This window comes from Schistocerca nitens, chromosome 5 (genome assembly GCF_023898315.1).
Source record: "Schistocerca nitens isolate TAMUIC-IGC-003100 chromosome 5, iqSchNite1.1, whole genome shotgun sequence".
In the NCBI taxonomy this organism is placed as follows: domain Eukaryota; kingdom Metazoa; phylum Arthropoda; class Insecta; order Orthoptera; family Acrididae; genus Schistocerca; species Schistocerca nitens.
The window spans coordinates 100,865,726-101,009,904 of NC_064618.1; the positions used below are offsets into that span (position 1 = coordinate 100,865,726).

Here is a 144,179-nt window from a genome sequence, read left to right on the forward strand (position 1 = left end):
TTTTTGTATCAACGGTTGAGAGATCACAAGAGAGCTTCCACAGTCGGTTTGGTTGCTCATGTGGTGCTGACAGAAACTGAAGATCTAAGCATTCTATACATGGTCTAATGTACCACTGTGTCATCGTACCTATTTCAGTGTAACTACTTCTTCCAGAATTCTAAATTCATAAGTTTCATTTAAAACAAGTTAATAACAATGCTGAGCAACAAATCAATGCCAGTGGTAGTTGAATCTGTTGCCTGTGGTTTTCTCTGTGCCAAAGTATTAACAGCATACCTTTTACAAGGTACATGCAAGTACCAGAGTGACGGGATGACCATGGAAAAACACTGAGCTCTGCTTCAGGGAGCCATCTTCTGACCATGATCAGATACGCCTCTGTAGAATTGCTTGTCTTACCCATCCTCCTGTATGTCACACTGACTGCAGAAGTTCTGACTGCATACCAGTGATGTGACAAACCAATCTGTGCCATTCGCTGTGGTAGAGAGAGCACACTTCATCTAACACAGCAAATACATCTAATTCAACTGCTGATGAATATAGTCATAAATGGGACCTCATCCCTATGGGACACTGTAATCAACACTTCTGATAAAATAAAAACATACCAATTTACTGATTTAAAAAGTGACCTATATTTGTGTCTACTGTGCCGTAAAAAAGTTATAGAAACATTCCGTTAGAACACAAGTTTGCAGTTGTATTGTTTCTTCTGATGATATGAATATCTTTGAGATGACAGGAAATGGAGTCATATTTGTTTCGTACAGCGAGGACCATTCTGCGATGAAAGTCTTATTTTATGTCCGTGTATCTTCTTACATGCATTACTGGCAGTGTTAATGCACATATAAACGTTCTAAATGAATTCTGCGTTCTAGAGGAAAGATATGACAAATGATGATGTAGCTTTGTACATTTCTTGTCAATGGCACCAATCAGTCGTCAGTTATTTCCAGATGACACTAAAACTGGAGACCACATCTGTAAAAGAAAACATTATTACTTACAAAATGCAAAACAATGTGAAATCACATTTTATTATTGTTTCAAGACTGAAACTAGTCACTTCCAGGTACCATTTTATGTGTAATACTATACATAAATATGCACAAGTTTTATTAATATAAGAGCTGTTGTAATTTTCAGTGTTAATGCCTTCCAGGTAAAACCAAATGGTCCAGGTAAAACCTAACTGGCTCACAAAATATTTCATGGCCTTAAGATAGGCAATCCGACCTGCACAGTGTACACTAGGAAGTGTAATCGGCATGGCCTTTCTTAAGATGCTTGAAATATTTTCTGATCTAATTTCATTTTCTCCAACCTGTATAAGCTACAAATACTCACCAGCTATTTCTGCAGTGTCCAAAATTTTTTCAGATGATACGCGTAATTTAAAACGTTTGTTTTGTATACTTGCTGAACTCTGCATCATATTTATTGGTATGTTTCATTCCAAGAGATAAAATCCAATGCAAGTCTGCAACTGACAGTACAAAAAAAAGTGAACAAATTCAAAAATTGTTTAGTTCACAATACTCAGAGCAGAAATCGTTGAAGGAATTGAACACACAATCATAAGATCAGAATTTGTGGCAGTTGAACCACCCCGTTTTCTCAAATACAAAATAACTGATACTTCGAACAGGCTGTCACCAACATACTTCAAAACCTAAATACTGACAGTCGTGTAACGAAGAGTGTGACTATTCAACCAAACATTGCATGGTGATGTACAATCTGAGAAATGAGGTTAGGTTCTATTACTGCCATATTACCAAAAAAAGCATTGTAAAATTTGTTCAAATTATGTGTCAGGTATTTATTCGCGAAGATTTCTGTGAAAGCAATAAGGGTGAAAGCTAATTTTGGAATGCAAGATGGTCAGTGAGCTGGTGGATCATAAACATATCACATTTTCACATTATGGCAAATTCTGGAACGTACATACAACAAAAGAAAATTGGATTTGTTTTCATTGATTTAGTAGCAGCTTATGATACTCTTTCAAGGAATCTGTGTTGGAAAACATTAAATTTGGTGAATACAGAGACCCGTTCATTGGAAAAAATATTAGAAATACTCGTAAATGTCTATGTAAATGTACTGCCGACTTTAAAAGGAACACGAATGCCCGTGTCACCAACATATTACTATAAGGGCACGGTCTCATAAAGATAGGGGAATGGAATTAGTAAATGTATATTTGTTCATTCTTATTTCTATTTGTTGATGATGAAGTAGCCACAGCACAGTATACAATTTAAATATGCAATCTGCAGTAGAATAAAAGCTGTGGTCTAAAGATCAGTAATAAAGACACAAAATACATTATTTTTCTAGATAAACAGTTGATATAGAGGAAGAAAATCTGAAAGATAAGAAATTCTTGCTACTGTAGATCTGTTGTAGAAAAGAGAGGGAAAATGAGATTTAGAATTTAATAAAAGTAGTAGTGATGGACAGAATGCCATTGGCTTACTCAGCTGAATTTTATGGAACACAAATTGATGAAAAGAGCTAAAACTACCGTAATGAAATTGATATTAGATATTATAGTATTGTATGAAGCAGAGACTTCGATAACTAATGAGATGGATACTAATACACTGAAAGTATTGGACAATGATTTTTGGAGAAAATGAGCAAGAATTTCATAAAAAGAAAAAGGAACACTGAAGTGTAAAGGAAAACGAAATTGAATGGAAGAATGTGTTGTGCTGTGTAGAAGAAAATAGCTGTGTTACGCTCATGTAAAAAGAACTGATGATCCTGTGATACCATAACGTATACTGCAGTGGGGAACTGAAGTACACTGGAGAAGATTGTGATTCATGACTGTTCTTCTGCACCTACCACTATTAGCTGTACAGTATGGAGCTAGATATACAGTACCTAAATATTACACATTACTTAAACTCACAACACACACCCCCATGCCCGGGGGAGGACTCGAACCTCCAGTGGAAGTGGTGTACCTTGTGGCGTTGATAGTTTGTATTGACCACGAAACTTAATATCTGTGAACTCTAAAGTTGAGATGGAGACTCGACTGAGCACTTACTTTAGTCAGTTATTTGCTATACTTCATTCTGTACGGACGCAGTGTCAAGTGTAAATATATATATATATGAGCTACGACATGTATGGGAATTAAGTTTCCTATATCCCGGTTACTGATACCATTCCCATAGTGGTGACCCCGCAGTTCGTTTGTGTTTCGGATCTTCCTTGCCGGTTTTTATGCAACAGGTTATATGCACTATGCAGTGACCACACCAAGCAATACCTTTTTCGGAGATGTGGAAGCACAACTCCGCTCACAGAGTTTCGTTGTTTCTTCGCCAACGGCATATTCATCATTTACGCACAGTGATTCGTGTTCTCAACCAACTTACTGTCCTGTCACTACAAACTGCAGTCGGCTTTTGGCCTCGTCAAGTAGCCTGGCCACAAAGCATTCAGTTCTTGCCACCTTCACAGAGTGAGGTGGCGCAGTGGTTTGAACCGTTGTCCTCCCAAATGAGAGTCCAGTGTGCATCCCGCGTCCGGCCATCCTGATTTAGGTTCTCCATGATTTCCCTAAATCGCTTTAGGCAAATGCCGGGATGGTTCCTTTGACAGGGCAATGCCGACTTCCTTCCCTAAGTCGATGAGACTGGTGACCTCGGAATTTGGCCTTCTCTCCCAAATCAACCCAACTCCCCTCTTGCCACCTTCTTCCCTCGCCCCCAAATGTCTGAAGGTCCTTGGCCACCTGGTCTGTCCATTTTCCTTTGGCCTACGTTCTCCAGGTTTCATCTGACACTTCCCTCGGTCTTGCTCCCTGCTCTCTTCTACAGATGTGCACGGCCAATCTCAGCCTCCTTGTTTTCGCTTCCACATCATCTGTTCATTATACAGGATGAGTCACTAATTATTGGCACCAAGAATAACTCAAAGTACGATAGGAGCTGAAAAGTTTGTGGGACAAAAGATGCATGGGACAACGTGGGCCATAATATGACGTTGGTGTTTCGTTACTAGGTGAGGTCGCTTCAGAGATTGTCAACTTCTTAAATGGGATGCTATAGTTCGGTACTTATTTTATGATAGCAGCTATAGAGACGAATCCAATGATATGTAACAGTAAGGTCTTTGAAAATATTCTGTAAATGGACTTTCATGCCAGCGTTGTGACCTTCGTTGACCTTCAAAGTGATAACCATCGATATCAATGCAGTGCTGCACTCTTCTTATCATGGACTGAGTGTTATTCCTTATCACTTCGGCACTTAGGCGAGAGAGAATTGTCAGAGCATTTACTTAGATATCTTCAGGTGTAGTTGGAACGTCTTTATAAACAATGTCCCTTACGAATCCACATAGAAAAAAATCCAGAGGCGTCAAGTCTGGCGAACGAACCGGCCACGACACATTTCCTCAGTGTCCAATCCAACGATTTCGGAATTCTCTCAACTCATTTCTAGCCATTACCGAAAAATGTGCCGGACACAAATTAACACATTTTGTTCCTTATTCCTAAAGGTATTTCTTCCAGTAACAGACGTAATGTTTCTTGCGGGAATGTGGTGTACTTCCTACCATTAAGATTTCCTTCGATGAAATGGGGGCTATATTTCTGTCCTCCAGAATCTAACAACATTCACCGGCCACGGTTTTTGGTGTGCAACTTGCCGCAGCCAATGTTGCCCAATAATGTGTGTTATGCAAAGTAACATTTCCATGGTTCGTGAAAGTAGCCTCATCAGTAAATAAAATCAAAATAATAAATGTGTCATCCCTTTGAATCTGAAGTTGAGCTCATCACCAGAATTCAATGCGACGCCTGCAATCTGTACCAGTTAATTCTTGGTGGAGACTGATATGGTAAGGATGATATTTATGACGATGCAGAACACGAACAACACTACTCTGGTTCATGCCGGATTCTCTTGCGATTTGACGCGAGCTAACACAAGGATCTCTAACCACAGTGGCAAGAGTACCAATTTCCGTTCTCTCGTTAGTAACTTTCCTTTGTCGGATATGTTTCCGAGGCGTTAAAGTTCTCTGTTTATCATACACGTATTTAAATGTACGACATGTAGGGTGAGTACGTTGTGGATATCTTTCAATATATGTCTCTAGCTCTCACTGAATTTCGTTGGCATTCTCCTCCGTAAATGAGAAGCATGTCGACTTGTTCTTCGAAGGAATACATCAATCACATTCGCTTGATTCGACGATACTAGTCTTACCGTTACTGTTAGTGATGTATTGCGAAACCGTCGAATGGTGTTTACATGTCGATGACACTTAAGATAGGTACGCCGTATTCGGCGAATATTTACTATTTGCACGATATACGATAGAGAACTGTCAGAGCATGTGCTTCAATAAGTGCCGAAGTGATAAGGAAAACCACTCCATCCATGATAAGATTGCAGCACTGCATTTATACCAATGGTCATCATTTCGAACACCTTCTGTAAATGGACACTTATGCCACTTTTGTAACTTTCGTTGATCTTCAAAAACCTTACTGTTAAACATCGCTGGATTCGTTTCGATAGCCATTATCAGAAAATAGGTACCAAACTATAACATCCCATTTAAAAAGATGACTATCTCGGAAGCGACCCCACATAGCAACAAAAACCAATGTCATATTATGACCCCCGTTGTCCCAAGCAACAATTGTCCCACAAACTTTCCAGCTACTATCATACTTCAGGAGTTATTCTAGGTGGCGGTAGTTGGCGACTCAGCCTGTGTACGGCCATGAGCCCTCTGTTCTTTCTTCTTCTTCTTCTTCTTCTTCGCCGCTTTCCCTCACAAATTGATGCAAATATCTTCCACAACATTTTACTTAAAAAATGTTTCTTACTCTCTGTACACTTATCTTTCTGTTTTTGCGGTGTATAGTAACACTGCTGACTATAATTTTGTTTATCCTTCTTTTGGTCCCTCTGGAAAATTTTTTGGAGGTCAGTAATGCGTTGAGTGAATATGACGCTCTGGATACAGATTGTCTTATAGACTCATCAGAAACGTGGTTATCGACAGGCTGTGTATCCCACCATTTTTGTCTTGCAATTTCTTTCTGTCCTCATGAATTTCATTTTCTCTTTATTTTAACAAATCACAGGGCTCGTATTACAGGAAAATGGTTTTCATCTAGATTTTCAGCCAGTAGGCCCCTACTTCATAATCATCTGCAAAGACAAGATTTTCAATTTTATTCCTCCGTTTATACCCTCTCCTGGTTTTCCTGCTGTATCCACTACTTCCTGTATGATTATTTTTAAACAAGAGCTATGATACTGCATCACCTCGCCTGGCCCTTCTTATGTCAAGAGTTGGAATATTCTCCTTCCATTTTCACTCCCCCTTTCCAGGCTTCCAATGTAACTTTCGCAAAACTTGTAATCTCTATTGGTATTCCAGAATTGTGCATTTTCTCCCATGTCTTTTCTCTGTTTATGCTATCGTAGGTTTTCTTCATGTTAGCAAATGTAGTTTTGTTGTATTATGTGTATTCAGATATGGCTTCCTCCAGTGCAAACACCTGATCAGTGGTGGATGGGATTCTTCATAAATCCCCTTGCTTCTCATATATTCCCCATTTTACTTGTAATATCAGTCTTTTCTGGAGAAAATGGAGAACAGTTTATAAGATGTGCTAGTTAATGAGATGTCACAATAAGTGATATGCAATTTAAGTCCTATTCTCTCCGCAAAATACACTAAGCCATATAGAATAAGAAAGTAGGCTGCAGTGACGAAACGACTGATCAGTCAAATCTGTTCAAGCGAAGTGCAATTTCCGATTCAGGCCTCAGCGGTTAAATACGATACTTCAGGCAGCTAGTAAGGTACTGAAAGAATTGGTTTGTGGAACTGTTTCACTGACACCCTTCTGGAAAAACAGCGTTTCGTATCTATAGTTATATACGTGAAGGTGATCTGCACTCTACATTGGTAATCGAATATCGTGAGTGACCCAGACGCTATTTTCATGAAACAGTCATCTAAATAACGGCAGACGCCATACAGCAGTTATCCTAATTGTGAACAATTAGAAGCGTTCATATTTGATATCAGAAAGTATTAAAATGCCAGAGAGAATGCTCCTCCAATATCGGTTGACAACAGACGAAATGCGTTAAGACAAATATTAACGAACAGCACATTTACTGCCAGCAATACAATAAGATGTGGACTATACAAAACTCAGATTGTAGGAAGACCATGAACTGCACTCATTGTTTCCATAATGTAGAGGTAAGGCACATGCAAATCTGTGATGTAATCAATATAACTTGTATCTTCCTACTATAGCCCTTTCCTCAAATTTTCATGGTAGTATTACGGCCCAGTCATCGTGTGAAAAAGCATGGTTTTCAGGGGTAAAATATCCGTAGATGGGTATAAATATATCCTTTTTTGGTATAAGGTTTGCAGCGGTGTGAGGTTTGCAGCGGTGTGAGGTTTGCAGCGGCGTGAGGTTTGCAGCGGCGTGAGGTTTGCAGCGGCGTGAGGTTTGCAGCGGCGTGAGGTTTGCAGCGGCGTGAGGTTTGCAGCGGCGTGAGGTTTGCAGCGGCGTGAGGTTTGCAGCGGCGTGAGGTTTGCAGCGGCGTGAGGTTTGCAGCGGCGTGAGGTTTGCAGCGGCGTGAGGTTTGCAGCGGCGTGAGGTTTGCAGCGGCGTGAGGTTTGCAGCGGCGTGAGGTTTGCAGCGGCGTGAGGTTTGCAGCGGCGTGAGGTTTGCAGCGGCGTGAGGTTTGCAGCGGCGTGAGGTTTGCAGCGGCGTGAGGTTTGCAGCGGCGTGAGGTTTGCAGCGGCGTGAGGTTTGCAGCGGCGTGAGGTTTGCAGCGGCGTGAGGTTTGCAGCGGCGTGAGGTTTGCAGCGGCGTGAGGTTTGCAGCGGCGTGAGGTTTGCAGCGGCGTGAGGTTTGCAGCGGCGTGAGGTTTGCAGCGGCGTGAGGTTTGCAGCGGCGTGAGGTTTGCAGCGGCGTGAGGTTTGCAGCGGCGTGAGGTTTGCAGCGGCGTGAGGTTTGCAGCGGCGTGAGGTTTGCAGCGGCGTGAGGTTTGCAGCGGCGTGAGGTTTGCAGCGGCGTGAGGTTTGCAGCGGCGTGAGGTTTGCAGCGGCGTGAGGTTTGCAGCGGCGTGAGGTTTGCAGCGGCGTGAGGTTTGCAGCGGCGTGAGGTTTGCAGCGGCGTGAGGTTTGCAGCGGCGTGAGGTTTGCAGCGGCGTGAGGTTTGCAGCGGCGTGAGGTTTGCAGCGGCGTGAGGTTTGCAGCGGCGTGAGGTTTGCAGCGGCGTGAGGTTTGCAGCGGCGTGAGGTTTGCAGCGGCGTGAGGTTTGCAGCGGCGTGAGGTTTGCAGCGGCGTGAGGTTTGCAGCGGCGTGAGGTTTGCAGCGGCGTGAGGTTTGCAGCGGCGTGAGGTTTGCAGCGGCGTGAGGTTTGCAGCGGCGTGAGGTTTGCAGCGGCGTGAGGTTTGCAGCGGCGTGAGGTTTGCAGCGGCGTGAGGTTTGCAGCGGCGTGAGGTTTGCAGCGGCGTGAGGTTTGCAGCGGCGTGAGGTTTGCAGCGGCGTGAGGTTTGCAGCGGCGTGAGGTTTGCAGCGGCGTGAGGTTTGCAGCGGCGTGAGGTTTGCAGCGGCGTGAGGTTTGCAGCGGCGTGAGGTTTGCAGCGGCGTGAGGTTTGCAGCGGCGTGAGGTTTGCAGCGGCGTGAGGTTTGCAGCGGCGTGAGGTTTGCAGCGGCGTGAGGTTTGCAGCGGCGTGAGGTTTGCAGCGGCGTGAGGTTTGCAGCGGCGTGAGGTTTGCAGCGGCGTGAGGTTTGCAGCGGCGTGAGGTTTGCAGCGGCGTGAGGTTTGCAGCGGCGTGAGGTTTGCAGCGGCGTGAGGTTTGCAGCGGCGTGAGGTTTGCAGCGGCGTGAGGTTTGCAGCGGCGTGAGGTTTGCAGCGGCGTGAGGTTTGCAGCGGCGTGAGGTTTGCAGCGGCGTGAGGTTTGCAGCGGCGTGAGGTTTGCAGCGGCGTGAGGTTTGCAGCGGCGTGAGGTTTGCAGCGGCGTGAGGTTTGCAGCGGCGTGAGGTTTGCAGCGGCGTGAGGTTTGCAGCGGCGTGAGGTTTGCAGCGGCGTGAGGTTTGCAGCGGCGTGAGGTTTGCAGCGGCGTGAGGTTTGCAGCGGCGTGAGGTTTGCAGCGGCGTGAGGTTTGCAGCGGCGTGAGGTTTGCAGCGGCGTGAGGTTTGCAGCGGCGTGAGGTTTGCAGCGGCGTGAGGTTTGCAGCGGCGTGAGGTTTGCAGCGGCGTGAGGTTTGCAGCGGCGTGAGGTTTGCAGCGGCGTGAGGTTTGCAGCGGCGTGAGGTTTGCAGCGGCGTGAGGTTTGCAGCGGCGTGAGGTTTGCAGCGGCGTGAGGTTTGCAGCGGCGTGAGGTTTGCAGCGGCGTGAGGTTTGCAGCGGCGTGAGGTTTGCAGCGGCGTGAGGTTTGCAGCGGCGTGAGGTTTGCAGCGGCGTGAGGTTTGCAGCGGCGTGAGGTTTGCAGCGGCGTGAGGTTTGCAGCGGCGTGAGGTTTGCAGCGGCGTGAGGTTTGCAGCGGCGTGAGGTTTGCAGCGGCGTGAGGTTTGCAGCGGCGTGAGGTTTGCAGCGGCGTGAGGTTTGCAGCGGCGTGAGGTTTGCAGCGGCGTGAGGTTTGCAGCGGCGTGAGGTTTGCAGCGGCGTGAGGTTTGCAGCGGCGTGAGGTTTGCAGCGGCGTGAGGTTTGCAGCGGCGTGAGGTTTGCAGCGGCGTGAGGTTTGCAGCGGCGTGAGGTTTGCAGCGGCGTGAGGTTTGCAGCGGCGTGAGGTTTGCAGCGGCGTGAGGTTTGCAGCGGCGTGAGGTTTGCAGCGGCGTGAGGTTTGCAGCGGCGTGAGGTTTGCAGCGGCGTGAGGTTTGCAGCGGCGTGAGGTTTGCAGCGGCGTGAGGTTTGCAGCGGCGTGAGGTTTGCAGCGGCGTGAGGTTTGCAGCGGCGTGAGGTTTGCAGCGGCGTGAGGTTTGCAGCGGCGTGAGGTTTGCAGCGGCGTGAGGTTTGCAGCGGCGTGAGGTTTGCAGCGGCGTGTACTCGCTTGGACAAGTCTCATGTCTCACAATTTGAGAAAATTAAAGCAGAGTGCTGTTTTCTATGAGAACTGCTGAATACAATTTCGTTTCTGTCAATAGAAGGCACAATTGAGAAACATTGGCACAATGAAATGAATAGTTAAGATACACAGTGAAAAATTGTACACTATGACAACACATCTTGATGGGACAACATGAGTTATGCGTAAGCAACTGATGGAGCAGAATCTCGAGCAATGTTCTTTGCAGTTCTTATATCGAAATGCACCATGTGTTCATGGGAAAGGGGAGCAGTCTTTTTGCTGAGGGGGCGGTGCAGCTCCACTTGCACGGGGAGTCAGTGTTATGGTCCATCGGCGCACGTAGGAGGAACACGGAGTGCTGGGCTGCGCACAGCGGCTGGAGGCACCTGGGATGCAGCGGGATAAGGTTTGCAGCGGGATATACTCGCTTGGACAAGTCTCATGTCTCACAATTTGAGAAAATTAAAGCAGAGTACTGTTTTCTATGAGAACTGCTGAATACAATTTCGTTTCTGTCAATTGAAGGCACAATTGAGAAACATTGGCACAATGAAATGAATAGTTAAGATACACAGTGAAAAATCGTACAGTATGACAACACATCTTGATGGGACAACATGAGTTATGCGTAAGCAACTGATGAAGGAGCAGAATCTCGAGCAATGTTCTTTGCAGTTCTTATATCGAAATGCACCATGTGTTCATGGGAAAGGGGAGCAGTCTTTTTGCTGAGGGGGCGGTGCAGCTCCACTTGCACGGGGAGTCAGTGTTATGGTCCATCGGCGCACGTAGGAGGAACACGGAGTGCTGGGCTGTGCACAGCGGCTGGAGGCACCTGGAATGCAGGCGGTTTGCAGCGGTATAAGGTTTGCAGCGGTATAAGGTTTGCAGCGGTATAAGGTTTGCAGCGGTATAAGGTTTGCAGCGGTATAAGGTTTGCAGCGGTATAAGGTTTGCAGCGGTATAAGGTTTGCAGCGGTATAAGGTTTGCAGCGGTATAAGGTTTGCAGCGGTATAAGGTTTGCAGCGGTATAAGGTTTGCAGCGGTATAAGGTTTGCAGCGGTATAAGGTTTGCAGCGGTATAAGGTTTGCAGCGGTATAAGGTTTGCAGCGGTATAAGGTTTGCAGCGGTATAAGGTTTGCAGCGGTATAAGGTTTGCAGCGGTGAGCTGTCAAGGGTGGATGAGTGTGTTAAATGTAGACCGACGAAACATGCGTCTTAGACACTTAACGTTAGGAATATTTTGGATGTGCAGTAGGACAACACTGTAATTTTATGTCTTTGTATTTTGTACATTGTTATAAATCTGTTCTTCCTCGTAATTCTATTAGACCGTAAGGAGCTGAACGTGCAAGGGCTGGAGAGAGATTTGTGTAATGAACGAAGAGTGAACGCGTTGACAGTGCGTAGATCTTCCTCTGGTTTCATTCTGAGTTGACTCTGTTCAAGCTGTTTCCTCAAAGATAATGATACGAGCCACATCAGAATAGCAGCCGCTACGCGTTAAAAGAAGATCCCTCACGTCTTTATTATTTTTTATTTCTTATTTTTTATTTCTTATTTTTTGTGAATAGATCCTTCTAGAACGAGTAATAAATTTCTTTACGTATTATTTCGTATCGACCATTGCAGTCATCTGAAAACTTGGATCAAATTTTAGAAAATTTGGTATCAAAACCTGTGCACAACTGGTATGTTTTTAATTCTCTGATGGTGGACAGTAGCAGAAACGGCGTGATGACTACAGAAATACTGTATGTTAACCGATCTAGATGGTTTCATTGTCAAAATACTCCCGATGGCCGCAGACAGTTACTGAAAATGTATTTCTTTTATTAATAATCGCCTGTGAGCGAGTGCACATGCAGTCATAAGGTTCTTCTGCATCAAGTTATGTTTACGTGTTATCAGTGTTGTTACGTGTGACCTTCGAATATTCGTTCTAAAAAGAGAAATTTAGATATACAGGCTTTACTCAGTTGTGAAACGTAAATTTTTCGCGCACCTGTGTGCAACGAGCGAATTATTTCTATGTAAGCGACACAAGACGTAGTAAATAAGCGTGTCGATGAGAGATTTATTTTGTCTTTGATTGTGTTCAGTCTTTCAGTTGACATATTCTTATTTCCTAAGCTGTTAGTGTCTGAAGGCTGCATCTTTAAATTACCTGTCGAACTGCGATTGACGTTGTTGGTGTAGCCAGCTTTTATGTAAATTTGTAATATATTCAAACCATTAAGTATGGTTTCAGGGTACTCAATTAAATTTTATTTTCCGGCCCTCTTTTCCACAGTGATATTGGTGTTGAGAGATAACAGATGAACGGGGTTAAAAGTATCAGATGAGATAGTCGGTGTCAGTAGATAACTATCGCCAGCCTGCGCTCAATTCGGTTACGTTCGATCTGAGTCCTCACGCTGTCGTAGATCTTGATCCCTAGTCCAGTAGCGCTCTGAAGTAGTTCGTAGTTGTGGTGCCATGTTGTCAGTACTGTTTGCATGCAATCACACTTGGACTTCGCAGCGCGGTTCCTTACGTACCAGCAATACAAAAATGTCTCTCCCAAAATTTCGGGCAGTAAATGGACGTTAAAGATTGGCAATCTGGCAAAGGGGGGGGACCGACCTTGTTTCACAAAGCGACTTGCATCCAGCGCACGTTAGTCTATCGATTATTCATATGACTTTGAAACGCATTCCTGTCGGTTTTTTAACACATTCTAAATTGCTTTCTGAATGGGTCGTAAGTTGATTTGTGAATGCGTGCATAGTGTACATGATTTCTGTATCGGGGGAATCCTCGTCGCATGTAGAAACAAACTTTCCTACAGACAAAAGGGGCTATACGAGCTGAGCGGTGTAAGGCCGAACGGATGAATGCCAACCGCTGTCTGATTGTGTGGTTGATTGGGTTTGCGAATGATGAGCGTTGTTATAATTACTAGCAACATCCGTAGATTCAGACTACAGGAGTGGAAATAAACGAATAACAGGAAAGAAAGATTACGTATTACCTTCTCTATGTATCCAAGAAAACGAAATTTTGACAGAAGTTTTGGCCATATCTCTATACTAGTAAGGGCTAGTTGTAGCAGCCGCTGAAGTTCTATTCTGGGAGTAGTGCAGAAAATGTTGCACGATCACTTAATAACGTCTAACCGGAGAATAAACGCGGGATAACTAAACTGGTGATCGTGGCAGGGTTAGTGAAGTTAACCTGCGAATAAGCTTTGACACTGGCGGGAATAGTTACAGAATTAGTGATAACAAGACTGTTGTAAAGTTGTTCCATAATTTGTGTGATGTATCCGTTTCTTCTCCTTCCAAGTTTGTATAAAAATTTCGTGCTACTACGTCTCGATTTTATACTTGCGAAACTGGAGCGTATGAAGTAAGTGTGAAACTATTTCTTAACGTAAAGCTTTTTGCTTGTAGTGGGTGTAATAGGGATTTGATACTGGTACATGTGAATTATGTTCTGTCGTTACAAAAAAGACCGTTTGTACCAAAACAGTCGCGTTTATTTGATTTGTGTTAAAATTGTTGAGCATTAGAAAGGCCTATTTTGTTTTACCTACCAGACAGTGACAAAATAGACGTAATCAGATATGAATCCACACCAGTCTTGGGTGCTATTTGTAATAACAGCTTTCTCAGTATCAGACAACGACATTTCGACTTTTCATGTAGCAAGACGTTTGACGAACTTTGAGGTACTGGATTCTTTCGCAGAAAGGGAAGCACGCCATGTAAAGCTGTAGCAAGATTAGAGAATACATTTCTTCGATCCTTAGCTCCTAGAATTGTCTTGCTTGTCATGTCTTTACAGGGTTTATGTATCCTATATTTAATTTTATGTCACACAAAGCAGCAAGTTAACTGATATGGGATACAGTGTGCAAATTTTCTGAAGAGTTTTTTTTAAGAAAAAGGGGACAGGATGTCAAACCGGCCGACTGTAAGCAGGAGAGAGACCACAGGACATTTTAATTTCCACTGTCCTGAATATGGTTTGATGGTATCCATTACAAAATATACGTGTTTCAATTCCACAGAGCGAAGTACAGTGACGTGTGATAGAAGAATGCTGTGTGGGGAGGGGAGGCACTGCACTTTAGCACACTTACGACCAAATAACGTGTTACATTTCCTCGAACACACGTTTTATCCATCACTCTCTTCAGAAAGATGTGCGCTACAAAATGAACATATTTTTGAAAATTCGATTTTTTAAATTTTGGGCGTCCTGTCGTAAACGCTCGAGTGGCGGGGTTATTGCCCCCGTTCGGAAATTTCGTAGATCCGGGGTTGATGCGCAGAGCAGTCTGAGTTATAGTAGGGTAATGGGTAGTGGGTAGTCTCCACGTGACCCGTGTTTACATTTAGTGATTTTGCTGTTCCCTCTTCGTTTACTGCTCTCACGTCAAATGAAAACAATACAGATTTCTGTGGCCGGGAGCTATCAAGCGAATTAAAATACATTCACGTAATTACGGAAGGCTAAAATGTGTTACTAGTTGCAGATTTTATTTCCACCTTTCTGGCAGTCAGGCATTAATTGCCTTGCAGAACAATGAAGTCATTTTTGTCGGATTGCTAAGGAAATTTTCTTTTACTAATCTTTTCCGCTGAGGCAGACAATATATTTGAAACTAAGTGTTGAATTCCATACACTGTTCGCTGCATTTAGAGTGCACGTTTTCAACTTCTAGCACGTATGGCATTATGCCATAATAAAGAACCAAATATGAGGTAACACAGTACTGGTACTCCAAGAAAATTTACATCCAGAAAACCACATTGAAAATTTAATATCAGGTCGTGGCTTACTTCACTGGGAATCTGGACATACTAAAATTTGCACATTTGTGTCAAGAAATTCTGATGCTCGTGGAGTGTCCTCTGACGCCTTGTTTCTTTTATGACATAATGTAAGATCTTTTGATGTTTTACACCTGTGAACATAAGGGCTTCCTACGACATCGTAGCTGCGCAAGCGCGGTCACGCCTGTCATCTGGCGTTTCTGGCAAGTGCAGAAACGAATCTGTTTCTAACAGGTCAAGGGAAAAAATTCCGAATGGTGTTTTGAAAAGTTACCATCAAAGTAGCGTTCTGGCAGTTATACCGGAACTATGTGCGATCATGTATGATGAGTTTCTTAAATCACAGAGCGTTTACTCTCATTTCAAAATTAACGCTTTGATGTTGAGCCATTTAGATGAATTTCGAGCCCAGAAGATCAGACATTTATGTCATTATTAAACATTTTACTGGCACATTTGTGTGATACATCTTAAATTGTAATACGCGCATAAAAGAACAACATTGTAAGTAAAAGCTTAGCTTCTCTTGCAGCGTATTAATCATATAGACAAATATTAAATGTGAAAGCTTTGCGTGTCATGTAGCAACACTATGTATATTAATTTAAACCATTAACTTTTTCTGTTTGTGTGTTCGCACTACTTAAGTGGTGTTGCTGTTGGCTGACATCACGTGCCCTAAGCTCTGAATATACGCTGTCAAAGATCACGTGACATGAGCTATGACTGGCTTCCATAAGCGCATCGCAATCTAGATTTCAATGCTTCGTAAAGTAAGATGCAGTGTTTGGCGGAATTCGAATTTATACTTTCGTAATACGAAAATATGCAGCGTAGATGTTGCTGCACATAAAAGATATTTCCAAAATGCGTGTCTTCCCTGTGTTTAGTTTTCGATAGCGCTGGGAAATTCTACGCCCATGTATAAAACCATAATCATTGACTGATAAGTTATACAGTTCCGAGAGAAAATATGCTGTCAGTTAACAGGGACAAAGTATGTTTTCACCCGGAAGAACGTGTATTTGTAACCAGGAAATCCGGGAATTTGTTTTCCTCGTCTGTGTATACACCCTGTGATTGAAGACTGGTGATCAGGAATTTTTGGGCTTCTCTTCCCCTCTCCATGCCATCCAAACAGACGTCCAGGATTAAACCCCCATCTGGTGGAGAATGGGCTACACGCCAGAATCAGGTTTTACCTCTCCCTGGTCTCTTAATCAACAATGGTACTGCAATACTTAAGCACTGACCAGGGTTACGTTTAAGACGATTATCATACAGCATGCCCAAGTAAGAGAGAATCACCTAAAAAGGCTTACATCAAACTATGTGATGTACACATACAGTAAAATGATCATCGCATATTGAGATGGAGAAAATTCTCGACAAAGCTTTAACATGTGAGCTAAACAATGTTACCAACAATTATTTTCTCCTTATAGAGATTTCCAAATGCCAAAAAATTTCTCCAGCCATTTTATTTACGTATTTGCAGTAAGACCTACAATAGTAAAGCCCTTGTATTGCCCATATATGCAATAAATCCTAAAGAGTAAGGTGTAGTGGTCATACCTGCCTCTAGATCATGGAGTTTGATTCCCGGCCATGTCAAATTTTCTTTGCTCGAGTACTCAGCGTTTCTACGGTTCTGATCATGTCGTCTCACCATCGCAAAGACGCTCAAGTCGGTGAATAGCCTCACACAGAAATGCTTGCACTGTCGTAGCGGCCCCTTACCAGTTAGAGGGCCCGCACAGCAGACAAGCAAGAAGGGCTGCCGAACGACTTTCAAGAGTTCAGATCGAAACATCGCCAATTTACGTAAACAACAACATGTCTTCTGGCGAAGTAGTTCCATGTTTGAATAAAATCTTCTCGGGTTTCCAACCTCGTCAACTGCTTAAAACTCCGAGCTTTCGGCCAAGCACTCCTTGGCAATTGACAAGTGGTATGACTGCCAGTGTGCTGTTGGTGCGCCCTTATATAAGCTAGCTGCCGGCTGTGACGTTACTGGTGCCTGTGACATTGCCATATATGGGCATGTTTTGAGTCTGCGTTCGATGTGCCCTCTTCAGCTGCACGATCGCTGGATCCCACGCAGCGCTGATCTGCAAGCCACCGTCTCTATTCAGAGTGTTTGCGGTAATTTTTATTTCAATAGCTTCCTTTATTAACCTGTCTCAGAAGCCGTTAGAAAACGGTCACCACATAAAATTTGACGATACCTCTGTCGTGACTCGCACTAACTCATCCTTAGCTAACGCAGATTTGTCTGGATAGCGTAGGCGATAATACCTCTCATGTTCTTTGCTGCGTTGTTCCACAGTGCACACCGTTTATCCGACGAACTTCTCGCCACACTCACAAGGTATTTCATAGACCTTATGCGTCTTTCACTGGTCTCAGTAATTCACGGATTTTCGTTGGAGACCTGAAGATGGATTTGCTCTTGTCTTTTCAACAGGCTTCGTATCTTGCCCGACAGAGCCACAGAATGGCAGCAAAGCAAGTTTCTTTTCCTGCTCTCCGTCGGTGGTCTTATTCTAATATTTCCCAGAAATCACTTCTTTCACTTGATGGGCACTGTAGCCGTTATTCCTGAAAACCTTCAGTAGGTGGCTCAGTTCATGGGGCAGGTTATCGTCTGATATTACCCTTGCACGATGCACCAATGTTCGTAATACTGTGCGCTTCTGTGCTGGATGAAGGCTGGTGGCGTGCAGGTGCAGGTGCGGGTACAGGTACAGGTCTGTCTGTGTGGGTGGGTTCTGTAGACGCTGTGGCCAAGGCACCCATTTCGTTTACGGTGGACTAGGACGTCGAGGAAGTGCAATGCATTATCTTTTTCTATCTCCATGGTGAACTGGATATTACTGTTGTTGCCATTGAGGTGTTCCAAAAACTCGTAGAGTTTCTCGCGTCCGTGTGACCAAATGACGAACGCGTCGTCAACGTGTCGAAAGAAGCACTTCGGCTTCAATGGCGCATTATCTACGGCAATATCCTCAAAATTCTCCATGAAGAGGTTTGCAACAGCTGGAGCCAACGGGCTACCCATTGCTACGGCGTCTGTCTTATCGTAATACTGGACGTTGTACGCGAAATACGAGGACGTAAGAGTGTAAGTGACGTGGTCGAGCTATTTAGGCACATAGTACTGGGAAATTAGGTCCAAAGCGTCTTTGATAGGCACATTCGTAAACAGCGCCATGACATCAAAACTGACCATATCATCATCCTCACTAAGGCGTAGACGGTTGATTTGCTGATAACTTCTGCTGAGTTTTTTATATGATGTTCGCAGTGTCCCACATGTGGAGTGAGGAGCTTGGCCAAGTACTTCGGCAGCTTGAATGTTGGAGAATCTATTGTAGACACAATAAGGTGAAATGGCGTCCCGTCCTTGGGTATTTTCGGTAAACCATAAGCCTTATGGCATAAGCAATAGGTGGTGTGGACGCTTATGGGAGAAGATTCTTAACCACACTGTCTTCCACTGGCAATCGCTTAAGAAGTTCTGATGTTTTTCTTACTATTCTTGATGTCGGGTCGCGTGGGAGCTTTCGATAAGTATCTTCGTTCAGTAGCGCACAGATCTTCGTATCATAGTCCTCGAACTCGATAATTATGGCGGCATTGCCCTGGTCAGCAGGAAGTACCATAATGCTTTCATCATCACATAGTGCTCGAAGGCCGTTGCGCTCAGCACTGGTCCTTTAGGATGCTGTTCACTTCGCCGTTGTCATTGTTGTCATTTGTCATTGTTGTCATTTGTCATTGTTGTCATTTGTCATTGTTGTCATTTGTCATTGTTGTCATTTGTCATTGTTGTCATTTGTCATTGTTGTCATTTGTCATTGTTGTCATTTGTCATTGTTGTCATTTGTCATTGTTGTCATTTGTCATTGTTGTCATTTGTCATTGTTGTCATTTGTCATTGTTGTCATTTGTCATTGTTGTCATTTGTCATTGTTGTCATTTGTCATTGTTGTCATTTGTCATTGTTGTCATTTGTCATTGTTGTCATTTGTCATTGTTGTCATTTGTCATTGTTGTCATTTGTCATTGTTGTCATTTGTCATTGTTGTCATTTGTCATTGTTGTCATTTGTCATTGTTGTCATTTGTCATTGTTGTCATTTGTCATTGTTGTCATTTGTCATTGTTGTCATTTGTCATTGTTGTCATTTGTCATTGTTGTCATTTGTCATTGTTGTCATTTGTCATTGTTGTCATTTGTCATTGTTGTCATTTGTCATTGTTGTCATTTGTCATTGTTGTCATTTGTCATTGTGTGGAACACCTGACAGGTTCCACCAGTCAGAACTCACGTGACTCATATAGCAATCCGCCAGCTCGGCGTTATAAACATGCCCGGACAGTCAGACTGACAGTGTTTACCTACCGCTAGAACGGCTCTGACCAATACTTATGCCGGCTCTAGCGTAGTATACAGTCGCCGTAGCGTTCAGTAGCACGTTATATCTTGTAATTGGTAGAGTAGATTTTGATTATTACTTTCTTTGTTGTATTCGTATCTGGTTTTTGCCACCACAAGAACTGAGGTTTTTCTTTTTCTTGCGTTTAAAAGTTAATGCATGCCAAGAACGCGATTTTCTTTAATTATAATGAAGTGTGCTCAAACTTGACTGTTAGTTGTTTCCTGTCGACCGCAGGACGCAGCATGCACCAGGGGAGTGAACAACCAGACTCAGAAAACATCTCCCCGAAACCAGTGCCATATAATTTCATTTCTATCAGTTCTGTGACTAGTGTCTTTTATGGTAATGACAGATGTTGGTGTGATATCAGAATGTTCTGCTTGACTGTACAGGATTGTTTGACAGTGTTAATTATAAACGAATATGAGAAACTAGTTTTAGTGGACAGATGTCAGAATGTTTGTATGTTTGAATTCATCTGCTGGTGTTCAATTTCTTTAACGAATTAGTTCTCACCGCAAGGGGAAAGGAGTTTCTGCCATCACGTTAATAGATCATTTACGTACCGGGTATTTTATCTGGTGTTTGCCAATAAGAAACTAGGAAATACACTCCTGGAAATTGAAATAACACCGTGAATTCATTGCCCCAGGAAGGGGAAACTTTATTGACACATTCCTGAGGTCAGATACATCACATGATCACACTGACAGAACCACAGGCACATAGACACAGGCAACAGAGCATGCACAATGTCGGCACTAGTACAGTCTATATCCACCTTTCGCAGCAATGCAGGCTGCTATTCTCCCATGGAGACGATCGTAGAGATGCTGGATGTAGTCCTGTGGAACGGCTTGTCATGCCATTTCCACCTGGCGCCTCAGTTGAACCAGCGTTCGTGCTGGACGTGCAGACCGCGTGAGACGACGCTTCATCCAGTCCCAAACATGCTCAATGGGGGACAGATCCGGAGATCTTGCTGGCCAGCGTAGTTGACTTACACCTTCTAGAGCACGTTGGGTGGCACGGGATACATGCGGACGTGCATTGTCCTGTTGGAACAGCAAGTTCCCTTGCCGGTCTAGGAATGGTAGAACGATGGGTTCGATGACGGTTTGGATGTACCGTGCACTATTCAGTGTCCCCTCGACGATCACCAGTGGTGTACGGCCAGTGTAGGAGATCGCTCCCCACACCATGATGCCGGGTGTTGGCCCTGTGTGCCTCGGTCGTATGCAGTCCTGATTGTGGCGCTCACCTGCACGGCGCCAAACACGCATACGACCATCATTGGCACCAAGGCAGAAGCGACTCTCATCGCTGAAGACGACACGTCTCCATTCGTCCCTCCATTCACGCCTGTCGCGACACCACTGGAGGCGGGCTGCACGATGTTGGGGCGTGAGCGGAAGACGGCCTAACGGTGTGCGGGACCGTAGCCCAGCTTCATGGAGACGGTTGCGAATGGTCCTCGCCGATACCCCAGGAGCGACAGTGTCCCTAATTTGCTGGGAAGTGGCGGTGCGGTCCCCTACGGCACTGCGTAGGATCCTACGGTCTTGGCGTGCATCCGTGCGTCGCTGCGGTCCGGTCCCAGGTCGACGGGCACGTGCACCTTCCGCCGACCACTGGCGACAACATCGATGTACTGTGGAGACCTCACGCCCCACGTGTTGAGCAATTCGGCGGTACGTCCACCCGGCCTCCCGCATGCCCACTATACGCCCTCGCTCAAAGTCCGTCAACTGCACATACGGTTCACGTCCACGCTGTCGCGGCATGCTATCAGTGCTAAAGACTGCGATGGAGCTCCGTATGCCACGACAAACTGGCTGACACTGACGGCGGCGGTGCACAAATGCTGCGCAGCTAGCGCCATTCGACGGCCAACACCGCGGTTCCTGGTGTGTCCGCTGTGCCGTGCGTGTGATCATTGCTTGTACAGCCCTCTCGCAGTGTCCGGAGCAAGTATGGTGGGTCTGACACACCGGTGTCAATGTGTTCTTTTTTCCATTTCCAGGAGTGTATATGTCCAATGTGTAGCTCACGCCAGTGCAGACAGATGTTGCCCTTCGTGTGTTTCACATAACTACCACTGTCGACGGAACTTGTCGATTTCTTCCTCGTTCTGAAGAAAGTGGTTTAAAGTATAATTTTACGTGCACATTCAATAAAGCAATGCCATGTTACTTACGAGGGACGTTCAATAAGTAACGCCCCACATGTTTTTAAAAAAAGCCAATAATACACATAGACAAACGCCACTGTTATCGCTTCACATCTGATATTTGTTCTGTGCGCCAGTGCAGTTTCGAACCGTTCTGGCAGAGCCGTGGTGCAGCGTCAAAATCGCGTCTACATAAGACTCCTGTTACAAGCAGCGTGCTGTTATCGAATTCTTGTGTGCAGAAAAAGAAACCGTGGTGAACACCCAAAAACCATTGTGTGCAGTGTACGGAAATGCTGCGGTTTGTAGGAGTACAGTTGGGCAATGGGCAAAGAAAGTTACAGCCTCAAGAAATGTAGAAAAAGATCTCCATGATCAGCCCCACTCGGGACGTCCTGTCACAGCCACTGCTACAGACGTGCTGAATCGTGCGGATGCCATTATTCATGCCGACGGGCGCATCACTATTCGACAATTTGCTCTCAGACAGTGTCGGTCATTGCAGACTCACTGAATATGCAGTTGTCGGTCAGCATTGGAAAAGTAGTGCCCAAGATTCAAAGAAAGGCCATTTCATCTGAATGGTTGGAGCGTTGTGAAATCGACGGAGAGGCATTTGTCACTGATCGTTACTGGGGACCAAAGCTGGGTGCATCCCTTTGTGTCTGAAACAAAAGGCAATCCATGGAGTGACATCATCCTCATTCACGACAAAATGAGAAATTAAAGACAACCCTCTCTGCCGGAAAGTCATGGTGACAGTCTTCTGGGATTGTGATGGCGTCATTCTCGTGGATGGCAAGAGGGTCAACCATCAATTCAGAAGCATATGTTAAGTCTCTGATTAAACTCACACCGTTTCCGACGTGTTCGATCGGACAAGATTCCAGCAGAAATCTTGCTCCAACATGATAATGCACGCCCACACACAAGTCTGAGAACCCGGCAACACATCGCCAAATTGGGTTGGACATCATTGCCGCATCCACCCCCAGTCCTGACCTGGCACCCTCTCCTACAGGAGAAGAGCTTTTACCAACAGGAATACATACTTTTCCACAATGTTGGCGTACGGCTATACAACGTGATGGAGACTACGTAGAAAAATAGGACATGGGAAAGACATGTCGATGTTTGCCAGCTACTCGTTTGTAGCTGTTCAGACAGGGCGCCGTAGGCCTGCGAGCCAGATGTTCGTGTCGATTTTGCAGTACAGCATGAACGTGTTAACTGTTCCGGGCAAGATTAGATTTGTGGCATTGCCGTTATAGCTCTTCATCAGGCGACAACAGTAAAACAGCCAGCCATACTGGCATGGACGCGCGTGTGCCCGGTTTGGCGGAGGGAAGGACGGAGAGCGTTGACACATTGGCGCAGAAATTGAGAAAAAGCAAGTAAAAACAGCAAGAATGAAGATTAAAGAATCAGCTGACAGGCAGGATATGGAAACACGATGTGTAAGGGAACTCGTGTACATCTAAGAGAAGCAGCCTTCTCTCGGCCAGCGACAGCAAACGCACGCCGTTGCCAGATTGCCGTTTCTTCAGTGGCCATAGAACTCTAAAGAAACGACTATAATCCGTTCATCATGAGAATAAACCTGATGTAAACGAACACAAACGCAGTTAATGGTCAGAAGCCGTAGCACACTTGCACTGGTGGTGTTATGCTCTTGCAAGTAGGTCCAACTTATACAGGGTGTTACAAAAAGGTCCGGCCAAACTTTCAGGAAACATTCCTCACACACAAAGAAAGAAAATATGTTATGTGGACATATGGCCGGAAACGCTTACTTTCCATGTTAGAGCTCATTTTATTACTTCTCTTCAAATCACATTAATCATGGAATGGAAACACACAGCAACAGAACGTACCAGTGTGACTTTCAAACACTGTTACAGGAAATGTTCAAAATATCCTCCGTTAGCGAGGATACATGCATCCACCCTCCGGTGCATGGAATCCCTGATGCGCTGATGCAGCTCTGGAGAATGGCGTATTATATCACAGCCGTTCACAATACGAGCACGAAGAGTCTCTACATTTGGTACCGGGGTTGCGTAGACAAGAGCTTTCAAATGCCCCCATAAATGAAAGTCAAGAGGGTTGAGGTCAGGAGAGTGTGGAGGCCATGGAATGTCCACATAACGTGTTTTCTTTGTGTGTGAGGAATGTTTCCTGAAAGTTTGGCAGTACGTTTTTGCAACACCCTGTATATTAGGTATCTTATTACAAAGTTAAACGACACTTTAAGATATTCAGATGTATTAACAGCTATCAACAGTTTTCTTGATCACGCTTTAGCTACGTAGTTTTCATTTCAAAAATAGTGTAGTCACAGCCTCTGCAGCGTTGAGCTCTGATTGCATACTGCGCATTAACAGCGCGACAAACGGCTGAGGGTGATTTCTGTTCTATAGAGGCACACGGTTAAAAAGTGCCGAGAAATAGGCTGTTTTAAATGTTTCTCATAAATTTACGGAGATAATCGGCACTGAACTTTCCCCAGCGTTGTATACAATGCAGTTGTTAATGAAGTCCCATTAAACGTGTAGCGTAGCCGGTAACGTATTGGCATATGAAACAAATGCATTTATTCGTGCGTTGGTAACATTTCCCCGGTTTAATTTTTTTCCCTCGTGCAGTCTGAGATACGTGTCGTCCATTATTCATAATAAAATATGATTAGTTTTATAATTACGTCTTCCCGTTTCTAATTACATATTGGGCGCGTAATTCCTGCTTCCATTTCAAACACAAATTCTTAATTAATGATCTTTTATAAGAGACTGTTCATAAAAATTGAATTGTCATGTTTCTTAAACAACTCTTAAGGCAAAAGTGAAAAAAACCAAATCTTTATTTGGACAGTGTTGAAAGAACTTTCACCCGAGTATAAGGACATTACCCTTCATGATAACGAGCAGTACATTCGTCTTTTTGCTTCTTCTGGCTGACAATGTGAATTCCAAAAAGCCATTGGTTTGACCACAGCACGTTTTTAACAGTGTACGTTGTCAGGTCGATCTCGTCGATTTCTCTCATCCTGATAGTGTAAACCTAGTGAGATGATCTTGGTAGACCATTATATACTTTTATAGTTCTCAGGGCTGAAATCGAAGAGAGCGAAAGAAGTTGCCTACAGCCTCATCGACATATTTACGTTGCTTGGTGCTCCGAGTGTACAGTCAGAGAACGGCAGGGGCTTCACAAACAGTGTGGTAAGTAGCGTAAAGGAGTATTGGCCCACGTTGAAGATCGTCCATGGTACGCCGCGCCAAAGTCAGGGGAGAGTCGAAAGAGCAAATCGGGACATTGGAAATATGCTGTGTGATTGAATTCAAGATAAAAAACTAGCTGCTGGAGTGACGGACAGCTGTTTGTTCAAAACAAAGCTTTTCATGTTGGGTTTAACAGGTTTCCATACGAAGTTGTCAGGCTGCAAGGCCAGTGTAGATTCTCGACCTCATCCTTGCTTGATGACGTTTTACGGCACGTAGAGACTAAGGAAGAGATGGAAAACGCAGTATAGAGCCTGCAAATAACACAGCAGAAGGGAAGGGTTCCTGCAGAAGATACATATGAGAACGTAATCCACGTTGGAGGAAACCAAAACATTGATGAAGCAATGGTTATCGAAGAACCTTCCATGGTTACAGAAAATCCCTCTTCTGAAATCAGTTGCGTCTGCTGGAAAGAAACCAGCGGTGCTCAAACATGTCAAAAGTGCGGCAGAAACGTTCATACCATCTGTGGACATTGTTCCTAAAGACGATGAAGACGACGGGGTAGAAAGTGACGGGGTTAGCATTTTGTTCAATGTTTGCTTCAATATTGAGACAGTTACCTAAAGTAAAACGGAATCGAAATTGAACCTTGAGTCAGGCAAAAAAACGGAAAATTCCTGCTCTACGTTTGGATACTACTGTGAGAGTTAAGATTCCCGACTTGGACAAAGGGGTGGGGGTGGGGGGTGACTCGCACCGGCTGTTGGCAGTTGTTACGAACGTGACAGAAGATGGATTTTACAGATTTGGAAGTGCAGAAGGAATCTTGAATCAGCTCTAAGCAATATCAAAATTCTCCGTCTGTCCAAAGAGTTTCAGGAGAATCGTATTTCGCGGTCAGAAACGTCTTCCTCTCCGATCTGCAGCTGCTTGCCAGTTCACAAAAGGAAGAAGGAAGGTTGGGCTGAAAGTCCCGTCGACATCGAGGTCATTAGAGACGAAGCACAAGCTCGGGTATTGTCAAGAATGGGGAGAGGAATCGGCTGTACGCTTTCAAAGGAACCGTCCCGACATTTGGGTGGAGCAATGTAGGGAAAACGTGCTAAACCTAAATCTGGATGGCTGGACACTGAAATGCAGTGGTTAACGCACTGCCGCTTCCTGGGGACTGGTTTGAACCGTCGTCCTCTCGAATAAGAATCCAAAGGATTCGCCAGCTGTATGAGCAACAGGAAATATCAAAATGAGATGCCTTTGTGTCAAAAAGAAAATTAAGATTAATTCAAAATGCCGCTCTAGCCATCCCTGCTGTGAGATGGTCATGCCAGTTCTGATTTGCGTTTTACCGGTAACAATGAGAAAAGGATATTCTTCTCTACATTTTGACAGTTTGATCTTGTACATACATATCACGATTTAAAGTGTTCCTTCATGAAGGAGAAAAGCGAGTACGTACTGTAACAAGTTGTTCAATTTCAGTTCTTCTTTCGTTGTTTTCCGGTAAGAATATTCTGTGATTTCTTTCGTAGGTTTGGTCTTTGTTTCAAATGGGTATTAATTAATAAAGGCTCCTCTTCTTCTGCCTTCTAACACTTTGCGTAAATGGTCCTGGTCATTCTGTGTAACGCCTACGAATTGCATAGAATGCATAGGAAAAGTATGTAATATTTTCACAAAAAGCTTAAGGTTCATAATTTCCCTATAAATATCAGGAACACACTACATTACTTAGGCATTCTACAGAATACCGGAATTTCACACAATGCCGATAAAATATGCACTTCAAATATGGATATCCGCCATCTTTCTGACGTCTCGGGTCAAAGCAGACGTGCGGAATCGCAACTTCCGGTAATCCAACAGCGTCCTGCACCAGGAGTCTGTAATAAGTCGCTCACCTGAAGAGGGATAAGGGCTTGTCAGCCGAAGTATCGTAACAATATGCCCATGTCATCCGGTTTTGATCGCAAAATTTCAAGAGATTCATTTATTCTGTGCAGTTTTTTTACATAAAAATAGTTCATTTAAGCAAAATTTTTCAATAACGCTTTATTTTTAATAAATCTACTTATAATATTACAAAATTTGTGAAACCTACCTCGAAAATATTACGGAAAGGTAGTTTTACAGGCTGCGAACAGAGGTAGCCAGGGGTGGGGTGCGAAGCTTCGGTGGTTGAGCCAGCGTCCAGGTTCGCCTTGTTGGTCAGTTATTCTGTTGCAGACCTTTCGTCGGACCCCTTTCTGTCTCGCTTTGTGTGCCAGCCAGGTAAAAGTCGTTCTGTCTGACTGTATCGGGAATTTCCGAACACCCCGTGTAGCAAACTTCTAGGACTTCTAGAGGGGGGTGAGTATATAATATCTTGAAAAGGAGCCCATGTCCGGAAATGTCATCAAACGGCGCTACAGGCGAAGGAGCATTTAAATTTACGAATATAGAGGGTGATTCTGTGATGATACACACTGTCTAGGGTGATGGAGGTAGATACATGTATCCATTTGAGGCACTGATCCCTGCTTCGGAAGCGAACGAGTCGAAAGTTACAAGCGAAAATCGTTCTGATGCCACTGACACTGGAATACATATGCTGTTAGTGTTGTTGCTAAGAATTTAGGCTACGCAACTTCGAGGTGGTAGTATGGACAAACAAGGAAGAAATGTCCAGTAAATACGGGCTCTAAAATGCATACCTGAGGAGCTATGAGCACTTGCTCATCTTCGCTGCTGTGAAATAAGTCTGATCTACCGAGCAATGATAGGTTCACTTGGATCAGAGGACCCACTTCATTCCGTGTTAACAAAGCCCACACCATTATGGAGCCACCAGCAGCTTACAGTGCGTCTTATTGACAACTTCGATCCATGCCTTTGCGGAGTCTCTACCATAATAGAACTCTAACATCTAATATTACCAATTTAAATCGGGATTCATCCGACCAGGTCGCGGTTGTCTAATCCTCTAGGTTCCAACCGATATCGTCACGAGCCCAGGATAGGCGCTGCAGGCCATTCGTCCGTCTGCTGCCATAGTCCATTAACACCAATTTTCGCCGCACTGTCGTAAATGGTACGTTCGTCGTACGTCCCACATAGGTTTTGTAAGGGGCCAACCATCCCTTACATTGTTCTCAATACGTATCTTTCTCACGCAGGTCGCAGTAGGTACTGTCGATAGTCGAGCGCCCACTGCGCCAGAGGGAGTATACCCCTTTTAAATAACCTTGGAATCAGTGTTAAGACACCGAGCAAGTAAGTTTTTGGCTGCTAAGCGAGCACAGTGGATTTCTGCAGGACGGCCGACCGCGTTTACAATTGTTTAACGGTTGTGTGGGTCTCCCAAATCTGTGGGCCCGACCTCCAGCAAATACGTAAATGGCGTTAATTGAGTGAGTTGTCTGATATGGTTAAGTGTTCATTTGTGCACCGTGATTACGCGACAAACGCGCCGGACTCCCACGATTTGGATTGCTGTGAGGATTGTACACTCATTGCCACCCGAAGAATATTGGCGTGTCATGACATAAATAGGCGACCTGTGATGAGACAACAGTTTTTACTTTGTCAGACGAAGGGAGTAATTGCGTCATTCGTGCTGTTTAGACAAAAGATACAGAACATTAAGTATGTCAAGTAGCAATAATTGATACGTACTTCTTTGTTAATTAGCTTCGTTGTATTCGGTACGAAACAACTGCCGTGTAAATATTAACCGATGAGCCTTTGTCAGCTGCACACAGTCAAAATAGTTCAAACTGTTAGGCTACAATCCACTAGTCAGTGTCAGTGGGTTTAATCATGGGAGTGTTTCAGTTTCCACGGTTATTTCACGCAGTGTCGTTTGTCCGTTATGTTGTCGGCACACGGAGCGTGCTGTTGAACGTCAACGTTAAGCGTGCTTTCAGTGAGCTGCTGAACGCTCAGGGACCATGCGACTTGTGCGCGTAGTTTGTGGGCCTCAACGTAGTATACGCGATCGCAACGCACTCCAGCGGCAGTTGCGGGATGATTCTAGTCCGTGAATCACACTACGAAACGGGCGCGCGTAAAATTCCGACATTAGGATATGGACAATGGGGGAAATGTGCTTTTTAATAGAGCTAGTCACATTGTAGTATATGTAATAAAAACATGTACATGGATAGTTAAGTTTTTATTTACTTTATACGCCTGTGTCCTTATTGATTGGACATGGTACTTTCCTTTTTGTCTTTAAAGTTCCATTACGAACAAAGCGACACAAATTTGCAATAGTTCTCCACATAAGATAAGCATTATTTTATCATTGCCACCTGATCACTTCCTACTCAGTAGCAGAATATTTACAACATGTGGATTACGAAGCTTGAAAAGGAACAAATTATTTTTATACAAGCAGCGCAAGCTGTCCTGCACATTAAGCCAATCGAACAAACGCACTCCTCAAAAAACGGCGAACATACATTTACGTAACATCAAATATTGTAGTATATAGTGACATTAAACCTATAATAAAGCACCGGAACCTACTAAAAACGTGAATGTTAGGATTGGCTGTAGATGACGTGTTTAACGTCGTGATTAGTGTTAATGGTCACAATGAGATGCGTGATAGTGGTGGCTCACGTCTCGCCACGTCTAAAAATTTTTCTTAACATGTTGCCACTTGGTAAACCTTAAATTTCAATTAGTAATGTACCTACGATTAAATTATAACAAATTGTACCGAGAAAAATGTGTTTTTGGTGGCTCCTCAGTGTGTCGCTGCCTTCAAATGGCGTACTGACATAATACGTTAAGTTACAAGAAATATTTTGCTAAAAATGTTTCTCGTTATTTTATTGTAACGAATCACACAGTTAACAACGGGTTTTTGAGTGATTCTCAGTTTGCTGGTGCTCAGAAACGGCATACATTACATATAGTCTTGAACTGAACGCCAATATGGCGCCTCACAGCTGTCTGCTGAAGGGAGACGGCGTGCATGTGACGTAGATAGCGTTGTACCATCTGATTGATCAACGCTTAGACACACGCTCAGAATATGACTTGCTAGACATTGCTCTGCACGATAGGAGAGACTCCCGAACGGACTTCTCCACGCTATGGCGTCAGAAACTCAGAACGTGCATCCGAACACTGAGCGTGCCCTGTGCCGACTGCTTTAGCCTAACAGCTCTACGCGAACGCCGCTGCTCTCGGTCGCTAAGCGAAGGTTGTCGGCCACTGTGTCGTTCGCGGCAAGAGGTACTGACTGAAATCTTGTTTTCTCATCGTATTCTTGACGCTGTGGATCTAGGAATATCGAATTCTCTAACAATTACCGAAGTGGAATGTCCCTTGCGTTTGAACGGAGAAGTGTAGTTGGATCCAATGTCTGTCTGTTTCCGACGGGGCTACGGCCGCACGACGGAAATCTTGTTCACATGTATCACCTGAGTACAAATGTGAGTGCGGCCACGCCGCTGCCACTTGACACCTCGTGCAAGCGAAGCTCCCGCCATCTGTACATGAGCGTATCGCTATCCCGCCCGTCATCTCGGAGTAGAGTGGCACCGAGTGGTGTGTGTGTGTGTGTGTGTGTGTGTGTGTGTGTGTGTGTGTGTGTGTGTGTGTGGGGGGGGGGGGGGGGGGGGTACTCACTCGTAGCGCCCCTCGTCCCAGACGAGCCCCTGCGGGCACCTGTTCAGCTGCGGCACCAGCCGGCCGCCGACGCGCGCGCACACGTAGTGGATGGCGGCGTTCTCCGGCAGGGCGCCCGCCTGTCCCAGCCGCAGGCAGCGCGGCACCGGGCCCTCAGTACAGGGCCGCTCCGTCCGTTCCAGGCTGGGGGCAGGCAAAACGTCACGTTGCAGTATAGAGGCCAAGGGGGGGGGGGGGAAGGAGGAGGGGACAGAGTAAAAAAAAAGCATTGGTTTCCACAAACGGAATCGGCCATTTATGAAAGCTCAGTTCAGGAAGAAATGAAGAGAAGTATTAATATGAAACAATTGACCCCAGAAATACCATTACTTTACATACTGTGATGATTTCTGCCAGTGTATTCTTCAATTAGGTTTTTACATTCAGTAGGAAGGAAACAATTAACTTCCAAATTCTGTAAAATCCTTCTCTCTGAGCCCAATACTGACGAAGCTTTTCTTAAAGATATAAAGGCTAGGATATTAGGTGACTATTCATCGCCGGTAGGGGTGGCCGAGCGGGTCTAGGCGCTACAGTCTGGAACCGCGCGACCGCTACGGTCGCAGGTTCGAATCTTGCCTCGGGCATGGATGTGTGATGTCCTTACGTTAGAACTACTTAAACCTAACTAAGTTCTAGGGGATGATGACCTCAAATGATAAGTCGCATAGTGTTAAGACCCATTTGAACCATTTGATTATTCATCATATGATTATTATGCACTTCGTTTACAACTAAAACATACACGAGGGTATACCCAACAAAAACCAGAATAGCATTGCCCTGGGCGGAGCTTCTGTATACTCCGTTCGTCGTAACACCTCACGTAACCCCCCCCCCCCTCCCCCCCTCCGTGCGTAGCGAGCACGGGACCCCAAGCTAATGTGGCCTTCCTTCCTTTCCGGGCTGCATACCTTCCCTTTCCGCATCCTTCCCCATCCCCCATCTTCGCCCCCCCCCCTCACCTCCGCCTCTTTCCTTACCTTCCTCTCCCTCTGAGAGTATGTTTTGTGTACCTACGTCCAGAGACGGACGCTCGAAAATGTAACACATTCTTTGCTTTCTCTGCTTGCAAGTTTTCATCCTTCCTTTGTCCTTCTCTTTTACTTACCTCTTCTCTTTACCCTTCTCTTCGCTGCGACGTTTGAGACCTCTCTTCTTTCATTTCCCTTTCTCTTTTTTTCCTCCCTGTGCGTGTCTGAAGGCCGACCCACGCATTTTCGTGAATAGCCGGTGATGGGGTGACGCGGTAACGCGTAATTCCCCGCCCCGGGTAGACAGGTAGGACCCGTACGTACCCCTCTGGTAACGGCCAGGCCCAGGGAGGGGTGATTACCCGAGCTGATACCTTCCGAAAGTGCCGATTGGTCCCTCCGTCCGTTCGTTCACACCTCAGGTCACACCTCCCGACAATCACCTAAGGCGGGAGTGCCCTCAGAGAGGGCCCCCACAAGGGAGGAGCGCGCCATTGGAGACGCCGGTAATCATGGGGGATTCTTCCGCAATGGTTTCCTCACCTTCCACTGTCTGCTCACAAACGTAAGTTCACCGAGTCTCAGGCACAGTTAGTTCTTCCATGGTTGCCACAGTTCATTGTTGTTTCTCGGTCTTACGGTCACGACTTCTCCATGGTCAACCCTTTCATTATTCAGAAAGGTGTCGACGCAATTGCAGGTCCAGTAAAGTCTTGTTCCAGATTACGGAATGGCACCCTGTTGTTAGAAACACACAGTGCCCTCCAGGCACAAAAATTGCTGCGTACCTCACTACTACACACTTTCCCTGTCCGGGTGGAACCGCACCGTACATTAAATTCCTCGCGTGGAGTCGTTTATACACGCTCCCTCGATGGACTGTCTGACGAAGAAATTCAGCACTACCTGTCTGACCAGGGTGTAACGGCTGTTCATACGGTTATGAAAAGGGTTGACACGAACATCATTCCAACCCGCACTGTCTTCTTGACATTTGACAAAGTTCAACTCCCATCGAAAATCAAAGCAGGCTATGAGATAATTTCCGTTCGCCCTTATGTCCCAAACCCTACGCGTTGCTATCTGTGTCAGCGGTTCAATCACACCAGCCAGTCCTGTTCCAATCCGGCCAAATGTGTTAAGTGTGGCAAGGATGCCCATGAGGGTGCTTGTCCACCTCCATCTCCTCGCTGCATCAACTGTATGGGTGACCACGCTGCTTCCTCTCGAGATTGTCCCGTTTTTAAGGACGAAAAGCTCATCCAGGAAATTAGAGTAAAGGAAAAGGTCTAGACCTTTGCTGCTCGAAAATTATTCGCCAGTCGACAGCCCACCGTGCCTCAGAAAGGAAAATACAGCGCAGTCCTTGCTTCTCATCGGCCAACAAAGGAGGCAGCCACGCAGACATGCAACCTCACCTTTGCGCTGGCCGATCTGACGACCGTGGCACTAAAGATCGCACGTTCAACCTCACCACTTTCGCCTGCCCACTCTCTGGCTCACCCTTCGTAGAGTTCTGCTAAATCTCGAGCCCAAAAGTCAGACACCAAGACTTCGAAAAAAGAGCATACTCGTGAAGAGTTTTTACGTACGGCAACTTCCCAACCATCGGTTCCTCCTTCCTCTAAACATCATACTTCCAAGAAGGCTACAAAGAAACCCAGTTCCTCTCCTTCTCCCATCTACAGCACCACCTGGCGGAAATCGCCCTCGGCTGTCTTCTGTGTCGCCGAGGCGCACTGCTGGCGGCCGATCAACTGGCCGGTCGCTGGTGGCACGAGCTGCTCCTGACCAACCTATGGATCAGGATCGTCTGCCTTCGGCTGAATGCCATTCCATGCTGTCGGTCGCAAGCTCAGAGCAGTCGTTGAGTTGACAGCGACCTTGGTCACATTCCTCCATTTTCTGTTCACCCTATGTCCATTATCCACTGGAATATCCGCGGTATTCGAGCCAATCGTGATGAATTGTCGATCCTCTTACAATCCTACTCGCCGGTCATCTTCTGTCTTCAGGAAACAAAGCTGCGTCACCATGACCGCTTTGTTCTCCCTCATTTTCAGTCCGTCCGATATGATCTCCCCTCTGTTGAAGGCAATCCAGCACATGGAGGACTCATGATTCTTCTCCATGAAACTCTCCATTATCACCCAATCCATTTAAACACTTCCTTCCAAGCTGTCGCCGTCCGTCTTTCCCTTTCCGGATAAACGTTCTCTCTTTGTACTGTATACATTCCATCGTCCACACCAATGGCACGAGCTGATTTCCTTCATCTTCTTGGTCAGCTTCCACCCCCATATTTGCTGGTTGGGGACTTAAATGCCCACCACCCGCTTTGGGGATCTCCACATCCTTGTCCACTTGGCTCACTATTGCTAGACGTCTTCCACCAAGCAGATCTAGTTTGCCTCAACACTGGGGCCCCTACGTTTTTGTCTGCCTCCACGACAAATTTATCTCATTTGGACCTTGCGGTCGGTACTGTTCCGCTAGCTCGGCGCTTCGAATGGTTCGCCCTTGATGATACACACTCCAGTGACCACTTTCCATGTGTCCTTAGACTGCAGCCTCAACTGCCATATATGTGCCCGCGACGCTGGAAGTTTGCCCAAGCCGATTGGACACTTTTTTCGTCTCTAGCGACATTCGATGACCGTCACTTTCCCAGCGTCGACGATGAGGTCACATATTACCGACGTTATTCTTACAGCTGCGGAACATTCAATACCACGCACCTCAGAATTGCCCCGGCGCCCCCCAGTTCCTTGGTGGAACGAGGCATGCCGTGATGCACTACGTGAGCGGCGACGTGCTCTCCGCGTTTTCCGCCACCATCCTACTTCGGCCAACTGTATCCGCTATAAGCAGCTCCGAGCGCGATGCCGTCGTGTCATCCGCGATAGCAAGAAGGCAAGCTGGAAATTGTTTATTAGCTCATTTAACACCTCGGAAGTTTGGACTCGGCTTCGACGGTTCTCAGGCGCGCCTAGTTTCTCCCCGGTCTCTGGGCTCACTGTCGCGCATGATACCTTAGTGGACCCCGCCGCAATTTCTAACTCATTGGGTCAGCACTTTGCCGAGATTTCGAGCTCTTTAAATTACCCGCCAGCGTTTCTCCCGAAGAAACGTGCAGCGGAAGTGCGACATCTTGCTTTCTCCTCTCAAAATCGCGAAAGCTACAATACTGTTTTCTCCTTGCGGGAACTCCAACATGCCCTCTCTTCTTCTCGCTCCTCCGCCCCAGGACCGGATGGTATCCACGTCCAAATGTTGCTGCATTTATCAACCCGTAGTCTGCGTTACCTCCTTAGCCTTTATAATCGAATTTGGACCGACAGTACTTTTCCCAGACGATGGCGGGAAGCTATCGTCGTTCCCATTCCGAAACCTGGAAAGGACAAACATCTCCCCTCTAGCTATCGCCCCATTTCTCTCACGAGTAGTGTCTGTAAGATTTCGGAGCGTATGGTGAATTACCGTTTAGCTTGGTGGCTGGAATCACGCAGTCTTTTAACACCTGCCCAATGCGGATTCCGAAAGCATCGTTCTGCAGTTGACCATCTTGTTGCTCTCTCCACTTATATCATGAACAATTTTCTCCGGAAACGCCAAACGGTAGCAATATTTTTTGATCTGGAGAGAGCATACGATACCTGTTGGAGGACAGGCATCCTCCGCACACTGTTCTCTTGGGGCTTTCGAGGCCGGCTGCCCCTTTTTCTTCGCGAATTTATGGCAGAGCGCACATTTAAAGTGCGGGTGAACACTACTCTCTCCCGCACTTTCTTCCAAGAAAACGGGGTACCCCAGGGCTCCGTGCTGAGTGTTGCACTGTTTGCCATCGCTATAAATCCAATTATGGATTGTCTCCTTCCTGATTTCTCGGGCTCCCTCTTCGTGGATGATTTTGAGATTTACTACAGCTCTCAACGGACCAGCCTTCTTGAACGGCGTCTTCAAGGCTGTCTCGATCGCCTCCACTCTTGGAGCATCGAAACCGGCTTCCGTTTCTCTCCCAGTAAGACCGTTTGTGTTAATTTTTGGCGACGTAAGGGGCTTCTTCCGCCCTCCTTACATCTAGGGCCTGTCAACCTTCCGTTTTCAGACGTCGCTAAATTCTTGGGTCTTATGTTTGACAGGAAACGTGGGAGGACCAGCACAGTTTTCCTACTTTCGGCTCGCTGTTTGCGATCGCTTAACACCCTCCGTGTCCTGAATGGCACCTCCTGGGGAGCGGACCGAGTGGTCCTTCTCCGCCTCTATCGCGCCTTAGTGCGCTCGAAATTGGATTATGGAAGCATAGTCTACTGCTCGGCCGTCTATTCTTCGGCGTCTCGACTCTATCCACCACCGTGGATTACGTTTAGTGTCTGGAGCTTTTTACACCAGCCCTGTGGAAAGCCTTTATGCTGAGACTGCTGAACCTCCGCTGTCCAATCGGCGAGCAGTCCTTCTGAGTCGTTATGCTCGCCATCTGTCTTCCATGCCTGCTAATCCAGCCCATGACATTTTTTTTTCGACGCCTCCTTTGATGTAGGGTATGCAGGCCGCCCCTTCTCCCTACTACCACCGGGAGTCCGCTTCCGTCAACTGCTCCATTCTCTTTCCTTCCGCTTTCCTAAAACCTTCTTGACAACTTGGGGTACAGCACCGCCTTGGCTCCGTCCCCGGATCTGCCTGCTCCGTGCCCTTTGTCGATTTCCCAAGGATGGTACCCCTACACTTGTTTATCGTCTGGCATTTGCTGCTCTATGTGCACAAATGACGGACGCCACATTTATTTACACCGACGGCTCGAAAACATCGTTAGGTGTAGGGAGTGCCTATATTGTTGGCGACACCCCAAATCAATTTCGGCTTCCCGACCAGTGTTCGGTGTATACTGCGGAGCTTTTCGCTGTTCTCCAGGCTGTCCACTACATCCGCCGCCATCGGCGGATACAGTACGTAATCTGCTGAGATTCTCTCAGCTCTCTCCTGAGTCTCAAAGCTCTTTACCCTGTGCACTCTCTGATCCACCAGATTCAGGACTGTCTGCGCTTGCTCCACCTGGGGGCGTCTCGGTGGCGTTCCTCTGGCTCCCGGGACACGCTGGTATCTGTGGGAATGAGGCGGCCGATATAGCGGCCAAGGCTGCAGTGTCTCTTCCTCGGCCAGCTATTCAGTCGATTCCCTTCACCGATCTACGGAGCGTTTTCTGTCGTCGTGTTCTTTTATGGCACGCACATTGTTCGACACTTCCCAATAATAAATTGCGGGACGTGAAAGCTCTTCCCTGTGCTTGGACCACCTTCTCCCGAACGCGTCATCGGGAGGAGGTAATTTTAACTAGACTGCGGATAGAGCACTGGAAAAATGTGAAGACATCGAAAAAGATATGATTGTCGGAAGGACAGACACAGCATACAGGGAAGTCAAAACAACCTTTGGTGACATTAAAAGCAACGGTGGTAATATTAAGAGTGCAACGGGAATTCCACTGTTAAATGCAGAGGAGAGCAGATAGGTGGAAAGAATACATTGAAAGCCTCTATGAGAGTGAAGTTTTGTCTGATGTGATAGAAGAAGAAACAAGAGTCGATTTAGAAGAGATAGGGGATAGAATCGGAATTTAAGAGCTTTGGAGGACTTACGGTCAAATAAGGGAGAAGGGATAGATAACATTCCATCAGAATTTCTTAAATCATTGGGGGAAGTGGCAACAAAACGACTATTCACGTTGGTGTGTAGAATATATGGGTCTGGCGACATACCATCTGACTTTCGGAAAAGCATCATCCACACAATTCTGAAGGCTGCAAGAGCTGACAAGTGCGAGATTCACCGCACAAACAGCTTGTCAGCAACTAGGATGCATGAGCTGTTAAGAATAATGTACAGAAGAATGGAAAAAAGAGTTCAGGATGTGTTAGATGACAACCAGTTTAAGTTTAGGGAAGGTAGAGGCACCAGAGAAGCAGTTTTGACGTTGTGGTTCAAAATGGAAGCAAGACAACAGAAAATCAAGACACATTCATAGGATTTGTCGACCTGGAAAAAGCGTTCGACAATGTGAAATGGTTCAAGATGTTAGAAATTCATACAGTATCCAAGTTTCCGTCACGTGTATTTTTTAACCCCTCCACCTAGGTGGGTGGGCGGCACTGACACAGATTCAGCTTCGTGGCTGCTCTGACAGGTTTAACGTGCCCAACGAAACTGCGTGGGTGGCAAGGCAGGCGTCGCCGAACCGTTGGTCTTAGAGCGACCCTTTACCGCATACGTTATTAAAGCACAGTCCCCTCCCCCCCTCCCCCCCTCCTCCCCCCCGTGACCACGTCACACGAGAACGCGAAAGGAAACCTCTGAAAGGGCGTACGACCCTTCCCTTTTGCTGCTTCGGATCACTATCACGTCTAGTGCGGTTGCAGCTCCACCATGTCCTCAGGCCAGTGTCGAAACGCCCCGGGGTTGGCAGCAGTGTCGAGCGCTGCCACGAACGTCAGCCTGGTGCTCATGGCACTGCAAACTGGCTTTTGGTTTTATTGGCACCTTATGCCGCTCTATGACACTATTTGTGTTGATTCGGAAGAGCGGTGTTTGAGAAGCTTCCCTCGTGCACCCACAACAAAACCGCGCGATTTCGTCGTGGGGTGCCGCCCTTCTTTTCCGCCTCTGCGATGGAGGTCAGAAGGGATGGAATGTGGACGTGTCACACTGTGGATACGTCACACACACCCTCTTACCCACAGTGGCATTGGGCAGAATAGTGGTGGAATTTCTTGCCAATCTGACACCATTAACCCACTTTATTATAGTCTTAAAAAGTTCAGAGCTGTGGCCATATTTTTCGCACGTCTCGACCCCTCGCAGTCTGCCCGAGGATGACGTTGCTTTTGCACCATTAGAGGAAGGTCGTAGGATCCTTTGAGCCAAGTTTCAAACACATCCGCCGGAATGGAAGAAAAAGTGATCGATTAATTTTCTTGCGCACTTCAGCCACGCATCATATGAACCAATTAACTGTCAGGTAGCTAATGTCGTTATCACTTAGAGAGGGCAGTCAATAATATGGAGGACTGACTGTAAGGAGGCATCACAGTCGCAGTACTTTAGAACCAGCCGAGCCTAATTTTTGCAGTAGATAGCAGATGTCGTTATGTCCAGTTAAAATACGGTTCTTGAGCCACCATAGACGTATCTGGGGGTCAGATCAGTGTGTGCATAAGAAAGGGGTCTGGACAATATGTTGAGTAAACAAGACTGCTCCCCCTGAAATTTCCATCAATCGTTCAAACAATGGTTCAAAAGACTTTGAGCACTACGGGACTCAACTGCTGTGGTCATCGGCCCCCTAGAACTTAGAACTACTTAAACCTAGCTAACCTAAGGACAGCACACACATCCATGCCCGTGACAGAATTCGAACCTGCGACCGTAGCAGTCGCACGGTTCCGGACTGCGCGCCTAGAACAGCGAGACCACCGCGGCCGGCCATCAATCGTTGAAGCTGTAAGAGGAATCAATAAGGTTGCTTACTGTTCGCCACAATTGTTTCTTTTACTTCAAGCGTTGGTGTTCTGCTTACGCAAAACCTAGATTAATGGGTAGCTGAGGATTCTTCTTAACGTTGTATCAGACCTCCAGCTCTACGAAGATAAGAAACTCTCCTGGAGCTGGGATACTGCTGAGAACAAAAAGCCATAAGGTCTTTGCACTCCGAAAACGTTGAGTGCCACGTCTATCTTATTAGTGTAAGTATTATTACTCCAGGTCGAGCAATAGTATTCGGAACAGGGCATGATAGGGCTCTGCCTGCGGGTCTTAAAATTTGAGCGTTACACTGAGGAGCAATCCGTTGACTTTTGTCACCTAATATCGTGTAGGACCCTCTTCTGTCCGGCATAGTGCAGCAGATCGACGTGGCATCGGCACAAGAAGTCACTGGAAGTCCGCTGCAGAAACATTCAACCATACTTACGAAAGTGTTGCCGGTGCAGCATTCTGTGCACGATCTGACCTCTCTATTATGTCCCATAAATGTTCGTTCGATGCGATTCATTTCATTTCACGTGCTCCTATTCTCTTTCGTGAGTCTTCTAAAGGGTCCAGTTTTCGCATGCGTAGGGCAGTATCAGTGTAGAGATACACTATGTGATCAAAAGTATCCGGACACCTGGCTGAAAATGATTTACATGTCCGTGGCGCTCCCCATCGGTAACACACCCTTAACCTTGACGACAGCTTCCCGTCTCGCAGGCATACGTTCAATCAGGTGCTGGAAGGTTTCTTTGACAGCTGCACTGAAGAAAGATTTCGTTGTCGGTCGGTCGGTGAGGCCTGGCACGAAGTCTGCGTTCCAAAACATCCCAAAGGTGCTCTATAGGATTCAGGTCAGGACTGTGCAGGCCAGTACATTACAGGGATGTTATTGTCGTGCAACCACTCGGCCACAGGCCGTGCATTATGAACAGGTGCTCGATCTTGTTGAAAGATGCAATCGCCATCCCCGAATTGCTCTTCAGCAGTGGAAAGGTGCTTAAAACATCAGTGTAGGTTTCTGCTGTGATAGTGCCACACAAATCAACAAGGCGTGCAAGCCTCGCCCATGAGAAACACTACCACACCATAACACCATCACCTCCGAATTTTACTGTTGGCACTATACATGCTGGCAGATGACGTTCACTGGGCATTCGCCATCCCACGCACTGCCGTCGCAACTCCACATTGCGTGGAGTGACGAATCACGGTAAACAAAGTTTTTCCACTGTTAAATCGTCCAGTGTTTACGTCCCATCACCAAGCGAAGCGTCGTTTGGCATTTCGTGATGTGTGGCGTATGAGCAGCCGCTAGACCACGAAATCAAAGTATTTTTTCACCTCCCGCCTAACTGTTATAGTACTTGAAATGGATCCTGATACAGTTTGGAATTCCTCTGTGATGGTCTGGATAGATGTCTATTACACATTACGATCCTCTTCAACTGTCGGTAGTCTGTCGACAGACGAGGTTGGCCTGTTTGCTTTTGGCCTGTTTGCTTTTGGCCTGTTTGCTTTTGGCCTGTTTGCTTTTGGCCTGTTTGCTTTTGGCCTGTTTGCTTTTGGCCTGTTTGCTTTTGGCCTGTTTGCTTTTGGCCTGTTTGCTTTTGGCCTGTTTGCTTTTGGCCTGTTTGCTTTTGGCCTGTTTGCTTTTGGCCTGTTTGCTTTTGGCCTGTTTGCTTTTGGCCTGTTTGCTTTTGGCCTGTTTGCTTTTGGCCTGTTTGCTTTTGGCCTGTTTGCTTTTGGCCTGTTTGCTTTTGGCCTGTTTGCTTTTGGCCTGTTTGCTTTTGGCCTGTTTGCTTTTGGCCTGTTTGCTTTTGGCCTGTTTGCTTTTGGCCTGTTTGCTTTTGGCCTGTTTGCTTTTGGCCTGTTTGCTTTTGGCCTGTTTGCTTTTGGCCTGTTTGCTTTTGGCCTGTTTGCTTTTGGCCTGTTTGCTTTTGGCCTGTTTGCTTTTGGCCTGTTTGCTTTTGGCCTGTTTGCTTTTGGCCTGTTTGCTTTTGGCCTGTTTGCTTTTGGCCTGTTTGCTTTTGGCCTGTTTGCTTTTGGCCTGTTTGCTTTTGGCCTGTTTGCTTTTGGCCTGTTTGCTTTTGGCCTGTTTGCTTTTGGCCTGTTTGCTTTTGGCCTGTTTGCTTTTGGCCTGTTTGCTTTTGGCCTGTTTGCTTTTGGCCTGTTTGCTTTTGGCCTGTTTGCTTTTGGCCTGTTTGCTTTTGGCCTGTTTGCTTTTGGCCTGTTTGCTTTTGGCCTGTTTGCTTTTGGCCTGTTTGCTTTTGGCCTGTTTGCTTTTGGCCTGTTTGCTTTTGGCCTGTTTGCTTTTGGCCTGTTTGCTTTTGGCCTGTTTGCTTTTGGCCTGTTTGCTTTTGGCCTGTTTGCTTTTGGCCTGTTTGCTTTTGGCCTGTTTGCTTTTGGCCTGTTTGCTTTTGGCCTGTTTGCTTTTGGCCTGTTTGCTTTTGGCCTGTTTGCTTTTGGCCTGTTTGCTTTTGGCCTGTTTGCTTTTGGCCTGTTTGCTTTTGGCCTGTTTGCTTTTGGCCTGTTTGCTTTTGGCCTGTTTGCTTTTGGCCTGTTTGCTTTTGGCCTGTTTGCTTTTGGCCTGTTTGCTTTTGGCCTGTTTGCTTTTGGCCTGTTTGCTTTTGGCCTGTTTGCTTTTGGCCTGTTTGCTTTTGGCCTGTTTGCTTTTGGCCTGTTTGCTTTTGGCCTGTTTGCTTTTGGCCTGTTTGCTTTTGGCCTGTTTGCTTTTGGCCTGTTTGCTTTTGGCCTGTTTGCTTTTGGCCTGTTTGCTTTTGGCCTGTTTGCTTTTGGCCTGTTTGCTTTTGGCCTGTTTGCTTTTGGCCTGTTTGCTTTTGGCCTGTTTGCTTTTGGCCTGTTTGCTTTTGGCCTGTTTGCTTTTGGCCTGTTTGCTTTTGGCCTGTTTGCTTTTGGCCTGTTTGCTTTTGGCCTGTTTGCTTTTGGCCTGTTTGCTTTTGGCCTGTTTGCTTTTGGCCTGTTTGCTTTCCACTTCCCTAGGTCCACTGTTTCCGTTCTGATAGTGATGTTTGGGTGTCACTTGTGTCATGTCTGTACGCGAGAATTCCACACTCCTAATCACGTGACCAAGTTCGAAGTCTGCGAGTTGCGCAAAGCGTTCCATTCTGCTCTCACGATGTTTAATGACTACTGAGGTTGCTGATATGGAGTGCTTGGCAGTAGGTGGCAACACAATGCACCTAATATGAAAAACGCATATTCTGGGGGTGTCCGGATACTTTTGATCACATAGTGCACTTTCTTTGCCAAGGTTCTGTGTATAGTTCCACTTCCTTAGTATTTCATTGTACAAGTTGTTAGGAAATTCCTCTTACAAACTCCCAGGACTTGAAGAGAGGAGTGAGTACATAATACGAGGGTTGGAACTTTTTGCAGGACAATGCTCAAGCACGTACAGTGCAAGGTGTAACTGATTTGACTTATGGGGATGCCAAGTGCTGTACCACCTACGGCGCTCCCCTGACTTAAGCCTACGTGAGTTCAACTCGATTTCTAAACTGATGGAAACACAGCATTCGCTTCAGAACTGCTAGAAATTCGTTGGGCAATAAACCGCGCCACTCTGTCAACACAACTGGCACTGCTAAGAGTATCCTACGACTTCCACATAGCTGGCAACGGAAGGTTCCCAAAGAAACAATGACTGACTTTGCATTTCATTACATAACCAACATGGTACCACATCACACACAGGGTGATTTATTTTTTCACCGTGTTGATCATTGAGAGGATACGGAACAAAAATGGTCGAATGAACTTAAGTCTGTAAATGCATGTTTTCCATGCTAGTGACCATTTATTCAGTCATATTTTGTTACAGAGACTGCGGTCTAGTATGCGTTGTATCACGTAGTCAGTCACAATTACAGTATGCCTGGTTTCCTCCTAGAGGGTTGTACCGTTTTTCATGCGTTCCGCCCTCTCATGCCTTAGTCATTGGTAATGTTGTGTACGATTCACTTCTCTTGTTGTGGATGTGATACAGTGTTGTAGGCAGTTGTTCCGAGAGCTTTGCCATTGGCCTTTCTGTAATTAAACACCATGTCGCGATGGGCGGCGGGCAGCAAGGTTGTATCAGAGGACCTGTCCCCACTGACAACAACCAAAGCCTTTGGCTGCAAAAAGTGTTACACCCTTTGTCTGAGACAGGATCGTGTCAGGAAGCAGGAAATAATGAAGGCCGTACCTGAAATGAAATATTCGGACACCAGAGATTGAGGGAAATGTATTGACATGGCGGTCGCCTTCCATAGTGTTAATCACAAATCCGTTTGCCTGCCAGCACAGGGTAAGCCAGACAACCATGTGGAACGTTCTCCATGACAACTGTTGCTACCCTTACCTCTTACAGTGTCTGCAGGGCTTACTAGCGACAGATTTGCCACATTGGGAGCAGTTTTCTCACTGGTTTCTTCACCAGGCAATTACTGGGGGATTTGTGTCATCCATCCTTTCCACAGATGAGGCCACCTTTACATAGAGTGGTATCTTCAACTTTCATAACGGTAATCTGTGGGATAGCATGCAGAACCCCTATGGTGTGGTGACAGCGAATCATCAGTATCACTGCAGCTGGAATGTGTGTGCAGGGTAATTGGCGACCATATTTTGGGACCAGCCTTCCTTCCATGTTGCCTAACTGGCTGGAACTGTTGGCGTTTCTTGTTGGGATTTTGCGTTCTCTGCTGGGAAAAGTGCCATTACTGATTCGAAGTGTTATGAGACGGAGCATCAAGTAGCAGCGTCATGTCACCATTAACATCCGGACGCATCTCAATCGTATCTCCACTGGTTGATGGGTCGGACCAGGGGGTTCAGTTGCGTGGCCAGCATCGTTCACGGTATCTCAGCCTGTGCGATTTCTGGTTATGGGACCACCTCAAGGGTATTGTGTATGCAGAGCCCATTCCAGATGTGGAGCCAGTGGAGAAGTGTATTCATGGTGCTTTTGACACCGTTCAGATGCAGCTTGGGTGATGTGAACGTGTGAGACAAAACATGCTGAAACACATGCAAGTATGTGTACTAGACTGCAGGCTCTGTAACAATGTGTGAATAAATAGTCTCTAACCTGGAAACCATCAGTCAATTTGCAGAGATAAGTTGAGTAGACCTGTTTTGTTCCATATTCTCTCATCGATCAATCTCTAGAATTTGTACACCTGTATATTTAAATGTATTTGACAAGCAAATCGTACAAAAATTAATATGACGTGTCTGTGTGACAGTGAAATAGCAATTCCCTCCAATATACTGCAACACACTTCTCGAAACTACATCCACCTGCTGTGTACACTCTCTCGACCACAGTAACAGCTCACCTGCAGTCGGTGGTTAGTGGGTTGTAAGCCCAGGCGCCAGCGCAGGTGCCAGTGACGTAGTTGGGGTCCCCGACTCTGGGACAGAGATGGTAGATGCTGCAGTTGTACGGGTCAGGGAAGTAGCCGGCGGCCCGGCACTCGAAGAAGCCGTTGGCGCTGCTGCTGCGACACTCGGACAGCTCCGGCTGTGTGCACGCCTCGTCGCCGGCGCTGCACCTGAGACCGTCGGTGCAAATCTCCAGCGTCGAGGTGGTCAGCCCTCCGGCGCCGTCTCCCACGCACAGCGCAACCTGTCACAGTGCGTGCTGCTGGAGGACAGTACACGTGCATCCACGCCAGTGGTTCCCAACCGGAGGCAGAAGAGGGGAGGGGGGAGGTAATTACTCCCTGAGGGGTAAAATGAAATTTTATGAGGGGCTAAACCCCTGCAATTCGATTCTGTTTGTCACGAATCCAAATCACACTATGTGATCAAAAGTATCCGGACACCTGGCTGAAAATGACGTAAAAGTTCGTCGCGCCCTCCATTGGTAATGCTGGAATTCAACATGGTGTTGGCCCACCCTTAGCCTCTCGCAGGTATACATTCAGTCAGGTGCTGGAAGGTTTCTTGGGGAATGGCAGCCCATTCTGCACTAAGGACAGGTATCAATGACGGTCGGTGAGACCTGGCACGAAGTCTGCGTTCCAAAACATCCCAAAGGCGTTCTATACGATTCAGGTCAGGACTCTACACAATCATCCTTGTAGTGGACTGGCCTGCACAACCACTCCTCCAAGGCCATGCGTTATGAACACGTGCTCGATCAGTCACCATCCCTGAAGTTCTTGCTTAAAACATCAGTGTATGCCTGTGCTGCGATAGTGCCACGCAAAACAAGGGGTGCAAGCCCCGGCCATTAAAACACGACCACACCATAACTCCACCGCCTCCGAATTTTACTGTTGGCACTACACACGCTGGCAGATGGCGTTCACCAGGCATTCGCCATACCCACAGCCTGCCATCGGATCGCTGTATTGTGTACCGTGATTCGTCACTCCACGCAACGTTTTTCCACTGTTCAATCGTCCAATGTTTACGCCTCATCACCAAGCGAAGCGTCGTTTGCCATTTCGTGATGTGTGGCTTATGAGCAGCCGCTCGACCATGACATACAAGTTTTATCAGCTCCCACCCACCTCTCATTGGCATTCCAAACTGCATCAGGATCCACGGCACGTACTGTGTGATGGCAGACATCTATCCAGACCGACAGTTGAAGAGGGTCGTCATGTGTAATAGGCAGTCTCTGTTAGTCAACAGACGAAGTCGGCGTGTACTCTTTGGTGCTGAACGTGTCCCTTCACGTTTCCACTTGACTATTACATCGGAAACAGTGGACCTAGGAATGTTTAGGAGTGTGGAAATCTCGCGTACAGACGTATGACACAAGTGACACCCTATCTTCTGACCACGTTCGAAGTCAGTGAGTTCCGCGGAGCTGGTATCGAGTAGCCGGCAGTAGGTGGCAGCACAATGCACATATGAAAAAAGTATGTTTCTGGGGGTGTCCGGATATTTTGGATCACATTGTGATAATCGTAATGATCTTTTGAAAATACACTGTTTCCAAAAAACTCTAACGACTTACTTCATCAATAACACTGTCCTCACCCATCCAGTCCGTTCCCATTGCAGCACTACACAGGCGTCATTCCACCATCACACTCAGTATTTTTACTTCTGTCCTTTTCCCACTACTTCCCACCCCCCCTCCTTCCCACCTCTCCCTTGCCGTCCGTCTAACCCCAGCACTTCGCTGTCCGCCACCCCGTTTTGGACGTACGTTCGCAGCTCGTTGTGTAGTGGTTAGTCTATGGATCTCGGGCCCCAAGGTTTGATTCCTGGCTGCATCGGGGATTTTCACCGGGCGGAAACTGGATGTTTACGCTGTCCTCATTATTTTGTTGTTATTCGGGAATGTGACGAGTCTGGACAGTGAAAAGATTGGTTTGTGGGGCGCTCAACTGCACAGTTATTAGTATCCGTAAAAATTACCAAATACCACCACCACCACTAGGACCTGACCTCATTAGCCGTTAACTCTCGAGGTGACTTTTCTGTAACATTTACTACAAGGTGGGGTCTCTGGGACCACTGAGTTTAGCCCGAGATGTAAGGCACAAATCATTTGACATTGTGAAAATAATTATTACACAACTTGCATTAACAAAGAGATAATTGATAATGTAAAATACTGCAGGCATTATTTAGAGCAAATACTTTTATCACACGAGATCAAAAACTTACGTTCGTTTATACGAACTATTTAAAAAAAGAAAAGATCTGTTATACAACAATTTTCTAGAATTTTTCAGAGAGTAATATTTAGTTGTCTACCTGTAGCAAGTAAATGTTCACAACAAGTAAATGTTAACAAATGTTCCACGGTTTTAACTTGCACATAAAAATTATACTTGATGGGTATGAAAAGAAACTCCAAAACTGGGATTCAGTACTGCGATCTAAATTTTTCTACCTTATCACCACTCAGGACACATTTCATTTTCATTAACACTTCAACTACTTTATTGAAGAAACAGAAAGATCCCCATCACAGTTGTTCTTAAGTTTTTCCTCTGAGAGAACGTCTTGTTCTCTAGCAGAACCGTGATCACTGAATATTGTAAAATCTTCGCCTTCTGTGTCTGATATGTTAATCGGTGGATGATGGGAAATGTGTAGATCAATAAACAAACATAGGATGGTGAAAACTGACACGTTAATGTCTACACATTCTGTACTACACTGAAGAAACCAGGTACGTAGTTCACGAGCTGTTTATGAGACCCTGTCACGTCACAGTAACATGTGTCAACAACAAACAACGAAGGCAATAATGCAACCGACAGCAAAACATTACAGGAGTGGTGATTTAAGGAGGGTGGGGGTGATTTAGAAGCATCTTGTTAGATCTGAACTTGGAGAGGGCGATAGAAAACTTTCGCGCAGTTTGAGACCACACCTTGTGAGTTAAGGGTTACTGGCAAAATGATCAAAGCATCTGGAGATTTTGGTTTGAAAATCAACATAAAGTATGTAACAGTATATGGAATAACGGAAGGACTACAGAGGACTGTACAATGTCGGTAATGATTCCGTTTCATAAGAAAGGAATCGCAAAGCGTTGTGAGAATTACAGAACTATTTCATTAATTGCACATGGCAGCGAGATTCTTCTAAATGTCATCAATGAATTCCTGACTTCCTACTCAGTTTGCTCTGGCGGTATTTCTTTATCTGAGTTTGAGAATCTGCACTTACGTTCCTTTATTACGCACAATGTCAGAACTAATGGGGTGTTGAACTCCTTACATTTTCCAGTTATCTGTCTTTGTTTCTTGGACTATAGCAAGGCTTTAGACTGTGATCGATGGAAAGAACTGTGGAATGTACTGTCAGAAATAAGATGATCAGGAAAGCCTATTACCCTTACCAGAAATATCTACACTGATAGATTGGATAAAATTATTTCAAATCCTTTTGAACCATGTAAAGGAGTTAGAAAGGGGCGCATTCTAGAGCCGGTTCTATTTAACACCTATGGAGAATATGTTGTGAGAAAGTCTTCATGGCTCGACTGTTGTTTCTACTGGTGTTTTCAGAAAATTTTAAATTATTGTTTCTGCGTCGTCCTATTCAGATCTCAAGTAAAATGAGAGAAATACTAAGGGGAGGAAGTGAGAAACGTGGATTGTCAATTAATAAGAAAAGATCATAAACAGAGGTGTCATTACTGCCTACTGGTGTGGTATCAGAATATGGATAAGTTGATCACTTTGTCTACCTGTGCTATGTGGCTCAGAAATATGGTGGCTCTAAACACAAAATACGACGTGGGTAGGGATGCTTCATCGAAGCTGACAGTAAGTTTGGAAAGACTCAACCATATCCAGACACATTAAAATGAGATTGCTGGAATCTTTGTTGTTTTCTGTTTTCCTTTAAGGCTCTGAAACATGGATAATGAAGGGCACTGAAAAAGAATTCATGCTTTTGAAATGTGGGCATATAGGTGTTGCTGAGAATGATGGCTGGACAAATGGAACAACAAATTAATCTTTTAGAACTTAGATTCTGGACAACCTCTTCTCCATCCTGTTTCTGACAAATCCTGCAGTTCTTTGGTCACATAATTCGACAACAGGAGGATAACTTGGAAAAGCTGATCGTTAAGGCGAAGGGAAAAATGGCAGGGGAGACTATCTCATCTATTCATGCTCTCGGTGAAGGAGAACACAAATCAGACATGGGGCCAGTGACTCCCAGATGCAGAAGACCGCGAAAAATGAAAATTGGTAACCCATCACACAGTCCTCTTATCAGCCTAACTACGAAGACGCACTGTTGATGATTATCTGTAAGTGTTGTATCAGCAGTTATGAAAAATATTAGTTGCCAATGTCTTGATTCACCATTTGCATCAGGCGGGCTACAGAAAATGAGTGAACTCAGCATCTCCCGGACAATCTTATATGAGGTATATGTATCACACTTAACAAAATGGACGCGGCGGGACACAGTGATCACAAAAGTTTGCAACATCAAGATTGAAGACGAACTCCTTGGAAGTTACAGACGGAGCAAGACGTTCAGCTAGGTACCCACTGTCAAAGAACGCGTATTGAATCATATTGGTTGACAGGGTGATAAGCTCCACAAGAGACCGACTCGCATTCGGCTGCATGCTATCACATTCCATCGGTGCTTGTCATGAAACTGGCTGGTCTTTAAGGCGTAGCTGCAGCTAGTGCGATAATACATTTTGTAGGCACGGAAAAAAAACAAACGTCCAGTCTGAATTGATCCAATGGTTCCAGGTGTAATAACTGCAACGTGACACACACTAGAGCAGCGGTGTTCATTAGCGCTGACAAATCCACTCAGACAAGCAACACTCTGCGAAATAACTGCAGAAATCGATGTGGCACGTATGACGCACGTGTCCGTTACGACAGTGCGGTGAAATTTGGTGTTAATGGACTATGGTAGCGGACAACAATGAGTGTCTTTGCAGACAGCACGACATCGCCTGCATGGCCCCCTCCTGGGTTCGTGATCGTATCGGTTGGACCATACTCATCTGACCAAGCCATGGTTCTCCAGCCGTGTGTCTACTGCAGCCCACTCGAACCCTACCAACAGCTCTTCGGTTGATGGCTTCGTGGAGTCTTCCGTTGCTAAGTTGTCAGCAAGACCCGTGCAAGCTGATGGTGGCTCCAAAATGGTATGGGCTTAACACCCAATGGACTGGGCCCTCTGATCCAACTGAACCGATCATTGTCTGGAAACTATCTGAGCAATTCATAGCAGGTTCCAAGGAGCTGAATAGAGACTTCATGTTCCCAAGTATCTAAAAAAGTGAGGGTCCCTTCCTTTTCAAATTCAGCTGTAAGCTTAATACTTTCATGCATGGAATTTAATATCTGGGCTAAGTATTTTTTACACAATTTTGTAATGCACTTTATTCTACTTTGTGGTACTGCAATTGAGTTTTACGTTCTACAGGTTAGCAAAGTAAGGTCTTATGGGACCAAACCGCTGCTAACTTGCCAGGTTTAAAAGTTTTTGCTAAGGTGGTTGTTTTTGCTGTTGTTGTTGAAGAAGAAGAACTTCTTCTTCTTCTTCTTGTGGTCTTCAGTCCTGAGACGGGTTTGATACAGCTCTCCATGCTACTCTCTCATGTAAAGCTTCATCTCCCAGTGCCTACTGCAACCTACATCCTTCTCAATCTGCTTAGTGTATTCATCTCTTGGTCTCCCTCTACGATTTTTACCCTCCACGCTGCCCTCCAATACTAAATTGGTGATCCCTTGATGCCTCAGAACATGTCCTACCAACCGATCCCTTCTTCTGGTCAAGTTGTGCCACAAACTCCTCTTCTTCCCAATCCTGTTCAATACCTCCTCATTAGTTATGTGATCTACCCATCAAATCGTTGCCGCAGGCATAATGGAGCATAGAGAAGTAAAACATGTCTTAACGTTTTTTGTGTTTTTTTTTTCTTCGGACCATCTTCACAAAGGACTGCAAATTTTGGGGAACCTGTTGAGGCTCATTCTGGAACCCGTGCTAAACATCTTTTGTAAAACTGGACTGTATGAAATAAATTGAGGATCATGAGTGTTTTTACATGGGATAAACTGGGCAAGAATCCAAAACGAGATTTAAAGAACATGGGTATACGAGCAACAGTTGCGCATTAGGTTTTCATGTAGAAGATGAAAGCCGTACGCTGGCAGAATCAGAAAATAGCATGACTATTCTGCACACAGAGAGGAAGGGAAACAATCTGGACATTTTGGAGGGATTGGAAATACATGAATTCAGTCAAGTGGCTCCAGAACAGCTATTAAACGAGAAAATTGGTAGTGGTAAGAAATGGTTTTTTTAGTCCTTCTGACGAATTATTGTGAGAGGCACGTAAAGGCTTCATAACTGTCGCAACTACTTTTCTGAAATTGGTGTATAGACAGCCACCTCTCCCTCTATTTTTTTTGTGCACTATAAAGGTTAGTGAACACAACGTTAGGTTCATCAGTGGTTCAGGAGGAAAATGTCTTCAATTTCAACGTTTGTCGTTTTCTTGATTTGTCATTGAACTGCTTGACTAAAGTCCTTTTGTAATTGTACGTCATCTTTTAAGTACAAAAAGAAAAATTCTGAACGTTGAAATGTACACTCCCTTTCGTATGTACTTCTCTGATCAGTGAATCAAGACAAAAATTTTTCTGTAATTCTGATACGCTAATTTTACGATAAATAAGTATTATATACGTATGTTGAAAGGTACAATCTCGTGCCCGTATACTACAGTGATGCTTCTTTTATTGTGTTTAAGTGCAGGCGGGAAATATCTTTTCCCTTTACCAATTTTTACGTGCAGGCACGCTACGTATGTTTTCGTTGTTTTTTTACTATTTCAACGGGCATAAACAGTTTGGTTCATTATTGCGGCTATCGATGTGCCACAGTATGGGACAATTGTCTTTAGATTTGCAATTACACTTCTTTACTGTTCGTCAGATATAAAATCTTAACAGATCCTTCTGTAATCTTCGACAAATGGTGCCTTTCCAAGACAAGATATTTTTTACGCAATTCTCTAATGTACTTGTTCTTTGTGCTACTGCGATCTGTTTTTTAATGTACCTGAAACAGTAACCAACAACAAGTAAAAGTATATAATTCTTAGTAAACATATCGGGATTTGCACAGCCGCGTTGCCGTAATGTGGTGCCCTCTTGCACCGCGTGGTTAACTGGCAAGTAGGAGCACACTGGAGTAGCAGTTTTGCGTAGTCCTTCTCACGACTAACATTTCCATTTTTCATGTTTAAATTAGGTGTCACATGTTTTAGTTCGTAAATGTATGACACCTTGTTCCTTACTCAAAGTTATGTGTGCTATGGATGGTATGTATTGGTTCTGATACTTAGTTCCTTTTTGCGCTTTCTTGTTATACTTTGTTACAGATTTTTTTTAAAAACGCCAAATGTTGTGTTATGTTTCGTCCTCTGCCCTTCATCAGATTTCCTGCTGTAAACAATATGTCATTTGGAATAAATGCACCAAAAAACAACTAATGCCTGTTTCTTCGCGACTAGTCAGTTGACTGGATTTTAGAAAACCTATGTTAATAATAATGCCACTACCGCAGATTCAGTCCGACGTACGTAAGGTTAGTTATGATTGGAAAATTACAGTAAAGAAGATAACGGTTGGTGTAAATCCATATATCACCACCAGATGAGACACTTATTAATTTCTATCCACAAGCGCAGAACCTTACTTCAAAATAATTAGACACGAAAGAGTGTAGTGGACTGTTAAGGCAGCCAGTCCACAGTGAAGAAGCCGAAAGGGCACGCGTCAACTCACGCCGTCTGGCGTTAAGTCTGGAACACGATTTGTAATGAATGTGATAAAGAAAAGAAGGTAGCTACTAGAACACTTAACTTTTATATCGTCCTTTGGTATGCAGCATTCTTGATGATACAAGTGAGACTATCTTGAGATACATGCAATGGTACAAATGGCGCCTTGCTAGGTCGTAGCCATTAACTTAGCTGAAGGCTGTTCTATCTGTCTCTCGGCAAATGAGAGAAAGGCTTCGTCAGTGTAGTCGCTAGCAACGTTGTCGTACAACTGGGGCGAGTGCTAGTACGTCTCTCGAGACCTGCCTTGTGGTGACGCTCGGTCTGCGATCCTGACAGTGGCGACACGCGGGTCCGACATGTACTAATGGACCGCGGCCGATTTAAGATACCACCTAGCAAGCGTGGTGTCTGGCGGTGACACCACATTCGTCCCCCGCAAATCGGCGAACGGTCGTGTGATAAGGCTTCCGCCCGCCGTGGGGAGGACCCCATGTTGACGTATGCGATGAGGTGGGGAGCCTAACAACAGGCGAGGCCGTGCCACCCGCACCCTGCCATTCGGTCCGAGGGGAGCTAGGAAACGCCTGAAAACCTAGTCCAGGGTGCACGTCAACATGCGGTGTATGCGCCCGTAATGAGACAGGAGGGGCCGAAGGGTCGACCTCCATGTGGTCGGGGCACCCGACGGGCGAAGACGACATCTGGGCCGGAGCGGGCAAGAGTTCCATGGCGGAGTACAGCTGGTCACGGGAAGCGATCGGCGGCGCGCGACCCAGGGAGGCGCTGGGCGGCTGCAGCGAAGCGTCCACAGCGAGCGGCGCCGGCGGGAGAACAGGCGACGGCGGCGCGTCGCCAAGGGGCAAAATGGAAAGCATCGTCGGTAACACGTGGGGATGAGGCGAGCCAGTAGATGGGTCCCCAGGGCGCTGACCGGACGGCACCGTCGCTGAAAGCAGACGGGGAGCGGCAGAACCCAGGCGACGACAGAGGCGCAGCTGATTGGTTTTGGGGGCCTCTGGTGAGGTGCGTCGGCATCTCAAATACATAGCGCGGCCGAGGCAGCGAAGAATGCGCCCTGCGAGCCAACGCCGTGAACCTCGATAGGTGCGATAGAAGACAACGTCGCCAGGAGCAGAAGCAGGAGTCTGCCGCTGCACAGGAACCTGATGCGGCGGATGCAGCAAAGACATCAAGGTTCGATGAGGACGACCGTGGAGCAACTCAGCCGGCGAGCGACCATCGCGGGGCTGAGAGCGATACGAGGACAAAAAGAGCAATAACGCGTCCCCCCGAGAATGCGACTCTTTCAATTTCAACATCTGTGACTTAAAAGTCCGGACCAATCGTTCAGCGGCACCGTTTGACTGAGGCGAAAACGGCTCGGATGTCAGATGTTGAATACCATTGGCCTTGCAGAATGACTGAAATTCTGCGGACATGAATTGTGGGCCATTGTCGGAAACAATAGTCTGCTATCTTTTGCATTGAAGGTCTTCTGCAGACAACGCTTGGATTGTGGCAGAAGACGTCGTGGAAGACATCCGGACAACAAAAGGAAAATTACTGAAAGCATCGACCACAACCAACCATCGAGCATTCCAGAAGGGACCAGCAAAATCGATATGTAAGCCTTGCCAAGCGGAAGTGGCGTTCGGCCATGCAAAAAATTTCCGTGGCGGTGCGGATTGTTGTTAGGCACACGCCACGCAAGAAGAGCACATATTCGTAATCGCAGCATCGATTCCGAACCAAGTACAGTGCTGACGAGCAAGTTGTTTCGTGCGCACTATACCCCAATGTCCTTGGTGAAGAAGCCGTAAGACAGAGGACTGTAACGAACGTGGGACCACGACTCGGGACTGATCATTATCAGAACGCAACAACAAAACACCACGTCCTACAAAAAGTCTCTCCTTGTGAGCAAAAAATCGGCGAACCAGCGGATCCTCGATCCGTGACTTGGACAAGGGCCATTGTGTAGCAACAAAACGCAAAACAGTAGCAAGGACAGGGTCAACAGCTGTGGCCGTAGCTACACGACGAAAATCAATCGGAAACGATGCGACCACGTCATCGGTTTCCGCATCAATGAACATGCAAGCAAGTTCGGAAGAATCGAATGCTTTATCCTCAGCAACAGGCAAACGGGACAACGCATCAGCGTTTCCGTGCTTAGCAGTGGACCGATACAAGATATCGTAGCGGTACTGCGAGAGGAAAATATACCAGCGAATGAATTTCTGCGGTGTACGTGGAGGTACAGGCTTGTTCGGATGAAAAAGCAAAGTCAAAGGTTTGTGGTCTGTGATGATGGTAAAGTGACGACCATACAAGAAATCATGGAACTTAATAACACCAAACACGAGAGCTAAAGCTTCTTTCTCGATCTGTGAATAATTCCTTTGCGCAGACGAAAGCAATTTGGACGCAAAGGCAATAGGGCGATCATGCGATCCATCTTTGTGCGCAAGCACAGCACCGATCCCGAAATCCGACGCATCTACCATCAACAAAAGGGGTTTCTGGGGATCGAATGGCGTAAGGCAAGTATTAGAAAGCAACGCCGATTTCAACTGGCGAAAGGCGCGTTCGCATTCCGTCGTCCAGACGAACGGAACACCTTTACGGCGTAAGCGATGAAGCGGAGCTGAAATGGAAGAGGCATGGGGAACATAATTACTACAATAAATAATTTTTCCCAACACACTCTGTAGCTGCTTCACATTCTGTGGCGAAGGCAACTCCTGTATGGCACGGAGGTGCTCTGGACTCGGATGTATGCCTTGTGCATTGATTACATGTCCCAAATAGGGTAAGTCACGAGCAAAAAACGCGACAAAATGGTCTTCGCTTGCGGAAGGACAAATGTGTAAGACCTGAAATAATGTGCGTAGGTTGGCTAAATGTTCGGCTTCAGTCTTTCCGGAGATCACAATATCGTCCAGATAGTTCGCAGCAGTAGGGACCGACGCACAAACAGTTTGTAAATATTGCTGAAACAATGCAGGGGCGGATGCACACCCGAGCGGCAGTCTTTTGAAGCGATACAACCCAAGATGCGTGTTAACCACCAAGACGCGCTGGGAGTCTTCGTCCACAGGTATTTGCAAGTACGCATCTGCTAGGTCCAACTTTGAAAAATATGTGCCTGGGCACAGTTTGTCAAAAAGATCATCCGGGCGGGGCAATTTCCGGAAGGTTTTTGCAAAATTACTAAGGGTGAGGCCCAGAGAGAAGCCTGCACACGTTCAATGACACCTTGTGATTCTAAATCGGTTAATGTTCTGGCGACCTCATCACGCAATGCGTGGGGAACATTGCGCGCTCTGAAAAATTTCGGTTGCGCGTTCACTTTCAGTTCCAAATGTGCTTCATAGTTCTTAGCGCAACCAAGGCCCGGTGCAAAAATGTCTGCAAATTCGTCACATAGACTAGAAACACTGGCTGAAGGCAGTCTGGTTCACTGATAGGACCTGATTGACGATAGACAAGTTAAACAACTGAAATAAATCTAAACCAAACAAGTTCACTGCCGAAGAAGAACGAAGAACGTAAAATGACACAAGTTTTGTTTGTTCCTTGTATGTAGCAAGAAGAGTGCACTGTCCTAATACATGGATTTTCTGTCCTGTATAACTATTTAAGATTTGCGGCACGCAACGGAGGGGCGCCCAGTTGTTTGTACGTGGCGTGATTGAGCAATGAAACTGCAGCTCCGGTATCGAGCTGGAACGGTATCACTTGTCCGGCAAAGTCCAAATCTACAAAAAGTTTATTGTCCTGCTGACAAGAGCGACTGTTTTGTGCAACTTGAACAGACACTGGAACAGAATCACGCGCGACGTGACGGGACTTCCGTCGACGTTGACGCACACTTTTTTTGGGACGAACACAGTGCCACTCCGCCCAGTGTTCCTCTCGCTAACAGTGACTAACTACATGAATGTCCATGGGCGAAGGTTGCCGAGCCTGTGTGTCCTTGATTCGATTCCGGCGCGAAGCAAAGGGCCTGGAATGGTTGTGATTGTCTGATCGTAGCTTTTTCTGGCAAACACTTTGAACATGTCCTTTCTTATGACAGTAAAAGCAAATAGCTTGGCGTGAGGGGCAAGTGTCACGCGAATGTCTAGTTGCACACCGCGGACATGATTTCACTGCATTTGCTTGCTTTCGCGGGACACGTGGCGGTGCGGACGTGCGCGAAGGCTGTTTACAGTTCCGCGCAGCGCGCCCGGCGGGCCGATTAATGCGACACACTGCTGGCGAAGTTTCAAATGATTCCCGAGCAAAGTCAAGTGTGTCTTGCCTATCTAATATGTCTATCACTTGTTGAAGGGAGGGATTAACTAGTTTCAAAATCTGTTACCGTATGCGAACATCAGAGACGTTCTGTGCTATTGCATCACGCACCATAGTATCTGAATAAGGGAGGCCACAGTCACATTCAAATGCACAATCCCTAGTAAGTCCTTGCAAAGTTGCAACCCACTCCCTATTAGTTTGACCGGCCGTACGTTTTGTACGAAAGAACGTATAACTTTTTGCAACGACATTTACTGTTTCTTTGAAATAGGCATCTAAAGCAGACACAATTTCTTCGTATGACAGAGTCGCCACGTCGCGCCGGGGAAACAATTTCACTATCACACGGTAGGTAGACACACCTACACACGAAAGCAAAAACGGCTGCCGCTCATTACCTTGAATTCTGTAGGCGGCGAGATGAAATCCAAATTGTCGGGACCATTCCGTCCACGTTTCAATAGCTGCATCAAAGCTACGAAACGAGGGTGCAACGGCATGTTGTGGCTGCGGTAGCGATGAAGCGGCGGCGGCCGCCGCATCGTTTTGCAGCGCACGTTGACCCTGGACGAGCTGTCCCAGGGCATCCAATAACGCCTGCGTCTGCTGAGTCTGCAAGCGATAAAATTCGGACAGTACATCTGGAGAATGTGGCGAAGCCATGACAAGCAAATTAGTGCAATACGAACGCTAAAGTCCCTTTTGGACTCGTCGCCAATGTAGTGGACTGTTAAGGCAGCCAGTGCACAGTGAAGTAGCCGAAAGGGCACGCGTCAACTCACGCCGTCTGGCGTTAAGTCTGGAACAGGATTCGTAATGAATGTGATAAAGAAAAGAAGGTAGCTACTAGAACACTTAACTTTTATATTGTCCTTTGGTATACAGCATTCTGGATGATACAAGTGAGACTCTATCTTGAGGTACATGCAACGTTACAAATGGTTAATGGCGCCTTGCTAGGTCGTAGCCATTAACTTATCTGAAGGCTATTCTGTCTCTAGCAAATGAGAGAAAGGCTTCGTCAGTGTAGTCGCTAGCAACGTCGTCGTACAACTGGGGCGAGACCTGCCTTGTGGTGGCGCTCGGTCTGCGATCCTGACAGTGGCGACACGCGGGTCCGACATGTACTAATGGACCGCGGCCGATTTAAGCTACCACCTAGCAAGTGTGGTGTCTGGCGGTGACACCACAAAGAGCATCTACTCTTCTACAAACTCTGAGATGATCATCTTTTCTTGCAACGCATTATGAAATGTAGAGGCAAGCAAGAGTCACTACAAACCCACCATTAATATTAGATTCGCACAATTTAGAGATAGCAGCCATTGTCATTTGGTATCCGTGTTCCTTCAGCACTTATGAGGTCAGTCCTGTTATGTACATACTCCAGCAGGATAGTAAAAGATCCCATACGACATTTCACGCTAAAAACGGATTCGTGATTGACCTGCCCACGTCCTGATCTGCATATCTGGGATGCGATGACAAGACATACCGTATGCAGTCTGAAACTAATCAAAGGGAAATGTTGGGAACCCTTGGCAGCCAGAGTCAACTGGGCACTGTGTGGCATTCTGTGAAATTTATAAACATTTCATGAATCCTGGTGCATTGACGAGACACATTGTTTATTTTGAATGTCAATACAGTTTAAAAAAAAATGAGGAAACTTTGTTGTATTCAACGATTACTACAACTTTAAATAACTGTTGTTATGGTTTTCAGTTCGAATACTGGCTAATACTGTAGCCTACATCCTTCTGAATCTGCTTACTGTATTCATATCTTGGTCGCTCTACAATGTTTACCCCCCAGACTACCCTCCATTACTAAACTGGATCCTTTGTCTCAGAACGTGTTGTGAGTACCTTCTCATTACCTGAGTGTTCCACCCGTCTAAATCTTCAGCAGTCTTCTGTAGCACCACATTTCAAGACCTTCTATTCTCTTCTCTTCTCTTCTTGTCTTATCTGTTTATCGTTCATTTCCATACATGGCTACACCCCATACAAATACTTTCAGAAAAGACTTCCCAAGACTTTAGTCTATATTCGATTTACCGAATTTCTCTTCTTCAGAAACTCTTTCCTTGCCATTGCCGAAATAGAGGGGACAAAGTGTAGACTGGGCAGCAAAAACTGGTGATTGCCAAACAGCAAAACCTATCCACTGTTTTAAGTGTGTCGTTTCCGGATCTGATTCCTTCAGTACCATCTGATTTAATTCGATACCATCACGTTACCCCTGTCCTGCTTTTATTGATGTTCGTATTATATCCTCCTTTCGGAACACTGTCTATTCCGTTAAACTGCTCTTGTAAGTTTTTTGCTGTCTCTGACAAAAACCTCGAGCCCCCTGCGGGTCCGGGGATTAGAATAGGCCCAAGGTATTCCTGCCTGTCGTAAGAGCCGACTAAAAGGAGTCCCTCCCCCTCAAGGGGGTAGTTAGCGCCTGCGTCCGGAGACTTTCCATTTGTACCGTTTACATTCCATCGTCGTCTGCCGTTACCAGGGCAGACATGATGCAACTTATTGCTCAGCTACCTGCACCATTTTTGTTAACTGGAGACTTCAATGCCCACCATCCCCTTTGGGGCTCTCCAGCATCCTGCCCGAGGGGCTCCCTGTTAGCAGACCTTTTCAACCAGCTCAATCTTGTCTGCCTCAATACTGGCGCCCTTACTTTTCTTTCGGACACATCTCACACCTATTCCCATTTAGACCTCTCTATATGTACTCCCCAACTTGCACGCCGGTTCGAGTGGTATGCACTTTCTGATACATATTCGAGCGACCACTTCCCGTGTGTTATCCATCTCCTGCAGCATACCCCCTCTCCGTGCTCATCTAGTTGGACCATCTCCAAAGCAGACTGGGGCTCTTCTCTTCCAGGGCGACCTTTCAGGATCAAACCTTCACAAGCTGCGATAGTCAGGTCGCACACCTCACGGAAGTCATTCTCTCTGCTGCTGAATATTCCATCCCTCACCCTACTTCTTCTCCACGTCGCGTACCGGTCCCCTGGTGGACCGCAGCATGTAGAGACGCTCTACGTGCTCGTCGACGTGCTTTACGCGCCTTTAAACGTCACCCTACAGTGGCGAATTGTCAATTATAAACGATTACGTGCACAGTGTCGTCGTATTATTAAAGAAAGCAAGAAAGCCAGCTGGGCTGCTTTCACAAGCACCTTCAACAGTTTTACTCCTTCTGTTGTCTGGGGTAGCCTGCGCCGGCTATCTGGCACTAAGGTCCACTCACCAGTTTCTGGCTTGACGGTCGCGAATGACGTCCTTGTGGCCCCTGAGGCTGTCTCCAATGCCTTCGGCCGCTTTTTCGCAGAGGTTTCGAGCTCCGCTCATTACCACCCTGCCTTCCTCCCCCGCAAACAGGCAGAGGAGGCTAGGCCACCTAACTTCCGCTCCTCGAATCGTGAAAGTTATAATGCCCCATTCACCATGCGGGAACTCGAAAACGCACTTGGCCGATCACGGTCCTCCGCTCCAGGGCCTGATTCTATTCATATTCAGATGCTGAAGAACCTTTCTCCTGCGGGTAAAGGTTTTCTTCTTCGTACATACAATCGCATCTGGATTGAGGGACATGTTCCCGCATGCTGGCGCGAGTCTATTGTTGTCCCGATTCCTAAGCCGGGGAAGGACAAGCACTTGCCTTCCAGTTATCGACGCATCTCGCTTACCAGCTATGTCTGTAAAGTGATGGAGCGAATGGTTAACTCTAGATTGGTTTGGCTGCTCGAGTCTCGACGCCTCCTTACCAATGTACAATGTGGATTTCGTAGGCGCCGGTCTGCTGTTGACCATCTGGTTACCTTGTCGACCTTCATTATGAATAACTTCTTGCGGAAGCGCCCGACCGCGGCTGTGTTCTTTGATTTGGAGAAGGCTTACGACACCTGTTGGAGGGCGGGCATTCTCCGAACCATGCATACATGGGGCCTTCGCGGTCGCCTCCCTCTTTTTATTCGTTCCTTTTTAATGGATCGACAGTTCAGGGTACGTGTGGGTTCTGTCCTGTCAGACACCTTTCGCCAGGAGAATGGGGTGCCACAGGGCTCAGTTTTGAGCGTCGCTCTCTTCGCCATAGCGATCAATCCAATAATGGATTGCCTCCCAGCTGATGTATCAGGCTCCCTTTTCGTGGACGATTTTACCATCTATTGCAGCGCGCAGCGTACGTGTCTCCTGGAGCGCTGTCTTCAGCGTTCTCTTGACCGTCTTTACTCCTGGAGTGTCGCCAATGGCTTCCGTTTTTCTGCCGAGAAGACGGTCTGTATTAACTTCTGGCGCTACAAAGAGTTTCTCCCACCGTCCTTACGACTCGGTCCCGTTGCTCTCCCATTCGTGGAGACAACAAAATTTTGAGGTCTTACATTTGACAGGAAACTTAATTGGTCTCCACATGTGTCTTATTTGGCTGCCCGTTGTACCCGTTCTCTCAATGTCCTCCGTGTTCTCAGTGGTATGTCGTGGGGAGCGGATCGAACCGTCCTACTTCGCCTATATCGGTCGATCGTCCGCTCCAAGCTGGATTATGGGAGCTTCGTATACTCCTCTGCACGGCCATCCATCTTACGCCGCCTCAACTCCATACAACATCGGGGTTTACGACTTGCGATCGGAGCGTTTTATACTAGTCCCGTCAAGAGTCTTCATGCTGACGCTGGTGAGTTGCCACTCACCTACCGACGCGATATACTGCTTTGTCGGTATGCCTGTCGGCTACTGGCAATGCCCGACCACCCGTCTTATCGTTCCTTTTTTGATGACTCTCTCGACAGTCAATACGGGTTGTATGTCTCTGCCCTGCTACCCCCTGGAGTTAGCTTTCGTCGCCTCCTTCAACACCTTAATTTTTCACTCCCTGCAACCTTTCGAGTGGGCGAGAGCCACACGCCACCTTGGCTCCAGGCTCAGGTTCGCGTCCATCTTGACCTCTGCTCGCTCCCGAAGGAGGTTACCCCCGCTTCGGTCTACCACTCCCGTTTTGTCGAACTTCGTTCAAAGTCCATTAATATGACCTTCATTTATACAGATGGCTCTAAGACCAATGACGGGGTCGGGTGTTCTTTTATTGTCGGGGCACAAAGTTTCAAATACCGGCTCCATGGCCATTGTTCGGTCTTCACAGCTGAGCGCTTTGCCCTCTACCAGGCTGTTCTTTACATCTGCCGCCACCGACATTCTGGATATATCATCTGCTCCGATTCCCTGAGCGCTATCCAGAGCCTCAGTGATCCGTACCCGGTTCACCCTTTCGTGCACCGGATCCAACGCTCTCTTCAGCAGCTGGTGGACGTCGGTTCTCCGGTTACCTTTATGTGGGTTCCTGGCCATGTCGGTATCCCTGGGAATGAAGCTGCAGATGCCGCGGCCAAGGCTGCGGTCCTCCAGCCTCGGACAGCTTCTTGTTGTGTCCCTTCGTCAGATTGTGGCAGGGTCATTTGTCGGCGCATTTTATCGCTGTGGCATGCCGATTGGGCTGCACTTACAGACAACAAGCTTCGGGCCTTGAAACCTCTTCCCGTGGCTTGGACGTCCTCCTCACGCCCTTCTCGGCGGGAGGAGGTAGTTTTGGCCCGGTTACGAATTGGACACTTCCGGTTCAGCCATCGCCATCTGCTGACGGCTGCGCCGGCGCCGTTCTGCCCATGTGGGAAATTGCTGACGGCCGCCACATTTTAACGTCCTGTCCAGATTTTAACACACTGCGTCTTGATCTTGGCCTGCCATGTACTCTAGAAGCCATTTTAGCGGATGACCCACGAGCAGCTGCTCGCGTTCTTCATTTTATCAATTCGACAACCCCCTCTCAGGACATTTGATTATGCTGTTTTCTTTTTTTAATCCTATGCCTGTCAGTCTGTCTTTTATCGTGTTTTCCGTTTCGTTGCTGTTTTAAACTTGTGACTCGCAGTGCATTCCTAACGTAGTCTGGGCGCTAATGACCGTTGAAGTTGTGCGCCCTAAAACCACAAAAAAAAAAAAACCTCGAGGTTTGCCGATGACATCGTAATTCTATTTCTTCTCGCTGAACTTTAATTCCTACTCCAAATTTTCTATTGTTTCCATTGCTGCTTGGTAAGGGCACAGACTGAATAACATCAGCGATAGGCTACAGCCCTGTCTCAATCCCTTCTCAACCACTGCTTCTCTTTCATGCCTGTCGACTCTTTATAACTGTCACCTGGTTTATATACAGGTTGAAAATAGCCTTTCTCTCCCTGTATTTTGCTCTTTCTACCGTCAGACAGCTTTTGACAATGTTAAAAGGAGTATTCCAGTCAACATTTCTGAGTCTACAAATGCTATAAACATAGGATTGCCTTTCCGTAACCTATCTTATAAGGTAAATCGTCCCCCCAGGGGATCCACAACTCTTTTGTGGATACGTGCGTAGCGAGCACGGGACCCTCGGCTAATGTGGCCCTCCTTCCTTTCCGGGCTGCATACCTTCCCTTTCCGCATCCTTCCCCATCCCCCATCTTCGCCCCCCCCCCCCTCACCTCTGGCTCTTTCCTTCCCTTTCTCCCCCTCAGGCACAAATCATACTTCCGAAGTCCGGAGACGGACGCTCGAAACTGTTACCAATTCCTTGCTTTCTACGCTTGAAAGTCTTCGTCCTTCCTCTGTCCTTCTCTTTCCCTTACCTCTTCTCTTTACCCTTTTCTCCGCTGCGGCGTTTGAGACCCCTCTTCTTTCCTTTTCCTTTCTCTTTTTTCCTCCCTGTGCGTGTCTGAAGGCCGACCCACGCATTTCCATGCGTAGCCGGTGACGGGGTAACGCGTAATTCTCCGCCCCGGGTAGACAGGTAGGACACGTACGTACCCCCTGGTAACGGCCAGGCCCAGGGAGGGGTGATTACCCGAGCTGATACCTTCCGAAAGTGCCGATTGGTCCCTCCGTCCGTTTGTTCACACCTCAGGTCACACCTCCCGACAATCACCTAAGGCGGGAGTGCCCTCAGAGAGGGCCCCCACAAGGGAGGAGCGCGCCATTGGAGACGCCGGTAATCATGGGGGATTCTTCCGCAATGGTTTCATCACCTTCCACTATGTCTGCTCACAAGCGTGTGTTCACGGAGTCTGTCACAGACAGTTCTTCTTGTTGCCACAGTTCCTTGTTGTTTCTCGGTCTGACGAAGGTCACGACTTCTCCATGGTCGACCCTTTCATTATTCAGAAAGGTGTCGACGCAATTGCAGGTCCAGTAAAGTCTTGTTCCAGATTACGGAATGGCACCCTGTTGTTAGAAACAGTCAGTGCCCTCCAGGCCCAAAAATTGCTGCGTACTTCACTGCTACACACCTTCCCTGTCCGGGTTGAACCGCACAGCACTTTAAATTCCTCGCATGGAGTCGTTTATGCACGCTCCCTCGACGGATTGTCCGAAGAGGAAATTCAATACTACCTGTCTGACCGGGGCGTAACGGCTGTTCATAGAGTTATGAAAAGGGTTGACACGAACCTCATTCCAACCCGCACTGTCTTCTTGACGTTTGATTTTCGATGGGAGCTGAACACTGTCAAAGCAGGCTAGGAGATAATTTCCGTTCGCCCTTACGTCCCAAACCCTACGCGTTGCTATCGGTGTCAGCGGTTCAATCACACCAGCCAGTCCTGTTCCAATCTAGCCAAATGTGTTACGTGTGGCAAGGATGCCCATGAGGGTGCTTGTCCACCTCCATCTCCTCGCTGCATCAACTGTATGGGTGACCACTCTGCTTCCTCTCGTGATTGCACATTTTAAGGACGAAAAGCTCATCCAGAAAATCAGAGTGAAGGAAAAGGTGTCGACCTTTGCTGCTCGGAAATTATTCGCCAGTCGACAGCCCACCGTGCCTCAGACTACAACACTGTCCTTGCCTCTCCTCAGCCAACAAAGGTGGCCACGCAGACTTGTGATCTCACATTTAGTGCCACGGTCGTCATTTTCAGTCCGTCCGATATGATCTCCCCTCTGTTGAAGGCACTCCAGCACATGGACTCACGATTCTTCTCCATGATACTCTCCATTATCACCCAATCCATTTAAACACTTCCTTCCAAGCTGTCGCCGTCCGTCTTTCCCTTTCCGGATACACGTTCTCTCTTTGTACTGTATACATTCCATCGTCCACACCAATGGCACGAGCTGATTTCCTTCATCTTCTTGGTCAGCTTCCACCCCCCTATTTGCTGGTTGGGGACTTCAATGCCCACCGTCCGGTTTGGGGATCTCCACATCCTTGTCCACGTGGCTCACTATTACTAGACGTCTTCCACCAAGCGGATCTAGTTTGCCTCAACACTGGGGTCCCTACATTTTTGCCTGCCTCCACGACAAATTTCTCATTTGGACCTTGCGGTCGGTACTGTTCCGCTAGCTCGGCGCTTCGAATGGTTCGCCCTTGATGATACACACTCCAGTGACCACTTTCCATATGTCCTTAGACTGCAGCCTCAACTGCCATATATGCGCCCGCGACGCTGGAAGTTTGCCCAAGCCGATTGGACACTTTTTTCGTCTCTAGCGACATTTGATGACTGCACTTTCCCAGCATCGACGATGAGGTCACACATATTACAGACGTTATTCTTACAGCTGCGGAACGTTCAGTACCACGCACCTCCGAATTGCCCCGGCGCCCCCCAGTTCCTTGGTGGAATGAGGCATGCCGTGACGCAATACGTGAGCGGCGACGTGCTTTCGCGTTTTCCGCCACCATCCTACTTTGGCCAACTGTATCCGCTACAAGCAGTTCCGTGCGCGATGCCGTCGTGTCATCCGCGATAGCAAGAAGGCAAGCTGGAAATTCTTTACTAGCTCATTTAACACCTTCACTCCCTCCTCGGAAGTTTGGAGTAGGCTTAGACGGTTCTCAGGCGCGCCTAGTTTCTCCCCGGTCTCTGGGCTCACTGTCGCGCATGATACATTATTGGACCCCGTCGCAATTTCTAACTCGCTGGGTCAGCACTTTGCTGAGATTTCGAGCTCTTCAAATTACCCGCCAGCGTTTGTCCCGCAGAAACGTGCGGCGGAAGTGCGACCTCTTGCTTTCTCCTCTCAAAATCGCGAAAGCTACAATACTGTTTTCTCCTTGCGGGAACTCCAACATGCACTCTCTTCTTCTCGCTCCTCCGCCCCAGGACCGGATGGTATCCACGTCCAAATGTTGCAGCATTTATCAACCCATAGTCTGCGTTACCTCCTTAGCCTTTATAATCGCATTTGGACCGACAGTACTTTTCCCAGACGATGGCGGGAAGCTATCGTCGTTCCTGTTCCGAAACCTGGAAAGGACAAACATCTCCCCTCTAGCTATCGCCCCATTTCTCTCACGAGTAGTGTCTGTAAGGTTTTGGAGCGTATGGTGAATTACCGTTTAGCGTGGTGGCTGGAATCCCGCAGTCTTTTAACATCTGTCCAATGCGGATTCCGAAAGCATCGTTCTGCAGTTGACCATCTTGTTTCTCTCTCCACTTATATCGTGAACAATTTTCTGTGGAAACACCAAACAGTAGCAATATTTTTTGATCTGGAGAGAGCATACGATACCTGTTGGAGGACAGGCATCCTCCGCACACTGTTCTCTTGGGGCTTTCGAGGTCGACTACCCCTTCGCGAATTTATGGCAGAGCGCACATTTAGGGTGCGGGTGAAAACTACTCTCTCCCGTAACTTCTCCCAAGAAAACGGGGTACCCCTGGGCTCCGTGCTAAGTGTTGTACTATTTGCCATTGCCATAAATCCAATTATGGATTGTCTCCTTCCTGATGTCTCGGGCTCTCTTTGTGGACGATTTTGCGATCTACTACAGCTCTCAACGGACCAGCCTTCTTGAACGACGTCATCAATGCTGTCTCGATCGCCTCCACTCGGGGAGCATCGAAACAGGCTTTCGCTTTTTTCCCAGTAAGACCGTTTGTACGACGCCAAAAATTGACTGAGTTTCTTCCACCTTCCTTACATCTAGGACCTGTCAACCTTCCGTTTTCGGACGTGGCTAAATTCTTGGGTCTTACGTTTGACAGAAAACTGTGCTGGTCCTCCATCGTTTCTTATCTTTCGGCTCACTGACTGTGATCCCTCAATACCCTCAGTGTCCTGAATGGTACCTCCTGGGGAGCGGACCGATTGATCCTTCTCCACCTCTATCGCGCCTTTGTGCGCTCGAAATTGGACTATGGAAGCATAGTTTACTCCTCTGCTCGGCCGTGTATTCTTCGCCGTCTCGACTCTAAACGTAAACCACGGTGGTGGATAGTGTCTGGAGCTTTTTACACCAGCCCTGTGGAAAGCCTTTATGCTGAGACTGCTGAACCTCCGCTGTCCAATCGGCGAGCAGTCCTTCTGAGTCGTAACGCTAGCCATCTGTCTTCCATGCCTGCTAATCCAGCCCATGCCCTTTTTTTCGACGCCTCCTTTGATGTAGGGTATGCAGGGCGCCCCTCCTCCCTACTACAACCGGGATTCCGCTTCCAACTGCTCCATTCTCTTTCCTTCCGCTTTCCTAAAACCTTCTTGACAACTTTGGGTACAGCACCGCCTTGGCTCCGTCCCCGGATCTGCCTGCTCCGTGACCTTTGTCGATTTCCCAAGGATGGTACCCCTACACTTGTTTATCGTCGGGCATTTGCTGCTCTATGTGCACAAATGAAGGAAGCCACATTTATTTACACTGATGGCTCGAAAACATCGTTTGGTGTAGGGAGTGCCTATATTGTTGGCGACACCCCAAATCAATTCCGGCTTCCCGACCAGTGTTCGGTTTATACTCCGGAGCTATACGCTGTTCTCCAGGCTGTCCACTACATCCGCCGCCATCAGCGGATACACTATGTTACCTGTTCAGATTCTCTCGGCTCTCTCCTCAGTCTCCAAGCTTCTTACCCTGTGCACCCTCTGGTCCACCGGATTCAGGACTGTCTGCACTTGCTCCACCTGGGGGGGCGTCTCGGTTGCGTTCCTCTGGCTCCCGTGACACGTTGGTATCTGTGGAAATGAGGCGGCCGATACGGCAGCCAAGGGTGCCGTCTCTCTTCTTCGGCCAGCTATTCAATCGATTCCCTTCGCCGATCTACGGAGCGTTTTATGATGTCGTGTTGTTTTTTATGGCACGCACAGTGGGCGACACTTCACCATGATAAATTGCGGGACGTGAAAGCTCTTCCTTGTGCTTGGACCTCTTCCTCCCGAACGCGTCGTCGGGAGGAGGTAATTTTAACTAGACTCCGGATAGGGCACTGTCTTTTTAGCCATCGACATCTTTTAAGCGGCGATCCTCCCCTACTCTGTCCCCACTGCTCTCAGCTGTGGACGGTAAGACACCTTTTAATTGAATGCCCCTATTTTAATCCGTTACGCTCCCGTCTACTGCTATCGCCTGATATATCGTAGATTTTAGCAGATGACACGCGCTCAGCCGATCGTGTTCTCGAGTTTATTAGTGCCAGTGAAATGACTTCAGTCATTTGAAGCTTTTTTTGGGGACAACCAACCCCTTTCTGTAGTGGATTTTTAAGCCTTCCTTCTGCTTTTAGTTTCTCCAATTTTATGACTTTCGTTCCCATTGCTGCTGGTTTCCAGTTTCGGTTTTTTACTGTTCCATAAGTCACGGACCGGGCGCTAATGACCATAGCAGTTTTGCGCCCTAAAACAAAACAAAAAAGTAAATCGTAGGATCAGTATTACCTCACATGTTCATACATGTCTTCACAGTCCAAATTATTCTTCTAGGAGGTAGGCTTCTACTAGTTTTTCTATATTTTTTTGCGAATAATTCGTGTTAGTATTTTATTTTCCAACCATAAGTAATAACATGTAAATCATAATAAAATTTAAAAAATTAGCATTTTGTTTAGCACATTTTGACGATACTATGTTATTAATAGTTTTTCGCGGAGCACCTACTCACTCCCTGTGGGGCAGCAGTGTTCCGCAGACCACAGTTTGGGAAATCACTACTGCGTGTGGTATGGTGCCAGCCGTTAACGACCCATAGTAGCTCGAGGATTCACCTCAGCTTCCGGTAAACTGTTACTAGCGGTTCGTGGCGACACCTTCGCCTACTGTTCTTGATACCCAGTTGCCCCGACCTCTCTTTCAGCAGTCATTGTATTTTGGCAACTGTCAGTACAATCTGATTCACTCACATCCCTCGCGGCAACGAGACGACCTTCCTCAAAGTCCTAATGATGGCGGTGAGATGAATGTACGCGGGCGATATACGCCAGAAAAGTTCCAGTAATATTCGATACACTCAGTAAGCATCATAATCTCACACCATTCTTTGTCTGTGGGAATTATTTTGAGAATTTTGAATAGAGAAAAAGTAAGCTCGCATAAGGATGAAATGTTAATACACATGTCCTACAGGCATTAAAATAGAATATTTGTTGCAGCGTTTGGTCAACGTGTTCGTGGCATTGAACTATATATTTTCGTCGCTGCATGTAATACCAGCCTCGTGGTTGAAGATACTGGTTTCCTCTGACAAGGCGTCAAAATATTCCATCCGAAACGGAGTGGGTTACTGGAGCTGGACCTCATCTACAGGCTAGGACGAGGGCTTCCTGCTGGATTTTAGGGAACCGTTCGTGCGAGCTGTCCCACTGATATTGTCGCGAACGTTGTCTGGCGGAGCTCCTGGGTGAAAGAAGCAGTACTACAGTGTCCAGCCACGTTAGTGTGGCCACATGTCCAAAGCCTCAATAACCACGTTTTGTAGCGCGGATATGTAGTTAAAGATTCCGTGAAGTTCTGGAAGGTACAGACAGGAGCCATGCCCACACCAATTCCGTGGCCAGCTAGGTTTCCCAGTTTAGAATCCACGGCACGGACAGCCCGATCGAGGTGGTCCCACATACTCTCTCCGGGGACATCGTGTATCGTCGTGCTCGAAAACGCCATGGCGCCGAGGAATAACACAGTTCGCAGTGTAAATGCGTAGCTGGAAAAGCACTGGTGGGAAAGGGAGTACAGCAGGGCTTCACAACATACGTGCTCGCGGAGCAAGCTGTGAGCAGCAAGGCGCGAGCACCGAGCAGCGCGAGCACGCTACCCCCACTACCGGATCAGAGCTGAGAGTGGGGAGAGTCACGTGGGGCACACAACAGCTGCCGACAGTCAATGTGAATCCGCGGCCACCTGCAGGAATATCACTCACGAATTATTACTGCGACAAAGAAACAAATAAAAGAGAATCTACACGTGCCACATAATTTTATTAGCTTAGTGTATGCCTCTACATTCGTATTAATTTGTGAACTGTTACACAATAAAAGGTGCCACTGAAGTGTGGGATTCTCGGTTATCTTGTACTTTTTGCCCTTTACAGTTGCGTCTATGTTTGGAGTAATTGTTCTCGTGCATTGTAGGCCCAGCGTGCAGTTTAAATTTTGATCAGACAATGCGTTTCTCAGGCGTGTCTTGTTACATTTCATTGCAGAGAACAGTTGTTCACAAACATACGTGGAACCGAACATTGATATTATTGTAGCCGCTAGTTTGTGCAAACGAGGAAATCTATCCTGAAGGAAGTGTCTGTAGAATTCCAAAATGTTTTTCTTGTTCTGAAATTTGTCTCTGTATTCTCACACTGCAGGTCAATAATTTCTAGTTGTAGCTCAGGACGAATTTCTTCTCCTCTCCATATTCAGCGAATATAGAACAGACCAAAATCACTGTCTAGTGCTGTCAGATCTTGAAAGCGTTGATCAAATCCTTCCTTAAGTTTCAAAATGGTTCAAATGGCTCTGAGCACTATGGGACTTAACATCTATGGTCATCAGTCCCCTAGAACTTAGAACTACTTAAACCTAACTAACCTAAGGACATCACACAACACCCAGGCATCACGAGGCAGAGAAAATCCCTGACCCCGCCGGGAATCGAACCCGGGCGTGGGAAGCGAGAACGCTACCGCACGACCACGAGCTGGCAGACTTCCTTAAGGGCAACTAAACTATGTGAATAAGTTTACAGTCTTTGTGAACATCTTGCATGGATGATAATTTAGGAAAATGAGCTAGAGTTCCTGTTTCCAGCTGACTCACACAAAGTGTCAATTTCATTTTAAAAGCTCGTATTCGATCTATGAAATGAGTAATTAGCAGATCTTTACCTTGTAGTGAAATGTTCAAAGCATTCAGGTGGCTAGTTAAATCTGGTAAGAATGCGAGATCACATTTCCATGAAGGCTTTTTCAATTCAGGAACAAACATGTTATTTATTTCCATGAACATATTTATCTAATCTAATAGGCAAAAAAATCGATTTAATAATTCGCCACGACAGCAGCGGACCTCGCTGTAATAAGGCAGGCTACCATACTGGCTTTCTACATCCTCAAGAAAGCTTTTAAATTGCTTGTGTTGTAGCCCACGCTTCCTTTAAAAAATGTGAGGAGTGTTGTTCGTACAATTAATTATATGAGTGGTACTCTTTGCACATACGTTTTCCTGATGGATCACACAGTGAACGCCCCCTTATTTCATTCGGCACGGTCAGTTTTTGCATTTTCTCCTTCAACAGCGTAACGAAATCTGATTTTTTTCGCTGTCATCGCTGGTGCACCGTCTGTAGACACTGAAACTAAAGAATTCCACGACAATTCTATATTTTCAACACTTTCTTCAACACTACTTAAAATATCACCTCCGGTTGTAGTGTTCTTCATGGCTACTACATCGAGGAGCTCCTCCCTCACCTGAAGATCTCTATTAACACATCTAATAAATATGGCAAGCTGCGCTGTTGCAGTGATATCAACACTTTCGTCTAGAGCTAGAGAATACGCCATAAAATCTTTACAGATATTTGCAAGCTGGCTCTGGACGTCGTCTGCCATGTCCTGTATGCGACGCATAATGGTCATGTTAGATAATGGCACAATCCGAAACTGTTCAACTTGAAATGGACACAAATGTTCCGCTGCAACTACGAAATATTTTTTTTTATTAAATCGCCATCAGTGAAGGGGTGCAGGGATTTTGCTAAAAGCAAAGCAATTTTGTAACTCACTCTGAGAGCTGCCTCAGTTGATTTTTCTTCGTCGTCCATATCTTCTTCGGATAGCTACCTTTTAAGTTTAATAACTTCCTGTGCACGATTTTCCACTTCCGTAGTCTTTCGCGTGGTACGACATATAATGTCGCTGCAAATTAAATTTCCTAAAAGAATTCAGCGTTTTGTGACATACTAAACATTTTGCAACACCATCTTTTTCTGTAAACAGATACAATTCCTCCCAATGGGGGTTAAACTGCGAAAATATGGTTGGAGTTACACAACGGCGACTTGACATGATTCTTAACCAGTGAAGTGACTGTTAGAGCACATCGTAGTACTTTAAAAGTTACACAGTCGGCGCGGATTCAATAGGCCCTATTCAAACGTGCGCGCGCATTTCCTCTCCCTCCCCTCCCTCCCTACCTACTCAGCGACCTTGCACCTGCTTGCGAGCACGTGCCTGAACAGACGCGAGTACTCGCGCTCAAAACCGGCCAGTTGTTAAGCTCTGGAGTACAGTAAACTCATCACAAAGTGCACGGAGTGGTGGGCATGTTCCCCAAGTAGAGATGCGTACTTGCGTTGAACCTTTGCGCCTTCCAGAGAGAAGAGATCACCCTGAAAATGCCACGATGATGTTCTCCAGACTATAACGCTTCTCGCAGCAGTCTGGAACCTTCCGACGATTGTTGCAGGGGCATACACGCCAACGGCCATCTGTCGGGTGGCCTCCTGTCGCCATGTTCAGATGTGGTACTGCCGTGCAGATTTCGGCTTTTATCGCGGATGAACAGCAGTCAGAGTGGGTGCATGAAACAGGCGCCTGCTGCGGAGGCTCCTATGCAGCAACACACACTGAACAGTCGTTGACTTGAGATGGTTGGCAGCCCCTTGGTTCATCTGCGTGCCACTGACCGCCCAGAGTCGCCCATACACATCCCCGTGTCTGCCGTTCACCCATGCGCTGTGATGATCGACCACCGTTGCCTCGACGCCGGTTTTGCTTAGCGCTATTGAAATGCAATTCACAGGTGGGCTGCTAGATTTGTTACTGGTAGGTTCGGACAACATGCAAGTGTTAAAGGAAACGCGTCAGGTACTCACATGGCAATCCCTGGAGGAAGGCGACGTTCTTTTCGAGGAACACTACTGAGAAAATTTAGAGAACAGGCATTTGAAGCTGAATGCAGAACGATTTTGTTGCATCCAACATACATTGCGGTCCCTTTGGATAGCTGAATGGTCAGCGCGGCCGAATGCTGTGAAAAGGGGCCCAAATTAGATTCCTGGCTGGGTCGGAGATTTTCTCAGCCCACAGACTGGATGTTGTGCTGTCATCGCCACCGACGCGCAAGTCTCCGAAATTGCGTTAACTCATGACTTGTCGTGTGGCTAGGACCTCCCGTCGGGTAGACCGTTCGCCTGGTGCATTTCATTTTTAACGTACACTGCGCGTAAGGACCACGAAGATACGAGAAATTAGGGCTCATGTGGAAGCATATAGACAGTTGTTTTTTCACTCGTTCTATATGCGAATGGAATATGAAAAGAAATGACTAGTAGTCGTACGGGGTACCCTCCGCCACGCGCCGTTAGATGGATTGCGGAATATCGACGTAGATGCAGATTTAGATCTAAATATCAAGATTTGGAAGCACATTTGGGCAGCTATTTTCAGATAATCAATTAGGAGAAGTAGTCAAGATCGAAGAGTCTCATTTGTTGAAATGGTCGCGTAAACGAGTCGAAACCGATCATCTTCAAATTATGAGCGCTGAAAAAAATAAACAAAAATGAGATTGCTTGTCAGTTAGGGAAGTTAGTCTTTACAAAACATATACAAAGGATTAGAAATGCTGGAGCTTGATATTTGGCTGTAGCTTTAATGTATTTCTGGTCTTTATTACAGATAATGTAGAGTGGTGTTCATCCATTTGCCTGCAGTTGCCGGCTTGGTGAACAGCTGCATCTAATCACAACGGTACCTGCTGCATAACAGTGGCTCCTGTGCCAAGAGTTTATGTACACTATTTAATGCGTGCATTTTCTGCATTACGTGAGCTGCAGCCAGTGCGAACTGAACTTACTTGAAAAAGCAGTGTAACTTTTGAATGAAATGTAAAAACAATAGGATAATTGTATGTATAGCATTATACAGAAATGACTGTTTTAATAATGCAAGTCTTTAATATTCTTGCTATAAACTTATGAAAGACTTTCAAATAGGAACACCAATAGAAAGAGTGGTAGTATCGTTGAAAGCCAGCTGGTCACGCGCGTTGGTGCTTCTATAAAAATAGTAGAGAGCCACTAGTATGGCGGCAGGTACCGTTGTTACGACACGCCGCTGTTCAGCACGCCACCAGCTCCAGTCAAATGGGTAAATACCACACTGTAGTATCTCTCAGCTTTTGTAAACGTTACGCAAAGCTCCCGCGAAATATCACGCCACAGTTATTTTGATCTTTGTATATGTTACGAAAATGCTTATTGATTAGAGATGTCAGCCTTTTAATATCTTCACAGTGCTCGTAATGAGAAGATGACCGTATAAATGTGTCAAAACAGGTCATTTTAATAAGTGACTGATCCTGCGATCTTAACTTTTTTTTTTTTTTTTCTTTCTAAATGATCATCAAGAACCGATCGCTGTCACCGTTTTACCATGTTGTATGAAATTCTACTTTGAGATTATTTTTCCGTATTGATAGAAGTACCATCTACGACAAGTCTGAGATTACTGTTAATATCGTCTGCCACTTCAGTAACATACAAGTACAGCTAGTGCCCCAAGACACTTCGCGAGGACGCACATGCAGTTACTTCGATGACTCTCCATTGAAGATACGCTGCGTCCTCGCTACCAAAAAATCCTCAGTCCCGCGACAAATTTCACTTCGTACCATAATACGATCATTCTTTCGGTATTGGGCGTGGATATGACACCCAATCAGGTGCTTTCCGAAAGTCAAGAAGCACTGTATCTGCGTGAGGCTTTCAGGATCTCGTGTGAGAAAAGCGCAAGCTAGGTCACACATCATGGTTTTATTTTGAATCCGTGCTGGATGGCGTCAAGGAGGTAATTCTCTTGGAGATATGCCATTTCGATTAGGTGTGACCTAAGAATTACAGGATCTGTTGCGTGGAATGAACATTCTAATGAGTACAGCAAATGGTCGGAGAGTAAATCGAAGGAGGATGACAGTAATGAGAACTATCAGAAAAGAGACCAGCGAGCAACTTGATACCAGAATTGGTGATTACGAAGTAGACAAAGTTAAAAATAACCCACAACGAACGGAGCAAGGAGGACATAAAAAGCAGACTAGCACTGGCAAAAAGTGTACTCTCGACCAAGAGGTGTCTGTCAGTATCAAACACTGGTCATAATCTGAGGAAGAAATTTGTGAGAATCTACGTTTGGAGCACAGCCTTATATGCTAGTGAGACATGGGATGTGGGAAAACCGGAATAGAATAGAAGAATTTGCGATGTGGTGCTACGGAAGAATGTTGAAAATTAGGTGGACTGGTAAGGTAAGGAATGAGGAGGTTCTGTGCAGAATTGCCGAGAAAAGGAATAAATGGAAAACACTAACAAAAAAGGGAGAGGATGATGTAAGATCTGCTAAAACATCAGAGAATCAGTTCCGTGCTACTAGGAGGAGCTGTAGAGAGCAAAAACTATAGAGGAAGACAGAAATTGGGATACATGCAGCAAATAACTGAGGCCGTTGGTTGGAAGTGTTACTCTGAAATGAAAAGGTTAACACAGGCTTCTGACGGGTTTGATTTGGACCGCCACAAATTCCTCTCCTGACGACCGAGAATACGTCCTAAGTTTCTAAAACAGAAGGATGTGAAGGACAATTGTCGGTAGTTTAGTGGATCACTTCTGCTTCCTTCTGGCAGATGGGCACGATCTGTGCTTTCTTCCAAGTACTGCGGACATTCTTTTTTTGATCGAGACGTCTACGCTAAATTATCGTTAAAACAGGCATTTATATAGGCATGCCATTGATTCCTGCAGCTTTGTTCAATATGAGTGATTTTTACCCTTTTCTCAAAGCCGCTGAGATTGTCTGTATGAACTCGTCTTCCCAGTGCTGCGAGAATTGAGCTGGGCAGTTCTCCTGGATTTTTCTTTGCGCTTTTGCATTCGTGGCCCCATTGTCAAATGTTCCTTTACACAGTCAGAACTCCAGCTCCAATTCCAGTTACATGTGCACTAATATATTTTGCCAATATTCGGATATGTTGACGCCGTTCAACTGCACTATGAGGGCGATGCGCTGGCGGCCATGGCAGTCACCGACTCCGCAAGCGTTCTCTTATCGTGAAATTGGTCAAATAATGACATTTTCAGATTATTATCTCTTAATAGAGTTAGAATTATTCGACAAATGATGCACCAAATTATTTAGGAGAGATCAAAGTGTAGTTTCTATTATTTGAAAGTTAATAGTTTGTGTAAAAAAAATCTAGTCTTTCTTCACTGACTACCTCTATCGCCGGAACTATTCGATCTAGAAGGCTGTGGTTTGAAGCTGTTTATTATTCCCTCATCATGTGTTACATTTGTTATTGGTGTTGTATTCCTTTCCCCTGTTTCATTCTTTGCTCAATTATCCATTCGTTAGTTTCTTAAGGTGGTGAGAATTTCAAAGTCACGTTCTGCTAATTTAGTACTTAGTGAAACGACTAACACCTTCATATCTTTAAAGAAATAGTGGACATTTAATCACAAGCCTCTGTGTGAATAAAAATTCTACAACCATTCATGGCAAGTGTGCATTAAGGGTTGTTTGCTGTGGTTGTTACAAAGGCAGCTTCTGCACGAACTGAAAGTACTTAAGAATTTCTTCCGCATCAGGAGCGTGCAGTATTTTTGGCTACCTTGGAGCAGCTATCCGTGCAGATGATCTGCCCAACTTTGGTGCAGCCCCGATTCGTCTCCTCCATCACTCGACTGTTCCATGAAGACGCGGTCACCTGCAACACATAGCAGAAACTTCACATCACTAGAGACACATTGATATTAAAGAAGACACACAAGTAACTCAGAGCTCTGATGAGCAATCATATTTTGATCACAGTTGCTTGACGAGAGATTTAATGTGGGAAAGCTTTGTCTCATTAACGATAACAGGTTTTATTTCTCGTAAATGAAGTTAGTAATCTCTCTCCAATCTAAGCTGCAATCTTGATCATTTTGTGTTTCACGGCGTAATAATGTAAATGTTAACAGAAACCACCTCGTATGTATTTCAGGTACGTTTATAACGCCACAACCGGTTTCCTTCGAAGCGAACAATGTCAGGTCACCTGCAGGTGAAGGAGAGGAAATTCAGGTTAAAGGTCACTAAAACGTTCACATATTATTATACACACTTAATGTACACTGACGGGAAAAGATTTCCAACACAAAGAAAAAATCAATATAGGGTAACGGGATTTCAGGAATACTTCTGTCTAGGTAACATATTTAAGTGATAACGTTGCACTATCACGAGCTCATGTAAGCGTGAGAAAAATCATTGCAAATGTGAAATGCTGGTACATTGCTAACCGGTCTAACCGGCAGAATGTTGAGCGCAAGCGTGAAAAAGTGCGTGCATTGCGTCGTACAGGTGTGGGATGTAAGTTTGTGGAATGGATCTCCACGCATGTTCCACTTAATCGGTCAATACATGGTCAGTTAATGTTGATTGTGGATGAGGCAGGAGTTATGATTTTCCATGCATGCTTGATTGGAGACAGATCTGGTGATGGAGCAGGGCAAGGCAATATGTACACACTGTAGAGCATGTAGAGCGGTATCCTGTTCGGAAACACTCTGTGGAATGTTCTTCATGAATGGCAGACAACAGGCTGAATCACCAAGATCACATTCGTGGTTATCTCACACACTCTGACCACAAGAGTGCTGCTGCTCTCGTACGAAATCGCACCCCTGACCATAGCTCCAGGTGTAGGTCCATTGTCCTCCCAGGAGGCCCACAGTCCCTTTTGTGGGTATGTGTGTGGCGCACACATTGCCCCTTTCAGTGTGAGCCATTTGGGGATGAACTCCCAACCTAGTTTCCATGGTGCAGGCTCCTCTCCCCCTCCCCTTCCTTTTCCCCTTGCACCCGGCCTCATTCCTACAAGGTCACCAGCACGGTAGTCAGTCCGTGTGGTGGGGCTGGTAAGTACCCACTTGGCTGAGTCCCCTGACACCACAGGGATCACACTGCTAGTACCTGAGCTGTTAACGCTTTGTGTATGCCAAGGAGTCGATATTCATCACTTTGGGGCATCAGAATTCATGGCAATGGCCGCTGGGCCAGATGGCCCTTGATGTGGCTGGGTGGCGCCCATGGGGTGAGCCTCTGGTTGGAGTGGGTGGTACTAGGGCGGACGTCTTGCACATAAAGCGACAAAAGCGTCAACATCCTGGCCATTCTGTGGCTGTCTCTAGGAGTGATAGAAGACATGACACTCCTCCTTCTGATCCTTCGGCCTTCCCCTCCCTGGCCACCCCATGGGATGGGGGTCAAACTCGCTGGCTTTTGTTGAAACCTTTCCCTCGGTGCCTGATTTTTACCAGGACAGATGGCGAATGTTTTGCCACGATGAAGCCTTTGCATTTGTTTTTCGTGGAGACGAAATGGAATCCTCGAGTCAGTCCGGTTCTTTGTTCATAAAAACATCTTCTGCTGCCCAGTCTGAAGCCCTGCATGCTTGTGACCATTTTGGTGACATCCCAGTTCAAAAATGGTTCAAATGGCTCTGAGCACTATGGGACTTAACTTCAGATGTCATCAGTCCCCTAGAACTTAGAACTACTTAAACCTAACTAACATAAGGACATCACACACATCCATACCCGAGGCAGGATTCGAACCTGCGACCGTAGCGGTCGCGCGGTTCCAGACTGTAGCGCCTAGAACCGCTCGGCCACTCCGGCCGGCGACATCCCAGTCTCTGTATCCTTACCAATCTTTGGAGTAGAAGATCCCTCTGGAAGATGATGCCCTGTACCGATTTCAAACTGACGAGGAGCTATGTGCAAACCTCGAGCAGCGAGGAGTTCGATTTATCCGCCGTGTACAATGAGGCCCTAAAAACAATCACACCAATACAGGCGCCTTTGACCATCTCTGGGAGGGTATCCCCCTCGAAACCAGGATAGTGATGGTGAATTGGTGTGATGTAAAACCTTACATTCCACCACCGGTGAGATGCTTTAAATGCTTGCAGATTGGACCTCTCTTCCCGCTGTACCCACGATCCCCTCTGTGGTGACTGTGGGCGCCCCCTCCATGAGGGAAGTGCCTCTGCTCCCCTGCCAGTGTGCATAAGTTGTAATGTGTAGCATCCTCCACACCCGCCAGCAGGCCTGGTGTATGTGAAAGAACGACAGATTCAAGAGTGAAAGACCTTGGAGCCGGTCATACTTTCGACAAGTCGATCTATACCGTGCATGTAACTTCTACTTCAGTTACGTCAATTCCCCCTCCTACCCCCTCCTCTTCCCAAACCCAACCCATTCGCACCACACTTTCCTCCTCACCCTCACCCTCCCTCACCCCTTCCCCCTCCCCCCTCCCTTCAGGTGCTACTCCGCCTCCCCCACTGGAGAAGCACTCCCCTTATTCGGCAGCGGCAGCTGCTGGTGCTGGAGCTCCCTCCATTCTCGCTGAGGTGGGGATTCCACCAATGCGAGTTTTGCACCAACAACAACGCGCCACGCATTTGCTGCACCCCAGAGCACCCTAGTTATGGTCTTCTTTGTCCAGACACGGAGACCAACCTCCCATGGTGGCGGCCATGATGTGGGCCTACAATGGCTGCTCACATTCAGTCGCTCTTTTCTGAGCTCCAGCACTTCCCTTTACCGCCTCTTTTCTCCAGTCACACACGTAACCCTCCGTGGTGCGTCTCTCGGCCACAGCTCTGTCTTGATCTCTCCATCAATTTAAAGGATTCTCTCCCGCAAGAGGCCCTTCACCACCAATTCTACTGTCTCCTCAGTTCATTCCAGGGTTCCAAAGTGATTATTACTGATAGCTCCATGGTTGCTGGTCACACCGATTATGCTTACACCTATACGAGTCGCACACAATTTTGTTCCTTGCCAGATGGCTGTAGTGTTTTTACTGAAGAATTGGTAGCCATCTTGCGTGCACTGGACCATGTACGCTTCTGTTAAGGACTGTCCTTCACTCTCTGTAGTGACTCCTTGAGCAGTTTGCAAGCTATCGGCCAGTGCTTCCCTCACCACCTGTTTGTCATAGCTATCCAGGACTCCGTTTTTCTCCTTGATCAACGTGCACGCTCAGTGGTTTTCATTTGGACCCCAGGCCATGTTGGAATCCCTGGCAATTACTTGCCGATCAACTGGCTAAATTGGCTACTAACAGGCCATCTCTTGCTATTGGCATTCTGGAAATATATCTTCGCTCCGCATTACATCGTCAGGTTTTGGGACTTTGGAATGCAAAATGGCACTCTCTTCCTTCACCGAACAAGCTCAGGGCCATAATGGATTCTACAACTATGTGGCAGTCCTCCTTATGGGCCTCTCATAAGGCTTCTGTCGTCCTTTGCCGGCTCCGCATCGGCCATACTTGGCTGACTCGTGGTTATCTCCTCACTGTTGCAGGATGGTTAATTGAGACAGTCCAGTAAGAGGTGAACCACAGTCAACATCGATCCACAATGACAGACTCTTAGCTTTCCTGACTCGCTTCCCCCTGGTGTTAGCTGAAAATGCCTCAGCGGCTGATCTCGTTTTACGGTTTCTTTGTGATAGGGTTTTTTATCGCTTTATTTAAGGGTGGGACCTTCAGCCTTACCGGTGGGTGTAGGGGATGGCAGGCCGTCTTGCTCCCCCCTACGCCCCGATTGGACTGGCTTGGCTTGGTGGTTCACCCCTGCCCTCTGTCTTCCCACTCCTTTCCTTGTGGGGTCTGTTGTGAGTGTGTCTTGTCTACCTGTGCTTCTTCCGTCATGCTCCTGTCATTCGTTGCTTTCTTTCCCTCCTCTCTTCTTCTGACTTCTTCCTTCCTTCTCCGTCAATCGTTTGTAATTTTATGGCCATTGTAGTTCCCTCTTTGAGTGTGAGTTTTTATCCGTTTTAGTTATTCCAAGGACGGGTGGACTGATGACAGCGTGGTTTGGACCTGCATTGGTTGGTTGGTTGGATTGGAGAAGGGACCAGTGTGTCTGGGACACAGACAGGTTGGTTGCAGCCCCTCAACTGACTTTCTTGTAAACAGGATACAATCATCACTGGCAAGAGGCAGAAACAGCTTTCAGAATGAAATTTTCACTCTGCAGCTTAGTGTGTGCTGATGTGAAACTCCTTGAAGTAACTGTTTTTTAACAGTTCGTTGTGCTACTGATACGCCAATTGCTGCTGAAGACGCAAGATGATGCACCGCAGTCGTACAATGAACACGAAAGTCTTCCCTCCCGGTAGTGCCACTTGGTCGTCCACAGTTAGGTCTGCTCCCCGTGAGCGGTACAGCAAGCAGCAATCAGGAAGAATCAATACACAAGGAAGTGGAATACAGAAGTACGAATGAAAGAGAACTTCAAGCGTATCTTGTCAAAGGCTATAGATACAGCAATAAGGAATAGCTCGGGACGCAGAGATGTCCATTCCTCGTCAACTGTACTAAGGAGCGCGATCACAGAAGTTGAACAGAAAAACATAGGAACAAAGAAGGTAACTGCAAAGAAACCATGGGTGATAGGAGTAATACTTCAGTTGATTGATCAAAGAAGAAAGTACAAAAATTTTCAGGAAAATTCAAGAATACAGAAATACAAGTCGCTGAGGAATGGAATAAATAGCTTAGACGAAATGACAGCAAGAAAAATGTGAAGAAATCAGAAAAGAAATGATTGTTTCGTCTTTCCCATATACTTAGTCAGTCCTTCCGACAACCTTCCGTGAAATTAAAAGCAAGGGCGTTAACTTAGCATTTAATAGAGGAATTCCCGTTGCACTCAGAGGAGAGAGATGGGATACGTAGAAAGAGTATATCGAGGACCTCTGTAAGGAAGAAGAATTGTCTTGTCTGACGTGGTAGAAGAAGAAATAGGAGTTGATTTAAAGGGGACAGGGGATCCAGCAGAAGAATCAGAGTTTAAGAGATCTATGGAAGACTGAAAATCAAATAAGGTAGAATGTATAGATACCACTCATCAGGTTTTCTGAAGTCATTGGGGGAAAGATTCTACACACCAACGTGAGTAGTCGTTTTGTTGCCAGAGTCTGGCGGCGAACCATCTAACTTTCGGAAAAATATCATCCACACAATTCGAAATACTGCAAGAGCTGATATATGCGTGAATTATCGCACAGCTTAACAGCTCATGCATCCTAGTTGTTGACAAGAATAATACACAGAAGAATAGAAAAGAGAATTGCCTCTGTTCCCTTTACGTTTCGTAGAGCCAAACTGATCGGCATCTAACACATCCTCGATTTTCTTTAGTCTTGCTTCCATTATCAACCGCAGTGTCAAATTTAAGACACGTTCATAGGATTTATAGACCTGACACAAACTCTGGAAATTTTTTTTTTACAACCTTCATACCTGGATAGAGAGCTTTTCCTATTTGAGATATCTGTGAACGTTGCTGCATAGGACGATTTAAGAAGAAACTAAATTCCTTCATCTACGACAATGTTTAAACAAATCGTCTTAACGGCAATAAATCGTGGTTTGTGAATCGTTTACCATCCATACTCTGCCGCATTTCGCTGGTTGGAAGGCAAAAAGCTTACTGACAAATTTCGTCCCCCTTTCCCTTCTGTGAAATATCTCCCACTGGATGGTCATGTTGTTTTATTTAAATGATTACAAAATCATGTAAAACGAACAGTGAGGTTGTCAGTAAAAGCACATTACTGTTGTCAGTATGATGCTGCACTGCCCCGGGCCTGTCATGATACAGGGCCGTTTAGATGAGGCATATTGTATACATAAGTGGAAGAGAGAGCACCACTAAATTCTACAATCCGTATGCATTGCATACACACACAAATTACTGTTACGCAACTAACCCATTGGGCCCATAAGTACACTGTATTTTCCGGTGAGAAAGGGCACTGGCAAACAGTCTTCGCTACATTAGGTTACTTAACCTGGTGTCACTCTGAGCTAGAATTTATGGTCAGCGACTTTATTTCACAGTTGCAAAACCCGCATCCGACCCATTGATTGACCTTACACTTACTTTCCCACGTTACAGAAGCCATTTCTAGGCGCAAATAAATGAAGAAAGACAGCGCGTTTTTGTTATCAAGTGACTTCATCAATTACTTCAGTTTTAATGTAATCTACGAGTAATTGCTGATGTTTGATATTAACATGAAAAGAATTCCGTAGACAGGGAAAGAACCTGTTCTTGGGCAACTACTTCTATAATGACCAAAAGGCATTAGATGATGTTAAAGCACATGTGTTCCAGCAGCGGTATAAGGAAAATGATAGTAATAATGACGGCAATAATAGAATTATCCGGTAACTTCGCGCTTCACAGTGGATTTTCTTGAACTGAGAAATTTGCTGAATCAGTGAAAGTTTAAAAGGCTTCACAACGAGGCTATGATGCCTAGAAGAGTCTCTACATTCTGCTGACATGAGAATAGCATAATCTCCACGTCAGAATCTTGCTTCTACTTAACCATTTAATAGACTCGCATTTTTACCACCGTGACTAATTTTGTAAGCTAAACATATGATCCGTTACAACACACTCCTGGTACTGGGAAATGTGGCCACAATGGTCTGGTGGAACGAACTATCACAGGTGCAATGCGCGGGTTCAGGCATTTACTTTTAAGAGGCAAAAACAGATTTACTTTCTCTTGAGGTACCAGAGGTAAAGACGTTGTAATTCAGAATCCGCATTAAACATCACGTTCCTTAATTACCAACTGGGCAGAGCCAGTTTACGTTGGCAAAAGACATAGGTGGAATTAATGGTAAACATAAAGTTTTATTTTATTTGATGAACCGATAGCCATTTAAAGGAACGGGGCACTTATTTTACTCGTACTTAATTGATCTACAGACGTTGAAAAATTTAGTGGTAGACTGTGATTTGAATTCGTATCTCCTCTCTCGAGGATCTGAATTTCTTCGAACAGTATAGTTCAATAATTTCGTTCCTTTTCCCAAGATTGCAATCTTCACTAGGTCTCCTCCAAAGGTAAGTATGTGGGTCCGAATACTGATCCAGTAGAAAAATATACATAATTTCATTTCAAGTCCTATCGCGTACACACCGGCCTGCTACTGAAAATTAACATGCATTTTTAATGTCTGTTCATGTGTTGCCAACATTCGCAATAGGTGTCGTTATTTATGGTCAAACACACAAACATCTTACTGTTAGTGAGTAACCACTTGATACTTAAGCTATATTCGTGGAAGATAAAGGACGGTAGGTGTGCGGTTCGATTGTCGCTCATGCGCAAAATCTTGTATCCTTATTTTAGATTCAAACTCCTAGCAGCTGGTAAGAAAAACCGACACAGAAGATTTTATTTTATTTAGTTAACAATCCGATTACGTGTTGGGTTCGGATCTCCATCACAGAACTTCACATCATGCGTTTCATGTTTAAATGCATGCAAACTTAGTAACTTCTGAATGGAGGTAAATCAGACATCTTTCGTCGTTAGTTAACAGGGACGAAAGGGTCTTGATTGGAGTCACGGTTTATTACAAAAACTGTGGTCTTTATTTTCAAATTTAGATTTGGTTACTGATATTGGCGAAAATTTCGGTAATTCATGACTCTTCATGGCTAGTCAGCAATATGATTGGAACAAATATTAATCAAATCTAATCTATACACCATGAATACGACATTTCGCAATGATGTGGACCGTTTCATTTTTCATTTTAATGAAAGATTTCTTTACATGCCATTTACTCTCTCTCTCTCACGCGCGCGCACGCATACATTGATTTTTATTTCTTTTGTTGTTGTGCTCGACTAACGGCCAGGCACGAAAACGTCCACGAATGATACTCTGAGTTTTGAGTACACTTACGAAAGAAATATAAAAACTACGACAGTTACTAATAATACTCAGAACTGACTGTAAATTAAGCATCATTGATCAGTAACTACGCTCCAGTCCCTAAACCTAGTTACAGAAGTGCGAATCCATAGCTAGTATCTCAAAGACGCGCCTGGCACGGCCTGGATACGTAATGCGTGTGTCACTTTCCAGCCCGCTGTAGGAACACATCGGTTCGTCTTCTTCCTGCTGGTACTGTAACTGAGATTTGGAAACAAGGCAAGGTATGTTTGGCAACTCTGTCATCGACGAGTTACGTCCTGGTGTGCACGGAATTAGGCCTCAAAGTTCACTTGATTTTTTTCTGTCATTTCCATTGAATAACCTGAGTTGTTATCGCTTGAGGTGTAACAAAATATTGTAAATTTACGATTTTCGGCCCAGGAAAGTCGTTGTACGTGGAAATCCCAATTAATCTTGCCCTTTAAATAGCGATTTACGAGTTCTAGTCACTATTGGCCTCGTAACAGGAATCGTAAACACATACCACTTCGCTAGCTCTGTGGTAACATGTTTATCCGTAAATAAGCGTCTGTTCTGGTTCGCGGTTCCAGTCTCGCAGACTGCCACGTTTTTATCCCTTCTGTGAAAGAGCTACAAGCAGTCAGATCAAACATCGATAAGGAAAACGCAAGAAAATACTTTCGGCTCGTAGTGCAATTGTGAAAAACTTACAATGCTGCACAACAGGTAATGCCTCTTTCCTTGCTGACAAGCAACTTTGGGTTTCTAGGAATAAATAACTTAAATGTAGCATTTCATAAATAGAGTATGATAGATTTCGATTGGGTCTGTGTTTAATTAGTATACCCTAAGTGAGTAGTATTTTATTAATTCGGTCCGGTAGAGGCACGCTTGTGTACAGATACTCAGGTTTATTAAAACACTTTCGTCGTAAGGATTATCATGGGTAGTTTTATTTCATTTCCTATAATGTAGAGCAAATTTTCGTAGGGTTTCTTTTAGTGTTGTTTAATTTCTCTCTCATGTCTACTATTGTTTAAACATCACCGATATATGTGATTCTCTGATTTTATCTATAAGTCTGACAATGCACATGCAGTTTATTGATTACATGTAGAAACTTGTTCTGAGTTAAAGCTGTCCAACAAGGTTTGAAGAAGAATATAATGCCACTACCACACGACAGCTAATGTAGAAAATACTTCCTGACGTATTTTGGCCCGATGCGCTCTCCCCACATAATATAAAAGTTTCGAGGTGCATCTGCTGCCTGGCCGTCTATTAAACCTGAAAAGAACGAAACGTCGCAGTAGTTGGCACTTTTTCCACATGCGACTATTTTGGGTTGAGAAGTGAAGGGAATTATGTTCAAAGCTCCATAAGATTGATAAGTTCAGCAGACAGCAGAATTGCGTTTTAAAAATTGTAGCAGCGAATGTATTTGAACTCGTGACGTTTTGTCTACGGTGCACTGACTTACCGTTACAGTACTAGCTAAACCGTGCCCACAGCAGCTCCAGGTGTCGAGAACAATTCCTCCAGAACTGCCGCATTACACAGTGTTGTGAGATAATGCATATGGCCGGATGTAGACTTCTGAGAGACACAGTTACAGATTTTCTTTTGCACCGCATGACGTTTTCACAAACAGATAACAGCGTAAGATGCAGAAATTTAAGCAGGAAGTGTCCCTTTCTACTTGAGCTACTCTATTGCGCTGAGTTCTGTGTAGGTGGCAGTTGCATGATTTTATTTCGGTGATTACAAAATGGAGTCGAATGTATGCACTGGGTAGCCAAGACAAGTAGTTCATGGCGATTTGGTCAACCAAGTAAATGAATGTACTGAACATGCTGCAAACCACTACAGGGAGCCTGTGTGTCAGAATTCTGCCCGCATCTCGTGGTCGTGCGGTAGCGTTCTCGCTTCCCACGCCCGGGTTCCCGGGTTCGATTCCCGGCGGGGTCAGGGATTTTCTCTGCCTCGTGATGGCTGGGTGTTGTGTGCCGTCCTTAGGTTAGTTAGGTTTAAGTAGTTCTAAGTTCTAGGGGACTTATGACCACAGCAGTTGAGTCCCATAGTGCTCAGAGCCATTTGAACCATTTTTTTGTCAGAATTCTCTTCCAGTGTGGCGCAATGGCGTTAAAATAGAAAAATGGAGGTCTTTTGGATTGCTGGTAGATTCATAGTCATGGTTTGGGTTCGATTCCAACTTCAGCCCTTAATTTTGGTATGTAGAGACCGATTCTATTCTCGTCTGGCTACGACAAGTGAAGAAGGCATAATGGCATTGTGGTCTGAAATTCACATTAAACATGATATTCCTTCTCTACCAAGTAGACCTTAGGTTGAACCACAGTAAAGTCAGGAGTGGCGACATGTAAAATCTCTCGTCACTAGAAATTAACAACTAGTATAACAAAAGGTTACTGGTGATAAACAAACGCTATGTAAGGTCACAGGACACTTATTTCATATTATATTTGAGTTTCTGTATGTCGATACTATTGGTTCTGAACTGGGAACGCAACTCAGACCGCCCTTAACGCGAAATTTGATCCCTTCGTAACAGTACAGCTCGATTATAATTCAACATCTCCACATACTGCGCGTGAATGGGTTCGAATCCTGGCCGGCACTAAAGTTGTCATGCTAGAACTTGATAATACATAATGAAAACACCTATCTGCTGGTGGATAATAATTTTGATTTTAATGTATTTTCATTCGTTGTCAACACTAACGATATCTGACGTTTTTGGCTCCCAGTAACACATATAACTATTTGCGAGATCACTGTAAGTTCACGATGTTATTCCGAGCTGCTGGTGGAGAAAAATTCGGTAGCTGACGTCTCATTGTGTGTAGTCAACAACGATTTGTGTGGGGCTCTATTCCCAGTGAGCACTGAACTCTTCGTCATATTATTTCTAGTTCAAACATGCTCACATGTCGCTGCTGGTGCAACAAACTCATATTTAACGTTCGTTTTCTCTAGAATATAACAGCGATAGGTGCCGGGTTGGAGTTGTGGGAAGGAATAAATTAATATTTCGTCTCATCATTTCAGTTTAAACATCTAGCTACTGCCGAAAAAATCCGATATGTCACAGTTGATTGTGCTTCGATAACAATCCGATTAGGTTCTGGGTTCGAATCCCTGTCCAACACAAAGCTTTACCTCACGGCATTTCAAGTAAGTTAATTGTGAAGGAGCAATACTTAATATCTCTTGTAGTTCGTTAACAGGGACAACAGATGCTCGGTAGTAATTCGCGTCCGTTAAAAATGTTTACGTTGTATAAAGTTGATATTTCTTAAGTGATACTCATACAATGCTTTCACGACTGGATGGTACTGTTGTTGATAATTCTTCCGGGTTATACGGCCGTGGTCCATGGAATACTTCTATTCCTAACGTTTCGTGCAATACTACGTTGGACATCATCAGGGGTATGGCTGGTCCTGTTCAGTCCTGCCGACTGACGAGTCGGGCGTCGGAGAGCGGCCTAAATACCGACGAAAGTGGGCGTGGTCTAGCTTGCATACAGTAGCAGAGAGAAAACTAGTCAATGATAAAATGTAACTATCGATAATAGTCTGTCATAGATAAAAATCACTTACAGATTCTGTAACGCCACTGTCCATATCTCGCTTAATTTCAAGGCCTCATCTTTTCTATTAAAATTATCTTCGTGTTTACAAATTTCAATAGCCTCCTTATACAGTCGTGGATAATAGTTCGTGGTAGCACTTAAAACTGTAGTTTCAGAAAACTTAACTACATGGTCACCGGACTGAAGTGCATGTTCCGCAACGGCCGGTTTATCTATTTTACCCCGTCGGCAAAGACTTTTATGCTCCTTTACCCTCGTATTCACACTTCTTTTCGTAGTACCAATATAGACCTTGCCTCAGGTACACGGAATTTTATAAACACCGCTAGATGATAATGGTGGTCTTCTAACGGAACTAAGTGCTTATCCTATTTTTCTGGTAGGTTTGAATACCGGTTTCACTTTGTTTCACCAAAATTTTGCCGATTAGATCTGTAACCTTACTAATGAAAGGTAAAGACACAGTGTTCTTCCATTGTTGTGTACCATCCTTGTCCTTTGGCCTGCTGTAATTAGGCGTTAAAACTCTCTTAATTTCTTTGAGTACCCATTCTTTTCGAAGGCCTGTTTCAGATGATTCAGTTCCGTATACAGATGTTCCGGCGTACAAATCCGTTTTGCCCTATCCACTAAACTTTTGATTACACCTCTTTTTTGTTGTGGGTGGTGATTGGAGTTCTTATGTAAGTATCTATCAGTATGTTTGGTCTTCCGAAACGCTTTGTTTTAGACTGCCATCGGTCTGTCTCATGACTAACACATCGAGAAACGAAATAGCCTAGTCTTTTTCCACTTCAATGGTAAACTGATACTGTTTAAAATAGAGGTATATCACTCTCTGTATGCCTAGTCAGGAATGACTGTTAGTTTCCGTCATTCACGAAATCTTTGCTTAGTCTGCATGACCGTGGGTTTGAATCCACATGCAGAACGCGACGGTTCGCCGTGTCACTTGAAGTTCATACATATTCTCAACTAGCAGCTCGTGAAAAAGTTAAATTTTTAATGTCATTTTGTGTATAATAATAAGTATGATGTGTTACTTTGAAGAGGAAATCGAACTTTCATTATAACGTTAGAAAGTTAATGCACGTAGTGAGTGGTAACATTTGAGGCATGTTATTTATCGTAATAAATGTGAGCTTACAAGCCTTAAGGACAGTCTCATCTGTGATAAGGTTTTCCCTGATATTTGCAGTATCTTGGTATTACTTTTCTCTTTATTGCAATAACTCAAGATGTAATGTTTTCTAGTGGTGTTTTGTTGGAACCATTTTCAATAGTCAAACGACTGTACCGAGGGGCGATTAGATGACCTGCTAGACAGCTGTGTTATGAGGGTTGTATGCGCATCAGGCATAATGCAATTCAGGTCGTTCGTATACTTTTGAGCACGACTGTACATTATTCCGTGATTTATTCAGTTTTCAAATTTATACTGACTTTTTGATCACCCGGTACTTCACGGCACTGGCCCCTTACTTTACTTGCATTTATCGCAAATTTCTCGCCCAACCCAAAGTCACAAGCGACTCGAAAAAAGCACAGGTGCTTCCTGTAAATAAGAAAGGTAAAAGAATGGATCCGCAGAACTATAAAACACATTCTGAGTTTGAATATAATGCGGTGTGAGTCACCTAACATTACCGCTGGATATATTTCGTAAACCACATCAAATACTGACGAACCGATTCCACAGACCGAACGTGAGGAGAGGGGCTAGTGTAATTGGTTAATACAAACCATAAAAAATGCACGGAAGTAGGTTTTTTAACACAAACCTACGTTTTTGTAATGGAACTACGTTACTTTTGTTAGCACATCTGAACATATAAACAAATACGTAATCAGTGCCGTTTGTTGCATTGTAAAATATTAATTACATCCGGAGATATTGTAACTTAAAGTTGACACTTGAGTACCACTCCTCTGCTGTTCGATCATGTGTATCGGAGAACACCGAATTACGTAGGGATCCAAAGGGAACGGTGATGGACCTTACGTACAGAAGGGACTGGAACAGCACATTACGTCCACATGCTAACACCTTTTTATTGGTCTTTTTCACTGACGCACATGTACATTACCATGAGGGGTGGGGTACACGTACACACGTGGTTTCCGTTTTCAATTACGGAGTGGAATAGTGTGTGTCCCGACATGTCAGGCCAATAGATGTACCGCGGCCTGTACGACATTCATTACGCCAGAGATTGCAATTGTGTGCAGCAAAGGATGGCCACCACATTGAACATCCATTGGCCTGACATGTCGGGACACACACTATTCTACTCCGTAATTGAAAACGGAAACCACGTGTGTACGTGTACCTCACCCCTCGTGGTAATGTACACGTGCGTCAGTGAAAAGGACCTTAGGTACAGAAGAGACATTACGTCCACATGCTAACACCTTTTTATTGGTCTATCACCGTTCCCTTTGGATCCCTACGTAATTCGATGCTCTCCGATACACACGATCGAACAGCGGAGGAGTGGTACTCAAGCGTTAACTTTAGGTTACAATATCTCCGGATGTAATTAACATTTTACAATGTAACAAACGGCACTGATTACGTCTTTGTTTATATGTTCAGATGTGCTAACAAAACTAACGGGGTTCCGTTTAAAAAAACGTAGGTTTGTGTTAAAAAACATACTTCCGTGCATTTTTGTATGGTTTGTATTAAACAGTTACACCAGCCCCTCTCCTCACGTTGGGTCTGTGGAATCGGTTCATCAGTATTTGATGTGGTTTACGAAATATATCCAGCGGTAACGTTAGGTGACTCACAAGCTTTTCTGTCTCCGGGAAATATACAGGGTATCAAAATTCAGCATGGTTTCAAAAAGAATTGTTGTTGTGGATCTCAGCTTGCCGTTTTCTCACATTATACACTGCAAGCTAAGGGTGAAGGGAAACTGGTAGATACACTTCTAGAGCTCCGAACAGCATTTGACAGGTACCTCACTGCAGAATGTCCACAATCGTACGAGCATACGGAATAGCTTCCCAGATATGTGAGTGGCTCGAAGATTTCTCTAGTAGAACCTAGTATGTTGTCGTCGATGGCGAGTGCTCATCATACAGGAGGGTATCGTTAGGAGTGTCCCAGGGATTTGTGCAGGACCGTTATTATTTTCCGTATTCATAAATGATCTGGCGTACAGGGCGGACAGCAAGTCTTCGTTAGTTTGCTGATAATGCTGTGGTGTACGGGAAGGTGTCGAAGTTGAGTGACTGTAGGGTGATACAAGAAGATGTAGACAAAATTTATAGTGGTGTGTTGAATGGCAGCTAGCTCTACATGAAGAAAAATGCGAATGTGTAGGAAAAACAATCCCGTAGTGTTCGGATACATCGTTGTTACTGTCCTGGTTGACTCAGTCTCGTCGTTTAAATATTTGGGCGTAAGGACCAGGAAGATAGGATACGAAAAACTAGTGCTCATACGGAGGTATACAGACAGTCATTTTTCCTTTGCTCTACCTGCGACTAGAATAAGAAAAGAAACGACTATTAGTGGTACAGGTACCTTCCGCGACGCACCGTATGGTGGTTTGCGGAGTATGGATGTAGATGTAGACGTAGATGCAGGTGTAGGTGGGTATGATATATGCCCTGGCCTGACAGTGAAAGTGCGCTGGAGCACCATCTTTCGATATCACAAGCATACTAGAAATCCAGAACTGTGGAATGTGAGTATGGTTGTGAGGGTGAGTTTAAGGTCAGTTTTATTCGTTTTTCGTGAATAACTCGAAAACTACGGCTTCTAGGGGATACATATCCCAGCACAAATTTTCTACGAAAAGGACCTCATTTTTTCTGAATGACTAATACGAGTGTTGTTCAAAAAGTAAGTTCCGATCGGTCACGAAATGGAAAACACTGCCCAACGCATCTGTGCAAAGCTTTACCAGATTTTCCCAGTGTCTCTTGTATGCCCGTCGATAGTGTCGCGTCGCTCTTTTCAATTTTGAGTGAACAGTGAGCACCTAAAGATGCGTAGGGAATAGCGTCTACCGCCAAGTATGAGGCGGTTAGAGATTTCGCCTGTGTCATGCTGTCCACATAACACAACTGTCATGCAGTTCCTTCTTCATGCAAATTCTCGGCCGCACACCGCAGAGGAAATGAAACGCTCCTGCAGCGTTTCCGATGAGAAGTGTTTGATCACCCACTATACAGTCCGTAATTGGCTTCCCCTGAGTCTCATCTCTGCCCCCCAAGAATCGCTGGCTATGAAGACAAAATTTTTCTACAGAAAACGAGCTGCAGACGAGTGCAGATAACTGGCCGAAAGCACAGGCGGCTGCTTTCTATGACGAGGATATTGGAAAGTTGATACAACACTACGACAAAACTCAAAGTTCTCTACATAGTCACCACTCGAAGTAGACGGAAGGTGTACCTAACTGTTCCAAATAAAACGTTTCTGGTTTTCACTGTGGTTTCCATTTAGCGACCGATCGGAACTCACATTCTGGACAACCCTCGTAGTTCGCACGTACCGAGCGAAAGAATATGAAAATCTTGTTTCTGTCCTTCATACGCCACGTGCAACATTACGGGTTGCGTAAGACGAAAGCCGTAGGGACGGCTGAATTACCCTGTGTGTAATACTTGAATCGGCTATGCAGCAGGTAACTCACTCCACTACTTCCTTCGTAGACGTAAAACCTAAAGCAATTTTGAACAGACTAAAGGTGCAAGTCATTACTCGTGCTGATCTCACGATGTGCGCGACTTAGGTTTTGTGTGTGTATAGTCGGGAGTTGAAACTGCAACAAGTACTTAAAAGCGCTAAATATAAAGTAGCGGCAAATTTTAATGTTCGTAAGAGTGAGTCTTTAAACTGTTTTCTTCGAGCTTTGACAAGAGGGCAGCGAGCAGCTGTTTGCTTGCTGTCATCTCAAGCTTCCGGTGACGCACATTTCGAAGAAACGTGTGAAGACCTGTATTACTCACAAGGGAACCTCCCCATCGCACCCCCCTCAGATTTAGTTATAAGTTGGCACAGCGGATAGGCCTTGAAAAACTGAACACAGAACAATCGAGAAAACAGGAAGAAGTTGTGTGGAACTATGAAAAAAATAAGCAAAATATACAAACGGAGTAGTCCGTGCCAAGATAGGCAACAGGTGCGCCGTGGTCCCGTGGTTAGCGTGAGCAACTGCGAAACGAGAGGTCCTTGGTTCAAGTCTCCCCTCAAGTGAAAAGGTTGGTTCAAATCTGCCCTCCAGTGAAAAGTTTGCGAAAATAAAAAAGTAAAGTTATGATCTGTCCGTTCATTGACGTCTCTGTTCACTGTAGTAAGTTTAGTGTCTGTGTTTTGCGACCGCACCGCAAAACCGTGCGATTAGTAGACGAAAGGACGTGCCTCTCCAATGGGAACCGAAAACATTTCCTCCACAGGAAAACACGTCTGATATATTCTGTAAAACACTGGTGAGGGCATGTGCGTCACATGACAGGAGTATGTTGTCGGCCCACCTAACTTGTACACTTAGCGAATGGGTAAAAAGATTCTTCTACATTGCCCGATTTACGTTTTCGTCACTTTTTTTGGGAGTAATTCTCACATCCACAAGAAAACCTAAGAGTTTGTGCGACTGTGAAACTGTCACATAAACTGCAACAAATGAATCCAACACTTTTCCCTGTGCTCTGTCAAAACATATGTTTTTAACGTTTTCAAATTTTTCCGTATGTAGACCGTCAAATCCTGCATATTTCCAAGCAAATCTGAACATGTCCTGGAATTTTGGAGAGCGAAGTTGATTATGTGTGAGTGCCTGAACTTTGATAATTGTCTGAAAATAAAAAATAAAATTTTACGCTCGAATGAAGACTTGAACCAAGGCCCTCTCGTTCCACAGCTACTCACGCTAACCACGGGACCATGGCGCTCCTGAGCTCGGATCAACCTTGATGTTACATATTTTCGCATGGATTACTCAGTTTGTATATTTTGCTTATTTTTTTTCATAGTTCCACACAACTTCTTCCTGTTTTCTCGATTGATCTGTGTTCAGTTTTTCAAGGCCTATCCACTGTGCCAACATAACTAAATCTGAGGGGGGTGCGATGGGGAAGTTCCCTTGTCAGCGATAAACCACAGAGAGCTTGAGAGCGCGATTGTTGGAGGAACTTTGATTGCTGATCGGAAACAGTGTACGAAGCATCTTGTACATAGGGATTGTTAAAAATTGAAGCCAATACAACACTTCTGGCGCAGTGTTATGACTGTAGATGAAACATAATATACCTGTCAAAGAAAGTGTAAAACCCAGCATGGGAGGAAGAGGAAATGGAAGAAAATTTCATAGATTGAGAGAGTCTGTGATGTTTAAGTGATTACAAAAACGAGTCAAATTGAGAAAAAACTTGGCAATATGAGGCCACTTACCAGCCGCGCGGGGTAGTCACGCAGTCTGGGCGCCTTGCCACGGTTCGTACGACTTCGTCCGTCGGCGATTAGAGTCCTCCCTCGGGCATGGGTGTCTGAGTTGTCCTTAGCGTAAGTTGGTTTAAGTTAGATTAAGTAGTGTGTAAGCCTAGGGACCGATGACCTCAGCAGTTTGGTCCCATAGGAACAGCGGAAAGATGATTAATTATCTCTGTAATAAAGTAACGCTTATAGATCGGCATCAAACAGTTTTATGCGTCGGAGACTTCATTGTCATGTAAATGAACCAATATAGGTTCGTTTTCTGGAACGTGTTGCGAGCACTTAAGGCTGCAACAATGGCGGCCAATCCATTGCATCATCATATTAAGACGACCGACGATGAATACTTACTGAAAAACATTGGAAGTTATTGAGTACGAGGAGTATTTAAATAATTCGAATTAGAAAAGTAAATCTTCAGATTAATGTAAGTCGACTAATTTAAACAACCATAATAAGATTGGACCTCTTACTCTTCCCACTCACTAAGAAGACTACGACAGGAGAGAATACAAAACCGTGAAGAGACATCCAGAATTTGCCTTAGGGTGGGGAGGGGGGGGAGGAGAAACAGATCGAAAATAAATAGTGGGATTACAGCGTCCCGATATCAGTGATATGTTCTACGACTTATCATTATTATCACAAAGTGGCGATCCGCGAAAAAGTGGCTTAGAAGTCAGATCTACATACGGCCACACTAAGGTGCTAAGATAGCCATATTGGTATCTGAACTTTTTAAGGATGAACGAGGAAGCTTTCAACGAACTGCGTTGCACCTTAGGTACATAGAAGCAGCATTGTTCACATACTCGTTGGATTTCACTTCCCACTAAACCTTAGAAGAATGAGATACATGATCGTAGAGCATTGGTAGGTTGTGCTGTTACGTATCTAGTCAATAAAAAATTCAAGCTTGTGAAACGAACAAATAAACAGTAGCAGTGTTATTTCGCTGCAATTACTCTTGTCGAGTGTTTCTAAAGCTAATTACTGAATAAACGTTAAATACGTAATCAAACTACTGCACTGAACGCACTTCAACACATGATTCCTTTCATCTGTCTTTCCTGCTGTATTCATATTCATACGGGTTCGATTTATCAGTTGTTAGCATATCCGAATATCACGAAGTCTCGGCGGAAGCTGCTGTATATTGCACAGTGTCGCTCGGAATATTGCGCAATATAATTTACCGTGTAAGGGTGACAGTCAGTACTCATAAAGTTCCGCACTCCTTCAATATATTGCGCAAACTTTCGATATTGTTTTCTGACACCACCTTTTACTCCTTCCGTTCACTAAGATGGCTACGACGGATAGCGTACTAGACAGCGAAGGGACACACTAGCTTTTATTTTCGAAGCGAATTTGTTTTTAAGACAGTCATAAAACACAGCTCTGAAATTTTAAAATTTATCGTTGTTATCGCAGCTTTCCGATCTCAAAGTGGTGATCCGGGAAAGAGGTTGAACGTGTGAGGGTCCCTTTCAGAATTATTTCCGGTCCGGCACACAGTTTTTATTCGTGTGGTAATCTCAAAACATCGAGAACTGCAATGCGGAGTGAAAGATTCACTCAAAAAAAACTTTTTTTAAATTTCAAATACAGTATTTAGTAAACTTGACAATGTAGCATCTAACAAAACATGACGCTGTGGACTGAAGACTACTGACAGCCTTTAGCAAATCATTTAGCCTTGTGCACGTTCAAGCCACAAAAGTTCTGGTCTTGCCGAAAGCAGATACTGCAAGTAAAGGACAGACAGCCAGTGTAAGTGTGAGGGGGAGGCAGAGCTCGTGTATTCAATCCAGATATAGATAACGGGAAGTGCCAGTCGATATCTCTGAAATCGGAACTCGAATTGCGGGGCGTCAATGACCCAAGTAGTAGAGCACATTCGTACGATGTTACATCGCAATGCATTAACCATATCAAAGGATAGAAATCCGTAGTTTCGGAGATTGTAAGAATTAGTGTGAATATTTTGGAAATATATTATTAAAACTTCTCTGGATATAAAATGATACACAGGGATACCTTCTAAACAAGAGAGATGCGGTTGCAGATGCACTTCTCTCCACACCAAAAGCAGTTCAATAGAATGGGTAGATAGTATCGCACTAAACGATGTCCACGAATACAGAGGCTGTTTCAGAAAGGACTATGCAGCTTTAAACCCAGCTCTACATCTTCTTTCAATAACTTTATATGAATTTTACTGTTATTTTGTAGAGAAACAGATCAAAGTTTTTTTTACTGTAAACTAAAGATGATGTTTTTGACTTTGACTTCCGATGGGATGTGTGTGGGATAAGCAACCAGTTTCTTCCCAAACTCGCTGTAGCATTGCAGGTGTAACTAGCTCAGTAGCGGCATAAATTCTTGCTCTAAGTAGAGAAGCCGATACAGGAGGCACAAACGCGGTATCTTTGATGAATCCCCAAACAAAAAAATCGAGTCATGTCAGGTCTGCGGAACGTGTGGCCATGCAATTGGCACATCACGGCCAATCCATTGGCCTGGAAAGCGGTCACTGAGAAAATCCTGGACATCAGATAGGTGGCGGGGTGGTGCATCATTTTGCATGAAGTAAACATTTCGTTCTTTGTCATCCCCACCGAAGTGTGGAATCAAAAATTTTTGTAACATATCCAGGTACACTATCCCACTAATGGTTCTCTCCCAGAAAAACGGGACTGTACACTTTATTCTTGTTCAATGCGCAAAAAACGTTCCGTTTAGGGCTATCACGAAGATGTTGCAATGTGGAATGTGGAATGTCACTGTCCCAAATCCTACAGTTATGTCTGTTAACCTTGCCACTTAAGTGAAAAGTTGACTCGTCACAAAAGATGATTTTGTCCAAGAAATGTTCATCCTCATGTAATTTAACATATGCGCACAGAAGTTCCTGCGAGCATTTATGCCACTCATAAATTATAGGCCTAGTAGGAGGATCTTCAGCGTAATTTCCTTACCAAGTACGCTAAACTGTTGTCGCAGACTTCGATTCATCAAACCAAAACCTAGTTATAACGCTCAGGTCCAGTGAAGGCAGCCATCTTTAACACAACTGCCGCTGGCGCTCCTTACGGTGTGATTCGGCACTAGCGAACCACGCGAGACAAAACGTGATGTTTTACGAATTGACACTACCATCACCTTTTTAGGTACTATGATTGAAAATTCATATAAATTAAAAGTTGTAAAGTCCTTTTTGAAACACTCTGTAGATATCATCGCTGCACAGAAAACAGTATTCCTACTTACTGAAATAAATACGGGCACATAATACCAGGAAAATTACACTGCACTAAAATCCACTTTAGAAATATAGACATTGGACTGATTTATTCAATTAATCTACAATGTAAGTTAATAACTGGAGCATTTCTACTTACCGAATACAAGAAGAAACTGATTCCAACGTAAAAAATACAGAGAATTTTGTGTACTACGTGAAACATTGCCTTTAATCTTTAGCTGCGCAGCACTCAACTGTTACAGAGCGTAACATGTCTCTCAAAGTGTTATCTTTTGAAGGGGAATAGTTTATCACGAGGTAAGGTGACCAAACATAGATAAGCTCGTACGGCCAACAGTCGAAGTATTTCACCTCTGACGCTATGATAATCAAAGCACCAATCGACGTATGCCACAGGCATCTTCTAGACGCTGTCACATACTCGTTTTGGCTTTCACGTTCTCTTAAGAAAGAGAAAATTAATTAAAAGTATATATTTAAGCCTATTTAGTTAATGAAAGACGGAGAAACTTAATGCGGCCTCCCGGGAAAGTAGATCTCGGAGATTACTTCTGTCACGTTTACTTGTTGTCATAAACTTTAACCTAGAACGGTGAGTAGCCTTTCTTTTGAAAGATAACTAATACGTAAAGTATCTAGCCTGAATCTATATTTTATTTCATTTCTTCAACGGTAACAGGAAGTCTACTGAACACTGAACGTCACTCTTATTACTCATAATGAAGCAGCGGAGAGTTTTATTATTCGGTATTACTTGTGTGCCGCTGTACTGTCATTTCTTTCTCCCACAAGCTTCAGATTCATCTGTAAAGTTCTTCATTCGTCACACAAGCCTTTGTTCACTTATTAACGATCCGGGTACGATTGGACACAAATCTAGATCAGTTTTGTGCGTCATTCATATGACTACCAGAGTAACTTCAAACCTAACACATATAGCCATTTCGACGTCGTTTTCAAATGCAGCAGACTGGAAGATTACTTGTTGACACACATTTCTCCTGCTTTTTACATATTTATTAAGAAGTGCATTCATCTCATTGTGCCATTCTAAGTAGCTTCACGGCCATTAATAATATCGGCTTTGAAAAATAACGGAACTTTGTCATTTACTCTTTGCTTTATACTTTTTCAGTTCTATATTGTCGGAAAAGAATTTTAAGCCGTCTTTTCGATCCCAAGATTGGGTTTAATCATTTGCTACTAGTACTCTAATGTAGCCCTATCTTTCAGCATACAACATGAATTTCCATTGGTTACAGATATCGGAAGAAATGGTTCAAATGGCTCTGAGCACTATGAGACTTAACATCTGAGGTCACCAGTCCCCTAGAACTTAGGTTAGTTAGAACTAATTAAACCTAATGACATCACACACATCCATGCCCGAGGCAGGATTCGAACCTGCGACGGTAGCGGTCGCGCGGTTCCAGACTGAAGCGCATAGAACCGCTCGGCCACCCCGGCCGGCATAGTGATAGACATCCTTGGAGTTGTGAACAGCTGAATGGGTTGAAAATAAATAAACCGCCAGGTCCTGATGGGATTCCAATTCGGTTTTACAGAGTGTACTCTACTGCATTGGTTTCTTACTTGGCTTGCATTTATCGCGAATCTCTTGGTCAACGTAAAGTCCCGAGCGAGTGGAAAAAAGCGCAGGTGACGCCTGTATATAAGAAAGGTAGGACGGATCCTCAAAATTACAGACCAATATCCTTAGAATATGTTCGAGAATCCTGCAACAAACAGATGTTCAGTTCGAATACAGTGAATTTCCTTGAGACAGAGAAGTTGCTGTCCATGCATCAGCACGGCTTTAGAAAGCATCGCTCCTGCGAAACGCAACTCGCCCATTTTTCACGTGATATCTTGCGAACCATGGATGAAGGGTATCAGACAGATGCCATATTCTTTGACTTCCGGAAAGTGTTTGACTCGGTGCCCCAATGCAGACTCCTAACTAAAGTACGAGCATATGGGATTGGTTCCTAAGTATGTGAGTGGCTCGAAGACTTCTTAAGTAATAGAACCCAGTACGTTATCCTCAATGGTGAGTGTTCGTCGGAGGTGAGGGTATCATCTGGAGTGCCCCAGGGAAGTGTGGTGGTCCGCTGTTGTTTTCTATCTACGTAAATGATCTTTTGAATATGGTGGATAGCAATGTGCGGCTGTTTGCTGATGATGCTGTGATGTACGGGAAGGTGTCGTCGTTGAGTGACCGTAGGAGGATACAAGATGACTTGGACAGGATTTGTGATTGGTGTAAAGAATGGCAGCTAACTCTAAATATAGATAAATGTAAATTAATGCAGATGAATAGGAAAAAGAATCCCGTAATTTTTAAATACTCGATTATTAGTCTAGCGCTTGACACAGTCACGTCGTTTAAATAATTGGTCGTAACATTGCAGAGCGATATGAAGTGGGACAAGCATGTAATGGCAGTTGTGGGGAAGGTGAATAGTTTTCGGTTCATTGGTAGAATTTTGGGAAGATGAACCACATCTGTAAAGGAGACCGCTGATAAAACTCTAATACGACTTATTCTGGAGTATTGCACGAGTGTTTGGGATCCCTATCAGGTCGGATTGAGGAAGGACATAGAACCAATTCAGAGGCGGGCTGCTAGATTTGTTTCTGGGAGGTTTGATCATTACGCGAGTGTTACGGAAATGCTTCAGGAACTCGGGTGGGAGTCTCTAGAGGAAAGGAAGCGTTCTTTTCGTGAATCGCTACTGAGGAAATTTAGAGAATCAGCATTTGAGGCTGACTGCAGTACAATTTTACTGCCGCCAACTTAAATTTCGCGGAAAGACCGCAAAGGTAAGAGATTAGGGTTTGTACAGAGGCATATAGGCAGTCATTTTTCCCTCGTTCTGTTTGGGAGTGGAACAGGCTTGGCTCAAATGGCTCTGAGCACTATGGGACTTAACATCTGTGGGCATCAGTCCCCTAGAACTTAAAACTACTTAAACCTAACTAACCTAAGGACATCACACACATCCATGCCCGAGGCAGGATTCGAACCTGCGACCGTAGCAGTCGCGCGGTTCCGGACTGAGCGCCTAGAACCGCGAGACCACCGCGGCCGGCAGTGGAATAGGGAGAGAAAATGCTAGTTGTGGTACGACGTACCCTCCGCCACGCACCGTATGGTGGATTGCGGAGTCCGGATGTAGATGTAGATGGCGGCTATTAGGTCATTCAAGGCTGATCTTTTTCTGGGGGAGTGTGGCGTGGCACCTTCCCCCCCAAAAAAGTTGAAGTTCAAATTCCAAAAGGATAATGCCGACCAAACCTATGTTATCTCTACTAAGCAAAGAAAATGGCCTACCTCCACTAACCTGCCAAGTGAGATATCTTCCTACGTCACCTGATCGCCAATTCCTCCTTGAACTAGCGCCGAGTTTCAATTTTGGTGGGAACACAGGTCATTTGGGTTTTCGCTGCTGGTGCGAAAGAAAGGAGACTTGTACTAACCTAAGTCGACTCCTCCACCTATGGATTCTTCGGAAAAAGCACTTTTCTTTATTATTTAACCAATTTCAAGCATGTGTGTTCGCCACTGGGCCTGGACTCCAACTGGCTTAGTTCAGAACGCCACCAGCAGATGACACTCTCAGGTCATCAGGTGATGATGCAAGTACCGTTATAGAAGATGGTACCACCCAGTCTGTCCACCAAGAGGTCAAGAGCCCAACTGGCTTAGTTCATGACGTCGGGTGATGTATGCAGTCATCTTGAGTAACGGCACTTGCGTAATTCTCTTCACCGTGCTCTAGGACACGCAACCACTGCACGGTCCCATTATGTAACCCCAGATCGTATGTTCTCTCTCTCTCTCTCTCTCTCTCTCTCTCTCTCTCTCTCTCTCTCTCTCTCACGTCTGTGGCCCGTAAGAGGCCTGCATGTTCATATCTGCGCCCCCAGATAGTCTTCTGGAAATACCCTAACAAATGTAACTGAACACATGTGACACCCACATCACACATCTAATATATCAATTACGTAAGCACTTAATTCCAATTCAATTTTAATTATATTCCATAAATTAATGTACTATTTGTATATTCAATTATCAAATGAGAATTTTCGCATTTTCCCAATAGGAGCGCAATGCTCATTCATTCACCCCCAACCCTGGAATGCTGCACTTCTATTGGCTACTGCATTAGTCACGTGATTCTACATCAGAGAAACTCAGATGGTGATCTGTAGGGGGAAAATGGCGCGAAAATGATTCAGGCTGTGCTGGGCTGCTGGGGAGAGTAAGGAAGGAGTGCACTCTATTTATTTTTGAACATTTTATTTATCACACTCATACAACAGACATCCTTCAGGCCATCTCACAGAGTCCACAGACCTGTAAACTAAGACTAAATAACGCTCTCCAGACATGCAAACACCTAATTTTCCCAAATAATTTCATTACACACTTGCAGACTCCTCCTAACTAATGCAGCGCAAGGATGTGTAGACACGCTCAGTACTCGTAAACTGTCCAAATAACGCATAGAACAGCCTACAGGCCCACTCCCAAAATAATGCAATCAGTGCCGCAAGAACCCTCCAGCAACCCCTGTCCAGTAGAGCGCACAGACCACCCCAGCGAAGGGACACGGCCGTCAGCTGTCAAACCACGCACAGGCCCCCCACTCGGGTCCCACAAGCATGAGGCGGCCACACCCTTTTCATACTTGATACAAGAGAAATTCCTATCGCAATATGTGTTCACCTAGACACATGTCCTGGCTCACCAGCCAGGGATGTGTGTAGTGTCACAAATGCGAGCCGCTGCCGAATGCAGGTGAAAGTTGCCTGCCCATAGTTTCGTGTATACACTCACACTTATACTGACGTCACTGAATTCCAAGACGCGCTCACGCAAGACACCTCCAAGCAGCAGATGTCTTTACTGTCGATGACAGAATAGCACAGGGCGCATTGCTCCTAGCGCGACATGAGACACCCGTGTAGCCATACTTAACTACCCAGCGTGGCTCTCGCTTCGCCGCGAAACATCTGCGTGGTGACTCGCCATCTAAAACGTTCTCAATGTTACTCTTACGCTACATGGCTCTTTTTTTGTTGTTTTTTACAAAGCTAAGTAGACCTCTCGGAAATTGTATAGTGTCCCAGAAATAGTTAACGCTCGCTTTCTACATGTCTCATGTTAAGAATTTCCGTGCATACAAGGTATCAGAACCTGTTAATGGAAAATAACATCCAATTCGCTTGTCCCAGCGCACTTAATGTGACACCCTTTCTGCACTCAACATACGCAAACGTCCTCAACGCTATGTAGAGGCTCCTATATCCCACACAAACGATGTCAATCGAGCATGATGATTCGCTCTTATCAAATTTACCCATCCAAATTACTGATACCTCCAATACTGAAGCACTGTCCGCCTTTTTTCCTTGTGCAGACCAGACAAATACCGCCACGGTGATCGCATGAATGCGTATTGTCCGTCCACCATGCAACCTTGTAATAAAATCACTGAACTTCGGAAGTGGTTCTGCTAAGGAACGTGATATGTAAGCGGTATCTGCAACTCCTCACACCGCCCCAACTAGATAATTCTATAGTATTTGATATGGTATCGAGAGAGAATTCGCTACAGAGCTTCGACGATACATCGATTGACTCAGAACGAGCACAAGTAGTAGTAGTAGATGATGTGCCGGTTGAGGTCGTAAGAAGAAAAATGTACACTAGCTCCTCAGATCTCTTGTGTTGCGCTATCCGCTAGAAATGGTGTCAATAATTTCGAATAGTCTCTCTATTCAAGCACATACCTGCATCTGATCACACCCATAAGTCAATAATATTTCTCACACTCCCGTATCTCGAAATGAGCCACCGTCCTCGAACCTAGCTGCTACAGTAAAATTCCAACCTGGTTTTAGCCAGCCCCTAAGCATCTTGCACCTGATCACATTTCTACTGCTTTGCGCATGTGACCGTTCCATTTTGAGTCGGAACTGAGCAGAAGTCGCAGAAGGTGGTGAGTATGGTTTTCTCCAACCCGTGTAGAAACAGAACGACCTCAGTTAGTGCAACAGGGCCGTGTTTTGTCCATTTGACGGAAATGCGCGCAATGTGCTACGTCCCCAAACTACATACAAGCACTACAGATCCGCATCCATTCAAATCAATCAGCTGAACATGCTATCATCCTTATTCTCTACCGAGCGAAGTGGCGCAGTGGTAGCACACTGGACTCGCATTCGGGAGGACGACGGTTCAATCCCGCGTCCGTCCATCCTAATTTAGGTTTTCCGTGATTTCCCTAAATCGCTCCAGGCAAATGCTGGGATGGGTCCTTTGAAAGGGCATGGCCGACTTCCTTCCCCACCCTTCCCTAATCCGATGAGACCGATGACCTTGCTGTTTGGTCTCTTCCCCCAAACAATCCTACCCAAACCGTAATTTTTCTCTGTTTGGGGGGTAGAAAATAAGAACTATAGAACTTCCACTAACTTCATCCCATATGTAAGTCACCTAGACACAGATGCTGACGCAATTACGCAAAGCTGCGGTGGCGCTCCAGCGTGGAGAGAGATTCCCCAATGCTCCCGCAGAATATCGCAGTGTGCAGCTATCCACGCACTCCTAACCGTTAGCAAGTGCATCACCTCAAACTGCTACTGCTACTGCCGCCTATTAAATATACAGGCACCGCAGATGCCACTTTAAAGTTTGACCACCTATACTCCAGGCGAATGATTGAAGCAAATAAACAGGACCAGAGGGAGCGTCGCATACAAACACTGCTTTCTAACACACCTTTGTACAATGTCAAACATTTCCTTTTTTCTGCCACGACTTCGAGACCTGGGCCAGATTCTAAACTGACATACAGAAGTTCTGATCGACAGCCTCTCACAGGAAACTAGAAGTTGCACGGTGTAAATCGTATTCTTACGGCAGATAGCATAAAACTGGATAATGTTGTAACTGTCTTTTAAGTAAACTGTTGGCGTAGGTCACCAAACAACAGTCCGAAGTTGATTCGCGAGCTGTACATTTAGACTCGTCTCTCACACTGACGGAATAGCTGACGACTCTTTCCCTTTCGACTGATTCTTCATATTGCACTCACGTACGCGGTCACTGTTTCGTTGCTAGCAACCCCTCGGAAGTTGCTGCCCATCCACCAGAACCTGTTCCCCAAGTCAAACAAGCGATATGAGTCAATCATTATGTGGTAACCAATGCACAGATGGCATGGAAAAAAAGACACCATTTGTGTACTCTAATAATGAACATTACATTTCATAGCACGAAGAATGTTACAATAACTTCAACTCCAGCCAATCATATCGAAATTGGGGAAACTTGTTATAACATCATAGGTAAACCAGCCCCTCTCCACTTTGCGAGTATCATTGCGAACATGGGTAGATAAATGTGCAGTACGTCCGTTCAGTGATGACTTGTGTGTTCGAGAATTAACAAAGTATACCAGACAGCGTTCAACATACTTCTATCACCTCGAGCAGAGAGAGAGAGAGAGAGAGAGAGAGAGAGATATCAATCATAAATTAAATAGTGTGTGTGTGTGTGTGTGTGTGTGTGTGTGTGTGTGTGTGTGTGGGGGGGGGGGGGGGGAGGAGAGAATCACAGAGCATTACCGCTGTCTTACGGACTAAAATCAGTGTGAGGAGGGTCTTTCACTCTGTCATTGACCAACCAGCCCTGCAGTACCGTTAGCGAATTAATCTGCAAAGGACCAGAAGAAGACCGGTACACTTAACGTGTATGAGGGGAATCAATTGAGCTTTCCGAGTCCTAACCCGTCAAAGTGCACGAGATTTCTCGAGATACGACCATGTCGAGCAGCTTATGTACAGTACAGTAACAGATTTCAAATTGCCGTCATGTAATAGCAGACAGTTAAGAAGAACAAGAAAGGAATCATTTTTATAGGTGATGGAGCTCCAGATGGATGGAATTCGACGCATTTCTACCTAAATCAATCAAGTTACTAACTCTGAAGTACTGTACTAGGGTCTAGGATCGGTACCTCTAAGGTATTGGTAAGAGAAAACATAAATACATGCACTCCTAAGGCTACAACGTTCTGCACTTCAAACATTATAGTCCCGTTTTATCACCTGCGCTTCCGACCTATCAGACGTATTGAATGTAGCGTTGTTAATAACATACTTCCTTCTTCACGGTTTCTCTACGATAAAATAGGTTATCGAACCGTAAAACACTTGGTCTGCCTGATATGAGTACAATATTGCTACATCAGACCTACATAAAATGACCGTTAGTAGCGGGGGTACACGGAAACAAATAAACGCATAGCAGCAGCGTCCGACATGTGAAAAATACATGTCATTCCATCACTAACTCTTTAAACAGCACATCTGTCAGGCAAATGTGTACATGGGGATTGCAACACCTCACGGGGTCCTATCGCTAACTTAATTATGACTCTGAAGTCTCGATTTTACACCCAAGATGCGATAGGGGGGGGACGGAATACATGACATAAATCAAAGTTCGTTTACAGGAATATGTCAAGTTTCATCACAAATGAGATGGAAGTCTTCTGATTACCGACACGTTTACCGTTAACGATCGCAAGTAGCCCGTGTTCAAACTCCATACAGAACACGTGGTTGTATAGGAGTAGAAGTACCGTCTATCTCACGTGGCTGATGCATGGGGACAGAACACTGAAGGGAAAAAAAAAAAAAATTGACCTACAGCAACTTCTCGTTCTCTAGAATGAACAAGTCGACCATTAAATCGTACATCGTTTTTATCTCTCTCTCAATCGATCACCCCGTCCACTCTGTTATCCTTTAAGCCAGATGCAACTAAGGTTAGATGTGAATCATTCTGTCCTCGTGAAAACCCCCCTGCGGCTTCGGGGGCTAGAATAGGCCCACGGTATTCCTGCCTGTCGTAAGAGGCGACTAAAAGGAGTCTCAAATGTTTCGGCCTTATGTGATGGTCCTCTCTCGGATTTGACCTCCATCTTTCTAAATTATTCCGAAGAGCGAGCCAATTGGGGAAGGGCGCCTTACATGGTGCACTGTATGCGTCGTGCATTGAGACCTTTAGCCGACTTTTTCGTCGTTGCGATGGTGTCCCGCTCGTTTTCCGTCTCTTGGGCGAGGATACGTCCCTGGGTGCGATTACCACGCTGCACTCTGCGGTGTTGCTTTTAACTGCGACGACGACCTTGGACATTTTTGCACCTAAGATCCAACACGGTAGCCAGTCCGTTGTGGTGGGGCCGCCATGTACCCTGTTGGTTGTAGCCCCCCTGACAACACTGGGATCGCTCTACTGATGCCTGCGCCGTTAACTCCCCACGTATGCCAAGGAGTAGATGCCCGTCTCCCTGGGGCATAAGGACTCACGGCAATGGACATCCTGCAGGTGGCTATTGCTGCGGCTGGGTGGCGCCCGTGGGGAGGGCCCTTGGTCGGAGTAGGTGGCATCAGGGCGGATGACCCGCAATGAAGCGTGGTACATCATCTCTCGCTGGCGGCCAGCCGCCAGCCGCCAGCAGTCTCTAAGCGTTCTCGGGCTCAATTTAATGCTCAAAAGTACGATCCGAAAACGTTCCCCTCTCTGGCCACGCCGTGGGAGGAGCGTAAGTCTCAGGATGGAGGTAATAGTTATTCGCCCCGATTCTTAGTTTGCACGAGAGCTGATGGGGAGTCTTTTCTATCCACAAAGCCTCAGTTCTTCGTCGAGCATTTAGAGGACAAGTTTGGGGAGGTGGAGGGCTTGTCCAAAATGCGCTCTGGGTCAGTACAGATACAAACGGCATCCCCCGCCCAGTCACGCAGGTTACTTGCTTGTGACAAGAGTTTAAATATGGTCCAGGGAGTTATTTTCCATAGGGACCTACTTTTGTAGTCTGCCGACGAGCTGCGCGCCAACTTAGAGCGTAGAGGTGATCATTTCGTCCGGCGCGTTCATCGGGGTCCGAAGGACAATCAGGTTGCTACCGGTGCCTTCATCTTGGCCTTCGAGGGTGATACATTACCGGAGAAGGTCAAGGTAATGGTCTACCGTTGTGACGTCAAGCCATATATCCCTCCCCCGATGCGGTGCTTTAAGTGCTGGAAGTTCGGGCATATGTCTTCCCACTGCACTTCCAGCCTCACATGTCGAGATTGTGGACGCGCATCACATCCCAATACTCCATGTGCCCCGCCTCCCATCTGTGTCAACTGCGGAGAGCATCATTCCCCTTGCTCGCCTGACTGCAAAGTCTTTCAGAAAGAGCGCAAAATCATGGAATATAAGACCCTGGACCGGCTGACCTATACTGAGGCCAAAAGGAAATATGACAGACTCCATCCTGTGAGAATGACATCTTCTTACGCAGCTGCTACAACTACTGTGCTAGCCCCATCAGTTTCGAGACTTCCAGCCAGTACGACTCCTTCTGCCCCCTTGCCCTTGGGGGGGGGGGGGGGGGGCGCTCTACCCAACCGGCTGCTCCTGCACCACCTACCTCAGGAGCAACCTCCTCCCACCCATCGGGGACGTCCGTCCCCGCTTCTCAGCCGGAGAAGCGTCTAACTTCTTCGGCTACTCTCGCCCGTAAGAGTTCCCTTGGGACACTCCCTTCCAAGGGTTCCACCAGCGGGAAGGATGACGGCCGACAGTGGCATAAGTCCTCACCAGCGGCCGGGCGTAGGGCTTCACGACCCTCCTCCGTCCCGGAGACTGAATCGGTGAAGCCTTCCCAGCTGGTGAAACCCAAGGTTCAGCCAGAGAAGTCCAAGAGAAAGACCTCTAAGGCCAAAGAACTTGCGGTGGCACCAAACCCACTGCACCCTTCGAGCTCTGCGTCTGAGGATGAGGTCGAGATTCTAACGTCCGCTGAGGACCTTGATCTCGCCGGTCCCTCAGACGCCATGGATGCCACTCGTACGGGTACTGAATCGGTGGCAGTGAGTGAACAAGTGGCGTAAATTGCCTTCCCAGTCCTTTCACGCCTTTCTCAGCCATGGACAATATCATCCTCCAGTGGAACTGCAGCGGTTTCTTCCACCATCTAGCTGAGCTCCGACAACTTCTCAGCCTTCACCCTTTCTTCTGCATTGCTCTTCAGGAAACTTGGTTTCCAGCAAGGCGAACCCCCGCCCTCCGTGGCTATCGGGGTTATTATAAGAACCGGGCAGCATATGAAAGGGTGTCTGGTGGCGTCTGCCTCCATGTCCTTCACACTCTGTACAGCGAGTCTGTCCCTCTCCAAACACCTTTAGAGGCTGTCGCTGTTCGGGTGTGGACGCCACAGGCTGTTACCGTCTGCAGTCTTTACCTTCCACCGGATGGTGATGTCTCGCAGCATGTCCTGGCTGCACTGATAGCCCAATTGCCGCCGCCTTTCTTGCTATTGGGCGACTTCAACGCTCATAACCCTCTGTGGGGTGGGTCAGTGGCAACAGGTCGAGGCGCCACCGTTGAGCATTTATTGTCGCAGCTCGATCTCTCGATTTTAAATGATGGTGCCTTCACACACTTCAGTGTGGCGCATGGCACATACTCCATTGACCTTTAAATCTGTAGCCCTAGCCTCTTACCGTCTGTCCAATGGAGTGTGCATGACGACCTGTGTGGTAGTGACCACTTTCCGCTCTTTTTGTCACTACCACAGCGTCACTCTTCTGGGCGCCCTAGCAGATGGGCTATGAATAAGGCTGACTGGGACTTGTTCTCCTCCACTACCGCTCTTGAGCCTCTCTCTAATGATGACATTGATGCGGTGGTTCAATCGGTCACCACCGGCATCGTTACTGCCGCCGAATCTGCCATTCCCCGTTCCTCTGGGTCCCCTCGGCGGCGTACTGTGTCTTGGTGGTCGCCTGAGATCGCTGAAGCGACTAAAGATCGCCGGCGGGCGCTCCAGCGTCACAAGCGACATCCCTCCATAGCCCACCTTATCGCGTTCAAACGGCTGCGTGCGCGTGCCCGCATCCTTATCCGCCAAGGCAAGGAGGAGTGCTGGGAGCGGTATGTGTCCACCATTGGCCTCCATGTGACTCCATCGCAGGTCTGGGCCAAGATTCGACGCGTCTATGGCTATCAGACCCCTGTCAGCGTCCGTGCGCTCACTGAATGGAGCAGTTTGTACGGACTCCGACGTCATTGCCACCCGCTTAGCAGAGCATTTTCCTCTGAGTTTCGCTTCTGCGAACTACTCCCAGCCCTTCCGCTCCATCAAAGAGCGGATGGAACGCCGGAGCCTTTCTTTTCACACCCACACTTCTGAATCCTACAATGCTCCATTCAGTGAGTGGGAATTTCACAGTGCCCTTGCCGCTTGCCCTGATACTGCTCCCGGGCCAGATCGCATCCACTGTCAGATGCTGAAACACCTTTCAGTGGACTGCAAGCGACGCCTCCTCGACCTTTACAACCGCATTTGGGTCGAGGGTGAGTTTCCGTCGCAATGGCGGGAAAGTATTGTTATCCCCATTCTGAAACCTGGGAAGAACCCTTTGGAGGTGGACAGCTACCGCCACATTAGCCTCACCAACGTTCTTTGCAAGCTTCTCGAACGGATGGTGAGCCGGCGCTTGAATTGGGTACTGGAGTCTCGGGGCCTTCTGGCTCTGTCTCAGGGTGGGTTCCGTAGAGGCCGCTCCGCAACCGACAATCTGGTGAGCCTGGAGTCTGCCATCCGTACTGCCTTTGCCCGCCGTCAGCACCTGGTCGCTGTCTTTTTCGACATGCGGAAGGCGTACGATACGACATGGCGTCATCACATCCTTTCTACGCTTCATGGATAGGGTCTTCGGGGCCCTCTGCCGATCTTTATCCGCAATTTCCTGTCGTATCGTACCTTCCGCGTGCAAGTCGCAGCCTCATATAGTTCCTCCCACGTCCAGGAGAACGGCGTGCCACAGGGTTCTGTTTTAAGTGTCTGCTGTTTTTAATAGCCATTAACGGGCTCGCTGCGGCCGTGGGAAGTTCTGTCTCCGCTTCCCTGTATGCTGACGACTTCTGCCTTCACTACAGCCCTATTGGCATTGCAGCTGCTGAACGTCAGCTACAGGGCGCAATCCGCAAGGCGCAGTCCTGGGCTGTAGCTCATGGGTTCCAGTTTTCGGCAGCCAAGACCTGCGTTATTCATTTCTGCCAGCGACGTACTGTCCACCCGGAGCCGCAGCTTTTTCTTAACGGCGAACTTCTTTCAGTGGTGGAATCACACAGGTTTTTGGGGGTGGTTTTCGATGCCCGGTTGACTTGGCTGCCTCATATCCGGCAGCTCAAACAGGCGTGTTGGCGGCATCTCAATGCTCTGCTATGTTTGAGCCACAACCGCTGGGGCGCCGACCGATCTACCCTGTTCCGGCTCTACCAGGCTTTAATCCAGTCTCGTCTGGATTATGGGAGCCTGGCTTATGGCTCAGCTTCGCCATCTGCGTTGCGCGTGCTGGACCCAGCCCTCCATAGCGGGATACGCCTTGCCACTGGTGGTTTCCGCACCAGCCCTGTGGACAGCATACTAGTGGAGGCAGGTGTCCCTCCACTGCGGTTACGACGCCAACAATTACTGGCTGCTTATGCTGCCCATGTTTTTAGCTTGCCCGGGCATCCAAATTACCGTGTCCTGTTCCCGCAGTCAGTCGTCCATCTGCCAGACCGTCGCCCCGGTCGGGTTGTCCGATCGCCGTACGCGTCAAGGAGCTTCTCTCCGGGCTTGGGTTTTTCCCTGTTCCACCTCCTTTCCGGGCACCTCTGCGTACACCCCCGTGGTGTGTTCCTCGTCCTTGCCTTCGGCTCGACTTGGCACAGGGCTCGAAGGACTCAGTCCCTCCAGAGGCCTTCCGCCGCCGCTTTTATTCCATCCTGGCCACGTATCGGGGCTCTGGAATTGTTTACACTGACGGTTCGATGGTTGCTGGTCGTGTCGGGTATGCGCTAGGGAACCATTCCGAACAACATTCCTTGCCGGATGGCTGCAGCGTTTACACTGCTGAGCTGGTTGCCATCTTTCGTGCCCTAGAGTATATCCGCTCCTGGTCAGGTGAGTCCTTCGTTTTCTGTAGCGATTCCCTGAGCGGTTTACGAGCTCTCGACCAGTGTTTCCTTCGTTCTCGTCTGGTGATGGCTATCCACGAGTCCCTGCATACTCTTGCGCGTTGCGGCCGCTCTGCCAGGTATCCCAACGTGGCCTGGGGTCCACACGAAGACCACAATGAGAATGTTGACCGCCTGGCGAAAGAGGCCACTAGTAAATCATCTCTGGAGATTGGCCTCCCGGAGACTGATTTGCGGGCAGTCTTACGCCGCGAAGTTCTTTCGGTTTGGGACGCTGAATGGCGCAATCTGCCCACGCCCAAAAACTCCGTCCAATCAAGGCGACGACGACTGTGTGGCGGTCGTCCATGCGGGTCTCCCGCAAGGAGTTTGTTGTCCTCTGCCGGCTGCGCATTGGGCACACTCGGCTGACCCACGGCCACTTATTGCGCCGTGAGGACCCACCTCTGTGTCGCTGCGGCTCCGTTTTATCTGTGGTCCATATTTTATTGGAGTGTCCGCGTTTAGCTGTGCTCAGGCAGTCGTTCGCACTGCCTAACACGCTCCCTGCCCTTTTAACAGATGAATCTGCTGCGGCTTAGATTAAATGATAAAAAACCCCTGCCCGAATAAAACGTAAAACTGTTTCTGTTTTATCTTATAGTTTTGTGTTGATTCTGGCCTTTGGCCTCCGGTTTTAAACTGATTTTTTTAATGTGTTTCAAGTGGTTGGCGTTTCCTTTTTTATTCCTATGGTCGGCCAACCACCGTCACACTCTGTGTGATTTTAGTTCGTTTTGTCTGGTCTTTGTCTCAGTTTCTCTTGTTCTGTGTCGTTTGTGCTCTCTTCTGTTAATCGTTTTTATTCTCTGTGGTTGTTTTTAGTACTTGGAAAAAGGGACCGATGACCGTAGCAGTCTGGTCCCTTTAATCCCACAAACCAATCATCCTCGTGAAAAACCTCAGATACAGTTGTCAACTTCCGGCCGGTGTGACCGAGTGGTTCTAGGCGCTTCAGTCTGGAACCGCGCGACCGCTACGGTCGCAGGTTCGGATCCTGCCTCGGGCATGGATGTGTGTGATGTCCTTAGGCTAGTTAGGTTTAAGTAGTTCTAAGTTTTAGGGGACTGATGACCTCAGATGTTAAGTCCCATAGTGCTCAGAGCCATTTGAACCATTTTTGAACAGTAGTCAACTCACGTGTATCACTGGTAGCTGAATAGACATACAGTACAATACCACCTCGATGGAAAAAAATTGACTACCTCCATGACTCCCTTCGTTTCGATGCCGACGTTTTCCTGGATTCCTCCTTTTGCCGCGTACTTGTTCTCATGCAAAAATTGTTCTGAGCGAACCAGAAGATAGGCAAGTACTTCCTCAATTTCACATCATTTCGGTTCATATTTTGTCAATTTATACTTATTACTTCCTCATTCTTCGCAATTCTATCGATTTTAGGTCAAATCTATGCATGCGATCACGACATAACATCCCATTGTGCGTTCTAAAATTGCCTGTAAAAGTAACACAACTGCCAGCACCAAGCCCAAATGCACTGATTGGGAGGCGTTATATGGCACTCTACACGACTGTATCCAGTCATCTCCACGTTCGGAGAGCGTTTGCTGTGTTTTCTGTATGTGTGTATGCACACCCCGCGGACGGCTCCCTACTAGTTCCAGATTCTGCACTGTAATGTCTCAACATTAAACAGCAAAGAGTGAGCTCATCAAAAGTGTCGGTAGGGATTTCCAGCCAAGTTTAGTGTGTGATGTATCACAGTTCCGATGCACTTTGCCAAAATTCCAGTTTGCACACAGCAGGATCCGTACTTGTCACACCACAGAGCTTTCTACAGCTCAAGCGCACAGTATTGGCACATAAGGCGAGGATCAGCCACTCGTATTGCACGTTATCAGCCCGTCCCAACTATAGCTCAGTCCGCCCCAGGTAGCTGAGTGGTCAGCGCGACGGAATGTTATACCTAGCGGCTGGGTCGGAGATTATCTCCGCTCAGTCCCTGAGTGTTGTCCTTATCATTTCATCCCCGTCGACACGCAAGTCGCGGAAGTGGCGTCAACTCAAAAAAACTTGCACCAGGCGAACGCTCTACCCGACGGGAGGCCCTAGCCACACGGCATTTCCATACTTACTATAGCTCGGACACGAGCATCTCATTCCCACCTCGTGTGGTGCTATTTGAAAACCGCTGGAGTAGGAGCCTGTGCGGTCCCAGTTTGAGTAGCAACGGTAAAAAAAAAAAAAAAAAAAAAAAGGTTCAAATGGCTCTGAGCACCATGGGACTCAACATCTTAGGTCATAAGTCCCCTAGAACTTAGAACTACTTAAACCTAACTAACCTAACGACATCACACACACCCATGCCCGAGGCAGGATTCGAACCTGCGACCGTAGCAGCCCCGCGGTTCCGGACTGCAGCGCGAGAACCGCACGGCCACCGCGGCCGGCAGCAACGGTAAATACAACAGAATCCATACGGACACGTCACATCTTAATGTTAGTAACGCAGATTCAAAATTACTTTCCCTAAACCTGTAGCGTATCTTCTGTTTAAATGTGACTCGAATAATGCAGCCTGTGTAATTCTGTAATGATTTAAAGTTTCGAAAGTTGTGACAAAAATTGTGAATGCTTTTGGTTAAAAGAGCCATTACGAACTGCAACGTCGAAGCTATGACCATTACGCACGGACAAGACACCCGTCGTCAGTTGTGGACACTGACGTTAACGGTATTTGTAGGACAAACAGTCAGATCCCCACGAATTAGGTAATGTCCGAAGTAATAATGAAAGAAATCTCGTTTGTGATAACATCGTTAGTTAATTGCAACTGTATTCGCATTTATTTTGTAGTGAAATCTGTCCAGATGAACAGAACTGTTTTATCAGTGTTAATTCAAACTCTTTGCCATACGATATGCAACAACAGTAACAGGAAATCGGTTATTTCTTGCGTATAAGTATCAGAAAGCAAAGCTCAATTTCCCCCCAGGGGGTCCACAACTCTTTTGTGGATACGTGCGTGGCGAGCACGGAGCCCCGAGCTATTGCAGCCTTCTTTCTTTCCAGGGCTGCATTTCCTTCCCCTCCTTTCCCCTCCCTGCTCCTTTCCCCTTTCCCCTCGCACTCTTCTCTCTCCTCTCCCTCTCATGATGTCCTTGCTTATGTTGGCCTCGCAATCCTCCTGGTTCTGTTGGTTTTACAATTCGGCTTTGTTGCGTAGTCATCTCTTCCTTTTGGCACTCCCTGGTCCCCCTCTGGGGTTTGACCTCCATTACTAAATTTCTCTTCCGTAGTGTGAGCCATTTGGGGAAGAGCACCTTACCTAGTGTCTCCGTCGTGTGCCCTCCTAGTACATTCCACCTTTTCTTTCACGTCATTGTCTGATGCTAGGGTGCATAGCCAGCACGGTAGCCAGCCCGTGTGGTGGGGTCGCTATGTACTCTTTTGATTGAGCCCCCTGAACACACAGGGATCACACTTCTGATACCTGAGCTGGTATCGGGGCGGACGCTATGCAAATGAAACCCATGCAGGTCCAATTAGACATTTAGGGTGAATAATTAGATCCTTAACAGTTAGAGAAAACATCTGAGAATTATACTTTATTATTTACTCAATATTAAGATTAATTATGGTATTATTATTTAAGCAAATAAATCTATTTTTTATAAACCAAATTTATTCAGCCAGAAACATAAAAACTGAAATTAAATTCATAATATTTTTATCTCTTTTATCCTTAGGTGGTTTACCACCATTCCTTGGATTTCTACCAAAATGAATTGTAATACAATCATTAATAGAAAATAACATAACTATTATGACAATTATGGTTGTATTAACTACAATTACACTTTATTATTACATACGTATTAGATTCTCAGCCCTAATCATGTCATACACAGAAAATTCGTGATCTATAAAAATAAAGTCTCAAAAATCAAGAATTATTCTTCCTATAACAGTAATAATTTCAACAATAGGATTAATCCTCTGGCCGTTCTTCTGCGGCCATCTCTCTGCGTGGAACTGATTCTTTGAGTGCTGCTTCTCTTGCCCCTTCGGCCTTCCCTTCCGTGGCTATCCCCTGGGAAGAGGGTCAGGCCCGTCGGCTATGGGCGAAACCTTTCCCCTGTTTTCTGGTTTGTACCAGGACTGATGGGGATACTTTCACAAATATCAAACCTTTATTCTTTGTGGAACACATTGAAGACAAGTTTGGCGAAGTGGACTCCCTGAGCAAGATGCGGTCGGGTTCGTTGCTGATTAAAACTACTTCAGCTGCCCAATCTGTGGCCCTTCGTGCCTGTACCCATCTTGGCACAATTTATGTGTCCATTACCCCCTACCAGTCTAAATATGGTTCAAGGTGTGATTTTCCACAGGGACCTCGTCCTTCAAACTGATGAACTTCGGGACAATCTCGGACGGCGGGGTGTTCACTTTGTTCGGCGTGTTCAGAAGGATCCTAAGGACAATTGCATTGATACTGGTGCCTTTATCCTGGCCTTTGAAGGGGATACCCTCCCTGAGAAGGTAAAGGTTATGGTTTATCGATGTGATGAGAAGCCGTACATCCCACCTCCTATGAGGTGTTTTAAGTGCTTGCGTTTTGGACGCATGTCTTCTCGCTGTTCACAGGCCCCTCTCTGTGGTGACTGTGGACGTCCACTCCATGAGGGGAGTCCCAATGTTCCCCCTCCTGTGTGTGTTAATTGTCAGGGCAGTCATTCTCCACGTTCACCAGATTGCCCAATATATAAGAAGGAAAAGAAGATCAAGGAGTTTAAGTCCCTCGATCGTTTAACCTACACAGAGGCCCGTAAGAAGTATACACGTCTTCACCCTGTGTCCATGACATCTAGTTACGCTTTGGTTAAATCTTCACCCCTTCCTCCCCCCAATCCCGGACCCCTCTCCTCCCCCACCCCTCCCCTGCGGCTCCCACACCTTCTGTGGCTGGGGAGGGGGAGCAGCGCTCAGAGGAGAAGTGTCCTATTCCTTCGGCATCTGCAGGTCAGGGGCGCCTCTTCCGGGATTCCGGGATGCCCCTTCCCGGCACCTTCCAGGCCAAAGGTCTGCTGCCACGCGACGACCGATAGAGCTGCGGTCTGTCGGCCGCCAGGTTGCCCGGTCTCTTTCTGTTCCCGATCTTGCTGCAGCTGGCTCCTTTATGCCACACAGCCCTCCTCGATCTCATCCTGACAACAACAAGAAGAAGAAACATAAGTCCCGTGACAAAGAGCCTCTAGTGTCACCAGAGGTCCCATCCCCGGCTTCACAACCGGATTCTGACCTGCCGCTCATGGATGTCGCCCCCCCCCCCCCCTCCTTGTCCATGACAGGAGGGAACCCGGCGGTATAACGGGCTTTAGCGTGTTCAGCCCTCATTTAAATCATCGTTCTGTGGTTATCCAATGGAATTGTAATGGATACTATCGGCACCTTCCGGAATTGAAATCCCTTATTTCGTCTTAGTCTGCAGTTTGTGTGGTTCTACAGGGATCTCATTTTACTGATGCTCACTCACTGACCCTCCATGGGTTCCGTGTTTTCTGTCGAAATTGGGTCAGACCCCTGCGGGCCTCTGGTGGCGTTTGTACGTTGGTTCGTACAGACATTGCTAGCACGTGGATTCCTCTTCAAACTACATTGGAAGCATTTGCTGTTAGGGTCCACCTGGACTCTGAGGTCACGGTTTGCAATCTTTATCTCCCTCCTGACAGGACTCTTACACCTGCTGTCTTAACTGTCCTGCTTCAGCAACTTCCTCCTCCCTTCCTCCTCCTTGGGGATTTTAATGCTCATCATCCCTTGTGGGGCAGTGCCTTTCCATCTAGACGAGGTCTTCTCATAGACGAGTTTATTGCGGACCACGACTTGTGCCTTCTTAATGATGGCTCCCCTACTCATTTCAGTGCTGGTCATGGTACCTTTTCTGCCATTGATCTTTCTCTTTCTTCTCCCTCTCTTCTCCCTTCATTACACTGGTCGCCACACGACGACCTTTGTGATAGTGACCATTTCCCGTTGATTCTCTCTCTCCCTTCCCGCTCCCCGATCGACATGTTACCTCGTTGGTCTTTCCAACGCGTCGATTGGCCTCTATACACTGCACAGGTCGTGTTTTCTCCCTCTTTGTTGGGTTGTATTGATGACGTCCTACGTGACGTGTCTGACGCGATTGTTCGCGCTGCTAGCCTTGCTGTCCCGTGCTCATCTGGCAAGTCCCATGGTGGAGTACGACCATTGCCATTGCCATCCGTGATCGCCGTCGAGCTTTGCAACACTTTAAGAGGCACCCTTCCATAGCCAACCTTACTAACTTTAAATAACAGGCTTCAGCGCGAAGGCGTTTAATCAAACAGAGCAAGCGGATATATTGGGAATGATTTGTTTCTTCCCTCGGTTCTACTGTCCCCCTGTCACAGGTATGGGCCACACTTCGCTCTCTCCAAGGTTGCCATCGGCAGTGCACCCTCCCAGGCCTTCACCTCCAAGATGGCCTTTGTACGGACATGTTAGCTCTTGCGGAACATCTTGCGACCCATTTTGCAGTGGCATCAGCCTCCTATCCGGCTGCTTTCCTTCACCAGAAACAGTGGACCGAAGCTTCCACCTTTTTTTTTACCCCTTGTGAGTCAGAATCTTACAATGAACCTTTTACTGAATGGGAATTTCTTTCTGCTCTATCTTCTTCTCATGATACTGTCCCTGGCCCAGACTCCATTCATAACCAACTGCTTCAACATCTCAGTGCTCCACAAGGGCATCATCATCTTCAGGTGTTTAACCGTATCTGGCTACAGGGTGACTTCCCTTCTCAGTGGAGGGATAGCATCGTGGTTCCTGTCCTTAAGCCTGGTAAGAACCCCCTATCTGTTGACAGCTATCGGCCAATTAGTCTGACCAATGTTGTTTGTAAGTTACTTGAACGGATGGTAGCCCGTCGGCTCAATTGGGTCCTCGAATCTCGGGATCTATTGTCCCCTTACCAGTGTGGCTTCCGAGAAAGGACGGTCTCCAATCGATCATTTACTTCGAATGGAATCCGCATTTCGGCAGGCTTTTTCCCCAGCGCCGCCATTTGGTTGCAGTATTTTTTGACCTTGGCAAGGCCTATGACACGGCCTGGTGCCATCACATTTTACTTACCCTTCATCAGTGGGGTCTTCGGGGCCCACTCCCGATTTTTATCCGCCAGTTCCTGTTCCATCGGTCATTCAGGGTTCGGGTTGGTACTGTTTTTAGTTCTCCACGGATCCAAGAGACGGGCATCCCACAGGGTTCTGTCTTGATTTTCCTTCTTTTTCTCATTGCTATCGATGGACTTGTGGCCTCGCGTCGGTTCTTTGGTCGCCCTTGCCCTGTATGTGGATGATTTCTGCATTTGGGTTAGTTCCTCTTCGTATAGCTCCCTGGAGCTGCCGCTCTGCAGAGGCCATCGGTGTGCCTCTGCATGGACCCTCTCACACGGGTTTCAATTCTCTCCTCTAAAATCGCGGGTGGTCCACTTCTGTCGCCATACTACGATCCGCCTTGATCCAGAGCTCTATCTCGATGCACAACGATTGCCTGTGGTCCCACAGTTTCGTTTCCTGGGTCTTCTTTTCGACAACAAGCTCACTTGGCTGCCCCATATCAGACATCTGAAGGTAGGGTGTTTCCGTAAACTCGATGTCCTTCGCTTCCTTGCCCACTCCTCTTGGGGTGCGGGTCGTTCCCTCCTTCTGTCTTTATCGTGCTCTAGTTCTGTCAAGCTTGGACTATGGTTGTCAAGTTTATGGTTCAGCTGCTCCTTCCACACTGCACATGCTGGATCCAGTCCACCATCGTGTTATCCGTTTATCAACAAGGCTAGTAGGGAAGGCACCGGTGGCCAGTCTCCTGGTTGAAACTGGGATACCCCCCCCCCCCTTTCTGTTCGGCGGTCTCAGCTTCTGGTGTCTTATGCACTCGCTATTCGTTCCTCTCCCACTCATCCTTCCTACTCTATCCTATTCCCAGACCATGGACGTCACCCACCTGATTCCCGCCCGTTAAACTCGTCTGTTTAACGGTTGGACTCCGCCTTGCCTCTCTTCCGTGATTTTCAGCTTCCTTCTTTGTCCTGTCTTTCTCGCTCCCTCCCCTCCACCCCCCTTGGTTAGTTCCTCGGCCTCGAATTCGGATGGATCTCCGCCGAGGTCCGAAAGATTCCATCCCCCCGATGGTGTTCCGTTCCTTTTTCCGCCAAATTTTATGGGAGTTTCGGGATGCTGTTGTTTTTTACACTGGTGGCTCTAAATCTGCTGATCATGTGGGGTATGCCTTCACGTCCTCTGTTGGAACGGAAAATCAATTCCGCAGTAAACACCCCACATGTAGGTGGCAGCAAATGATGGCCATTTCCAGGCCCTTATCTTTATTAAACAGTCCCAACACAACCATGTTTTGTCATGTACTGACTCAATGTGTGGCCTTTTGGCTATTGACCAGTGTTTTTCGCGCCAGCCCTTGGTCTCTGCCATCCATGACCATATCGCTGATATTCACCGTGCTGCTTGTTCCATTGACTACGTTTGGGTCCCTGGCCATGTGGGTATCTCGGGTAATGAGCTCGCTGATAGTTTGGCTGGGGGAGCAGTCACTTACCCCCCCCCCCCCCCGCCCCTTTTCTGTAACCCCTCCTGCAGCCGATTTACGGCTTCACAACAAATCCCACTTCGCACAGGCATGGGCCAATTCTTGGGAGGCTACTCCTCTGTCTAATAAACTTCGTGCGATTAAGGTGACACCAGGCCCGTGGCGTTCTTCCTTCCGCCTCTCCCGAAAGGACTCGACCACACTGTGTCGTCTACGCATTGGCCATACTAGGCTGACCCATGGTTTTCTTTTGCGTGATGAGCCACCCCCACTTTGTGGTTGTGGAGCCTTCCAGTCAGTAACTCGCATTTTGGTTGAATGCCGCCCCCCCCCCCCCCCTTCTTTCGGCTCTGCGTGCTAAGTACAGGCTCCCCCGCACTTTACCTTTGATGTTGGCTGACGATTCCCGGATGGTCTCTCTGGTTCTCGGTTTCCTCCGGGAAAACAAAAACTAGACATTTCGAACACGCCGAAAATCTTCGTCTAATCTGTGGATAGTTATTTCTGGTTCTACTTCTACACGACATACGTTGTCAGTTCTATATTTAGCATCGTGAGGTACAGATCTCGTGGCTAAAAATGTCCGTGAAAGTTTGAAATCGATATTCTGCAGATTCTTAAATTGCCGAGGAATAATGACCTTGAGGAACATCTTAAATCGTAGAAGCTGTCTGTTTCTGCTGGGAAGCAGTCGCATTTTCCTGCCGGTAATCATTCGTTGAAAGGTGAAAAAGCCGAAAGAAGAAAACAAGAAAAGACCATTTCCGAAAGATTCTTTAGAAATTTATGTAGGAGCAAAGGTTTCACTCAGAAAGTTCTCCAATCACCACTTACCCTAACGGTCAATTTCAATGCACTAATGCTTCGACTTAAGACGTGTAGCGTGACAAACTTTCAACCTAGTACATTTAATCATTCGGACGCAAAAGAAAACAAAACAAGAGCATAATTTGCTAAAAGTAAAGGAATTGTTCTGAATTTTGCCGAAAACTTTTAATGCTTTTTCAGGTCTCTAACAATTTATCTCCTAAGTGAGTTAAATCGCTTGGCGTTCATCTAGGAAGGTGAGTACGAAACAAATCCATGACTGTCCAGACTGCATCACCGCTGACGCATGCTAAACTACTTAACTGTAACTACAAATTATAACTTATTCTTATCCGGTTTTGAAAGGTTTCTTTGAGGAATTTCGTAAGAAAATTTTCATGAAACTTACAAAGTTTTATATTTCTTAGTGAATATTTCTAATGGAATACGTACCTTCCACGAGTTTCGTCGTTGAAGTCTTTTTTGAGCTGTTACTCTCTCCACAAAACAGATGTCCATCTGAGTTTAGGAAAAGTGTTTCAGATGAAACTAGATCTAAAAACGAATCAGTTCACAGCTTAAAACATTAAAAGTACTTTGTGTGTAGTAAGAAGCAAAATTTTTTTGTTTTACACACACAAACAGAAATCAGAGAATGGTTAGCCATGGGTTTCCTCAATCTCTGTTTTCTTGTCTGCTTTGGGAACATTTCTACATACATACATACATACATACATACATACATACATACCTATTCTGCAAGCCACTGTATGACCTTGTGCCACTAATAGTCATTTCGTTCCCTGTTCCACTCACAAATGGAGTGAGGGGAAGAAGACTGTATATATGCCTTCATACGAGCCCCTATTTCTCTTACCTCGAACATGACACGTTAAGAGTGTGAAGACATCAGTGGTGACAGAATCTTCCCGCAGACAACCACAAGTGCCGGTTCTTGAAACATTCTCAGCAGTGTTTCGCAAAAAGAATGCCATCATCAGAAATTCCCATTAGAGAAGAGTTCCTGGAGCGTTTTTACATAATATTCGCATGTCGATCGGACCTACCGGTAACAAATGTAGTGGCGCACTTCTAGATTACTTCTTCCCTTTAATGACACGGTGGGGAGTCTTGAGACGTACTCGACAACTGACTGCAGTACCGTTTCTACATGCAGCCTCCTGTATAGATCAGCTTCGCTTTCCTAGAATTCTCCCAATCGACTGAAGTTGACCTCCTTCCCTACTACTGTCCTTCCCTCCAGTGCAGTCGTGGACAAAACGAGCGAGACCCCTCGCCTTTTCGTTATGCTGATCCGCACAGCTTTAAAGTCTACTACACAGCATAACAGGCAAGGCGACGAAGAGCTACCAACGTACTATGCACCGGCAAGAAATTGAAAAACTATCCGACCTTTGCCAGACTGTGTAAGACTATTAATGCTGATTAGTGTGTTAAACACAAACCTAAATATTAAAGATATAAATGAAAGAAGGCTAATTAGTATGAACTGTACTAATAAAAATGAATTCCAGCTTATCGAGATATCACAACTTTTAGTAAGACAAAGTACCCCAGATCGCTACGAATTAGCAAAATATTATGCGCATTCGGCCGCGAAACGTCTGTGTCAACGTTCAGACCAGTCATACTGGATTACCGTTGCTGACCTGCCAAGAAAGTGTGCAAATTTAGCAATGCGTGAAGATTCATAACGAAATTCAGTTAAAAACCATACAATGCCACATTTAAGTCAATTCAGTCCCCTGCGGGTCCGGGGTAAGAATAGGCCCGAGGTATTCCTGCCTGTCGTAAGAGGCGACTAAAAGGAGTCCCTCCCCCTCAAGGGGGTAGTTAGCGCCTGCGTCCGGAGACGGACGGTTCCACGACCTCTATTTGCGGTCATTTTGCTTTTTCACTTCTCGTTTCTTCCTTTCTTTGGTTGGTTCCTTTCTTTGCTCTTCTCCACCTCACTGTCTTCGTTACTCTTTCCCCTGCATAATCTCCTTGCCTTCTCATTGCCTTCTTCTCCTTGCCTTCTCATTGCCTTCTTCTCCTTGCCTTCTCATTGCCTTCTTCTCCTTGCCTTCTCTGGTCTCCGCCTCGGCGTTTGAGACAGTCTGTCCTCTTTCTCCCTATCTCTTCTTTTTCCTCTTCTTCCTTCCTCCCTGTGCGTGTCTGAAGGCCGACCCACGCGTTCGCACGCGTAGCCGGTGACGGGGTAACGCGTAATTCCCCGCCCTGGGTAGACATGTAAGGCACGCGCGTACCCCCTGGTAAAGGCCAGGCCCGGGGAGGGGTGATTGCCTGAGCTGATACCTTCTGACCATGCCGATTGGTCCCTCCGTCTGTTTCTCGGGAGGTGTGACCTGAGGTGTAAACATTCACCTAAGGCGGGAGTGCCCTCTGAGAGGGTCCCCACAAGGAAGGAGCGCGCCATCGGAGACGCTGGCAATCATGGGGGATTTCTCCGCAATGGATTTCACTCCATCTCTCTCGACTTCTGCCAAAAAACGGAAACGTGACCAGCTACCAGTGACAAAAGTACTACCGCCTGCCCCACAGTTCCTCGTCGTTTCTCGATCTGAGGACGGAAAGGATTTTTCCTCTGTCAACCCTTTCGTTATCCAGAAGGGCGTCGATGCCATAGCCGGATCTGTCAAATCCTGTACCAGGTTGCGTAACGGTACCTTATTACTAGAAACTGAGAGTGCCTTTCAGGCACAAAAACTGCTTCGGGCCACACTCTTGTACACGTTCCCTGTCCGGGTGGAGGCCCACCGCACTTTGAATTCGTCTCGTGGTGTAGTCTATAGTAGCTCTCTCGACGGATTGACTGACGAGGAGATTCAATCTTTCCTCGCTGAGCAGGGCGTGACGGCTGTCCATAGGGTCATGAAAAAGGTCAACAATGACCTTGTACCGACCCGGACACTTTTTTTGACCTTCGATAGTGTTCAGCTGCCATCGCGCATCAAAGCGGGCTACGAGGTTATTTCTGTTCGCCCCTATGTCCCGACACCTACGCGCTGCTACCAGTGTCAGCGTTTCAATCACACTCGCCAATCTTGTTCCAATGCGGCTAAATGTGTCACTTGTGGCAGGGATGCCCATGAGGGTGACTGTCCACCTCCGTCTCCTCGTTGTGTGAACTGTCAGGGTGACCATGCTGCATCCTCCCGCGACTGTCCTGTCTATAAGGAAGAACGCTGTATCCAAGAAATTCGGGTCAAAGAGAAAGTGTCCACCTCGGCTGCTCGCAAGCTATTGGCTAGTAGGAAGCCCACGCTGCTCCCAGCGGGGAAATACAGTACTGTCCTCGCCTCTCCTCGGACTACCAGGGAGGTGGCAACCCAGACCTGCGATCTGACCTTCAGCACCACGGTCGTCCGTTCGGCCAGTGCTAAGATCGCGCGGTCGACGTCTCCTCTTCGTCCCATCACCCCACAGACACCAGCCCCTTCATCAGCTTCTGCTAAGACGAAGACCCAGAAGTCAGATGCACGGGCCTTCAAGAAGGAACCGTCCCGTGCAGACTTCCTACGTACCTCGACCTCCCAGCCTTCGTCCGGTACTTCCACCAAACGACCATCCAAGAAGGCTAATAGGAAGCACAGTTCTCCTTCTCCGCCACGGCGCATTTCTTCTCCTGCGCCACCCAGCGGTTGCCGCCCCAGGCCGTCATCCCTTTCGCCTGGCCGCACCGCTGGTAGCCGATCATCTGGCCGTTCACCGGCGGAGGAAGCTCCCCCTCCCGGCCATCTTCCCAAGATGGCCGATGAACCTATAGACCCAATGGACGATGACTGTCCGCCTACTGATAGCGGCGGCAGTGCTCGCTCGAAGCCAGGCCCTCAGCGGCCTTCGAGGTGACCCCTTCTTTCATCTTCCTTTTTTCTTACGATGGCACTTATTCACTGGAATATTCGCAGCATTAGCTCCAACCGAGAGGACTTGAAGTTGCTGCTTCGCTTGCACCGTCCGCTCGTCGTAGCCCTCCAGGAAACGAAGCTACGCCCATGCGATCAAATTGCCTTGGCACACTACACCTCTGTGCGTTTTGACCTACCCCCTGTGGTAGGTATCCCAGCTCATGGAGGGGTTATGTTGCTGGTCCGGGATGATATTTACTACGATCCCATCACGTTGCACACCGGCCTGCAGGCAGTTGCCATCCGCATTACTCTCCCCACTTTTACATTTTCCATTTGTACCGTTTACACTCCATCGTCGTCTGCCGTTACCAGGGCAGACATGATGCAACTTATTGCTCAGCTACCTGCACCATTTTTGTTAACTGGAGACTTCAATGCCCACCATCCCCTTTGGGGCTCTCCAGCATCCTGCCCGAGGGGCTCCCTGTTAGCAGACCTTTTCAACCAGCTCAATCTCGTCTGCCTCAATACTGGCGCCCCTACTTTTCTTTCGGATACATCTCACACCTATTCCCATTTAGATCTCTCTATATGTACTCCCCAACTTGCACGCCGGTTCGAGTGGTATGCTCTTTCTGATACATATTCGAGCGACCACCTCCCGTGTGTTATCCATCTCCTGCAGCATACCCCCTCTCCGTGCTCATCTAGTTGGAACATCTCCAAAGCAGACTGGGGGCTCTTCTCTTCAAGGGCGACCTTTCAGGATCAAACATTCCCAAGCTGCGATAGTCAGGTCGCACACCTCACGGAAGTCATTCTCTCTGCTGCTGAATATTCCATCCCTCACCCTACTTCCTCAACCACGTCGCGTACCGGTCCCCTGGTGGACCGCAGCATGTAGAGACGCTCTACGTGCTCGTCGACGTGCTTTACGCGCCTTTAAACGCCACCCTACAGTGGCGAATTGTGTCAATTATAAACGATTACGTGCACAGTGTCGTCGTATTATTAAAGAAAGCAAGAAAGCCAGCTGGGCTGCTTTCACAAGCACCTTCAACAGTTTTACTCCTCCTTCTGTTGTCTGGGGTAGCCTGCGCCGGCTATCTGGCACTAAGGTCCACTCACCAGTTTCTGGCTTGACGGTCGCGAATGACGTCCTTGTGGCCCCTGAGCCTGTCTCCAATGCCTTCGGCCGCTTTTTCGCAGAGGTTTCGAGCTCCGCTCATTACCACCCTGCCTTCCTCCCCCGCAAACAGGCAGAGGAGGCTAGGCCACCTAACTTCCGCTCCTCGAATCGTGAAAGTTATAATGCCCCATTCACCATGCGGGAACTCGAAACCGCACTTGGCCGATCACGGTCCTCCGCTCCAGGGCCTGATTCTATTCATATTCAGATGCTGAAGAACCTTTCTCCTGCGGGTAAAGGTTTTCTTCTTCGTACTTACAATCGCATCTGGATTGAGGGACATGTTCCCGCATGCTGGGGCGAGTCTATTGTTGTCCCGATTCCTAAGCCGGGGAAGGACAAGCACTTGCCTTCCAGTTATCGACCCATCTCGCTTACCAGCTGTGTCTGTAAAGTGATGGAGCGAATGGTTAACTCTCGATTGGTTTGGCTGCTCGAGTCTCGACGCCTACTTACCAATGTACAATGTGGATTTCGTAGGCGCCGGTCTGCTGTCGACCATCTGGTTACCTTGTCGACCTTCATTATGAATAACTTCTTGCGGAAGCGCCCGACCGCGGCTGTGTTATTTGATTTGGAGAAGGCTTACGACACCTGTTGGAGGGCGGGCATTCTCCGCACCATGCATACATGGGGTCTTCGCGGTCGCCTCCCTCTTTTTATTCGTTCCTTTTTAATGGATCGACAGTTCAGGGTACGTGTGGGTTCTGTCCTGTCAGACACCTTTCGCCAGGAGAATGGGGTACCACAGGGCTCAGTTCTGAGCGTCGCTCTCTTCGCCATCGCGATCAATCCAATAATGGATTGCCTCCCAGCTGATGTATCAGGCTCCCTTTTCGTGGACGATTTTACCATCTATTGCAGCGCGCAGCGTACGTGTTTCCTGGAGCGCTGTCTTCAGCGTTCTCTTGACCGTCTTTACTCCTGGAGTGTCGCCAATGGCTTCCGTTTTTCTGCCGAGAAGACGGTCTGTATTAACTTCTGGCGCTACAAAGAATTTCTCCCACCGTCTTTACGACTTGGTCCCGTTGCTCTCCCATTCGTGGAGACAACAAAATTTTTAGGTCTTACATTTGACAGGAAACTTAGTTGGTCTCCACATGTGTCTTATTTGGCTACCCGTTGTACCCGTTCTCTCAATGTCCTCCGTGTTCTCAGTGGTATGTCGTGGGGAGCGGATCGAACCGTCCTCCTTCGCCTATATCGGTCGATCGTCCGCTCCAAGCTGGATTATGGGAGCTTCGTATACTCCTCTGCACGGCCATCCATCTTACGCCGCCTCAACTCCATACAACATCGGGGTTTACGACTTGCGATCGGAGCGTTTTATACTAGTCCCGTCGAGAGTCTTCATGCTGACGCTGGTGAGTTGCCACTCACCTACCGGCGCGATATACTGCTTTGTCGGTATGCCTGTCGGCTACTGGCAATGCCCGACCACCCATCTTATCGTTCCTTTTTTGATGACTCTCTCGACAGTCAATACGGGTTGTATGTCTCCGCCCTGCTACCCCCTGGAGTTCGCTTTCGTCGCCTCCTTCAACACCTTCATTTTTCACTCCCTGCCACCTTTCGAGTGGGCGAGAGCCACACGCCACCTTGGCTCCAGGCTCAGGTTCGCGTCCACCTTGCCCTCTGCTCGCTCCCGAAGCAGGTTACCCCCGATTCAGTCTACCACTCCCGTTTTGTGGAACTTCGTTCGAAGTTCATTAATACGACCTTCATTTATACAGATGGCTCTAAGACCAATGACGGGGTCGGGTGTTCTTTTATTGTCGGGGCACAAAGTTTCCAATATCGGCTCCATGGCCATTGTTCGGTCTTCACAGCTGAGCTCTTTGCCCTCTACCAGGCTGTCCTTTAAATCTGCCGCCACCGACATTCTGCATATGTCATCTGCTCCGATTCCCTGAGCGCTATCCAGAGCCTCGGTGATCCGTACCCGGTTCACCCTTTCGTGCACCGGATCCAACGCTCTCTTCAGCAGCTGGTGGACGTCGGTTCTCCGGTTAGCTTTATGTGGATTCCTGGCCATGTCGGTATCCCTGGGAACGAAGCTGCAGATGCCGCGGCCAAGGCTGCGGTCCTCCAACCTCGGACAGCTTCTTGTGGTGTCCCTTCGTCAGATTGTAGCAGGGTAATTTGTCGGCGCATTGTCTCGCTGTGGCATGCCGATTGGGCTGCACTTTCAGACAACAAGCTTCGGGCCTTGAAAGCTCTACCCGTGGCTTGGACGTCCTCCTCACGCCCTTCTCGGCGGGAGGAGGTAGTTTTGGCCCGGTTGCGAATTGGCCACTGCCGGTTCAGCCATCACCATCTGCTGACGGCTGCGCCGGCGCCGTTCTGCCCATGTGGGCAATTGCTGACGGTCCGCCACATTTTAACGTCGTGTCCGAATTTTAATACCCTACGTCTCGATATTGGCCTGCCATGTACTGTAGAAGCCATTTTAGCGGATGACCCACGAGCAGCTGCTCGCGTTCTTCATTTTATCAATTTGACAACCCTCTCAAAGGACATTTGATTATGCTGTTTTCTTTTTTAATCCTATGCCTGTCAGTATGTCTTTCATCGTGTTCTCCGTTTTGTTGCTGTTTTAAACTTGTGACTCGCGGTGCATTCCTAAAGTAGTCTGGGCGCTAATGACCGTTGACGTTGTGCGCCCTAAAACCACAAAAAAAAAAAGTCAATTCAGTTATTGACACAAGCGGAAAAAGTAGGCAGTAACAAGTATGAAATTCAACAAGTGTTTCATATTGCAGGGTGTATACGAACCGGGAAATCCGGGAAAAACCCGGGAATAACCCGGGAATTTTTTAGAATTCCGGGAATTTTTCATTTTCAGTTTTGAGTTAAATTTTTGTAACTTTGACTGGTAAGAACCAATACTCTAACAAAGAATATTACTGTATCTCGCCACTCCAGCAATACAACACGAACGAGAGAAAAAAAAGAAAATAAAACTTGAGTTGCAAAGGAAATGCACCATATACAAGAACAAAACACAGCGCTCATACAAGCGTCTGCCAACAGCAAAATTTGTGAAAGGCTTTAGGAAGACTGAAATGTTTCATAACAACAAATTGCCTCCGATGAGGGTGACGTCACAACTGTTCACATTTGATTCATTTGAGCGGTTGCGAGCGAGCTTAGGCGCAAGTGCAGTTGTCACGTATGAGTAGTACCTTGTCCCGCTTCTGGCTGCAGAAGTGTGGCAGTTAGCTGTATAAGCAATTGCAGCAAGCAGCCAGGTACTATCCCGAAAAATCTTACTGATGCGTCTGAGCTGCCAGATTCACGTATGCGCAACAGGCCCGGAACTAGGGGACCGAGGCAAACCGGGCTATCTGCCCCAGGCGGCAGTCTCAGGGGGGAGGGGGGGGCGGGGTTGCCAAATTCATATTATTGAGGAAAAAGACCTTGTTTCACAAAGCGCCTAGCATCCAGCGCACATTGGTCTATCGATTATTCATATGATTTTGAATGCATCCCTGTTGGTTTTTGAACATTTTTGATCAAATTCTAAGTTAATTTCTGAATGAATCGTAAGTTGATTTTTAAATGCGTGCATAGTGTACGTGATGTATCTGCCAGGGGAATCCCCGTCGCATCTAGTAATAAACTTTCTTGCAGACGAAAGGGGACGGGTCTATACGAGCTGGGTTTGCAAATGATGAGCGTTGTTATAATTATTAGCGAATTCCATTGATTGAGACAACCAGAGTGGAAATAAACGACTAACAGGAATAACAGGCAACAAAGATTACGTATTCTCTTCTCCGTGTATCCAAGAAAATCAATTTTTGACAGAAAATTTTGGTCCAGATCGCTACACCACTAAGGGACAGATATACAGTCACCGGCTAGCAGCCGCTGAAGTCCTATTCTGGTAGTATCGCGGAAAACGCATTGTACGAACACGTAATAACACCTAACCAGAGAATAAATGCGGCTTACCTAAACCGGTGATTATTCTCTGGTTAACTTCAGTAACCCTGCCACAAATTTTGACACTGGCAGGAATAGTTACAGAATTAGTGATGACAAGATTGATTGTTAGAACGAGGAAGGAGAAGAAGCGGGGACTCTCACAAATTACGGAAGCATATGACGATAAAAATTTCGTACTGCTACTTTTCGATCTCATGCTTCAGGAGCTAGAGGGTATGAATGAAATGTGAAAGTATTTCCTAAAATAAGTTTTGCTTGTAGTAGGCCTAATAGGCATTTGATATTGGTAAATCGTGAATTATATTCTGTCGTGTTATAAAAATGACCATTGGTGCCAAAACAGTCTCGTTTATTTGGTGTAACAATTGCTGCAATATTAGGCAGCCCTGTTTCGTTTTATCTAGCAGACAGTGACAAAATACACGTAATCATATCGAGAAACCACACCAGTCTTGGTACTATTTGTATTAACAACAGCTTTTCTATTATTAGACAACATTTCGTTTTTTCATGTAGCAAAACGTTGACGAACTTTGATCTGGTAATAGATTCTTTCCCAAAAAGGAAAATACGCCATAAAAAGCTGTGGCAAGATTAAAGAGAAAAACAAGCTAGGACTTATGGATTGAAGAAATGTGTACTGTCTTGCTTGTCTCTTGTCTTTACTCATTTTATGTATCCTATATTTAATTTTATGTCACACAAAACAGCAAGTTATTAGCTAATAGGCAGTAAAGACCCCAAGTTTTCTGAAGAGTTCTTGTTCTGGAATTTTTTTAAAGAGGGGCAGGATGTCAAACCGGCCGACTGGGAGCAGGAGAGGCACCACAAGACATTTTAATTTCCACTGGCCTGAATATAATTTGATGGCACCCGTTACAAAATATTACAAGTTTGAATTCCACAGAGCAAAATACAGAGACGTGCAATGGAAGAATGCTGTGTGAAGAGGTGGCACTGCACTTCGGTACACTTAAGACCAAATAACATGTCTTACGTTCCCCCGAACATATATGTTTTATGTATGACTCATCAGAAAGACATGCGCTACAAAATGAAGATATTTTTGAAAAATGATTTTTAAAATTTTTGGCGTCCTCGAGGGAGGGGCAGCGCCACTATCTAATATTTGCCCGGTCCGGCAATATCGTAGCTCCGAACATGATGCACAGATCAGTCTGAGTTGTAGTGGGGGAGGTGGTAGTCTCCACGCTACCCTTGTTAACGTTAAGTGATTTTGCTGTTTCTTCTTCGTTTATTGCTCTTACATCAAATGAAAACAAAACGGATTTCTGTGGTCGGGAGCTACCAAGTGAATTAAAATACCTTCACATAATTACGGAAGGCTAAAATATGTTATTGGTTTCAGATTTTATTTGGTTTCCACCTTCCTGACAGGCAAGCGTTAATCGCCTTGCAGAGCAATGAAGTTATATTTGTCGGTTTGTCAAAGAAATTTGACTTTCATCAATCTTTTCTGCTGAGGCAGTCAATTTATTTGAAACTGCTGTATTTCAATTGTGTGGAATTGAACACTTCAACAGCTGAAACTAGCCAAGTTCACGTATGGTTATTATGCCATAATAAAGAACCAAACATGAGATAATACGGTACTGGTACTCCAAGAATATTTACATCTGAATCCGGACATACGCATGTGCACTTTAAGCGGAATTATGCATTTTAGTATGGTTCACAAAATTCCCATGCTCTTGGAGTATCCTCTAATGTCTTGTTTCTTTTATGACATGCAAGATCTTTTAATGTTTTACACGTGCGAACGTACGGGCTTCCTGCGTCATCGTAGCTGCGCAAGCGCGGCGACGCCTGTCATCTGGCGCAACTGCTGAAACGAATCTATTTCTAACAGGTCGCGGGAAAATATTCCGAATGGTCGTTTATTTGAAAGGTACGCCTCTCAAAGTAAATTTCCTTTTACACAAGATGAACTCTGTGCGCGTATGTCCGATGAATTTCTTAAATCACAGAGCGTTTGACTCTCACTCAAAAATCAAATCTTTGAGGACGGCCATTTAGAATATTTTCGATCCCAAAAGATCAGACATTTATGTCGTTGTCAAAAACTTTACTGGCGCATTTTTGTGATGTATCTTAATGCTGATTTTTTTCTGTGCGTGTTACACTTGATGTGTGAAAGCTTAGCTTCTCTTGCAGCTTATTAATCTTGGAGACCAATACTATACTTCAAAGCTTTTCTTTTGTTGTAGCGACACTATGTATATCAATTTAAACCATAACGTTTTCCTATTTGTGTGTTCGCGCTACTTGACTGTGATTTTGCAATTCGCTAACTACATCACGTGACCTATGTTCTGAATATCCGCTGTCATCGGCTGGCGAAATAGCTTAACATTAGCTACGACTGGCTTACAAAACAGCATCACAATCCCGATTTCAATCCTTTGGAAAGAAACAAGCGGTGTTTGGTGGAATTCAAATTTATACTTTTGTAATACGAAAATACGCACTGTACATGTTGCTGCACATCAGACATCTTTCTAAAACCTGTTTTTTCCGCCGAGTTTCGTTTTTCTAAAGTGCCGGGAAATTCTGCACCGGTGTATAAAACCACAATCATTGAAAAGATTGATAAGTTTTACAGTTCCGAGGAAAAGTAAACTGTTACTTAACACGAAAAAAGCGTATTTTCATCCGGGAGAAAGTGTATTTTTAACCGGGAATGCAATAAATCGTATTGGGGGCCCGAGAATTTCTTAAAATTGCTTTACTGGTCGTCTATCTACCTCCATTGAGATTAGAACCGAAAACAAACCAGACCTCCCTTGCAGTAGCAAACACCTTCCACCACGCTAGCAGACAACCCTGGCAAACAGCCCTTTGTTATTACCCCAGACATGAATAAGCTGGCAATTTCGCAATGAAAATGGCAAAATGATCTGCTGTTTCTGTTGCATAGAGCTTTCTGGACTGAAAAACATTAATTTTATACCTTTATGTCACCGTTTATGTGACAATTTACTCGCTAATAACAGTATTTTGTTATTTCGATAAACGTCCGGAATGATTTAGTAGGATAATTCTGCAATACCCCAGGAAATAAACGGCGACATAGCTGCCAAACGTATTCTACTATATTTCGAATTCTCCATTAGACTCGCCACAGCCAGAAAACGTTAGTTAGCGAAAGTATTTCTTAAGCTAGCTAGCAGTGAAAATGCTCACACTTCTAAAACGCGGTGGCATTAATACTGGGATCTGAATTACCACGTGTATAGGCAAATGGATTTTATTTGCATTCCTGTAAATGTGATTTGGATCAAAAGCGTAGCTACGATTAAGATGCTGATGTATAGACTGCAACTAGAACATTTAGAATAAAGAGTATGAGGAATTATTTATGCGGCCCTCATCTTCAGCAACTGTCGTAGGTATTTTCGTTATTAGGATTTCGTCACCTACATCAGTAAAAATGGAACCCTACTAGTCTCATTTTCTTGACCGTCTATCTGTCTACCCAACACTTAAAACCCGGTTACCTCGAGTACTGGTAGACATAATAAAAGGAAATCTATCGCATTTCCTGCGGTATACGGTCCCTTAGTGGTGTAAAAAAGTGAGCTATGTCAACGTAATCTAAAGATACGGCCGTTTATGTAAAGGAAATATACGCGAAAGGTCAAAAAATGGCTCTAAGAACTATGCGACCAAACCGCTTACGTCATCAGTCCCCTAGACCTAGAACTACTTAAACGTAGCCAACACACATCCATGCCCGGGGAAGGATTCGAACTGACGGCGCAAGCAGCTGCGCCGTCCGCGATGTAACTCCGTTGAACGCATGGCTAACCCGCGCCGGAAAACTGTTAATTTCATTTGGTGTTGCTAAAAAATTATTCACTTCTGGTGAATGATATTCTGCGCAATTCATTTAAGATAGAATAACTAAAATTTATTTGATGTTACAGAAGAGGAAGGACCCCTAATTCATTTCCCCTTGTCTTTGTTTATGATGTTAATACTTATGCTCGCATTGCGAATCTATCCATAACCGCACTTTAGCGCCAAGTCATAGTCACAGATATACGAATACAACACATTGGCTTATACATGAGGTAATTCGTTTCGCCAGTGCTAGCCATCTCAGCACATCAGATGAGCGAACGTTTTCTTCCTGCTGCTAGTCTAATGGCCAATGACAACACCGTAGAATACGTTTGACAATTATGTGACCATCGATTTACGTTCTTGAGTGGTTCATAATTATGTCAGTAAATCCACTCGATATTTTTATGTCCTTTAAATTACATTTGCTACATGATTCGCACTGAAGACATAGGAAGTGCATGTTATTTGGTCCAGGAAGCACGTTCCAACAGAAATTTCTGCTTACATTGACATTTATGTTGCGAATTAGTTGCCTTATTCATCACATGGACAACGAGGATGCTCTGTTTTGCTACAGTTGTTTCATAGCTTAGTGGTATTGTCTGTTGGTGGCGTTGCCAGTTTACATACTGCGCATGTAACGAACAATAAAAGCGTTGGATGCCTACAGTGATCAGTCTACTTGAAAAACGTTTGTTGTCATCATGATTTATGTAACTTCCTCTTCGACTTCCAATTTGATAATTTGTGGAAAAATGTTTTACGTTGCTAGTCCTAGTTTCAACCATTGTCTGAGAAAACATAGGCATGAAGTAGTCATTGACACAGTAAATAACAAGATGAATTTTCTGTATTGATTCGGAGAGTTTTGTTATTCAAGTGTCCAGCGGATTCAAAAGTTTGCAATAATTGTTTTCACTATCATCCGTGAGAATAAAATTAAAGGCAATGGGATTAGGTTCCTGATCTATATACTGTGTATTAATATTCTACGCTGCTACGTAAATATTAAACGTTAAATTCTTTACGTAAAACAGAGTATCGGTTTCAGTCCTAGGATCGACGATAAACTTCATAAATACAATTACAGAATAGTGGCATAACTATTGTTGATGGTGAGGAGCCACAATCGATGTTACCCATGATTTTGTATTTGCTACTTGACCGTCGTCACGCTTTAGAGACCAACCTGATGTTTCCACAATGCCAGTTTTGACTTGCTTCTTAATATGTCCTATAACTACAGATTTGTGCCGGCCGGTGTGGCCGTGCGGTTCTAAGCGCTACAGTTTGGAACCGCGTGACCGCTACGGTCGCAGGTTCGAATCTTGCCTCGGGAATGGATGTGATGTTAGTTAGGTTTAAGTAGTTCTAAGGACATCACAAAGTTCTAGGGGACTGATGAGCTCAGATGTTAAGTCCCATAGTGCTCAGAGCCATTTGAACCAAGAACAGACATGTTGTCTGTCGTAGAATAAAAACTGGAAACATATCCAAGTTCCTGTTCGTCACTCTGGATTAGGCAGTCAAGATGTACAGTGATATCTGTGGCAGGATGTGTTTGCCAGTATTCAGTATTAAGATTCACTCCGGTAGTCATGAGGCACAGATGTGCCACAAATAGTGTAAACATACATTTTCGTAAACATTGTGGTTGATCATGTACTTTGTTGTATCAGAAGGTGTTGTATTAAGATCATGTAGTCTTCTTCTCGTGTGGTTATATTAAAATACGCGAGTGGCATCCCAAAGAAGTGATACATTATTTCAGAACAGCACGCAGGTCGTAGGTTCTGTATCTTGAGGCTGAAACTGATGTCTCCAGCGCAGAAAACAGAACCTCGCTAAAAGTCAATTTGAAGACAGCAGATTAGTGAACTAAAACAGAACCTTCGTATTCCACACAGTGCAGTGGAAACAATTAGGCGTCTCACGTGTACTTCATGCACAGAACAAATGTGCTCAGTGACACGTCATCTGCAGTAATGCAGAGGAGGTAAAGGAGGATGATCGTTATTAACACCAACAGTCAATTCATTCTTCCTTTCTTGCCGTATACTTTATCAGTAGGAATGTTACGGTAAACGTGCAGGCCAGACACCGTTCACTGCCAACGTGTGGTAATCTTTTTCACTCACTGTTTTCTGCGTCTCGCTGTCAGTCAGTCATTCATTATGTCCTTAAATTTCCCCTTCATTCACTAGGTGTGCAAACTGCATCTAGTGTAGAGAACGCAAACACACACACATAAAGACAAGGATCAGAGACATGACGGCATTGGAATACGTGCTGCTGTTGACTATGTTTACCTGAGAGATACACGATAAAATGTGTCTGCCATGCAAGATGGCAGAGAGGTAACTGAGCAGCGATGTATGTCTTCCAAAAAGTTAATTCGTAACTGCAAAGAGTGACTCTGAAGGTAAACTGCTGGCGTGTATGGCAGAGGATAGTTTAAAGTGTAACATGTTTTAGGGTTTCTTTTTTCCCTCATTCCATATGCAAGCAGAACAAAATGACTGCTTGAACTCCTGTGCATGCCCTGTAATTAGTATATTTTTGTGTGCCCGGTCCCTATGGGAGTTAATTGCGGGGGAATGGCTCTTATAAATTTTGTAAACAAGCTTTCACAGGCTGTCGGTGTTGGTGTCAAAGTGTCTGTCACACATATGCTGAAAAACTTGAAATGGCACTCTCAAAGAAACTTGTGTACGAAGGGCAGCGCCAATAGTGACATTAGAGACTGGAAACGTAGCAGGTGAGTCTAATGTTGAGGGTCGCATACATTAGCACGAAAAAAGGAAGCCAGCACGGCACCGAGGTGAAAAGGCACCTCGATTTCTGAAGTTGCAGGAGCGTGACCGATCCGAGAACGATGGCACTCTGGTCTCTTCCTACCCATAGACTCGCTCTCCTGTGCAGGAGTGACAGACTGATCCTGACTCAGTACAGTGTACGACCTTGCCATCACAAAGTTGCACTTATGGAGTTTATTTATTTATCGTATCCAAGACATCACCATTTTACAATATATATATATATATATATATATATATATAACAATGCAAGAGAAGCAGTTATAATACAATAATAGTTATAAGGTAAATTAAATACAATAATATAGGAAAGTATGTAACATATAATGGTAAGCGCTAAGTATGCGAAACAGAGCGATTTTCATATCCCACGTGAAGCCCAATACACTGCAGCTTGAATAGCCTTGTCATTTGCTTCAAATAGGTCTTGAGTCGAACACGGGTTGTTTAGTTTCCTGCAGACCAGTAGGTGTTGTGGGTCTTGCTGTTCTCCACACTCGCAGGGCTCGTCAGCACTGATGTAGCCCCATTTTTCCAAGTTTACGAACAGGCGTATCGAGATGCAGAGCAGTCTATTCAGGGCTTTCCAGGTCGTATATGGGAGTTCAGAGCCAGCTGTGGGTTCTTCCCTGGGGCTATTCCCTGGTCTTCCTGGGTCCACATTGTACCACAGCTCTTCTCGTCGTGCTCTAGGCGATAAGAGTTGCTTGAGTTGTTCGTAGGAAACTCTTCCTTGATTTAAGTCGGCGAGGTTGAAGATTGGATGCCTGGGATCTGTCTCCTGTTTATGTTTCTCGATTTCTGCGGCAGTCCTTCTTCTGATGTCTGGCGGGGCTATGCCCATGAGGTGGTACAGCTGCTTCGTGGGAGTTGGGCGGAGGCATCCTGTCACGATGCGTCCAGTCTCATTCAATGCTATATTTACTTGTTCAGCGTGGGTGGAATTTTGCCAAACGGGTGCCGAGTACTCCGCAGTGGAGAAACATAAAGCTAAAGCTGACGTGCGGAGAACTGTAGGTTGCGCTCCCCATCTGCTATTTGTTAGCTTGCGGATGATGTTGTTCCTGGCACTCACTTTCATCTTTGTGGCCAAACAGTGTTCCTTGTAGGTGAGAGCACGGTCAAGTTTAATCCCAAGATATTTCGGTGTGTCGCAGTGAGATAGATGTTGTCCCTTCCAGCTTATGTTGAGTTTCCTCCTTGCTTCCTTATTACGTAGGTGAAAGGCACAGACCTGGGTTTTTGCTGGGTTTGGTTTGAGGTGGTTATTATCATAATAGTCACCCAGCTTTTCAATCGCTAAAGTTAATTTACTTTCTACCTCTTCAAAGGTTTTTCCCTGGGTGGCAACGACTGTATCGTCTGCATAGATGAAGGAGCGAGCGTCCATGCTGATCGGTTGGTCATTGGTATAAATATTATACAGCAATGGGGCGAGGACGCTGCCTTGAGGTAGGCAGTTTTTCTGGGTCTGCCATCGGCTCTTCTTCGACTGCAGCGTGACAAAATACCGTCTATTCTGCAACAGGCACTGGATGAATTGCGCCAGTCGGTAGTCTTTTGTGGTGTTATATATTTTTGATATTAACTTACTGTGGTTTATGGTGTCGTAAGCTGCTGTAAGGACGATAAAGGCTGCACCTGTAATTTGTTTCCGCTCGTATCCATTTTCTATGTACTGTGTAAGGTTGAGGATTTGTCCACAGCATGACCTTCCTGGGCGGAATCCTGCTTGCTCTTTAATTATATTCTACATGTTCTGAGATGCGGTTAAGGATCATTCTTTCTAAGACTTTATAGAGCTGACAGAGCAGGGAGATAGGCCGAAAATTTTTAGGGTCTGTGGTTTTTTTTCCAGGTTTTGGTATAGCTACTATATTTGCCTTCCGCCAAGTCTTGGGAATTTTCGTTTCAAGAACACATTTGTTCATCATATCTAGTAACCACCGTCTGGTAACAGGTCCGAACATTTTTATTTGTTCTGGGCGTAGATCATCTATGCCAGCGGCTTTATTAGTTTTCATTATGGAGATGGAATCTTCTAATTCTTTCAGAGTAAAGGGGGTGCCTAGGTGGTCTTTTTCTTGAGTGCTTTCATGGGTGCTTCCTGTTGGTTTTACCATGAAGTAGAAGTTGATTTGCTATTTGATTTGGTGTGACCTTATACAAATTTTGTGTATTAGATGAGGGGTCATTATTGATGTTTTTAAGGCTTTGCCAGGCCTTTCGGCTATTCTGTTTCATGTCTAGGTTTGTGATTAGATTACACCATGTCATTGTTCTTGAGGCTGATATGGCCTGGAGGAGTTCTTCTCCCGCCGTAGTTGTTTCCTCTGAAAAAGGGTTTTCCTCGAAGAGCTGTTGGTAATGTTCCAGAAGAACCTTTGAGTTTCCTTATGGAGTGAAAATGACTGACTGTCAGGGCCAACACAATTCCGACAAGGTTATGTTTGTGGAGACAATGGGCTCTTCCAGAAACAAAAATTGTGTCTGGAATACGTTCAGTGCCATAGTATATGCTTCAGACAACAAATAATTTTGTCTAAGGGAAGAAAGGGGGTATACTTTTGTTTGATAGAGGACATACTCTCATGGTGAAGATGCAACAAACGAAAACAGGGTACAAAGTAAGGTCACTGTTGTGTGCCTGCGACCAAAAAGTGTGCAGTCTTCTAATCTTATTAACTTATTTTTCTAACCTTTTTGCCAATAAATACAACTCAGCTATTCAACTCACTATCAAAGAGTGCTGTATATTTTAAAAATCAACCATAATTTAGAGCATACACTTCAGTTTCATTTCTCTTTCCTTGTACCGTCATGCCGGATTTAGTGTGTGTGTGTGTGTGTGTGTGTGTGTGTGTGTGTGTGTGTGTGTGTCCCACAATGATAGTACATTTAAAAAGCTTTCTCTGTACACGTCACGCACACCAGCTTACTTAAATACATATACATCTAAACGAGTTAAGAAAAATTGACTGAAAGCATTTTTTAATTCATACTTTTTTAATGTTTCAGTACACGATGCATTTCGGACCCTGTGTGTCCATCTTCAGGGGTAATTCGTCTTAATACATGCTTTATTTGTTCTCTTGAATGAGATGAAATGCATTTTCCTGTCATGAAGAGCATAAACAATGGAGGAAAAAACTTATTCTGTTGCTAAAACGTTAAAAACTCTTTTCTTGGGTTATTTGGTAAGTTTACACTATTCATTTTTTCCACTATTTCGCACATATTTTCCACGACTGACTTACGAAATTTGTAACCTAACATCAAACCTTTTCGTGACAGTAATATGCATTTCATCTCATTTAAGAGAACAAATAAAGCATCTATTAAGACGCATTTTAGGCCCTGTGGGTAAATTTTCAGGTGTAATTCATCTTGTACTGAATAAAACACGAAAAATTGTGACTGTACTCAATACACTCCAGGTATGAATTAAAAACGCCTTCAGTCACGTTTGAAGCTGCAAAATATGGATAAAATTAGTTTAACAATTTTCTGTTTGAGGGACGTACAGTCCAGAACAGGTATGCCAACTCAGCAAACTCAGCAAACTCACCACTAGCACTGAGGCAGTGATCCCACAGTGCACCAGGTTGGATGTGCCCATTTCGTGAAACGCCATGTCTTGCTGTGTGAGGGAGTTCCTAACATGCCGCACACCGCGGTCTGACGGGAGTCGTCGACACTTTGAGTCCCTTCTTAAGCGACCGAAGGCGGAACAACCATACGACGAGAGACGTCAACCATAGGGCGAGAGGTGGAGTGTCGGCGTAGACCCCACATTGTGTCGTGTGAAGCTGTCCGACACAACAGGCAGTTCCGTACTTCTTCAGGCGGCATGCAGTACATCATGTTCTGCCAAATGGGTGCATCAACCCTGTGCATTGTCGAGACAATTGCGTCGAATCGGACACAACTGCCACGAGCATTGATTCAGATTCTGGTCTGTACGGCCTTTGAAGCATAATGTTTTGATCACTACCTTATTACGAGCGTTTCTACAACAGAAAAATATTCAACACTAATCAATCGCCACAATGTTAAAAAAATTCTTCGCACTCGACGATCCCATATGTAGTGGCAGGACTGCGTGCGTTTGGGTTTAGTCAGCGCCAGTGCGTCAGTCGGGAACGACAGAGAAGAGAAGGCTGTGAGAAGAGTTCAGCCAATTGCACGCTGACCGACCTCCCTCCAGGATGACAACGCGACAGCAGCGGCTCCTATGTGAAGAGTTTGGTTTCTGGTTTTTTGTCCTTCAGGGTACAAAAAACAACTTGGGTCATACGCGCCCAAGACAGAACTATAGAACACGGACATAGGGGAGTTAAAAAGCGGTTATGGTCCTAATTGATATAATAGGAGACAGCTAGAAACAGGGACGTGAGAAAGGGCTAAAAAGCACACGATACAGGAACGGAGGTCCAAAACTAAAAATTAAATGGCCTTTGCCACATTGCTTTGGCGGATGAAAAGTAAATCGCGGTCGACAGCCCACGTATCCTTTGCTAAAACGGCCGATAACTCAAACGGCAAATCAAAGCGGGAACATAAATGGTTAAAAAATATGCATTCCGTAAGGAAGTGGCGGACAGTTAAAACTTGCACGGAATATGTACAAAGTGGTGGGGTAGCGGCTCTTAGCAAATGACGATGGGTAAAAAGGCAGTGCCTAGTTAAAATGACATTTTCCCGGCGGGAGGGCCGAAATGAGATCGTCCAAGGCGCTGGGAGAGGCTTAATAAGCCGGAGCTTATTCCCGTGTCCGGCGACACAGCCTTTTCAGTCGTGTTCTCTGCACAGACTCACTCAGTGCCCTTCAAAGTCTACACTCCTGGAAATGGAAAAAAGAACACATTGACACCGGTGTGTCAGACCCACCATACTTGCTCCGGACACTGCGAGAGGGCTGTACAAGCTATGATCACACGCACGGCACAGCGGACACACCAGGAACCGCGGTGTTGGCCGTCGAATGGCGCTAGCTGCGCAGCATTTGTGCACCGCCGCCGTCAGTGTCAGCCAGTTTGCCGTGGCATACGGAGCTCCATCGCAGTCTTTAACACTGGTAGCATGCCGCGACAGCGTGGACGTGAACCGTATGTGCAGTTGACGGACTTTGAGCGAGGGCGTATAGTGGGCATGCGGGAGGCCGGGTGGACGTACCGCCGAATTGCTCAACACGTGGGGCGTGAGGTCTCCACAGTACATCGATGTTGTTGCCAGTGGTCGGCGGAAGGTGCACGTGCCCGTCGACCTGGGACCGGACCGCAGTGACGCACGGATGCACGCCAAGACCGTAGGATCTTACGCAGTGCCGTAGGGGACCGCACCGCACCGCCACTTCCCAGCAAATTAGGGACACTGTTGCTCCTGGGGTATCGGCGAGGACCATTCGCAACCGTCTCCATGAAGCTGGGCTACGGTCCCGCACACCGTTAGGCCGTCTTCCGCTCACGCCCCAACATCGTGCAGCCCGCCTCCAGTGGTGTCGCGACAGGTGTGAATGGAGGGACGAATGGAGACGTGTCGTCTTCAGCGATGAGAGTCGCTTCTGCCTTGGTGCCAATGTTGGTCGTATGCGTGTTTGGCGCCGTGCAGGTGAGCGCCACAATCAGGACTGCATACGACCGAGGCACACAGGGCCAACACCCGGCATCATGGTGTGGGGAGCGATCTCCTACACTGGCCGTACACCACTGGAGATCATCGAGGGGACACTGAATAGTGCACGGTACATCCAAACCGTCATCGAACCCATCGTTCTACCATTCCTAGACCGGCAAGGGAACTTGCTGTTCCAACAGGACAATGCACGTCCGCATGTATCCCGTGCCACCCAACGTGCTCTAGAAGGTGTAAGTCAACTACCCTGGCCAGCAAGATCTCCGGATCTGTCCCCCATTGAGCATGTTTGGGACTGGATGAAGCGTCGTCTCACGCGGTGTGCACGTCCAGCACGAACGCTGGTCCAACTGAGGCGCCAGGTGGAAATGGCATGGCAAGCCGTTCCACAGGACTACATCCAGCATCTCTACGATCGTCTCCATGGGAGAATAGCAGCCTGCATTGCTGCGAAAGGTGGATATACACTGTACTAGTGCCGACATTGTGCATGCTCTGTTGCCTGTGTCTATGTGCCTGTGGTTCTGTCAGTGTGATCATGTGATGTATCTGACCCCAGGAATGTGTCAATAAAGTTTCCCCTTCCTGGGACAATGAATTCACGGTGTTCTTATTTCAATTTCCAGGAGTGTATGTGCGCAGTACACCGCTCACCCCTTAGTGCAGTCACAACATTATCTAGAAACTATATTCCTGTAGAAAAACTGTAGACTTCATAATCCTGGGATGTAGTCGCTTAGAGGTTAATAAAAATCTCAGAACATGATGGTCATGAAATACCTCAATGTGTTTTCCATAAGGTAATAACTGAACTTCTTAAGCTACCGTATTACGGCCAGTTGCAGAATACCCACGTTCGCATTCTGAAAAGGATCTAGTAGCAAAGCTAATCATGTTAACTTCAATCTTACCGCCCTATTCGGGCACCTGAGATAGACCTGCACCGTTTCTGTCTGGCTGCTAGACACACTGGATCTATGCCTGGTGTTATGGTCAGGGGTGCGATTTCGTATGACAGCAGGGTCACTCTCGTGGTTGTCCCACGCACCCTAACTGCAAATTTATTTGTTTGTCTGGTGGTTTAATCTGTTTTGTTGCCGTTCTTCAGCAGTCCAGGGATTGTTTTCCAACATGGCAACGCTAGTCCGTTTACCGCTGTTGTAACCCAATGGAAATTTGTGGTAAGTTCCTATGGGACCAAACTGCTGAGGTCATGGGTCCCTAGGCCTCCACACTTCTTAATGTAACTTAAACGAACTTACTCTAAGGGACGCACACGCACACGCACACCCATGCCCGAGGGAGGACTCGAACCTCTGACGAGGGGAGACGCACGAACCGTGGCAAGGCGCCACAGACCGCGCCGCTATCCCGCGCGGCTTGTAACATAACATGATCTACAGTGTCGACTACTTGATCACCAGATCTGTCTCCAATCGAGCATATACGAGACGTCATTGAATGACAACTCCAGCAT

The 144,179-nt window shown here is 46.1% G+C and overlaps 1 protein-coding gene across 1 annotated transcript; it reads right to left on the reverse strand.

Moving 5' to 3' along the window:
- Positions 1-639: 639 nt before the first annotated feature.
- LOC126259883 (uncharacterized) lies at positions 640-98,157 on the reverse strand. The gene is made up of 5 exons (XM_049956954.1): positions 98,031-98,157; positions 76,399-76,494; positions 44,270-44,559; positions 30,391-30,573; positions 640-990 (listed from the first exon to the last, which is right to left on the reverse strand). Exons 1-5 carry the CDS (start codon positions 98,094-98,096, stop codon positions 972-974), a joined length of 654 nt encoding a protein of 217 aa, XP_049812911.1. The 5' UTR covers positions 98,097-98,157; the 3' UTR covers positions 640-971.
- Positions 98,158-144,179: the final 46,022 nt, after the last annotated feature.

Excerpts from the sequence above, each read along its gene's own strand:
- LOC126259883 (XM_049956954.1), bottom strand. The coding sequence starts at position 98,096 with ATGTTTCACGTAGTACACAAAATTCTCTGTATTTTTTACGTTGGAATC. Across the intron at positions 76,495-98,030 it reads TCAGTTTCTTCTTGTATTCG|GTGACCGCGTCTTCATGGAA; the intron begins GTAAGTAGAAAT and ends TATGTGTTGCAG. Across the intron at positions 30,574-44,269 it reads CCACTAACCACCGACTGCAG|CCTGGAACGGACGGAGCGGC; the intron begins GTGAGCTGTTAC and ends GCCTGCCCCCAG.